We start from the raw sequence: 142,049 nt of genomic DNA on the forward strand, positions 1-142,049 counted from the left end.
AATCAAACCCCAGGCCTCAGGCATGCAAGGCAAGCGCTCTACCACTGAGCCATCTTCCCAGCCCTCCCAACTTTTATTTATCCCAGCAGGAGACCAGCTCACTAGACTTCGAGCTCACCAAGCCAGACAAGACGGCAAGAAAGACATCAAAGGACCAGGCCCAGCCCAGGTGGTCTTCACTGCCGGGTCGCCCCAGGTCTATTCAAGCCTCAGCACACGACAATTTGCCGCCAAAAACGCTGAGGGGCGGCGATCGAACGCAGGAGGCGTGGCCAGGATCCTAAACCCCGCCCACCTCCGCTCTCCGCCAATGGCTTGCTCGGCGCGAGGGCCCTCGCAGCGCCAGTCTCCTCTTCCTTCTCCGGGAGCACTAAGCGCATGCGCGAGTCGCCGAGTGAGGGGGTGCCCAGCTCCGGGTGGGGGGGGGGCGGAAGTGAAGGGCGGGGCGCGGGCTGGAATGCGCGTTGAGGTCTGAGGGCGCGCAGTGGGGGCCGGCGAGGTCCAGGGGAGGGCTCCCTGGCCGAGCTGAGGCTGGTCGCCGCGGCCCTGCTAAGCCTCGGGTGTCTCGTGTGTGTGACTGTCCTGGGAGACATGGAGAACTGTTTGGCGGCGGCGGTGCTGAACGGGGTGGACGGACGTTCCCTGCAGCGCTCCGCCAGGCTGGGTCTGGAAGTGCTGGAGAGGGCCAAGAGGAGGGCGGTGGACTGGCCTGCCCAGGAGCGCCCCGGACGCTGTTCCCGGGAGCCAGCCCCCGGCCCCCACTGCCTTCTCCCCGGGGAGGTGAGGACCCAGTCACCCGCCCCGCGGGGCCTGCTGGGAGCCCGAAGCCCTGGGAGGATGCTGCCCTGGGCGGCAAGTATCAGTAAACGGACCCTGTACTGGTGACATTGTTGTTTGGGCAGCTGAAGAATAAAGATAGTTCTAGGTTCTGGTTTGCTTAAAGTCCAAAACAAATTTGAGCACACCTGTGTTTTTAGACCCGGGATTAATTGTACATCTGTCCTCGTTGAAATCTTTTCCCAGTAAGATCGTTCGTACTAAAGGAAAAAAAAAAAAAAACCAAAACTTTTCGAAAGTAAAAAGACTTTATAAAATGCTGTCATTCTCCAGTAGGGAATCCTATATCTCACCTGTGCTTTGCCATTTTTCAAATAGAGAGAAGAAAGGCAACCAACCCTTAGTTCTTCCTTCAGAACAATGGCTGAATTCATGGACTATGCCTCAAGTCAGTGTGGGGTAAGTTGGTGTGAACCAGAGTCCTGCCTCTGATGACCTGCATTTAGGGAAAATGGAAGTACTCCTGCATCCGCTACCGGGCCTTCATGGGTGGATAGTAATAAGTAATTAAACCATATAGTGAATCCAAGTTAAAATTCATCCAACAAATATTTAGTGAATTACTAATCCTGCAGTCATTTTGTTGAGGACACAAGCATTAAACAAGCCCCAAAAAGGTCTCTCTACTCATTTTTCAGTCTAGTGGAAAATAACTTATTTGATGAATTCCCTAATTATTAGGCTTAAAAAAATACAAAAACTGAACTGTAAACAAATCTTTAGGACCGCTCTAAACCAGAAGTAAGCCTCTGTAGTCAAGCTATAGTGACACAAAAGTTGAAACAAAGATAGGAAACAAAAAGTTGAAATGAAGATCTAACATAGCTCTTCTGATTTTTTTTTCCTTTGGTCAGTCATGGGGCTTGAATTCTGGGCCTAGGACCTGTCCCTGAGCTCTTCAGCTCAAGCCAAGCACTCTACCACTTGAGCCACAGCACCACTTCCAATTTTCTGGTGGTTAATTGGAGATAAGGGTCTCACAGACTTTCCTGCCTGTGTTGACTTTGAACTGTGATCCTCAGATCTCAGCCTCCTGAATAGCTAGGATTACAGGTGTGAGCCACCAGCGCCCAGCTAGATCTTCCAATGTACGTCTCAAGTTGTGATAACATAGTGTTTATATCGCAATGGGTCCATAAACTGTTGGTGTGACAGAAATGGTCATGTGAGACAGGTGCTGCTCACTGGTCAGAGATGTGTGGTTTACTTTTAGGAGCCACTTCCCAGCATTCCATCCTTGTTCTTTGCCACTTCCTGGCTGAAATATCTTTGGTACAGTTTATCTGTCTTACCTAAGGCATTAACCAGATCAATGAGAAGCAGAGAATGCACTTCAAGACATAATGGTTAATGATGCATTTTAGCTTTGTGTTGTAAAATCAAGATTTCTAAAGTCCCAGTATGTATAGCCTATTTCTTTGGTTTCCACTGAAAAATAAAGAGCAGCATAAAATTCTTTTTAGTACCATAAGGCATTGATAGGTGAAAAAGGGTTTTGAAGTTCCTCTTCTGAAATTTATATCCTTAAGTCATATTTAAGTACCTTGAGGGAAGGCTGATCAAGGCCAACCAACATTTGAAGGAAAACACTCCTTCAGTAGAAGGTAAGCCCCATTTGAAGTCACTCCAGACTTAATATTTTGTGACACTTTTTTGGCTGTAAGGATATATATATATGGGAGGAGGAAAAGGGCTCTGTTTTTGCACTGCTTTTTCGGTTTCATATGCCAAGATCTCAAAAAATTCTAACCTTTTCTTTTATAAAAATCCCTTTGATTCCAAGAAATGGCTTGGAGAATATTTTTTGTTTTTATTTGTTCCAAGGTGGTTGTAGAAAAATGTGTGACTTCAGCTCTACTGTAAAGTGATTAACTTACCCACTTGTTTCATGGTTCAGTAAAAGGAATAATATTTGTCTTTGGTTTGAGGTTTAGCAAAATTAGTGTTCTTCAAGTTGGTTTTTGGTCATGCATCAATTCAAGTTGTTATGGAATGGAGCCTCAGAACCCATTGGTTTTCTAAAGCCATAGAACAGAGTTCTGAGTTTGCTTCCACAATTTTGAAGCAGTTTGTAAAATATATCATAAAATATGTGTCCTGGGTGCATTCTCTGGCTTCTCATTCTTCTAGTCACATGCCTTAGTCCTACAATACATTCAAAACAAACAGGCTTTGGATGCCTTCATCATTAGTCATACTCAGGGTAAATCCCAAGGTTAATTTGGGACAGGGGGGAAAGAGACAAGAAAAATATAACTGATCTTCTGATCCTTTATCCTTTAACTAGACCCCTTTTCTTCCATTCCCCTGCATGGGAACCCTGGGAAGGCCAATATAGATAGCTCGTGGGTTTATATTTCCTGCCCTGCTGTATTTCTAGATCTTATGTACTTATCTGAGACCTGAACAGTAAACATAGAACTGTTCATCAGAATTTTTCAGGGGAGGAAATAAAAGGATATGTGTTCTGGACATTGGGGCAAAGAAGGACAGATTGTTTAATCTAGCAGAGAAAATGGGTCCTGCCAATCTTTAATTGGCTGAGTTCTTGCCCTACAGAGGCAGCAGGTGGCAGCAAATCCTTGCCAAATGCAGTTTTTTACAGCCTCTTCTCACAGGCTAAGGCTTGTTCTTTGATTTGAGAGGTCTGCTAAAAGGACAAGTAATTTGACTTTGTTTTCTGGCCTCCTTTCTTAACCACACTTTCTCAAGTATTAGAGGGTATTTTGAAAGTGTGACCTGAATATCTGGTTACTCCATTGTCTTTCTCATTATTTCTCTAGAAATATTATTCATCTAAGCCAGAGGAAGGAGGGGCAACCCATGTCTTTCGTTATCATAGAGGAAAGTCGGAGTTGCACCTGTGTGCGGATTTAGATCATGGTCGGGTATGTATCTTCACTTGTCCTGTGTTGGGCCTGCAGCCTCTCAAGATTGAGATCTTGTATTTGGAACACGTGTGTGTGTGTGTGTGTCAAGATTGAGATCTTGCATTTGGAACACGTGTGTGTGTGTGTGTGTGTGTGTGTGTGTGTGTGTGTGAGATCTTGTATTTGGAACACGTGTGTGTGTGTGTGTGTGTGTGTGTGTGTGTGTCCGTGCCAGTATAGGGCTTGTGTGTGTGTGTATGTGTGTGTGTGTGTGTGTGTGTGTGTGTGTGTGTGTGTGTGTGTGTGTGTGTGTGTCCGTGCCAGTATAGGGCTTGAACTCAGGGCTTCAAGTTCTCATTTGACAGTTTCGATCACAGCTGGTGCTTTACCACTTTGGCCACACCGCTGTATTTGGGAGCTCCTGTGGGACTGTGATTGCATGCCTTATCAGTTCACCTTAGAGAACTTACAGCAATTAAGTCAAGAATAGGAATTTGTCCAAAACATGACTAACTTATTCACTTTAGTTGAACCTGCATACTGAGTATGCTTAGAGAGCTTCACATGTCTTCAACATTTTCTTGAGTTGTATGTGGTTTCATTTGTTATTTTGTTTGGTGGTTCTGGGGTTTGAACTGAAGGCCTTGTACTAGCTAGGTAAGTGCTCTACAGTTTGAGTTATATCCCAGCCTTTCTTGTTTTTATTTTTTGGACAGAGTCTTGGTGCATTTGCCCAGGGCTAGCCTCAGACTACTATCTATCTGTGCCACCCTGCAGCTGAGATTTCAGGTCCAAGCCACCATGCCTGACTTGTTGGTTGAAATAGACTGTTGCTAACTTTTTGTCCAGAATAGTCTTAAACCATGACACTCCCAATCTCAGCCTCTCAAGTAGCTAGAATTACAGGTGTAAGACATTATACTCAACTTTTTAAAAAAAATAATTTTTTAGATGTGATCTTGTATTCCTGGCCTCAAGTGATCCTCCTTCCTCAGCCTCAGGAGTAGTTGGGACTACATGTCTGACTTAAAATATACTTTCTCTAATGGTAATGTTTCCAGATTCTTCTCACAGGCTTACCTGTTATTTACTATGTGTTATTACAAGGAAGCCAAATCTCCTGTTGAGGTATTGTTTGAGGAGAATAGCTTTTGTTCTTGTTTTTCTTAAACTCCCCTATTTGTACTCAAAAATAGAAAACTTCAGATTTTAAACCTTGATTTTTGGACCCTTGACTTTTCTGGCCTATTGGCCATGTTGGGATGTTAGAGCGAAGGAATTTAGGAGAAGTTAGAGAGCTGAGTGCAGGCTAGAGGCATACCCTGACCTCCTTTCTGGGATGTGAAGAGCTCCTAGAGCCTGTGCCCTGGGGTCCTTTTCCTGGCCTGAGCTCTCCATACTTCATTAGGCCTGACCTCCAAGGGAACTTGTGGTGAAAGAGTCATTAGCTTTCCACAAAATGTAATTTGATTCCCCTAAGAAAATTGGCCCTATTAGTCAGTATGTTCCTTCTTAGCTCCTCACTTCTAGAACAAGATAATTTTATTTTCTGAGAGGCTCTTAAGAGTCATTACTTTTTCACTTTAAATTGTTGCTAAGTAGCCCATGTTATAGTCTAGAAAACCAAGGCTCAGAGAAGTTAAACAATCTCTCTTCATAGGTAGCAGGAAATAGGATTTAAACTCAGGTTTGTTTAACTCCACGGCCTATGTAAATCATGGGAGACATGACTTAAAATATGCCTCTAAATTTACTCAGAAGAGCTTTAAAAACTTAGATGATAACTTTTAAAAAACCTGTGAAAACCTTTTAAAAAGCCTGTAATACTGCTACTCAGGAGGCTGAGACCTGAAGGTCATGGTTCAAAGCCAGCTGTGGCAGGAAAGTCTGTAAGACTCCTATCTCTACTAAACTACAAAAAAAACCCAGAAGTGGAGCCATGACTCAAGTGATAGAGCACTAGCCTTGAGCACAAAAGCTCAGGGACAACTCCCAGGCCCTGAGTTCAGGCCCCAGGAAAAAACAAAACAAAACTTAGAGCAATTCTAACAAGTAGGAGAAAAATTCTTTGCACTCCAAAAGTCAAAGCTTGGGCCCTACCTCATCAGTGTTTCTACTTGTCTCTTGACCCTGTCTCTTAGATGAAAGACAGAGAAAAGCCATCCCTTCACGCAGAAGGCATCTATCAAACATCAGACCTTGCTTCAGAAGCATCCGATCTGGTGAGTACAGTCTGTGAGTATGCTTGGCTTTACCACCATTGTCATCCTTTGACCCAGTTGACCTGTTAATTATCCAGCTCCCTGTTTCACTAGAGCTGTAGTGTTTTTATATTAAGATGTTGTTACCCTTGAGGAGAAGGGTACAACATTTTGGTTCAGTGTAAAGTTATGTTTTCTTGGTATCCTTCCTTCACTTGAAGCTTAGGGATGCTCTTTGGGCCTGAACTCATAGTTGTGGTTGGAAAGAATGTGAAGTATTCACATTTCTGTTCCTACAGCTCAGCTGGGCTGGCACTTGGTCTTGTTAGAATTCCACCATCTGTTCAGGCAGCAGGAGGGCCTGACCCTTCTGCTTGTAAAATGCAACTATTGTGGAATTCTAAAGCATATATATTTGGTGAGGTATCAGATTCCAAAACATTTGGAGGTTATTTGTTCCAATTTTCCACAAATGTTCTCTATAAAAAAAAAAAAAGCTATGAGTTTTTCATCTTTAGATTAAAATACTCATTAGTTCGTCAGTTCGGGGAATTTTTGGAACTTGGAAAGACTGAGGTTTTTGAGGAAAGGAACTTCAGCAATAAATTCCTTACTTTTGTTTACATACAAAGTAATAAAAAAGGTACCAGGCTTTGCTAGCTTCTAGAAAGCTTCTAGTAGCCTCTAAGTTTTGGTAATGCTAATCTTGGTGATAAACTATAGTGTTGGAATCATAGATGCCTATCCAACCCTGGTGCTGCCTTGTATGCAGACATCGTATTAACGGAGTGAGTATGCTTGGCTTTTCATTGTCTTATTCAACACAGTGACAATCAATAGTGTTATATTGTGATATATATTCATATCAGTTAAGTGTTAATAATTTTGTAGAAGCTGGGCATGAAAGTATAAAACATAAAGCAGCTTTTGAAGAAAATGGCTTCAAATCTGGAAGACAAAGTAAAGAGGGAATTTCATCAAAGTTTCAGTGTTACCACTTACTCCTGCTCATGGAGTTTGCTGGCCAGCAGTCATTCATCCCATGTATAGTGTTAAAAGTGACAGCTTCTGCCTGTGGCCCCTTCTGAGCATTGAGCAAGTGAGTGTGTAGTGGCATTCAGCTGTCACTTTGGCTCTTACTGGCCTTTCCTGATTTATAACTTTGCCCTTTCACCAATTGAACTGAGACCCATCCTCTGGCTATGTTCGTACTATGACCTTGGTTCCCGGCCATTATAACATGTAGCCTTAGAGAAGGTTTGTGCTCACTTCAGCTCTAAACACAAACCTTCCAGTTAGCTTCAACTTTCTCCAAAGAATGGCTTTTGTCAGCTATTACACTTCCCTCTTGTATGTTCTTAGCCTTAGGAGAAAAGTGCCTCATCTTCCTGATACTGAATTTAGCAAAACACTAATCTAGTAGTTCTTATTATTCTAAGGGACATTGCCATTATTGCTATAATGTCTGTTCACAGGTTTTACTGTCTTACTTCTGATCCCCCAAACAAGAGCCTTTTCCTCTGCCTATTCTTACTCCACTCCAATTAGTATCTTTTTACAATCCCTCATATTGATAAAACACTTGAGCATTTACAAAGTGTTTTCACAGCTTTTGACATAAGTCATCAAGCATAAAGGCTAAGATTTACTTAAATGGCAGCTGCTATTATGTAACCAACCAGAGCCTTGAAAACAGGACCCATGTCCCTCATTTGAACTGCATCCCATCACACCTCTGGCATGCATATCTCAATGCCATCATGGCATTGAGATACAAAGTATCTAAACTGTGGTGTCCTCTTTTTCCAGGCTGGGGACACCTCTAAGGACCTCTACATAGAAGTATATCCAGGAATCTATTCTGTCACTGTGGGCTCAAATGCCTTAACTAAGAAGACTCATGTGGTAGCGGTTGATTCAGGACAAAGTGTGGACTTGGTCTTCCCTGTGTGATGCTGCCATCACATCATTCTTTGTTACAAAGCAAGAAAATAAATCCGATTCTCATCAGGACAACCTATTAGGCCCACTTTTAGTGCTGACTCTAGAGGATCAGCCTTCCTGGGACCTGGAGTCTTTCAGTGCCCATTTTAACCCCGTCCACATTTGCCTGTAAACAATAATGTGATAATGCTGTCTGAAGAGTTTTTACTGCTGGCTAAGTAAAGATTAATTATGATAATAAAAGGAGAAATTTGGAAACAATTCCTTTTTACTAGTATTTAAAAAAAAAAACCGTGATCCTCCTGTTTAGGCTGTATGAAAGATTGCAGAGAAGCTATAGACACATGTGCCCAAAGCTGGCCATCACACCAGGCCACCAGCTCCTGGGCCCCTCCTGCTGCTCATCTACTGGGTGGTCTTAATGGGGTGAAGGTGCTGTTGCCTATTGACTGTCACTTGTGACATTCCCCCACTGACAGCCTTGTCAGCCTCTCTTTGTAATTATTATTTTTAGTGGGTCGTGGGGCCTGAAATCTGGGCCTGGGTGCTGTCCTTCACCTCTTCAGCTCAAGGCTAGCTAGTGCTCTCACTTGAGCCATAGAACCACTTCCAGCATTTTCTACTTATATGGTGCTGAGGAATTGAACCCAGGGCCTCATGCATATAAGCCAAGCACTCTACCACTGAGCCACCTTCCCAGCCCCCATTATTACTATTCAATTTCTTGTAATAAAGATTATGCTGAGGGTCTCATTCTGACTGTAAAGATCAAAAATCATTTATTTTAGTTGGGTACAGTGGCTGGCATAAACCTATAATCTCAGTTACTCTGGGACTCAGAAACAGGAGGATCATGGTTCAAGGGCTAAGCCAGGCAGTTAGTAAGATCCCAAGAACAAAAGAGCCAGGTTGTGACTCAAGTGGTAAAACCTATCCAAAGACCTGTATTCAGGGGCTGGGAAGGTGGCTTAGTGGTAGAGCGCATGCCTTGCATGCATGAGGCCCTGGTTCGATTCCTCAGCACCACATAAGCAAAAAGAAAAAAGCCAGAAGTGGTGCTGTGGCTCAAGTGGTAGAGCGCTAGCCTTGAGCTGAAGAGCTGAGGGACAGCGCGTAGGACCAGAGTTCAGACCCCACGACCAAAAAAAAAAAAAAAAGGACCTGTGTTCAATTCTTGATATTGGGGAGGGAGGTGGAAATCAATCATTTAAAAAAAGTCACTCATATGTTCCAAACTTCATTAAAGTTATTACACCAACAGTATTGTATCTCCCAGTAATTCATCTCATTTTGAATTGAGCAACTCTTTCCTCAGGAAAAATGCCAGTATAAGACAAAACAATGCAGGTGCCAGTGGCTCACGCCTGTAATCCTAGCTACTCAGGAGGCTGAGATCTGAGGATCATTGTTGAAAGCCAGCCCAGGCAGGAAAGTCCGTGAAACTCTTATCTCCAATAAACCACCAGAAAACCGGAAGTGGCAGAGTGCTAGCCTTGAGCTGAAAAGCTGAGGGACAGGGCTCAGGCCCAGAGTTCAAGCCCCATGACCAACCAGAAAAAAAAAAAGACAAAACAATGTTTTGTTACATTTTTTTCTATTTCTTTTTTTTATTGTGAAAATACTGTACAGAGCGGTTACAATTACATCGGCAAGATATGTTTTGTTATATTTTAAGAGAACATCCTGAGCAATTTTAACTGAATATTTTTACCTTCATAACTGAATTATCACACATCCAAAACAGTGATCTAAAAGTCCAGAAGTAGTCCAATTATCAAAGCCTCACCCTATAGAAAATTCAAATTAGCTAGAACATAAACTTCCCACTATTAAAGTCAATCAGATAATTAAATTTAATCCTTTAACACTTTATACTTAAGATTTTTTAAATAATAGAGCTATATTAGCATTCTTACAAGGAACAGTCTCCCATGAACATAGGGTCTCATAAAATGGACCTGTGCCCACACCATAGGGCAGAGAGTCCTTTAAATACAAATCTTTACACACACATACACAAAGTCCATGATGAACTTCATAGGCTCTGTAAGCCTTCTGAAATTGTATGCAAAAGTCTGGGTATATACAATTTTCTGGGAAAAAGGGTCTTACCATTCTCAAAGGGAGTGTGATCCTAGGAAGCCAAAATCCTGTTGTAGGGGTTTTAGTCTAAGGGGAATTCTTATCCCTTTCATGCTTCAGCACCCTCACTTAGCTTTCTATGTTCAACTTCCTCATGGTTTTATACAGTTGCTTTCAGGACTACCTTTTGTGAAGCTCCCACTACCACAATTTGTACTCTCCTTTTTGTGCGTCTCTTCTTTTCAGACATTATAACGTCTTGTTCCTAAACACAAAATCAGTTATGTGAGTATGCCACCAGAGTCTCAATAACAAATAACTAAATCAATAATCACTCAATCTCTTAAGTATCTAAGAGTTCCTAGTGTTGTTCTGTGTGTGTGTGCGCGCACACACACACACACACACACACACACACTAATCCTGGGGCTTGAATTCAGGGCCTGGGAAAGCTCAATGCTAGCATTTTACCACTTGAGCCATACCACCTCTGGCTTTTTTGGTGATTAATTATTGGAGATAAGAGCCTCATGGACTTTCCTCCGGCTAGCTTTCAACCATGAACCTCCTGAGTAGGTGGAATTACAGGTGTGAGCCATGGGCACCCAGCTATTCTCTATTTTTAAAAGGAAACTTTGTATTAGTCAATTTCTCACCATTATGTTTTGTGAATAGTTATTTATCAGATGCTCCAATTTGGAGTTGAGAACAAGTTTTCTCAGACATATTTCACAAATAGCCAGTCAGTAAAGCAAAGGAGATCAGTTGCCATGTTTAAGGAGCTTCTCCTTCAAAAAAAGAAATAGTAGGCTAATGGGAAAATAAGTGGAAATAAGTGGAAAAATCAAAATAACAGGAGATAGGACTTCTAAAAAGGAAGGACATAAACATATGGTGGTACAATGTAATCCCAACATTGAGAGGCCAAGGCAGGAGGATTATATGTTCATAGTCAGCTTGGACTACATTATGATAGTCTGTGAAAAAGAAGGAATACTTCAAATTTTGTTGTTGGTCTAAAGTTTTGAACACAAGGCTGAATGCTTACTAGGAGAGATACTCTACTGCTAGTCCATACCTCCAGCCCTTGTTTTTGCTGGCTATTTTTTAAATAGGACCTTGCCTCCTACCCAGGCACATGCCTGGTCTATATATAGTCCAAATGTCTGTCAGACTCTTATCTTCAATAAACTACTCAGAAAAAGCCAGAAATGGCGCTGTGGCTCAAGTGGTAGAGTACTAGACTTCAGCAAAAGAAGCTCAGGGACCGCACTGAGGTCTGAGTTCAAGCCCCAGGACTGTCACAAAAAAATAAATAAATAAAAAAAAATGAGCGGGGCCAGGTGCTGGTGGCTCATGCCTGTAATCCTAGTTACTCAGGAGACTGAGATCTAATCTCAGTCTCAGGGCAGGAACATCTGTGCAACTTTATCTCCAATTAACTGCCAGAAAACAGGAAATGGTGCTGTGCTAAAGTAGTAGAGTGCTAGCCTTGAGCTGAAGAGCTCAAGGTCAGGGCCCAGGCCCAGAATTCAAGCCCCACAACCAACCCCCCCCCCCCAATGAGCTGTGCCTGCCTGAAGTGGTAGAGCACTAGCTATGAGCAAGCAAGCATGAAGTCTTGAGTTCAAGGTCCAGTACTAGCAAGGAGAGAAAAAAAACAAAAACCTTACAAATTGAATCTGTTTTGGTCTAAGCAAGGGAGCATCATAAGGCCTGGCAGCCCACAGTCTAGCCTTCCTGAGGTTACCAGCATCAGTGAACTTACTGAATAGAACTAGAAGTATGGAAGGCAGAGGACCCTACACAAGATTTTTGTTTCACAAAAAGGCAGAACTCAAGATGGATGTGTCAAGCTTCAGTACTCGAGATAACTGAATCAAGTTCTCTTTTATCAAGGACAGCTATCTAGTACTGATGAAATACCAATCATATTTAGGAGAAGCAAAACAGCACATTTCCTTAAAAGGACAAACCTGGATCAGAGAAAGGAAAAGCTCTGTTATTTACCATTGTTTCCAGCCTTGGCCCACACTTGGTTTTATCTTTGTTACTGCATCTGTGACCAGAGATGGGAATGGCCCCTTTCTCCACATCCCCTCTTCAGCATAATTCCCATTGCCTGGGGAACATGTCTGATGATGTCCCATGGGTCAGCCCTACTAATTGACTTTACCCTGGAGTGTAACAAAAGATTTTTTTTTTTTTGGGTCCAGTCATGGGGCCTGAACTCTGAGCCTGGGCGCTGACCTTCAGCTCTTCAGCTCAAGGCTAGCACTCTACCACTGGAGCCACAGCACCACTTCCGGCTTTTTTTTTCTTTTTGCTTATGTGGTGCTGGGGAATCGAACCAGGGCCTCATGCATGCAAGGCAAGCACTCTACCACTGAGCCACCTTCCCAGCCCCCCTATATTATTATTCTTTAGGTAATTATTAAAACTTATTTTCAAAGAAGAAAACTTTGGAGTGAATTAATTTAAATGGGTCGTGTGTGCTTAGGGCCAGGAAGAATTTGTTTGAATTGCTATGGGGCAGGTTGTAGCCATGGGAACACAGACATGGTATTGGGGGGGGTGTCTAACCCTGTGTCCCCTCTGTTCCCTGATTGTGGGTCTGATGCTGTGTCAGTGGTGCCCACAGACTCCTCTCTGTTGGACAGGTACAGCTTCTCGTTCTCCAGACTGCTATATCAAGAGGCACTGGAAGCTAGGGAGGAGGTAGCATATATCATCACCTATTGGAAGGGCAGATCTCAGGAACAGCTGCTTCCAAGGATCACCCTTGTGAGATTCAAGGGACTGATTTCACAGAAGCTCAGCATTTTTCCCTCCACCCTATATTTTCAGTTTTGTCTTTGAGAGGGGAGGAAGAAGTCATTTGAACAGAGATAGGTTTTTGTCCTTCTAAATATTTCCCTATCAGGGCTGGGAAGGTGGCTCAGTGGTAGAGCGCTTGCCTTGCATGCCTGAGGCCCTGGGTTCGATTCCTTAGCACCACATAAGCAAAAAGAAAAAAAGCCGGAAGTGGCGCTGTGGCTCAAGTGGTAGAGCGCTAGCCTTGAGCTGAAGAGCTGAGAGACAGCGCTCAGGCCCAGAGTTCAGGCCCCAGGACCAGACCCCCCCCCCCAAAAAAAAAAAAAAAAAACCAATGCATACTAAAGCTCAGCAGTCCAGAGGAACCACCCAAGAAAGTTTCTCACTTTTTTTTTTTGGTCCGGTCGTGGGGCGTGAACCTCTGGGCCTGGGTGCTGTCCCTCAGCTCTTCAGCTCAAGACTAGCTCTCTACCACTTGAGCCACAGCGCCACTTCCGGCTTTTTTTTTCTTTTTGCTTATGTGGTGCTGAGGAATCGAACCCAGAGCCTCATGCATGCAAGGCAAGCGCTCTACCACTGAGCCACCTTCCCAGCCCAAAGTTTCTCACTTTTAAAATGAGTTTTCCAGGCTGGGAATGTGGCTTAGTGGTAGAGCGCTTGCCTAGCATGCATGAAGCTCTGGGTTCAATTCCTCAGTACCTCATAAACAGAAAAAGCCGGAAGTGGCATTATGGCTCATGTCCTAAAGTGCTAGCCTTGAGCAAAAGAAGCTCAGGGACAGTGCCAAGGCCCTGAGTTCAAGCCCCAGGACTGGTAAAAATAAATAAGTAAAATAAAACAAGTTCTCCATTTTAGGGAACTGAAAACTAGTAAGTCTTTACCCCCAGGAAAAAAGTGAAGTCATCATGGGCTGAGCAGACCTCCTGCCTGAGCAGCTGTCCTAGAAACAGGGCAATAGCTTCAAACAAGAACTTGCAGTGGAGTGGGTTTCTCTCACCTGTAATCTTAGCTTCTTAGTGTTAGGTTTTTAAAAAGAGGTAGCTGAGTAAGAACAGCACCACACACATGGCATTCAGGAAAGGGGTAGGTTTATTCATTCTTCTGGCTGGCACCAGGCAATCTTGGTGGGAAAGAGCTGGGAAAGAGAGAGAGCTGGGAAAGAGAGCATCTGGGCGTGGGCGAGGCCTTATCTAGGGTATGGACGGAGAAAGGCGTGGCCACATCAAATTCAGATGTGATCTCAGTGATTGCAGATGTGACCTCTTCCAGGTGTGCCAGTTGCCTAGGTAACGCAGGTACTGGGTGGAGAGTTTGCTGCGAGGAGGGTGGGGTCTGCTCGCCATCCAGGAGCGGACCTTACACTTAGGAGACTGAGAACTGAGAATCATAGTTCAAAACCATCCTGAGGAAAAAAGTCTGTGAGACTCTTACCTCTGCTTAACCAGGAAAGAGCCAGAAGTAAAGTTGTGGCTCAAATGGTAGAGCACCAACCTTGGATGAAAAAACCAAAGGAGAGGAGGCAGCCCTGAGTTTAAGCCCAAATAATGGCACAAGGATGATCATATGCTCCCCCCCCCAAAACAACAATTTGCAATGGGTTTGTGTGACTGATTCAGAGTGGATCCCAGGGTTAACACTCTTATACACTTAGTCATGGTGTTCTTAGCATGCCCTTTTCCAGATGCCCTTTCCTTGAATATAAATCAGTGCCTGGGGCCCTGAGGGCTGGGCTTTATTCAGACCACCTTCTTCATTCTTGTTTGCCATCTGACCTAGACTTCTGCTCTTTCTGGGCCCCATTGATAAGCCTTGGCAGCAGTTACTTGGAAGGGCTGTTTTCTGAGAGCTGGAATGGCTTAAGGCACACATAGGCTACTCCCAGAACCTACTAAGCCGTGTTAGTTCCGTGGTCCTCTACTCGATGTAAAGAAACACGGGGATGGCTGCAGACTGCCAACAGCAAAGCAGCTCAGTTCCCCTGTGGCTCATAAAGTAGCTTCAGGCAGGTCTTGGTCTTCCCACTCCAGCCTACTAAGAGGTCCCTCTGGATAGTGCAGCCTTCTGGCCATTGTTTAAGCAGCAGTTCTGTGCTTTGCAAGACACTGAATTGACTAAGTTATTGCATCCTTTAAAGAAAAAATATCGAAGCCTTCGAGATGGGGAGGAGAGAGCATAAACAGAGAGGGCAGTGCCCTGTCTGAGCACAAAGGCCAGATTATCCTTCCCTTTTTGTCAGAGCTTAAATGGAAGCCTATCACTTCTCTCAGCCACCCCTTTCATATGGCCAGCTCTCAGTTATTACATCTGAGCCCGAATAGAGCACAGGTGCATCAGATTCCTAAGGGCCACATAGAAGGGAGACAGCAGCCTTGGCCTCGGAAGATAGCCCATGCCCTTCTTATTTACCTGGTTTCCCCAAACATGGCTCAGGCCCATTTCTTCTCCAGTACCTCCATGGGGGCTGGCAGGGGCCACTTTGCCTCACAGACTTGGCAGGAAGGATGGAGTCAGTGTTGACTGCTCTGTTTACCATGAGTCTCTGGGAAAGGCCTGTCTCCAGATTATTCTCAGAATCCTCTTCTTCGATGGAAGAAGAAGACAAGGACGGAAGAGCCATGGGAGCATACTCTGCTTCTGCCTCATCTTTGGGACTCTCTAGGGAGAAGAGCTGTGCTGTAGGCTTCAGCTCTGATTCTGGGACTTCTCTAGCTGTGATCTCTGAAGTCCTAGTTAGAGGCCACCAGGTAGGGCCTGCCAAGGGGCACCGGCAAAGGCAACCCTGGTACAGTTGCTGGCAGCAGGCATGGGGGTGGCATGAAGGGCACAGAAACAGAATGTCTGCAGGAGGCCCATTGGTGAGGCATCCAGGGACCGGCCTCAGCAGGGAACAGCAAGGGGCCCAGAAGGGTTTGGGGTATTCCCTCATACAGGGCTTATACAGCCTCTCCACAGCCTTCTTCCAGACTGCGAGGGGTACTTGCTTGACCCCATCTACAGGCACTTTAGCTGTCATGCCATTCCAGAAGTAAACAATGATTTCTTCTTCCTGTGATGCTATATAATAGAAAAGGGAAACATTTTGTTATAGTAGCTCTTCTCAGGATGAGGGATCTCCTGTCCCCAGAGCCAGAGCTTCAGCCCCATCCCTCTACTCTACCTGCCTTGCTCCTCACAGGCCCCCCTCTTCCTGGAAGAGCCTATGGGAAGGTCCCTGTCCCCTGGGTCACACTGACCACCACTTCTGCATGGACTTGCTAGAGCTTCCCTGTCTTCTGGGCTATAAGATGGCCTAGAGGAGGCCCATTTTTCATGTGAAGCCAAAATGCTTCCTCAATAGAAAGCTCCTGTCATTCTGTGAATTACATTTGTGCTGCCTGGCATCCTAGAAATGTCTAGGAGGGCTTGGTGAGGGATGGGTTCTTGTATGAGCCCAGAATAACCTCACCATACTGCAGTTCTGCTAACCAATATAGATGCAGTAGTTTTAGGTCATTTTCTGTGATTTAAAAACAGGGCTAGGGATGTGGCCCAGTGGTAGGGCACCTGCCGAGCAAGCATCAAGGCCCTGAGTTCAAACATCACCACAAAAGAGAGGAAAACAATGTTAATGTTATAACTTGGAAGATACAAACCCTATATCTGTTGTCACCCCAGGGTTAAGATGCAGGTAGGTATGTACAATTTTTTTTTAATTTTCCCCCTTTTTCTGACAGTGCTAGAGATCAAACCTAGGGCTTCATGCATACTAAACAAGTGCTCTGCCAGACCAATAATTCTTTCTTCAATTGCTCTAAGATCTGTCAGCGATGGCCTGATCACTAGGCTGGCTCCTGGGGACGGATTGGTTAGAGCAGCTTCCTTTACCTCTCTGTGAGCCTCCTCTCATCTCCAAGCCTGAGAGAACAGTGCCAGGGCCATACCGCTGTCGGTCTGGCCCCCAGCAAGCCAGCACCTTGTCCCCAGGTTGCAGTGAGTATTTCACAGATGGTGAGAGTCGAATGACATCTTCTTCTAATACTATACTCTGCCACTGGGCTTGCAGCTTTGGGACTGTGGCAAGGGGAGCCTCAAATTTCACAACCAGGGCCCCTCGCCTCTCCACCTGTGTGGGGGAAAGAAAGCAGAATACAATTTGGTAGTAGCCAGAACCAATGCTCCAGAACAAGGTTCTGAGTCTCCATTATGAAGAGGACCCTGAAAAGAAGGAATGAGGGTGGGAGGGGAAAATACTCCCAAAGCCAGTCAAAGTGGAGATAAACAGCCAATGGGACTATTGCCATTCTATCTCTTCTTGCTACCACCATCTCTGGTTTACCACTCTCTGCCTTTCTTTGCCATTCTCTTTTTCTATTTTTCTTTCCTTCTACAAAATTTAAACTGAAAAAAAAATGCTTCTCCCCTTTCTTTTCTTTTTGGTATTGGAGATTGAACTCAGGGCCTCAAGCTCTATCATTTGAGCCACACTCCAATTCTTCTTTTTTAACTGTATTTTTTTGTCTTTTCTTTTTTGGTACTGGGGATCGAACCCAGGATGTTGCACTTGTTAGGCGAGCGCTTTGCCACTGAGCTACATCCCAGCCCAGCCCAATTCTTTTGATTTTAGTGTGTTTCAGAATTCATGCTTTTGCCTAGATTGGCCTAGAACTGTGATCCTCCTATCTCTGCTTTCTAAGTAGCTATGGTTACAAATATGCACCATCATACCTCACTGTAATTCTTATTTTTTGAGAATTAGTCTTCCTTCTGCTGATCCATATGCATATAATCTGTCTCTGAAAAGTCCAAAGAAATTAAGTAGTCACTGAATGAAAGCCCCAGCCTGAATCCTAGCCTGCAAGAACGATTGAATGCTGAGTTATTCCCACACCTGTGGGAAGCACATTCTACTACTCTTTCTCGGTGGTAACTCAACAAACTGAGTTTTTCTTAACAAAATACTTTCTTTTCTTTTTTAGTGCTGGTACTGGTACTTGAAACCAGGGTCTCACACTCTTGCTTGGCTTTTTTATTCAAGCATGATCCTCAGGATTCAGTCTCCTGAGTAGCTTAGATTACAGATGTGAGCCATCAGTGCCCAGCCAAAGTACTTTTTGTGTATGTGTATACCAGTACTAGGACTTGTATTCTAGGCCTGGGTACTGTACATTAGCTTTTTCACTCAAGGTTAGTGTTCTATCACCTGAGCCACAGTTCCACTTCTAGCTTTTTTTTTGTTTATCTACTTCTACTTTTTTGGCGCTTAATTGGAACTAAGAGTCTCACAGACTTCCCTGCCTAGGCTGACTTTGAACCACATCCTCAGATCTCAGCCTCCTGAGTAACTAGGATTACAGATGCATGAGCCATAGGTGCCCAACCAAAGTACTTTTAATATACATTTTCTTCACTGTTATGGGTTAAATTGTGCTTCCTCCCCACTTGTTGCCAAATGTATATGCATAGCCTTCATAATGTTGCCTTGAGAATAGAATCATTCCAGGCCAAACTAGGGTAAGGTCATCATGAGCATGGCAGGCCCATAACCCAATATAGTGGCATACCAAAGATTACCAGCAAACACTGAAGCTAGAAGAGGGGCATGGAACAGATTCTTCCTCATAGCCAATAGCTGGACTCAGAGCCTCAAGAAGGGATACACACCTTTGAAGTCTATCTGCTCAGGAAGCTGAGATCTGAGGATCAAAGTTTAAAGCCAGTCTGGGCAGGAAAGTCTCTTATGTCCAATTAACTACCAAAAGAAATGAAAGCAAAGCCTGAAATGGTACAGCACTATCTTTGAGCATAAAAGCTCAGGGATAGTGCCTAGCCCCTAAGTTCAAGCCCTAGGACCAGCACCAGGGAGTGGGGAGAACAACAGATTTCTGTTGTTTAAACTATTACATTTGTGATGCTTTGCTATCCATTCCTAGCAAAGTAATAATCTCACTGATATTACATTCTCACTTCTACAACCTGGCTGTGGAAGCTCTGGTTTTACTCAATCAACCAAACCTTCGGACACCTACAATAAATCAGGTAATACAGAGCCATCCAGAGGAGCATACCAGGGAGATGCTAGGAGTCAGGGACTTACCTCTGGAGTGCTTTTTATCTGAGCCAGGTAATAAAAGCCATCAGTGTACCTTCTTGCCAGGACCCAGGTGTCAGCAGCGTCTCCAATTTCTCCAGGCTGGCTAAGCCTCTGTTGTGCTGAGTTAGCAATGTGGAAACCAGGGTGATAAGAATCTTTCCTGGAAAAATATTAAAACATGAAATTAGCCAGGCCTTGATGGCTCATGCCTGTAATCCTAGCTTCTCAGGAGGCTGAGATCTGAGGATTACAGTTCAAAGCCAGCCCGGGCAGAAAAGTCCCCGTGAGACTCATCTCCAAATAGCCACTCAAAAACTGGAAGTGGTGCTGTGGCTCAAGTGGTAAAGAGCTACCCTTGAGCACAAAAAGGCTCAGGGACAGTACTCAGGCCCTGAGTTCAAGCCCTACAACTGACAAAAAAACAAAACAAAAACCATGAAATTAAGTGGAGGAAACACAAGCCCTAAAGACATCAAGCAAATTGTTCCACTCATATCTGGGTAGCACCATGATCATGTAAAGGACATACAAGAGTGTGTATGAACAACAGAAACCCATGTGGCAATCTATTACATTCCATAAGAGGAGTAAACTTGTGGGAGCAGTTGAAAGTGAGGACAGGAAAGTAGACTGTTTTTGTTTTGTTTTGTTTTGGATTGGGGGTTTTGTTTCAAGGTATCCAAAATGTAATTAATTCTGAAATATTTAAGTTCATTAAAGCTTGCTTTGAGACCTGACAAGAAACTAGGAAAAGGTGCCTGGCTATAACTCCCCAGGCAGTATGTAAGATTCCAGGTTGCAGCATAGAAGTGAGGATGAAAGTACTAAAGGAGAAAACTGCAAAGCCCTTGACTGTGGAGACAGGAGGAAGTGCTGGAGCAGGGTCAGCAGCACAGAGCAGCTGACTATGGGTTTATAGAGCAAGCCAAGCACAGACTGGCTCTGGGGAATTATGTGGACAAGGCTTGCTGGCCGCTTCCACTGAAAGAGCTAAGGGGGAGGGCTTGGGATTTTGAAGAAAGTATTTTGTGAGCAAATATGAATACAAAGATGCTTAACTTTGCCTTCAACAGGATGGATTAAGGGAGCAAAGTGGGTGCTGGTGGCTTACACCTGCCACCCCAGCTACAAGGGAGGCAGTGATCAAGAGGATCACAGTTTAGGGCCAACTCAGACTAAAAGTTCACAAGTCCCTACCCCAACCAGTAGGTAGACACTGAAGTATGTGTCCCTAATCCCAACTACACCAGGAAACATAAATAGAAGGATCATGGTCTAATCTGGCTCAGGCCTGGAAAAAAAAAAAGAGCCTCTACCTGAAAAACAACCAGAGAAAAGGGGCTGGAGGTATGGCTTCAGTGCTAGACTACCTGCCTATTTAGCACAAAAACCCTGAGTTCAAACCTCAGTGCCACATGCACGAACACGTATATAAAAGGAGTAATTAAGAGCCATCATTTCAGGTGATGTTTCCCTTCCTTGAGAAAACGGAATTAAATGAGTAGCATGGACCTGCTCCCTGAAACTCACGTGATTTCTGTGTTGCAGGCTGACGTTCCTTCTCCTCTTATAGTCATACTTTAGGCAGCTGACTGAGAATACTATTCAGGAAAATTGTGGACAGCTGAAAATCTTCAACTGCCATTTAGGCTTCAGATTAGGGAGTCTGTTGGTTGTGAGCTCACTTAGCCTCTGCTGTTTGAAAAGCACCTGGCATACAAGCAGCTCAGGACATGGGGGTGTTTGTCTTCTCCTGCCCCCTCCAGTGCCAGCGAGCCCTGAGGGTAAGCAATTCTTCACAAACTCCGAGCCTGATGACCATTGGAATTCATATGGAATAAATGCCCCCACCTTAGCTGTGAGTTGGAGAAACCCTGACTTCTCCTATGTACTACAGCATGCGTCGGAGTTGACAACAAAACCAGCTAGAAACTTCATGGTTGGTCATCCCTGATTGCCTTCCCCCACAGCTATGACAGCCACAAATCTGCTACAAGTGGGACAAAAGCCAGATCCCCTGGGGGTATGGTGTTGTCGGTGCTAACAGGCTTAAACACCCACATAAATTATAAGCCAAACAGTAGAGACCCGTCAGCCCTCCCAGGAAGCAAGGTAGCTCCCTCACAGAACACATTTAAAAGCAAGAACACAGGCAAAAGGGCAAGGTGGGGGCAGAGGCTGGTACCTTGTGAGAGTGTAGTGCCTGGGGAGCTGGGGCGCCTGCAGGGCGAAGGGGCAGGTGAAGGAGAGGTCCCAGGGAAGAGCAGCGCAGTTGAAGTCAGTGGCCTTCAGCATCCGGGCCACACTGCAGTATTTGGGCAAAGGCAGCACAGGATCAGTGGAGGATTGCATGGCCTTAGGAGAAACAACCTGGAAAAGCATCACCATTATCTGAGCTGCAGCCTACAGTCCAGCAGAGGGCGCCTAGGTGGGTGGGCTCAGCTCTGGGTTAACTGCATCCGGGCAAGGCCTCTCACCCCCACCGACACCCAGAGTTTCCTCTTTGGATCATCTGCCTCAGAGACCTCAGGTCAGGAAGCAGGGGAGGGATTAAAAGAGCAGACGATGTGAATTTTAGAGAAATCCTGCTTTAAGTCCTTCTCAGGCTGCGTGCTCACTTGTCTTCTAAAGCACCTGAAGTTACTGCTTAGATGTCATAGAAAACAACTGGTGCATAAGTATAACACAATATTCATTAGGCTTTTCCTCCTTCTCCCCAGGAGCAAAGTCTCCTGGGGGCAAGTCCGTTCTTCTCCTCACAAACCCTAACCCAAGCCACAGACCTCACTCCTAACCCAGTCCACCTACAGGACTAAACTCTGGCCCCAGACTCTGCTGAGATCTCAGGGCCATTCCCCTCCATGGACTTGTTCACAGGGAATAGCTGCCACCCACAACACAACTGTGCTAGCCCACCAGAGCCCTGTTTGTCACTGCCCCGCCACTCGAGTCTACAGATTGATCCCATAGGACTTACCCACACCTGTAAACTTGACCTCCACCTCAGCCTTGTCCCAGCCTCTGACCTTTCCAACAGTCAGAGTTTAGGGCCTCAACCCAACAGATTCCTGGTTGCCAAGCAGGGTGCCAAGCAGGTTACCATGGATGCAAACCAGCAGGGGACACTGGGATTATGCAGGCACTGAGCCTGTGCAACAGGAGACTTGACATAGTCTCTCCCTTTCTTTTTGAAGAGAGGAAGAAGGAGGGAAAGGCTTCAATTCCTGAAGCTCAGTCCTCCCAACTGCCAGAAGAGGTATTAAAATATGGTAGGAGGACCTCATGGACATGGGTGGTATGGCAGGACCTTTGAGCCAGGAGCTGATACCACAGAGACTCAGGCCTGTTAGCTGCCTCCACCAGGCACTAGGCTGGGGAGGAGGGAGCCACTGTTGAGCCCAGGGACTCTTAATAATTTATCATACTTTAAAATAGATAACCCAAGGCACTGGGCATTTTCACAACAGAGAGAGGGCTCTACTGAGGAACAGAGATGTAGTGACCACCACAAGTGTAGAGAGTAGACACTGATGACCAAGGGGACAGAAGTCGAGATCGTATGAGTATTGGAACATTCATGGAGGAGGCTGGTATTTGGAGGCATCTGATGTTTATGCTCCCCCAATGATGTGCCTAGCCCTGTGCTCAATGGAGAATACCAGAAATGTATGTAGGGATATTTGTACTGTCTCATCCACATCCATTCCCTTCTTCCACTAGTTCTGTCTTGGGATCCATGTGCCAACTAGACTATCAGCTCCAAAGATAGGATGTATGTCAATCAGCACATCCCATCCTCCTGAAGATAGAGGCTCAAGGATATTCCTGAGCCTCTCCAGTCAAAATGAGTCTGAATACCTTTATGTATATGCCTGTCCAGGGGCTTGAACTCAGGGCCTAGGCACTACTGTATTCCTGAGCTTGTGTGCTCAGGGCTAGCACTCTACCACTTGGGTGAAAGCTTCACTTCTGGCTTTGGTGGTTAGTTGGAGATAAGAGTCTCACAGATTTTCTTGTTTGGGCTGGCTTCAAACTGTGGTCCTCAGATCTCAGTCTCCCGAGAAGCTAGGATTACAGGTGTGAGCCACCAGCACCCAGCAAGTCTCAAGACTTTAGCTGGGAATTTTGGGTTATAGACTTTCTCTTTGTTTCAATGCATAAAGAAGCATATAAATCTAAGAGATTCTAATAGCCTTTTGGGAATACTGAAGCTATTTCCAGAGAAAAGTCATAGAGGATAGACCTAAAGAAAACTAGTTGTGGGGCTGGGAAGTTGGCTCAGTGGTAGAGCGCTTGCCTTGCATGCCTGAGGCCCTGGGTTTGATTCCTCAGCACCATATAAGCAAAAAGAAAAAAAAAAGCCAGAAGTGGCGCTGTGGCTCAAGTGGTAGAATACTAGCCTTGAGCTGAAGGGCTGCGGGACAGCACTCAGGCCCAGAATTCAGGCCCCACAACTGGACCAAAAAAAAAAAAAAAAGAAAACTAGTTGTTGGTAATAGTGTTAAATCCTCAGTTGCATGAGCTAACACTTTTCTTTCATTGTTTGTACCAATTTGGATTGGGTTCCTTTACTTGCAGTGGAACGCATCTTCAAGTGATGTTGCTTTCATAGAACATTATTTTGTTGCTAGAAGAATGATTGTGGCCTAGGCCTATACACTTTCAAGACTGAGTTATTAGAGTTAGAGCCTAGAAAGACTAGTAAAGACTGATGGCAGGAGAAGGGTTGCTGAATAAGACAGTGGGGTTTCAATGGTAGTGTGGGGTGGGGAGAAAGGAGAGCACTTCAGTTTAGGTAGGAGTTTAGCAAGAGCAAAGAAAGAAGTATGCATTTGCAAGACTATGATTACAATTTTTTTTTTTTGCGGGGAGGTGGGGGAGAATGGGTGTCTTGGGAAAATCAAAATGCAAATACTTGAGATAGGATACAGTGCTTAGAAAATTTAAGTATGAACATTTAAACAACATGGCAGTCCAAAGGAAGTAATAGGCATTTGGCAACACGGTGATATGAAATGACTTAAGAAAAAGCATCAAGGCTCAAGTCATAGAGCACCTATCAGCAAGCACAAGCCTTAAGTTCAGACCTCAGTAGTGCCCAAAATATATGTTAGGAAAGAAGGAAAGATATAGAGAGGGGAGAAACAGGAGAGGAGGGAGAGAGAGAGAGAAGGAGGGAAGGAGGGAGAGAGAGAGTGTGCCAGAAGTGATGCTGTGGTTCAAGTGGTAGAGTGCTGGCCTTGAGCCTAAGGGACAGTGCCTAGGCCCTGAGTTTAAGCCCCAGGACTGGCAAAAAGTAAAAATAAAAAATTGAGAGAGAGAGAGAGAGAGAGAGAGAGAGAGAGAGAGAGAGAGAGAGAGAGGAGAGAGAGAGAGAGAGAGAGAGAGAGAGCACATCAGAGAATAGTGCCAGAGGGAGATGGTTAACAATAATCTAGACACAATGTAAAAAATGGAATAGAAAAATAGGCTGAGATCTGAGGATCATGGTTTGAAGCCAGCCCAAGCCGAACAGTCCCTGTTTTTTTCCAATTAACCATTCAAAAACTGGAAGTGGAGCTATAGCCCAAAGCGGTAGAATGCTAACCTTGAGAAAAAGAGCTCAGGGACAGTGCCCAGGCCCTGAGTTCAACCCCATGACCGACAAAAAGAAAAAAAGAAAAAAGAAAAATAGCAACAATTACTGACACCTACCTGAGTTGGGGCTTTTGCAGGCATGGGGAATCTAGAATGAGTAAGGTTGGTATTCATCTACTAGATGACAGATAGGTATGTAATGAGTATAACGATAACAAGATAGGAATCATAAAAGATCATATATATGTATGTATGTATGTATATATCATTTGCAAGTAATGGCTGCAGATGGCTGGGGAGGAAGTTGGCAAAGACAATTCACAGAAACATGATATTTGCCCACAGGGCAAAGGAAGTTCTGACTGGTCCTGGTGAGAGATGGGCCTTGGGAGTTACCGGAGAAGCAAGAGCTGAAGCTAGCCATGGAACAGAAACAACATTTTGAAGGCTGACTCCCAAGATGTGAGGCAGGGACTCTGCTTTCTGGGGCAAAGGAAAGGCCTGAAAGCTGGAAGTTGCCCCTGGCCCAGAGAAAATAGAGCATGGCAAAGCTATGCACACATAAGATAAAGACAACAACTGGGCGCCGGTGGCTCACGCCTGTAATCCTAGCTACTCAGGAGACTGAGATCTGAGGATTGCGGTTCAAACCCAGCCCGGGCAGGAAAGTCTGTGAGACTCTTATCTCCAATAAAACCACCAGAAAATTGGAAGTGGTTCTGTGGCACAAGTGGTAGAGTGCTCGCCTGGAGCTGGAATGCTGAGGACAGCACCCAGGCCCAGAGCTCAAGTCCCACCACCACCACCACCAACAACAAAAAAAGATAAAGACAACAATGATATGAAAAATGAATGGTTATGAATACTCATGCAGTGTCAGGCACAGTTAATCCTCAAAACAAACACACGGGGAGTTGTTTTTATTATCAGTTTTGTGAGTGAAGAGCCAACACAGAGAGGAGTAGGAGAGTGATTCTGCCGCCTGAGGCGATTGGATTCCAGGGTCCCATGGTCAGCTATCTTAGGAAGTCAGCATGCAGGAAAAAGATAATTTCCAATGACAAGGTTTATACACTTTTGCTTTCACTGAGATGCTTTCTCACTATGATTTCTTGTTAACCCCAAACAAATAAAATCCACCAAATATTGATAAATCAAGCAAGGTTCATTTGGATTGCTTAGCACTGTCATGCCAAGTGCACCTCAAACTCTGCTCACCACACTTCCCATGCTTTCAAGAGAGCTTGTCACAGCTCAGACTCGGACCTGGGGTTTAAGGGGAGGATGAGGTACAGAGATCCCTGAAACTCCCAAGCCCTTAGAATTGTGGAAAGAAAGGAGCAGTAGGATCACAGTATATTAGATACATGCGTGGAACTATGGCAATGAAATCCTTCACATTGGACAATTAATATGTGCTACAATAATACATTGTAAAGAAATGAGAAAAGCATTTCCCCAAGCATATGTAACATACTTAGGACATCTGAAACCCAGGTATGTAGTAACAAGCCAAGCTTAGCCCTGGAGTTACTCTCTGCCTATACAGAAATTCCATTTCGAGGAAGCTACTGCATCATGCTGAAAGAGACCCCATTGTGTGAAATTACTTGTTTGGGCTTGGAAAAGCTGACTCAAATGATTCTAAAAAGAGGGTCAGTGTGGCAGCTGGAGGTGGCCATTCGAGAAGAGCCAGCCCCAGGGTGATTCTTTGTCTCAGCTTCATCAGCGTAGAGGAGAGACTGCAGGTAGTTAATGTACTTGATTGCAGCCCGGAGGGTTTCCACTTTGCTGAGTCGTTTCTCCAAATACTCCTCTGGCAGGTGATGTCGGAGCTGGGCATAGCCTTCATTGACACACTTGACCCGTTGTCTTTCCCGCTCATTCCTTTTCCGGATAAAGGCAGGCCCGTAGGAGTACTCACACCTTCTGTAATTTGGATAAGGTATTGGGAAAGGGAAAGGGCAGGGGTCACAATAATTTTCCATGATCAGGGAGTCACTGGAGAAAGGCAGTAACGGCAACTCTTCAGAGTAAGGTGATGGCCCCTGGGCCTCAGGATAGAGATGGAGTGTGACCATGGGGTCCAGATAGAAGGATCTGGACAGTGGCAAATGGGCAGATTCGGAGAAGACAGAAAGTTTGTCTGGCGGATTCAAGTAGCTTCTATTGTCCATTGTTTCCTCTTTAACCTAGAAATGTAACCAAATGTATTAACTTTGCCAAATCAAAAGAGAGAAGGTATCTACTTTCTGGAGATCAGTATTTTAAAACTTCTGATTTAGTAATTAGTTTGTGAGCTCCTTTGGAAAAGCAATAGGTCAGATAGATAGATACATAGATAGATAGATAGATAGACAGACAGATATAGAGGCAATATATATACACATATACATATATGTATATATGTATACACACATTTATATGTGTATATATATATATATATATATATATATATATATATATATTTGTTTCTAAGACAAGGTTTTACTCTGTGGCCCATGATGTTCAGGCTGACCCTGAACTCATGATTCTCCTCCTGCCTCAGCCTCCTGAATGCTTGGATTACAGGTGGGAATCACAATATCTGAGGTACACATAACCAGCACTAAATGGTATCAAATCACCTGTGAGAAAGTTCTTCCCCTTCCAGGTGTCTTTCATTCCTCATAACTACAAAGTATAGCCTTAGTCTGGTACATCTTCCACATCAATGGAATGCCTTAATAATCCTCCTTGGACAATAAGCAATGGTATGTAACTAGTAGCTAATATGAACTTCTATTTATTGTGAAGTTACAATAGTGATGTCAAGTTCTATTTCAAACTAAATCTATTTGAGTGAAGAATGTGAATTGCTTAAAGAAAAATAATAAGTAAATAATAGTACAGACACTACACAGATATACGGATGATAATGAAGGTATATGCAAATAACGAAAGTTGGGAAATACTAAAACTCCACAATACTCAAATTATGGGGCAAACGATGAGCTAGTTAATGTGACTTCAGAAGCATAGCTTTCTTAAGTAATATCTGACATGCCGGGGTAATAAAAATAAGAAAGGAATTTTATTTATTTTTATTATTTAGTCAGGGTATTACTATGTGACCCACAATGGCCTTGAACTTTTAATCCTCCTACCTCCTCCTTCTCTTGACTGCTGGGATTACAGGAATGTACCACTATGTCCAGTAGGACTCAGTTGCTAAATGTTCACTATAAAATTCCTTTAGGTGAGAATACATTGAAAACAGTGAAGTTACCTTGCCCATGTAATTGTAACCCCTCTGTATGGTATTTTCACAATAAAAAAAATTTTTAAAAAGAAAACAGTGAAGTTTTTACTTCCATAGAATTTTAAATATATTGGTAACATGGTGAGCTACATTTAGGGTTTAGTGTATTTCCTCTCACCCTGCTCCTGGGAATATAAGGCTAAAATATTGTACCCAAGAGGTTCCACAACCAACATATTCCCTCTTTCTGAATAGGTCTACACCTCCTCCCCCTTCTGTCTTTTTCTTTCTCTGGATTGGAGAACCTTGTGCAAAGTAAGTAGGCAGGTACTTTACCATGGAACTACATCCCCCACTCCATTGCATTTTTCAACCCCCAACCCTTTTTTACCTTTTAACAGTAAAAAAGTGGCCACAATAATTTTTTTTTTGTCATTTGTGGGGCCTGAACTCTGGGCCTGGGCACTGTCCCTCAGCTCTTCAGCTCAAGGCTAGTGCTCTACCTCTTGAGCCACAGTGCCACTTCTGGCTTTTTGTTTATGTGGTGCTGAGGAATCGAACCCAGGACCTTATGCATGCAAGGCAAGCGCTCTACCACTGAGCCAACCTCCCAGCCCCACAATAAATTTTTTAGGGCATCAGAGTAGACGGTAGTGGTATCATAAGTAGACGGTAAAGTGGTATCATACAGAAACAGTATTTTTTTCTCCTTTCAAATACCTTTGGGTATATACCTTAGTTTTTCTTTTCCTTTGCTTTGTGTTCCTAAGCAAACTTGTTAACCTCTCTGAGACTCAGCTGTTTCCTATGTCCACTTAAGATAGTAACTATTCAATAGAATGACTGAAAATTAAATGAAAACAACAGTAGAAAAACCAACCATTTTGGACTGGAGTGTCAAGCAGTAGAGTACTTACTTGTCTAGTAAGCATGAGGCCTTGCGTTCAATCCCCACTACCTCCAGAAATACACATGCACACATGCACACACACAGTTGATGCACCAAGCACATTTTCCTCTTTATTCATAGATGAGTACTTGTGCTTATAGAAAATGGCTTTATATATTTCCTAACTGTGGAGAATCAATACATTGATCTATGTAAAGCACATTTGTTGAGATCTGAAGAACACAGCTAAAATAGAAAAGCAAAAGCAACTTGAAATTTATGGACCTCCATAAAACAAGGATATATAGCTTTCTGTTCACTCTTGGGGGGGAGAAGTAGTTCCCAGTGACAGACATATTCAAAGAAAAAGGCAAAATAAAGGCCTCCAAAGCAGTGCTACCACTTACAAATAAAATAGATCCAGATTAGATAACCAGAACACAGGAACAACTCCGAGGGCTGCACTACATAATGGGAGGAGAAGCTTCCAGAACTCAAGTGTTTTCTAATTTTTATGAAAAAGTCTGGATATGGCTTCTGAAAAGATAAGAAACTGTGGAAACAGATAGGACTGCAGTGGGTGGAGGATCCAAGTTTGGAGTAGGAAGGGTTTTAATAAGTCACAGTAAAATCCACTGGAAAAGGAGTCAATGCCAGGAAAGGCTTTTGAAAAGATGATGGGGGAGGATAAGTAGAATAGACTCAATTAAAAATAAAACCAGAGCAACAGGAAATGAAGAATTCCAATTCCTGACCCAACTACCCAAAATAATATGTCAAAAATCTCCAGAAGTGATTCTATTAAAAAGAAAAAAAGAGTTGTGAGAGAAACTAGTTAGGAGAAATTCACTAAGCCAAGAAATCTAGCAGTGAAGATTTTGCAGTAACTGCAAAATGAGGACAAGTATATGCAGCCTGCATCAGTGTACTGCTTCCAATGGCCTTGTATTTGCCTACAGCTAACAAGTCAGAATTGAGGAAGTACAACAATTTCCCAAAAAGTAAAGCAGATGTCATGAAAGTCAGTTATGTGAATTAACTATTTTAGGTATTAGTTTTACCCAGAAAAATACCTTAAATAGTATCTCACATCTTGATCTTGATGAACCTCGAACAATTTTTATATGCCACAGTGATTTTCCATTTCCAGGTTTTAACAAGATATTTACATAACTCAGTATCTTGTCCCTGGAAACACATTAATAAGAAGCTTTTTCTAATGGACATTTCCAATAAGTCCAACCAACCAATATTAATAGCATTTAAATACGATCACCTTTTGCTCAAACAACAACAACAAAACAGAGTAAAAGAATGAAACAAAAAAAAAAAAAAAGCCAGGCACCGGTGGCTATAATCCTAGCTACTCAGGAGGCTTGAGATATGAGGATCGAGGTTCCAAGCCAGCCTGGGCAGGAGACTCTTATCTCCAATAAACCAACAGAAAAAACTGGAAGTGGCACTGTGGCTTGAGTGGTAAAGGGCTCACCTTGCGCTGAAAAGCGCAGGGACAGCACCTAAGCCCAGAGTTCAAGCCCCACGACTGACCAAAAATGAAAAAAAAAAAAAAAAAGGATGAAAAAAATACAGTGATAAAGAGAATCAAGATAGGAAGTAAGTATTATGGAACTTGGAAGTGTTTGTGTAGGAATTGAGTACACATTTATTTTAGAACGAAGCAACACAGATAGCCAGTACTGCACTTTGTGGTTCCAGATGCACGGAATGCTAACAAACATGCTGTCTTGGGAAAAATCTCAGGTTTCTGTCTTTGAGCTCTTCTGGGAAATAATGAGGTCTTAATGATAAAATCCTAAGAAATTCTTGATGCTCTACTGAGCATAAAAACTTTAACTTTCATAAAAAAACTTTCATTAAAAACTATATCTGGCATGTAAAAACAAAACAAAACAAAACAAAATGCTACTGCTGCACATATAATTTAATTATGGAATGTTAAGAGCTGGGAAGTTTAAAAAAACCTCTTTCCCCACCCCCATAAGGTTATGATAAGTTGCTAAGGTTTAACCAAAACATTTCCCACTCCTCTAAACAATTTAATCACCAGTAAATCTGTACTTTCTATGGGCAGTAACTGATATCTACATAGTAATCAGGTTGATGATAAATTTATCCTTTGTCAACTATGCCTATGGATTTTCTTTAAAAATCATGTTCCCTACTCTCCCCTCTGGGCTCCTCTGAAGTGTCTCTTACCTGCGTTTTGTTGTTCAAGGTGCTCTATTTGGAGCTGAGTCAGATTTAACCTGATTTATAAGTGGTCATTTAATAACAATATGCAAAGTAGCTTACAGTTAAACAGAACTGCTTGGTTCTGGCTTAGCTTTTTTTCTTCTAATACATAGATATGACAACCCATAACAATACTAGAGAGAAAGGTTTGCTTACAAAACTAGGTACTTGTAACACATTCTTTTGTTTAAAGAATGCTCAATTAATTTGGGTTAGTTTTATGTAAAAATAAAACAAGGTATTTTAATAATATCAATATGTAAATACTGTCAATAGTCTTTTAGAGATTAAGGCCAGAACTTTAAAAAAGTCAGTATGAACTTGTATCTTCATTCTTTCTTTTTGTTTGGGTTCGGTCGTGGGGCCTGAACTCTGGGCCTGGGCGCTGTCCCTCAGCTCTTCAGCTCAAGGCTAGCGCTCTACCACTTGAACAACAGCGCCACTTCCAGCTTTTTTCTTTTTGCTTATGTAGTGCTGAGGAATCAAACTCAAGGCCTCATGCATGCAAGGCAAGTGCTCTACCTCTGAGTCACCTTCCCAGCCTTCATTATTTCTTGTGTGTGTGCTGATACTGATGCTTGAATTCAGGCCCTGGGTGCTGTCCCTTACCTTTTTTTTTTTTTTTTTGTCGGTCTTGGGGCTTGAACTCTGGGCCTGGGCGCTGTCCCTCAGCTCTTCAGCTCAAGACGAGCGCTCTACCACTTGAGCTACAGCACCACTTCCGGTTTTCTGGTGGTTTATTGGAGATAGGAGTCTCACGGTCTCTCCTGCCCGGGCTGGCTTTGAACCGCGATCCTCAGATCTCAGCCTCTTGAGTAGCTAGGATTACAGGAGTGAGCCACCAGCGCCCAGCTGTCCCTTACCTTTTTGACTTGAGCTACCACTCTACCACTTGAGCTCACAGGTACACTTCCAGCTTTTTACTGGTTTATTGATGTCTCACGTCTTTCCTGCCTGAGCTGGCTTCAAATCCTGATCCTCAGATCTCAGCCTCTTGAGTAGCTAGGATTACAGCATGGGCCACTAGTGCTTTGACTTACATCTTATTTAAAATTCCCACTGATGGTATTATTTTCAAATGTTCAACTAGTTTTTCATGTCTGGGATATATTTACTTGATCATGGTTGACTTTTTCCTTTGAGACAGTGATACTATGCAGGCTGGCCTTGAGCTTGTTACATAGCCCAGGCAGGCCTTGAACTTGTGGTCCTGTCTCATCCTCCTGAATGGTATATGTGTGCATAACTATGTGCAGCCTAAATTTTGTTTTTTGGGGTGTTTTTTTTGTGGGTTGTGGGGCTTGGACACTGGGCTTAGGCACTGTCCCTCAGCAATTCAGCTCAAGGTTCTACCACTTGAGCCACAGTGTCACTTCCAGTTTTCTGGTGGTTTATTGGAGGTAAGAGTCTCACAGACTTTCCTGCCTGCACTGGCTTTGAACCATGATCCTCAGATCTCAGCTTCTTGAGAAGCTGAGCCAGGCATAAGCCTACATTTTAATACTAATAATGTAATCAATTTTAGTATGTTTGTGGATGTTGAAAAACTCCATTTTTTGTTTTAAATGAAGCAACAAAACCATTAGCAGTTCCTAAACATTATCCTTATGAATTTAATTGCAATTGTGTGTGTGTGTGTGAGAGCAAGCACATGTGTATACACTGGTCCTGAGACTCAAATTCTGGGCCTGGGCACTGTGAGCTTTCTTGCTCAAGGATAGCACTCTACCATTTGAGCCACACCTCCACTTCTGGCTTTTTGCTGGTTAACTGGATATAAGTCTCATGGATTTTTCTGCCCAGGCTAGCTTTGAACTGCTATCTTCAGATCTCAGCCGCCTAAACATCTAGGATTATAGGCATGAGCCATAAGTGCTAGGCTGCAATACAATTTTTGTCAAGAACTTTGTAGGACAAATGCTCCTTTAGCTTTTGTTGTTGTTGGTCATGGGGCTTCAACTCTGGGCCTGGGTGCTGTCCCTGAGCTCTTCAGTTCAAGGTGAGCGTTCTACCACTTGAGCCACCACTTCTGGTTTTCTGGTGGTTAATTGGAGATAAGAGTCTCACACTTTGAGTCTCACACTGGCTTTGAACCACCATCCTCAGATCTCAGCCTCCTGGGTAGCTTAGGATTACAGGCGTGAGCCACCTGCGCAGGGCTCCTTTAGGAATTTTAAATCTCTCAGTTTACCACAACATCTGTATAATTTACTTTTTAAATTTTATATTTGTGCTGGTCGTAGAGCCTGAATTCTGGGCATGGGCATTGTCCCTGAGCTTCCAGCCTGAATTCAGGGTGTGGGCACTGTCCCTGAGCTTCTTTTCCTCAAGGCTAGCACTCTACCACTTGAGCCACAGAGCCACTTCTGGCTTTTTTGGTAGTTTATTGGAGATAACGAGTTACACAGATATTCCTGCTTGGAGTGGCTTCAAACTGTGATCCTTAGTCTCAGCCTCCTGAATAACTGGGATTGCAGGCATGTGTCACAGGCACCTGGCTTGTATACTTTTTAGAGACTGGTTGGTCTGAACCCATACATTCTTTTCTTTCCTCTCTAAACATGTTCACACAGGTAATTCAGTATAAAGGAGTCTCACAACAGAGTACAAAATGTCTTTGTATCTTCAAGCTCATCGTATTGCAAAAGGAAAAGAAAAAGCTTGAGTACACGAACACATTAATATGTGTTTCAAAAATTATTTTTATTGTTACATTCCAAAAAGGACATATAGGAAGAAAAAAACCCAGTTATCCAATAATTGTTATGCTTTTCAGAGAGGCAACCAAACTCCAGTCCTAGTTCAAAGCTGCACAGGAGAGTTCAAACAGCTGCCTTTCAACACGACTGGAAATGCTGACCAATATGAGTAGGTCATCAACCCAGGGAGGCCTGGATTTAAGAGGAAGTTTCTTTATTGCAAGCGTCCAAGTCCTTAAGATACTAGAAGATGAGGAAGACCACACACACCAAGACTATGTTTAGTCATTAAAGTAAACTAGCAAATGGCCAGTTTGTCCTGGGATGCATTGCATCAGACATCGCAGTACATGAAGAAAATCTGCATTTTGTGAAGAGCCACCAGGCATTTCAGATCCAGTTTACCACGAAATGCAGCCACAGGCCAACCAGATACCTAGATAATACAGTCAGTGCAAAAGTCAAATGAGCAAGTCAATGCTTTGATGAGGTTGGCTACATTGGAACATTACCAATGACTTTGAAAACAGAAGGTACGAACTATTTACAAAAGTTTAGTAAAGTGACTTAAGAAAGTTTCATCAAGCACTTTCCACGCATCTCTCCTTCTGCCACAAAAAAAAAAAAACAATAATACACACCAAAAAAAAAAAAAAAGCAAACCCAACCCTGAAAAATATCTTGAATATCAAGTTAAAACTATGTGGTGAAAAAGAGAGTGCTTGTTTCAGATAATGGACTTCAAGATAATTTACAGGCAGATTTAGTTTTATTAGTAAAAGTCACAAGTAGGAAAAGATTTATAGACTGACTTTGAACTGTGTGCTTTTAAAAATGTCTTCATTAATACATTAATGAGAAAAAAATACTAAGCATATTTTTGCTTTCAATTTTGAGTCTTCCAGCAAGAGTTGGTGAAATCAACAGGTCATTATAACAAAACCCAGGAAACTCAATTCTTTCCAATTGTCAGCCCATTTTTTTTCTGGTCACTTTGACTTTTATTCCCAATTAGCTGAGGACAACATGTCGGTCAAAGACAGATTTTCGCTGTTCTTGAACTTGAAGCTTCCAACGCTGCTGGGCATATTCTACCTTGTTCAGAACATTGGCTCGACTGCGGGAGCGGGCAAGCACATCATGGGCATTTGCAAAAGGCTGATGATCCTGAAAATCCAGATAGAAAGCATCAGAGACAGTGATATACAGACATACAAAACAGCTGCTAGCTAAGCACAGGAACAGGCAAACTTTTCAAACAAAGCATCCATGTGACTAAGCACTCCTAGCTACTCAACTATTGAAATAGGTTGATTCAAGAAACAAGCAACAAGGGAGTTTTGGGTAAAAAATGTCCATGGGTCCCTCTTAAGAAGCAGAGACCCGCTTGCCAAGCGCTGGTGGCTCACACCTGTAATCCTAGCTACTCAAGAGGCTGAGATCTGAGGATCATGGTTCAAAACCAGCCCGGGCAGGAAAGTCTGTGAAAAAAACGGAAGTGGCGCTGTGGCTCAAGTGGTAGAGCACTAGCCTTGAGCTGAAGAGCTGAGAGACAGCGCTCAGGTCCAGAGTTCAAGCCCCATGACTGACAAAAGAAAAAAAAAAAGAAGCAGAGACCAAGACAAGAGCAGTGGTCACTGTTCATTTGTGCTAAAGAGAGATCTTCCTTTTTTTGGAGACAGGGTCTTGCTACATACATCCTTAAACATGTAATCTTCCTGCCTTATAGGCATGCACCACCACACCAGTCCAGTGTGGTGAGGAATGCCTGTGTCCAAGCACTGGGAAGGCACAGAGAGTGCTGAGATACTGTCTCAAAAAAAGTTGAAGTGGTGCTGTGGCTCAAGGGGTAAAGCCTCGCCTTGAGCTGAAGAGCTCAGGGAACTCGCCCAAGTCCAGAGTTCAAGCCTCACAACCGACCAAAAAAAACAAAACAAAACAAAACATATTTGCATGTTAATGTCTTCATGCTACAAGAAGTAAGGTTTTTCCTATTAATCAACACTATAATCTGTGGCAGCAGAAAGATCTGTCTTTTAATTTTCTGACATACTAGAATTGTTTACTTTTCAGCCTGGGGCCACATTTAGCATAGCAGATGAATTGAGAGGGTTTATCTTGGTTGGTTTTAATCTCTCCCCATACCAACCCCACAAATATTAAACTAACTAGTTTCCAAGGGTTGTCTTGTTTTCTCCCTTCTCCAATCTTCAATGAAAAGAGACAGAGCTCAAATGCTACAATTACCCTGTTGCTAAGGAAAGTAAAGAATGACTCACGTCAGCATCTCTGTTCAACAAAGACTCGAATCTTTATTACTGAATAATGATGGCTTCACTGTAAAGTACGATCTTAGGAAAGAGGTTACTGAAAGGTTATTCTGAGATCCGGATAAACTAATCTCTCCTAGTCAAAGTAAACTAGCATACCTGGATGTTTGTGGTCATTACATAGAAAACCACCATACTAATCCATCTAAGAATAAGATATAAACACAGCTGCCTAAATGACAAAAAGCATTCAATAGTAATTGATTGTTTTTTGTTTTGTCTTTTCCTTGATCTCTTTTTCCTGTACTCCGCATTAGCAAAGTTCCCACATGTTCCAACACTAAAACTAAGCTTTATCTCCAGGAAAGAAACATTGTTCTGCCATGCATGTGCAAAAAAGCTCTTATCATACATGACAGGAGGCAGCATATGGTATACATGACCATATAACTCTATATACAAGCCCAACTTGTTTTCAAAGGGCTTTCTATAAAGAATCTTTTCTTCCTTCTTAATAAAATGTTCTCAACTTTATACTTCTTAGGTAATGGCTTGTGAAAATCCCACTACTTTTTATTTTCAACTTTACAAATGAAACAATACATAATACCCCATGAAGTCCAAAATGTTCAAAGAAAGAAGGTAGAGAGGCAGAAGGCTAAAGCTGTAGGATGACTTGATTTCCCAGAAGGTAGTAAACTAACCCAAAGTCACTTAACAAAATGAGCACAAATACTAAAACTCAGCTTGCCTAACCTTGACCTGGCATCTTCTGAGCACACAGATTTTATTCAGGTAGATTAAAATAACACTATAGGAATATAGTGCTCCAATAAACTTGTATATAAAATATTAATACCATTGATTTATTTTGATATAAACAATAATGAGAAAAAGGATGTACTTTATCTGCAGAGCACCCCTCAGTTTCATAGTCCTGTCATCTACTCTTAAAGAGGAGAAAAATATCTTAAGGAACAAGTTCCAAAGACCAAACAAACCAGTTAATCCTCTTGGTCTGTTCTCTACCTACTGGAACAAGATTGAACTAGCTGCTCATGGTCTTGGGTGCTGGGAGAATGCAAATAGAGATTTACCCTTTTTAGATGTTTGTTCTTTTTACACCTGATAACATTTCAATGAATACAAAACATGTTTAAAGTAATGCTTTTGATAATAGTGATGATGTGTCATGGTTATATGATACAGTAAATACTATGACTATTAGCAATGAGCTTAATTTTTAACTATTTGTGCTTTTATTTGCCTTAAGATACTCTGCACTAAAAAGACAGCAAAAAATGGTTTAAAAGAGCCTTATAAAAAGGACATAAGTAATGATGAACTCGTATTTTAAATAAGCAACAACTGTAGGAATTTAAATTTCGCTTCTTTTTGTATAGAATTGCACCACAAAAATCTTTCTCTGCCTACGATCAGTTTAACAAATATCCAGGCCACAGTGTTCCCAAATGGTCAATGTGCAGGAAGAATTAACCGCTAGTGGGCAAAACAGCTACTGAGTACTTGACCCTATCAATCAAATGCCTGTCCTACATGTGTTCCCTGTATACATCTGTATATCTTTTTCTTTTGTGCTGTGTGTGCTATGTTAACATTGCCTATTTCTGAAATCAGCAATAGATATGTGATGTTATAAAGGATGTAGGTAAAGTCAGACTCCCAATCTACATGACAATAATGAAAATGGTTTATGAAGCTTTTGATGCACAATGTTTTCATGTCAATAGTTCTCAACTGGGAGTGTCTTTGTCCCCTACATAGTAACATTTGACAGTGATGGTAACATGACTCAGATGGCAATCTAGTGGCATAAATCATCTGATATTACTGGATACAGGTCAGGGATGCTGCTGAATATCTTACAATTAGGAAGACAACTAAATTATATGTAGTTGTTAAGCTTGAGAACCCTGACTTATGAAAATTAGCACATAAGCAAATAGTATTTAAGGCTCTAATACTTCTGATATATAATCTCTTGTCTTAGCTTTCTCCACGTATAAAAGTTCTTTACAAAACTTTAAAAAGTTAAATCTTGCTCAAGTAAGTTAAATATGCATAATTGATATTCAGGAGACAATACAGCATTGATCAGTGATTTGTAGTTATAACTAAAGCTATCTTTGGAAAGGATCTCTCTCCTTTCCCATTTTTCCTAACAGTTTACAAAGGCATTCTAGAGTAACATTTTGATTAGTTGGCAAGCTTGCTCTGGGTTTGGCTTTTACAATGGATTATTTTTAAAGCTATAGTGAATTCATTCACTATAGTGAATTTATTCAGGTATAAAGTCTAAGAAAAAAATTCAAAAGAAAAATATAGACAACAATTACATATAATAAAATGGAAAATTGAGATATAATTCCAAAAGGAATAATGACAAAACTAACAATATAAATCTTAATGTATATTAAATGACAAGCTTGTGGAGTATATCCATTTCCAGACATTTTAAAATGAAGTAATGTTAAAACAACAACAAAAAAAGACAACAGCAATTTATATAACTATATGTACAAAGATAAATGTGTTTTAAAGAGGAGGGGGGCTGGAAGGTGGCTCAATGGTAGAGCTCGTGCCTTGCATGCATGAAGCCCTGGGTTCGATTCCTCAGCACCACATAAGCAAAAAGAAAAAAGCCGGAAGTGGTGCTGTGGCTCAAGTGGTAGAGTGCTAGTCTTGAGCTGAAGAGCTGAGGCCAGGCCCAGAGTTCAGGCCCCACGACTGGACCAAAAAAAAAAAAAGATAAGAGGAGGATCTAGAGGAAAATAGGAACACATAATAAGGAAAGAAAGCCATGGTCTTCACACTCTCCTTCAGTAAACCCTCTTTGCCTTCCACAGCATTAGGTGCTATTATAGGAAAGATGTTCAGGACAAGAGATTGGGGAAAAAACTACCTTAGATGCTTTTCTCAATATAAACAGGGCAAAGTTTGACACAGCACCATACCAAGGAACATCACTTCCAAATTCCACATTAATGACTTTTCAGCAGCAAGGGCAGGCTGGGAACTTACCCCAACATCGTCATCACTCTGAATTAATTGTGAGTGTCCAAAGAGGCGTCTCTTCAGTATGGGCTCAATCAGGGTAAGATACACCATATACAGAAGTAGGAGTCCCAAAATGGAAAGGTAAATTATAATGGTAACCTAAAAGAAATTAAAAGTAAAGTTGCAGCTCTGTTCAAGCCAAGAAAGCAGAATCTTGTATAAGAGTAAAGCCACAGTGGAGAATGATTTATCTATTAAACATATAGGATATTTCTGTATCAACCAGATTCTAATATAAGAAATTCAACTTTTCACCAAAGTATTAGTGAAAGACCAAAGACTTTGGTCTTTCACTAATACTTTGGTATCTTCTTATGAGTCTTCAAGGCTCCATCTCTACTTATTGCTAATCATCTGTTACCAGTGCCAGTACAGCACTTCCTATTTCTGTTGAACAGTATTCTAGATTCAGCAGCACTCTGGATGCTAATCAAAATGCAATTCAAGTGAACTGCAACAGTCTACTCCTGTAGATCAACTTGGGGCTGCAAAAAAACAGTTTTTAGGCCAGCTCTTGTGATATTTTAGCTCATACATTAACTAAAAGTACTACATTAGGATAATAGACAATAACAAACCAGACAATAAATTGCTGGCATGTAAATGAAGAAACAGAGCCCTCACACACTGCTGGTAAAATGGTACAACCACTTTGGAAAATACTCTGGCTGACTGTTGAACAATTAAATATAAACTTACCATTCTAAGAGAAAGGGAAACCTATCTACACAAAAATATGCATGCAGATAATCAGGCCAGTATTAATCAAAATAAATCTGGAAACAATCCAAGTAGTCATCAACTGATAGATATTCATATAATGGAATACTATTAATAAAATAAAGTAGTGATACATGCTATAACATAGATAAAAATTAAAAAAAATATTATGCCAAGTAAAAGAAGCCAGTCACTGATCACATCAATCTTCCATTTATATGAAATGTTCAGATGTATACAAACAAAATGAAATAGGGATTGTTTGAAACTAGGGACTATTTGGACAACTTGAAACTCAATTTTAATCCAATTTCTTTTAAAATTGAATTTTAACCTGTAATCCCAGCTCTATTCAGGAGGCAGAGATGGGGAGTACTGAAGCTCAAGGCCAGCCAGACAAAAAGCAAGACCTCTGAACAAACAAACGAGGCACGGTAGTTCAAGCCTATAATCCCAGTTAAAAAAGATTAGGAGGATCTTATACCAAGACAGCCTAGGACAAAGAGCACTAGACCCTATCTAAAAACAAAACATGGAAAAGCCACGTATTGCTGGCTCTCAGCTGTAATTCTAGCTGCTTAGGAAGCTGAAAATGTGAGGATCACAGTTCAAGGCCAGCCCAGGCAGAAAAGATGGAGAGAGGAAGGGGTTCCTAAGCCATAGCTAGCTGTGATGGCATGTACTTGTTATCCAAGCTATGACAAAAAGCCTAAAATAGGCACATGCCTGGGCAGGAATTAAAATCTTAACTCATTAAAAGTGCTGGAGGCTGGGAATGTGGCCTAATGGTAGAGTGCTTGCCCAGCATGCATGAAGCCCTGGCTTGGATTCCTCAGCACCACATAAAGAGAAAAAGCCCAAAGTGGCGCTGTGGCTCAAGTGGTAGAGTGTTAGCCTTGAGCAAATAAAGCTCAAGGATAGTGCTCAGAGCCCTCATAAAATTAAAAATAAATAAATAAATGGGTTGGAGGTATGTCCAGAAGTCTAGTACCTGCCTACCAAGCACAAGGCTCTAAGTTCAAACCAAGCACCACCACTACCACCAACAAAAACAAACAGATTAAGAAAAATTGCTTTGTTGAAGCACAGGCTAGTCTCAAACTCACAATCATCCTGCTTCAGCCTCGCAAGTGCAAGGGTGACAGGTGTGTATAATTATGTCTGGCTAAAGTTCTTTTAAATTTATTTGTAGAACTATAGACCTAAATGAGTGAATTTTGGTGACTATAAATTTTAGGGTATATCATTACACATCCAAAAATCTCTTAAGCCAGCTGCTGATGGATCACACTTGTAATCTTAGCTACTCAGAAGGATGAGATCTGAGGATCATGATTTGAAGCCACCCAGTGAAGAAAAATCTGAGAAACATTATCTCCAATTAACTAGCAAAAAAGTTGGACTGGAGGTGTGGCTCAACTGGTAGAATGGCTCAGCCTTGAGCAAAGAAGCTGAGCGAGAGCACAGTCTTGAGTTCAAGTCCTAGTACTCACACACACAGACACACACACATATACATTCAAAATTTGTTTAAAAATGAAATATAAGGGCTGGGTTTGTAACTCAGTGGTAGAATATTGTCTAGAACATATAGTCCCTGGGTTCTATCTCCTACACTAAAAATAACTACAAAAACAAACAAAATAACTCAAATACAGTGAAGATTTCTCTTCAGTACCACACCCTATTGAAACAGGAGCTTTCCTAAAAGGTCAATCAGAAAAGAAATCTTTTGTGACTCCTAAGACCCAAGATCTACCACCAAACCCTTTTTTGAGAAAAGGAATGGGAAGTAGCATATGAAATATTTATGGAGAAAAGTTAGGTGCTAGTAGCTCATGTCTATAACTCTAGCTACTCAGGCTTAGATCTTAGACTAGCAGTTCAAAGCCATCCTGGGCAGAAAAGTCTGAGAGACTCTTATCTTCAGTTGACCAGCATACAAACATACTAACTGACATATAGTAGATTCAAGGGAGAACTTAAGTAGAATAATTCTTTAGAGAGGCAAAATCAAAGTTCAACAAAATAAACACATGGAGTACTTGAAAGGGGTGGGGTATGGTCAAGGGGAAAGGAGAAGGTAAAGAGGAGGTGAGGAGAAGGCAGTCAAGAATTAAGTTTATATCCTACAACATTAAGAAAAGTGAGGGAGGGCTGGGAAGTTGGCTCAGTGGTAGAGCGCTTGCCTTGCATGCCTGAGGCCCTGGGTTCCATCCCTCAGCACCACATAAGCAAAAAGAAAAAACCCGGAGTGGCACTGTGACTCAAGTGGTAGAGCGCTAGCCTTAAGCTGAAGAGCTGAGGGACAGTGTCCAGGCCCAGAGTTCAGGCCCCACGACCGGACCGCCCCCCCCCCAAAAAAAAAAAAAAGAAAAGAAAAGTGAGGAAGTGAGGGAATGCATAGATTAGGAGAGAGGGGTGAAAATGTTCATGACATTGATCAAGATGTTGTACTCATAAAAAAAAAGAATGTGAAACAGTGTGGTAGACATGTCTGCTATGTATTTAATTGTTTCTTATCAATGGTTCATTTTGTTTCAAACAAAATTATTTGCAGTATTTTTTAAAAAGCTGAAATAGAGGCATGGTTCAAGTGATAGAGAGCCAGTGTTGGGTGAAAAATCCCAGCAAAAGCATGAAGCATCAAGTTCATACATTTTGTACTTCAATACTGGCACAAAAAATAAATTAATTAAAATATGTGTGGAGAAAACAACCATTTGACACCATAACAAAGTAAATGAATTCATCAGAGATCCAAATGTTGATGAGCTATCTACATTCCATTTCCTACACTATTAAAGAAGGAAAATCATAAAATCCCAAAGTAATGCTTCTAGAATAGTTACTATAAATATAATTTATTCAAACAGTTGGAGGATGGGGAAAAGAATGCTTACTCATTCTGCTGTCTCACTATTAGTTTATAAGGAGAGAAATAAGAATTTCTTTCTGGAATGTTCTAGCTAAATATAGCACATTTTTATGCAAATTCATACTTCTATCTAACATATCCTAAGTAACCTGGAAAGCATGTCAACTAGGCCCATTACTCCTTCTGGGGAAAAGTCTAGAATATTTTCTTATATGAAGACTGTGTGTGTGTGTGTGTGTGTGTGTGTGTGTGCGTGTGTGCGTGTGTGTGTGTGCACGTGCGTGTGTGTGTGTGTGTGTGTGTGTATTTATTTTACCTTGATTGTGACAGAGCTTCTCTCCTCATATTTGCATTCACAGCGCAGACAATATGCTTCTACGTCAGGTCCCCGCACAGGCATGGGCTCCACAACATGAAGACAGTCACTGGAGAAACGGAAAAAAACTGCTTAAGCCTTGCCTGATGTTCTACTTTCACTGATCAGAAGTTTCCTGAAGTCCAGAATAATCACTGGTTTTATCCAATAAAAAGAATGTAAGGGATAAGTAATAAACCAAAGTAAAGTTTCCTGTCTTAACTGTAGCATTTTGCTAAAACCAACAGTCTAACAATCAATAAAGATATATATGCAGTAGCTATCTATTATCTATTCCTTTTTTTTTTTTTTTTTGCTGCTAGTCCTGGGCCTTGAACTCAGGTCTTGAGTGCTATCCCTGAGCTTTTGTGCTCAAGGAGCAAGACTGCTTGAGCCACAGCTCCACTTCTGGCTTTTTTTGTTGGTTAATGGAGATAGGTGTTTCATGGACTTTCTGGTTGAGGATAGCTTTGAATTTCAATCTTCAGAGATCTCAGACTCCTGAGTAGCTAGGATTACAAGCGTTTATAAACCACCAATGCCCAGAAATTTTCAAATAGCTATTGTTATCATTTTCAAATATAACTGGAAAAATCCCAAAATGGAATTAAAAACTACTCAACAAATCAAGTCATATTTAGACTTTCTCAACTACCAAGTAAAAGTACTTTAAAGGATTTACAGTGACATGGAGCATTGTTTAAATATGAGATTATCTTTTATGAACTAACATCATTCTTAACTGTCACAATACACTTAACAGAGGGCAAATTATGAAACTCTGGAATTAAATACTTGAAGCCAGAGTAGGAAATAATTGTTTTCTCAATGAACAAAAGACTATAGAAAGAACAAGAAGTAAAAACAGGACATAAAAACAGGACATATATGTGTGTGTGTGTGTATGTATAAAAGGCAGGGCTATCAAAAATATCCTTTCTCAGAAAAATTACAAGTCTAAGAACTGTATGAATTTTCTCCTTAGCTGACCACCCTTCTCTATAACTCTAGTACTCTGAACACCTTCAAACAAAGTAGTGAAGCTTCCCTGTCCTGCCGGCTGCTGGGCAATTTTTTTCCCCTTCGGCATGTCTTTGTTGGGCATTTCTAGCTGCTTCAAAAACTTTACTACCGCATCCTATCCTATTCCATCCATTCCTTTTGGGAGCACTCAGCACTCTAGATTGATTCCTTCTCCTATCAAAATACACTTTGAACTCTGACATTAAAAAGTTTAAAATGTTCACTGATTCATAACCAGTAGCTTAATTGTAACAGATAGTAATGAAAAATTGAACCTCAGCTTGGTGTGGTAATCCCCAGCATTTGGAAAGCTGGGGGCAGAAGAATGGAAAGTTTGAGTTCAGCCTGGACTATATAGCAAGATCCTGTCTCCAAGAACATCATTCCTCATTTATTAAAAGAAAAGGAAAGAAAAAACTAAATCTCCACCAGTAGAATTTTAGATAAAGTCTCACAATTCACACCATAGAAGTGTGGTTATTTATCCCTGTCATACAAGCCCAAGCATGTATTTACTTAACTCAAGCATAAATTGTGCAGAGGAAGGAAAAGTCCCTAAAAGCCCTCCATTTCAAAATCAGAGGAGGTCATCCAGATCAACACCTGTACACAGGTAGAGAGTAAATCAGTAGCTGAAAAAGGACAAAGATCCAGGTCTCCTGCTGTACAGGTAAGTCCTTCTTATCTCTCCAAACCTCAGGAAAATGACACTTATTTCCTATTAGCTCCCTATCCCAGGTTCACAAGTCTGAACAGCAATACCTATGGATTACTTAGGAATCTATGTTGAGTAAATTTCCTTTCAAGGACAAATATATTCTAATATAAAAGGTGTACAGGAGGCTGAGGAAGGAAGATTGAGAACTGGTTTTGGCTTATAAAATAAGACCCTGTTTCAAAATAAAACAAACAAGACACACACACACATAGGAAAAGGAAAAAAAAAATATGTAGGGTTGAAGAAGCAACAGAAGATTTGTTCAGACCCGTCACACACACTGTGCAAACACTTTTAGAAACTAGGCAATATCTCCCCCTAGTGCCAAAAGACATTTTCAACTTTGAATAATACCACAAACCAACTAGAAAATTAACTTTTCCTGTATTAAATTATCCAAAATAGGGCAGTGAAGAAGGCAGTGAAAGCTAACAACTGGAAAAATGGAGGGTCTTAGAAAACAGAAGGTGAGACCTGACTGACAGATGGGGCACAGGCCCTCTGGAAGCCATAATATGCTGACTGATCGTAAGTGGTATGCCTTTCTAAAGCCAGTTAAAAATCTCCAGTGTCAATTGGAAACTTACTCTAATAAAAGGCTAAGCTGTAAGAAGGCAAGGGAAAGTGACAAGGAGGAGAAAAAGATAGCAAACAAACACTGCTTAAGTATTTCTTTTCAAAACTCCTTGTTTTGACTAATAACCTGATGTAGACAACATATGGAAAATATTAGCATTAAACACTTGAAAAGTGAGTTCATTTGCCACTCAAATAATAGCCATCATATTCTACTACTGACAATAAAATAAACTGATGGGCAATATTCAATATCCTTGGAAAATTTATAGAAGTAATTTAAAGATTTGAGAGCTAGGGATGTAACTTAGTGGTAGAGTGCTTGACTAGAATTTGCAAGGCCTTAGACTCTATACAAGAGGAAAAAAAGAAAGAGCATTTGAGCTTTATTTTTCATTATATACAGTAACTTGTTGATATAAACCTATATAGCCAATTCACTTTGCAATGTGAAACCTTTTAAACTGGAAAACAGAAGTACATAAAGAGCTCTCAAGAACTAACAGACAAACTGTATAGACCATGATAATGACAATTTGCCTTGTGAAAGTTAAAATGTGTTTGTGACTCTAACTCCACAATACTGTGAAATATGTGAAATTTATGTAATCACCTAATCTCAACTAAAGAAAAAAGTGAGAGAAGGGATGGGTTAAGAGAGTTGGGTGACAATATTGTCAGACACTTTGTACTCATATACTGGTTTGTAGAATGGGAACTTCTTTGTACAACTACTTAAAGATAATTAAAAAAAGAAAAGGAAAAAAACTAATGGACTAAACCTAGAATGCTTATCATAGGAAGAATAAACAATGGCAGGGCTGGGAACGTGGCTTAGTGGTAGAGTGCTTGCCTAGCATGCATGAAGCCCTGGGTTGCATGCCTCAGTCCTACATAAACAGAAAAAGCCAGAAGTGGTGCTGTGGGTTAAGTGGTAGAGTGTTAGCCTTGAGCTAAAAGAAGCTCAAGGACAGTGCCCAGACCCTGAGTTCAAGTCCCAGGCAAAAACAAAAAACAAAAACAAACAAACAAACAAAAAAACACACACACACAAAAGAAAAGAAAAAAAATGGCATCAGAGAAATCAAATATGCTCAAAGAATACCTCTTCTTTAAAGTTAGTGTGGAGGGCTGGGAAGGTGGCTCAGTGGTAGAGCACTTGCCTTGCATGCATGAGGCCCTGGGTTCGATTCCTCAGCACCACATAAGCAAAAAGAAAAAAGCCAGAAGTGGCGCTGTGGCTCAAGTGGTAGAGTGCTAGCCTTGAGCTGAAGAGCTGAGGGACAGCACCCAGGCCCAGAGTTCAGGCCCCATGACCGGACCCCCCCCCCCAAAAAAAAATAAATAAAGTTAGTGTGGAATATTGTAACTGAAATCTTGCTTTGAGACTCTTTGCTGACTACTAAATTGTGAAATCAGGTATATGTAAAAGTATCTGTGAGTATCTGGAGCTGTTTTCCTTGGATTTTCCCTAATCTTTCATTGTGGTTACAAATTATATACTACCACAGTTCCACAGGATGGAGCACATCCATCCAGCCATAATACAACTGGTTCCCAATTGTTTAAGGGTACATGTAGGAAAAGTGTAGGAAAAGTACCCTTCATAAGGGCCATTAGAATAAACAAAGGCTACTGTGGCTGGATAGCCAGTCAGGATTCCAGTTGTTAGCAGTCTGTCTGACTGCTTAAGGGCTGAAGAGATCATTATCTTGGCATACTATAGCTCATTTACACACACATCAAATGACACACTCTGACAAATATAGTTAATTCCCTGAACCTCCCATATTTGGTAATATGTAACTAAAACTTTACACTGTGGCTGTATATGGTGGTCTATACCTATAATCCTGGTACTCTGGAGGTAAATGCAGGAGGATTGAGAATTTGAGGCCAGTTTGAGGCCAATTTGATGTAGTGAACATCAAGCCAATCTGAGCTATGTATCAAGACCCTATCTCAAAAAACCAAGTTAACAGCTAGGTACTGGTGGCACACCCTTGTAATTCTAGCTACTCAGGAGGCTGAGATCTGAGGATATGGTTTGAAGTCAGACTGGGCAGCAAAGTTAATGAGACTCTAATCATGGAGCAGTAGTTCAGGTGATAGAATGCTAACCATGAGCAAAAAAACATTCACAGGCAGTGCCCAGGCCAAGTTAAAGCCCTAGAAATTAGCAAGAAAGAGAAAAGAAAAGAAAAGGAAAGAAGAGAAAAGAAAGAAAGAGAGAGGAAGGAAGGAAGGAAGGAAGGAAGGAAGTAAGGAAGGAAGGAAGGGTGGAAAGGAGGGAGGGAGGGAAGTAACAACAAAAAACCCCAACAAAAAACTACAACAAACAACTCCAGAAAAGTTACACACTGTAAAACTTATAATAGATTGAGGCTCATTTACCTATCACTGAAAAGTAACAAAGCGCATAGTTAAGGCAGCTATGGATAGGTTAGGTATCATAAACTCAGGCCCATCTTCATAAGAGATCTTTCCTACCTAGGGCTTACTGTTTGGGCTAGCATACTACTTTAGGTTTACATCATGCCTTACACCAGGCCTTACACTCACTTTTCCAAATGGAAATAGAACTTGACACTTTTGATTAGAAATATTTTACAAGAATTATATATTGGATGAATATTCTGAATTAACAGTGACAACCACAGAAAGAAATTTGGCAGGTAATACTAGGTACCAGTGGCTCACCCCTGTAATCCTAGCTACTCAGGAGGCTGAGATCTGAGGATCATGGTTCAAAGCTAGCCCAGGTAGGAAAGTCAGTGAGATTCTTATCTCCAATTAAACACCAGAAAACAGGAAGTGGCCCTGTTGCTCAAGTGGTAGAGTGCTAGTCTTGAGCTGAAGAGCTGAGGGACAGAACCCAGGCCCAGAGTTCAAGCCCCACGACCAACCAAAAAAAAAAAAGAAAAGAAAATTAAAAAAATAGAAATGATCCAGAATACTTACCAATCTTTTTGTGATATGTTCTTATTATAAATTTGCCCAGAATTCTCTTTATAGGGCGGGCAGATACATTTACACCGGACATCCTCAAAATTCTGTAACCAAAACAGAAACAGTTTAACTCGTTTGTGGTTTATCACCATCACTGATCAGGTATTCTAAAACCAGTGACTTATTAATCATATTTATGGGTCACATGGCAATCAAATGGTATTAACAGTACCATCCACCTGCCAATAGAAAGACATATAGTTGACAAACAGTTATGCCTATAAATACAGTTGATTATAAAAGGATGAGGGAGAATCAAACTACAAATGACTCACAAATCACAATTTCTGGACTAGGGATGTAGATCAATGGTAGAACATGTGCGCACACATGTATACACACACAGTTCCTCTACCATCCTTTTTTGTTTGTTTGTCAGTCATGGGGGCTGAACTCTGGGGCCTGGACACTGTCCCTGAGCTCTTCAGTTCAAGGCTAGCGCTCTACCACTTGAGCCACACTACTTTCCTGCCCGGGCTGGCTTTGAACAGTGATCCTCGAATCTCAGCCTCCTGAGTAGCTAGGATTACAGGTGTGAGCCACCGGTGCCCAGCTCAATTCCAACTTTTTTCTGCTTATGTGGTGCTGAGAAATTGAACCCAGGGCCTCATGCATGCCAGGCAAGCACTCTACTCCTGAGCCAACTTCCCAGCCCCTACCATCCTTTCATAAAGAGGTACTGATAGGAATTAAAAAAGGTTGGAGTTAGAATATCATGGAACGAATGAAATTTCTAGTTTTTGTAGTAAAGAGGAGAAGTAGAAGTTGTTTGATTCTAGCAGAGATCAGTTTGGCCTATTCCCAGTAAACTCTGCTTCCATTCCTTGGTTCGTAGAGAGGATGACTACCAGCAAAACCAGTTTCAGGAGGCACAGGAGGAGGTGATTACATATCTGGATTGAGAGAGCAAGAGAAGCTTTCTTGGCAGTGGGAATTCGAGAAGGCATTGGCTCAGACAATACAGAACCATGCCCACTGCTCCTATACACAGTGATTCCTCCACAGAGCTGTTGTTCATAAGCTTATTCATCAACCACTTAGTATTCACTCGCTCTAGGCCAGATCTTAGGCTCGGTGAGGCCGACTCAAGATAAGCATAAGGCATAGCTCCTGCCCATTAGGATACACCCTAATAAGGGGAGACTGATAAATATATGATGATGATATACTACCTAAAATGATGGGCAGAAGGAGATGGTGCCGCAATATTTTTGAAAGTCAGGAGAGTCAAGAATCTCGACTGTCCCTATTTATGGTGGGAGGTCAGGAAAATTTCTAAAGAACTCCCATCAAACACCATCTACCTGCCTGTAACCTGTCTTTCTCAGCACTTGCATTTAAATATATTATAGAGAAAAGCTCCTAACTTAAAAACTGCAATAGCATGTTTTCCCGTGATACTAATGTAAATCCCTCCATGTTGCCCAATAATGAATTAGCTCATCAGAGGAGAAGCACATTAGTACATAAGCGTCAGGCACCAGAGAAACAGCATGATAGGACCGGGAAGGTCAAGAAATGGACACGGGCAAACACTACAACCTCACTTCTCCTGTAGTTTGGTTCTTCCCTTACTCCTTAAGTTAGCAATCGAGAAGCAGGGGGCCTGGGAGAGGGGGTGGGGACCGCAAGGTCCGGAAGGTCCAGAAGGTTAGGTGAGAAGACCAAGCTGGGGAGACACTGTCGCTCCTCTAGGGAAGGGGGGCTGCCAGGAGAAGCGAGTTCCCGCAGGGGGAAGAGAATGGGTTCAGGAATGCGTTGCGGGGGTTAGTTTTCCCCGGGCCACGGGGGCGGGGGCGGGCTGAGAGGCCGAGGGGCTGAGCAAGGGGGTGCTGGGTTAAGGTTGCAGCCCGCAGAGCGGGAACGCTGTAGCGTGCGGTGGGTCAGTCGGGGCCGGGAAGGGGGCTGACTGTCCAGTGGGACTGACAGGACCGGGGGAGGCCGTGGGGGCTGAGCCGGCTCTAGGAGGGCATGGGGGGGGGGGGGTCCGGGCCTGGAAAGCCAGGGGTCTGGCGGTGAGGACTGGGCCGGGGAGCAGGTGGGCAGACTCAGCTTCCGCCGGACCAGAGGCCAGGGAGGAGCTGCTGTCAGGAGCCACAGCTGGGCGGGACTCACCTTGGCCGCGTCTGTCAGCTGCACCAGCAGCAGCAAGGAGAGCGCCAGGCAGGACAGGCTGAGCACCGAGCCGAGCCGCAGGAGGCCTCCCCACCACAGGCTCGCCATGGCGGCACCCCAACCAACCCCAGCTTGGAGCCCACAGACCCGGCTCCTGGCCCGGGATCCGACTCCGGATCCGCCGCCCGCACTTCCGCCTGGGCCTTCGCGTCACCCGCCGTGCCGGGTCAGCTGCAAAAAAGTCTCCGCCCCGGAAACGGTTCCCGGTACGAAAGGCCCGGAGGCCGCGCGGTCCCGGCGCCCGGCCCGGCCCGGCCCGGAGGAAGCTGCCTTAGGGCGACTACCGAGGCCTCGCAGAACGCTCCGGCGCCCGGGTATCCTCCCCCGCGCCGAGGCAGCGGGGGCCGGAGGCGGTGTCAATTCGCTGGAAAGTTCTCGAACTGAGGGGGTCCTCAGTACGCTCGGCTGACCCGAGGCTCTAGCATTCCGTGCGGGGCCGGAGCCGCTCATGCCCCGCCCCTGGACGCGGGGTTAGACGTCGGCCCCCTCAGGAATGGCTGAAAGGACCACTGAGGCCGGCGAAGCCAGCCTCGGGGACGCGGCGGGGCCGGGCCAGGCATCCTTCCCGGGAAGCCCACCCTCGTGGAGGGTGGTCTCCTGCGCTTGGGGTACAAACCTGGGGCCCCCGGGCCTCCGGACGCAGCTCCCCGCGAGTCCCCGGCCGTCTGCTGGAGCTGCGCCTGTGGGCGTGGCCTCCGCTCCGGTGGAGCGCGGTGGTTCAGCCCGCAGCCTGGACGCAGCCTGCCGCGGAGGAGCTGGGCCGGCCCCGGCCGGGCTCCCGACCGTGGGGAGCGCGCCAAGGAACCGCCCAGCGGGATCCTCCGCCCAGGATTCCTGGAGGGGGGCCGCTACGCCCCGGGAAGGCCGCACTTACTTAGGGCGGCCGACCCCCAAATCAGCTGGGAGAGCGCTGACCTCCTCTGGGTGCGATCTCGTCTGGGTTCTCTCGGGTAGTTGAGGAGCACCCTGGAGAGGACATGTATCTTCTGTCAGATGTTTTTCAGTTAGTGGGGACTTTGGAGGTAGTGGAAGGGATACATGGCTCCTCACAACCTCTGGGGATTTTCAAATGACTTTGGTCAGATCACTACCCTTTTCTGGCTCTTTGGTTTCTGGCTCAAAAGGGGGAAATTGAATTCTATGAATTTCAAAATGTCCAATGAAACCCATATTTCTTTCTCTTTTTACAAACAGGTATTAATACAGATTTTTTTCTGGTCCGGCATGGTGACTCGAACCTGTAATCCTAGTTATTTGGGAGATGGAGATGGGGAATCCATAGTGCCTGTTATCCCAGCTACTGAAGAAACAATGGCTGGGTGCAGCAGTATGTGCCTGTCATCTCCAAGGAAGCACAAGTAGAGCATTTGCCTAACAAGTACAAGGCCCTCAGTTTAATCCCCTGTATATGTCCTTCCTTCAAAAAAAAAAAAAAAAAAGTGTTCCTTTTCTAGCTTGTGGCAATGTTTTAATTAACAGGTAGAACTTTCTCAGCATTTTTTTTCTCTCCCATGTGATTCTTGTTGATGGTTAGGTCAGAATCTAACACAAGGTGCTATTGCACTAAATATATTTAGCTTATTTCATCCCCCAAAGACAATGGCAAGCCCCAACCAGAGCCAGATCAGCAGTGTTCTTTCAATGCCTTCTTACCCTTCTCCCATGAAGATGTTGTGACATCTTGTGGTATTCTGCTGGCTTGAGGTCTACCTAGAGAGACCCTGGTCAAATGTATTGGTGTAGTACCCTATCATTGTGAATCTGATTGCTAAAATTAGATTTGGTAACAAATCTAAGGCCAGTTTGGGATTGTCTAGAATCTCATAGGCCTTCTCTTCCACCAAAATTGTTCCAGAGCTAGATTCTAGTGGGTCCTGCCTGTCATTCTAGCTACCCAGGAGGCTCAGATTTGAGGATTGCAGTTTGAAGCCAGCCCAGGCAGAAAAGTCTAAGAGGTTCTTATCTCCAGTTAACAATGAAAAGCCAGAAGTGGAGGTAGCTCAAGTGGTAGAGCACCAGCCTTTAGCAAAAAGAAGCTAAGGGAAGGGCCCTCATTCTTAAGTTTAAGCCCCAGTATTGGCATACATACGATTTTTTTTCCAAAGTGTTGTTATGGGTACAGAGGTTCACAGAAAATTATATAGAGTAATGACTCTGTTAAATGGGCACATTCAGTCATTCAGAGAGGAGGTCTGTGTTACCCAGGCTAGTCTCAAACTTGTGGGCTGAAGGGATCCTCCTTCTTCGCTTTCTTTAATAGCTGGGACTATAGGCATCAGCCACTATGAAAGGTTGACCTCATTAGTTTAGTGGAGAAACACCAAATAAGAGCTGCCCTGTCCAATTACTACCCAGTAAATGTGTATAGTTTAAATAGAAATATGCTGTAAATGCAAAATACCCATGGCTTTTAAAGACTTTACGTGTAAAACATTTTAAGATGCTGATTAAAGCTTATTTTGGAGGTATGGGGTTAAATGATTAAATTTTAGTTTTTTGACTTTTCAGATTTGGTTCTTAGACCATTTTATATTAGGTAAAATATAAAATGTAGCTTCCATTAATGAAGTGTGACTATTAGATTACTATGTGACTGCAGACTAAATGAAGATTCTAAACAAGGTGAAAAAAAAATCAGTGACAGAGAGTAACTGGCATAGGTAGAACAGTAGGTTTGAGGGATCTACATTTGACAAAAAAAGTGTCATTCTAGGTGACTGGATAGGGTTGGGTTCTGCTTATACCTTTTAGTGCTTTTCTTTAGGCCAGGGATCTCTTACACCAGAAAACCTTCCTAACAAGCATACTTTTCTATATTAGTACACATCTTTTTCCTAACTTAACTCCATTATGATAAAATTAGGTTTTCGTGTATACCTTTTATATTCTCAACTTGCACCAAATCTTGCAAGCAATTTGAACATTGACATCAAAACAATAGAAGTAGAGACCTGGGAAAGGGAACAGGAGTAGAATACTCCTCTAATCAGTTAAAAAAAAGTATCAAGCACTTACATGATTCATTTCTCTTATTTGATTTCTAACTATGGGAGATGACACTAAGGTGTCCAAATGGAAGCTGAAACAGGGCAGATAGTAGGCAGGGAAAGATTAATGACCTAGGATCACTATGGAGTTTTATTTATATGCTGAATTGGCTTTGGTATCTATTCTCCCTGTTTTTCTTGCTTACTTGTAACTAAGATTTCCTACTCTATTTCTTTCTTATTTTAAATGTTTTTCTCTCGTAGTGCTAAAGATCAACCCCAAGGTCTCATGTGGTTTAACTTTAGCAGTGAGTTACATCTCCAGCCCTAATCCACTTCTCTTAAGTGACAATGGTCCAGTTGTACCCTCTCAACTGTATTCTCTCACTTTATGGAGATAAAAAGAAGACTTTATTTAAATTTACATAAAGTGAGAAGGTTAGGAAGCCAAGGTTATTGTATACATAAACACACACAAAATCTGAGACAAATGTATCTGGGACCAAGGCTGTCTGCAGCTACATTCCCCTCCAGTGATAAATTAGCTGTCTGCATGTTCCTTTCTTTCTTACTCCTTTATCCCATCCTTTATATCTATGCCAAACACCAGACCAGGAAAAAAATGGAGTCATGTATAGCATCAGTGATAATAATTCCTTTGAATTGTATGTCCAGTAGTTATGACAGAACACACACACATACACACACACACACACACACACACACACACACCCCTAAATACACATTATGGGTCAATCCCGTAAAATAATTTATTGTATTTAATTTTGGGGGGAGGGGTCCGGTCATGGGGCCTGAACTCTGGGCCTGGGCGCTGTCCCTCAGCTCTTCAGCTCAAGGCTAGCGCTCTACCACTTGAGCCACAGCGCCACTTCTGGCTTTTTTTTTTTTTTTTGCTTATGTGGTACTGAGGAATCGAACCCAGGGCCTCGGGCATGCAAGGCAAGCGCTCTACCACTGAGCCACCTTCCCAGCCCCCTGTATTTAATTAAAAAAAAAATACCACTTAGCATGATCAAGAAATCTCCGATTGTCAGGAGAAAGTAGGTCTTTTCTCTTGGAAAGGGAGATTAATTTCTTTGGAGAAAAAATTGTCTAAATTTATAGCTGCTGGTCAGTAGCTAGTGCTCATTCAAATATTTGTTAAATACTTCTGAGTACTGGGTATATATCGATGATCAAAACTATGTTGGGGGGGATAAACAAGTATTCTGTATTAATAACAAAAGGGAAACACAATATATGCATACAGATGTTAGTAAGAGGGCAGTTTTATGGTGTGGTAGGTATTTCATTTCATGAATAGAAGCAAGGTTATCACAGTGAGAACCAGGAGGAAGGTTTTAAAATCTTAGGAGAAAGGAGAAACTATGAATTAATTTAGGACAAAGCACGGAAAACCATACAGTCTGCAGCCAAATTGTTTCTGTATAACTCACAACCTGAGGATAATTTTAATATTTTTAAATGGGTGAGACAAATAACATGATATCATAACATGTAAAAAATAAATGTGAAAATCTGAATTCACATACTGCCTGTGGCTACTTTATGCTATAATGGCAGAATGGAATAGTTACCAAAGACCCACCCACAAAGTAAAAAATACCATTTGAGCCATAGCACCACTTCTGGTTTTCTGGTGGTTAACTGGAGATAAGAGTCTCACAGACTTTCCTGCATGGGCTGACTTTGAACTGCAATCCTCAGATCTCAGCCTCCTGAATAGCTACGATTACAGGTGTGAGCCACCAGTGCCTGGCTCATTTGAACCACTTTAACTATATATTAAGGTTCATTCACCCTTTCCCTTTCAAAGCTTCTCAGAGTTGTGCACTGTTGTTGATTGACCCACCATAAATTGTTCTTATAAATGAAGCTTTGGTGACTACCCATAAGCAGACCACTTTACATGGATTATCTCATTTGATATTGTGGGTTCAGTACTATTATCACTTCTGTTTTGCAGACTATAAAACCAAGTCAGTGAAGTTCACTAATTGCCCCCAAAGACACAAACACAGTAAGAAGGAGCTGCAGAATTAGCAGCTATGGAGAAACCAAGCACCCACAGCCTTGTGTTCAAATGATCATAAAAGAGAAATACTGATGCATTTCACTATACTTGGGCTCCTACACCTTCCAGGTTGGGGCCCTGACACACAGACTGTTGAGACAAGCCATAGAGGGAATATATCACTTTATTGTTAACATCAGTCTCACAAATAAACAGCACAGGCAGAAACAGTAGATAAAGTGCCAATGCAGAGAAGTAACAGGAGAGAGGAATCCAGTTCATCTCCCTCATGTTCCCAGACAGAAAAGATATTCTATTACACAGGAGTGCGGGCAGTTCACACACTGGGTAATCCATTCTATACATACTTATAAGAAATAGAAAATCATACTAAGTAGGGTTTGTGAAGGATAAGAAAATAGAAAAGTTAGAATAGTCATTCCTCAAATCAAGCATAGAAATACCAATCAATAAAAATACTTTTCAAACTTCTGTGATGAAGATGGACATCTAATAAAGAATAAGTTTTCTGGTACTTCTTGCTACTGCCTATCATCATAACTATTTTTTTTTTGTCGGTCATGGGGCCTTAACTCTGAGCCTGGGCGCTGTCTCTCAGCTCTTCAGCTCAAGGCTAGCGCTCTACCATTTGAGCCACAGCACCACTTCCTGCTTTTTCTGCTTATGTGGTGCTGAGGAATTGAACTCAGGGCCTCATGCATGCAAGGCAAGCACTCTACCACTAAGCCACCTTCCCAGCCTCCTATCATTATAACTATGACCTGGGTAGACACTTTGCCACATCCTCAGAGGCACTATAATTTTTTAAGAATCAGGGAAGAACTAACTTCACCCATAAAGGTGAACCTAGTGCTACCTCATGAATATCAGGAAGAAAGAGGCTATCAGAGTAATCAACTTGGCAGCATTAAAAGTTATGGATCTTAAGATCCTTGTAATTGTCTTTAGACATTTTTGGTGCCTCTATCGAGTCTGGATCTTAATCTTCAATTATATGGTTAGACAATTTAAATGACTTGAATACATTGAGTGCAAGTATGATATGTGAAACCTACTTTATCCAGCTGTTTTTATTCCCAAACTAGAAAATCACTGAACAATTTTTAGAGATCAGAGGAACACTAATGGCCATCTGGATCATCCCCTATTTCTGAACTCTAAGGGCCAGAATCAGTTGAAGCTTCTTAGAACCTGAGATTTCTTTCTTTTTTGGGGGGGGAGGGCATTATGGAACTTGAACTCAGGACCTGGGCACTGCCTCTGAACTTTTTTGCTAAAGGCTAGCACTCTTCCACTTTGAGCCACAGTGCCACTTCCAGTTTTCTGGTGGTTATTTGGAAATAAGAGTCTCACAGACTTTCCTGCCGTGGCTGGCTTTGAACTGCAATCCTCAGATACCAGTCTCCAGAGTTGCTAGGATTACAGGCATGAGCCACCAGTGCCCGGCAAACCTGAGATTACTTAGCTTCACTTGGTCCACAGGGAATCTAAAAGATAAACCTGAAGGAACTTGTAGCATGCCTCATGGTGGCTAAGAGTCAATGCTTGGAGTAGATCTTTCAAGAAGAGAAGGAATGAAGTGTTTCAGCTCTGTGCTAGGGTAAGAAGCTGGTCAGTGATACTATGATAGTCAAAGAATATAGAGAAACTGCTGTGGAAAGGAAAGGAGTATGGAGAGACTTAAGTGGAAAGAAGCAGTTTCTCCAAGGTAAGGGAGTAGGTATAGCTGGTGTACCAGCTGGCAGTCCAGGGACCACCCCTACTGAGCATCAGGATAGCCTCTCCTATGGTAGCTTTCCATCTAGCTTCCTTTCTAGAAGCTGACAGGAAGGCAGCCTAGGAAATGACCCAGTAACAACTGACTGCCTAGTTGTTCAAATGCACGTTATCAAGTTCCTGGACTTTAGGGAGCTTCTGCAAGGCCAAATACGACCAAAGTTTTCTTTCTTTTTTTTTTTTTCTTCTGCTTATGTGGTGCTGAGGAATTGAACCCAGGGCCTCATGCATGCAAGGCAAGCATTCTACCACTGAGCCACCTTCTCAGCCCCACGACCAAAGTTTTCTAGTAGAGGCAGTAACTGAACATTAAACAAGATAATTGGTGGTACTTAGTAAGGTTCAAAGTAAGATTTTTTAAATACCTGAGAACTACTGCTATGAACCAAAGGCTTCAGAATATACCAAAGAGATACTAATAGCTATTTCCCTAAGTTGACAACCTAATCAAAAAGTTTTATTTTAAAACTGTGATTTCGGGCCAGACACTGGTGGCTCACGCCTGTAATCCTAGCTACTCAGGAAGTTGTGATCTGAGGATCACGGTTCAAAGCCAGCCCAGACAGGAAAGTCTGTGAGACTCTTATCTCCAATAAACCACTAAAAAACTGGAAGTAGTGCTGTGGCTCAAGTGGTAGAGCACTTGCCTTGAGCTGAAGAGCTGAGGGACAGCGCCCAGGCCCAGAGTTCAAGCCCCATGACCGACAAAACAAAAACTGTGATTTCGGGCTGGGAATGTGCTTGCTTAGCATGCATGAAGCCCTGCGTTCAATTCCTCAGTACCACATATACAGAAGAATCCAGAAAATAAGATGAAAAAATTAGTAAATCCATGATTTCCCCAACCCCATTGACAGGGATCAGGAAATACTGGGCAGTTATAAAAGATTATAATACTACTAGCTGCCCTGCTTCTTTCCTTGCAGCAAGACAGAACTGAGGGGTTTACTAACCTTTAATCATGAGCCTGGAATTTCACTCCCTATCTCTATCCCAGGTAAGTTTTCCCAGGTAGGCCTGCCTCCTCACTAATTGATTCTGTTCAGTCTATTTCCTTTTATTATGGCATTGTAATAGTATTTTTCCATTTCGCTTCTTTATCCCTATTTCCAGATTCCTGAGCTTTTGTCAGATATATAACAAGCTGGGCAGAATTGGGGGAGTAATGTTTCACAATGGTGCCCAGATACTGTATCTCAGGGATTACTATTCCTGTCTGTGATATGTTTCTTTGCCTTCCTCTTATTAGAGAAGTTCAAAGTGAAAAGATTATTTCGTTAATCTTTGTACCCTCAGGTGTTAGACCCTCAAGATTAGGGTCTAATGTATCATTTTAGGGCAGGGAACTTTTAGTGGGCTTGGCATACATGCATCTTCTTCCCTTACCCTGCCTTATTTTTTCACTCTGTCACATCCTTGCCTTCTCCTTAAATCCTGGCAACAAGTGAAGCAACATAGGAGCCTTAGCTTAGAACAGGTATGAGTTCTGGTCCCTTTTACCACTGACTTAATATATGACTTCAGATGATTCACTTGCTTCTCAATGGTTAAAGGAAAGATTTGTACCAGATGATCTCTCTGGACTCTTTAAGATCATCTTTCATACTAGAGAAATCAATGATTCAGTTAGAAGAGATCTAATTTCAAGATACTGATTTTCTACACTTCTTGGAAACAGCTGAAAGGAGGTAAGGTCAGATTGCTTTTTATTATACATTTAGCTATGAGAAAGGAAGCAAGTATCTATTGAGAAATAGAAGCTGTATACTTGACTAAAAAAGCAAATTCTTGGAAGAAGCAGAGAAATAGGCCACAAGTGAGACCTGGCAGTGTTAAAAGGATCTATGATCAAAGGAGTAAAAAACAATGGCTATAACCAGACAAGATCTCTAAGCACAGACTATAGTCTAGAAAGGTCTGAGTGTGAAGGAGCTCCTCGAGCATCTATTGGAGGGAAGGACTTGATCCACAGCAAGTTGCTACTATATTTGGTTCGAACCCAGTCTTCTCAATCTGTCAACCTGGTATGTATGCTCATGTGCAGACATGCTGCAAGCTGTGGTTATGCTTCTGAAGTGCTGAAATGAGAAAGAAACATCAGAAGAAATGATACCAGATTTAGAGGAGTTATGCTGAAGACATGTAAAACTTTGGTTTTAAGGTTTCTCATTTTCCCACCATTCTGCATAATATCATTGCTGCCCATTCTAAAGTGTAGACTACACAGTTTTATGGAACAGTAAACTGTGGGAATAGAAAGGGATGGACTTATGTATGATTTAAAGCTGACAACAGGATACAATTCCATATGGTGTCTGAGAATATCCAACTCAGAATAAATAATTGGGCTACTCACTTGTCTTCATTCAATGAAATTGTCTCCACAAAAGGGATTTCTTCTTTATCTGTTTTCCCCACGGTCAGCCGGTGCTTATCCAAGTTTATGATACACTAAAGAAAAGGAGAAGCATGGTCACTGTCAATGTGCCCAATAACCTTCAGGGGAAAATACATGTAAACAATACTAAAGGGGGCTAGGAATGTGGCTTAGTGGTAAGAGTGCTTAAATAACATACATGAAGCCCTGGGTTCGATTCCTCAGTACCACATAAACAGAAAAAAGCCAGTAGTGCTGTGGCTCAAGTGGTAGAGTGCTAGCCTTGAGCAAAAGAAACTTAGAGACAGTGCCCAGGCCCTGAGTTCAAACCCCAGGACTGGCAAAAAAAAAATACTAAAGTCTTACTTCTTACTTTTCTCCATGTAAGAAGATGCCAGCCTCAGAGAGGAAAATGCAGTTCATCTTACCTTCAGTGATCGGAGTGTCTGGAGACCAAGAGATAAGTTTTTTTCATTATCCTCTAAATAAAACACAAAACAAAACAAAACAAAATTAAGATCCAGCCATTTACATGCTATCTTAGTAGTCAGCCCAATCACCCAGATTCATCCATCCATTCATCCGTTCAAAAAGTATCTGTTGAACATCTCTTATTAAGTACTTTAAATAGATTTTTATAGTTAGGAGTTGGTAGAGATAAAATTCCAACCCAAGTCTTTATTCTAGTGGAAAATTAAAAAAAATTAAAATATGAAGAACTCAGAGAAGTCTGGTATAGAATGCATGAAGAGAACATAGGAAGGGAGTGGGAAATTATCAAGGGATTCCTGGCAAAGGAATCTTGCTCTTTGCCACTACTTCATGGAAAGCTCTCAGGGGACATTTTCACCTGTACACAAAAATGTTTCTTCTCTTATTCCATCAATTGTTTTATCTGAGTTCCAATCTTTTTTTCTGATTGATTCTTAGCATGTCTTTTTTTCTTCTTAGCACATCTTAAATGTAACTAAGAACCATCTGATATGGGAAAAATTGGGACAAAGTGTCTAGAACAGAAAAATGAGAACCTGACATTTTTTGAGGAAGTCAGTATTATAGATATGAAACTTCATGACAGTTTACATTAGGGGCCATAGTTTCAGTACCCAATTCTACTTACCAACCACAGCTGCTGGGAAGTCCAGGCGGAGGGAACCCACTGTGATCACCAGGTGCTCAATCTGGCCCACTACTTTGAGATGCCGGGGCAGAGAAAGCTTTTCTCCTTCATGCTTATGAGATTTGACATGTTCCTTGAGCCTGCATCAGGAGAGAAAAACTATTAGAATCTCTTTGGCACCACTGGAATTCCTAAGTAATTTCCTGGGATTTTATCAAAACACACAAGAACAACACCAACAAAAAGTGAGAACTAAACAGCCTATATTCATTTCAGCACTTTGTCCTAATCGTTTCAGGGAGATACATATAAAAAATGCTGGGTGCTGGTGGCTCATGCCTGTAATCCTAGCTACTCAGGAGGCTGAGATCTGGGGATCACGGTTCAAAGCCAGCCCGGGCAACAAAGTCCATGAGACTCTTACCTCCAATAAACCACCAGAAAACCAAAAGTGGCACTGTGGCTCAAGTGGTAGAGCACTTGCCTTGAGCTGAAGAGCTGAGGGACAGCACCCAGGCCCAGAGTTCAAGCCTCAAGATAAAATAAATAAATAAATAAATAAATGGGACCGTGAGCCACTAGCACTGGCTTTTACTTCCTATTTTTAAAAAAACTTGTATTCATTACCTGTATTGGTTAATGAGGAGAGTTGACACATTTAGTGAATTCAGTTCTGCATTCAAACAGGCCTACTTTGTGAGACAGTTTAGTTAACATGTATTTTTTTAACCATCAGTAGGTTAAAAAAAAACCCACAAAACAGGACAAATTAATAGTAATTTTAGAAGTTGATTTGTTCAATGTCTAATTTTCTCCTCCTTTCCATCTCATTCTATTCTTATCTGTTTGTCTTAGGCTATACAGTTAGTGAGGGCAAGTATTTATTTGGTAAAGCACTAATATTGATATCAGCAAGTAATATTATAGAGAAAGCTCTCCTTAATTTGACTTGCCAGAGGAGGAAGGAAAGCAATAGCACTAAGGTTTTACACAATTATGTAAGCTGATTGGAATAGCTAGTACCAAGCTATCATGGGTTGGTGGATAAGTACTTAATTATGGACTTTCTGTGCCAATACTTCTGCCTTCCTATATTTCCTCTCTTTTGGTGTTACAGCCCATCTAAAAGAAAAATAATTTCAGTTTTACAGATAATTATTAATTCCTCTGGAAACATGGCATGCCTAATTATGCATCAGGACATTTTTAGTCTTTCTGGAACCATTATATTGCATCATAGCTCATCTTTTCACAACACAGAAAAAAGCTCAAAGGTTTTCCCACAAGAGGACTTGAGTCCTAGATTCCTCTTCTACCCTCACCAACTCCCACCCTACACAGCAATCACAAAAGCCATATAGCCAACTTCAAAGAGTAACAATAGTGGTACAGGGTAAGGAAAGGGTAGACACAGAAGGAACAGATCAGGTGTCAGGGTCACTGATTATATAAATAAATCCCTGTATAACCTATGTATATGGATGTCTTGACAGTAGCTCAAAATGGGCCACTATGTCTATCTTGATGATTATTTCTCTCTAGAGAATTGTACTGCAAAATGATTTATTTTACTTTGGACTAGAAATATGGAAAATGCTATTGGGTTGATCCTACTGATTCTGGACTAGATTTCAAAGCCCATCTAGTAGTTTCCATGAAGAAAAAGAATAATAAGAAAGTAAAAGTAGATACTGAAGAAGAAAAGAAGATACAGAATAGCTTTCTCTGACTAAAAGAGGGCCAAATCCAATATCAACTGCTGGAAGAACTAAAAACATTTAATATACTAAGTGTCTGACTCATTCAGTCTCCAGCAGGGACAACAGGGGGATATGACTGTACATGTTCTTCACAGACAGGCAAGGCACTAAGAAACTCCTAGGTAGTCACCTCTATGAAGCCCAGTCCTAGTTGCCACAGCAGTGGATTCTCAATTCTGACTAGTATTTCTTAAGGGTAGCCAGTGTGTCCTCCAGAATGACCCTGAATAAGCTAAAGCCAACCACATTTCTGTTTTTATTAATCAAAGATATAACAGGGGGACAATCACATTCAGTTTGCTGTCTGGTGGATCAGCCAGTAATCTCACACTCTCATCCAGAATCTAGAGATATTTCCTCAAAAGAGCTAATAAGAGGGCTGGGAAGGTGGCTCAATGGTACAGGGCTTGCCTTGCATGCCTGAGGCCCTGGGTTCGATTCCTCAGCACCACATAAGAAAAAAGAAAAAAGCCAGAAGTGGCGCTGTGGCTCAAGTGGTAGAGCACTAGCCTTGAGTTTAAGAGCTGAGGGACAGCGCCCAGGCCCAGAGTTCAGGCCCCACAACTGGATCCTCCCCACCAAAAAAGAGCTAGTAAGAAAGCTTGTGGCTTTCTGCCTCACTGATTTCTCAACTGCCTGACAAACTGCCACCCTTCCCCTCTTCTAAGGACCCTGCTTCCAGATGAAATCTGGGCTCTTTGTGTTTATATGGTGACACTCACCTCCTGTAACCTAACCTCAAAATAGAATGGAGAAAAGTATGCATTCACATCTGACTTCCACCTAACAAATGTGGCTACTCACCCCAATCTGTCCACACAGGCTGAGGAGATGAGATTGTATTGACAGCCTGTGTCAACCACAGCTTTCACATCCTTTCCAGCACACTGTGAAAGGAAAGGAAACATACAATTCAAGAAGGAGAAAGGCAACATGGAAGAGAGATGCAGAGAACAAGCAGAAGGTAACAAATGAAGCACATGATTGGGGAGTATCCTTCCAATTAGATGGTAGTATCCCATTTTTACCCACTGATAAATCTGCCTTTGATTACCTCTTTTTCCTACTGAATTCAAAGCTGACCCAATACTCCAGAACTTTGGATCTCTCTCTCTGTCTCTATGTGTGTGAGTGCGCGCATGAGCGCATGTGGGTGCTTGATCCTGGGGCTTGAACTAAGAGCCTGGGCACTGTCCTTGAGCTTTTTAGCTTAAAGCTAAAGCACTCAACCACTTAAGCCACAGCTCTATTTCTGCCTTTTTGGTGGTTAACTGGAGATAAAAGTCTCAAAGACTTGGCTTTGAACCTTGATCCTCAGATTTCAACCTCTTGAGCAGCTAGGATTACAGGCATGAGCCACCGGTGCCAATTTAAGACTTTGGATATTCTATATAGCATATAACTCTTAATCTTTTTCCCCCTAGAGCTGGAGTTCAAACCTAGGCCTTGTGCGCATTAGGCATGCCCTAATACTTTAGCTATATCCTCCAGCCTTTAATTTTTTAAAAATCACATATCAGTTTACAAATCTAATAAAATCTTTCATCACAAATTATATTCCCTTTCAGTGTTTACAATATAACTTTTTATGAATTCCATAAGAACTACAGTCTATGAACTACTATTGGAATAATAAAGGCCCTCAAAATCTTACTTTACAGAAAACCCTAGAAAAGCTCTTCTTCGAACATTACCTGGCAAGAAATCAAAATCATGTCATCATCTTCAGACTTCTTTAGCCCCTCAGACTTAGACTGAGAGAGTTTGTTGGTCTTGGAGGCCCAAGGAACACGAGTGCTTCGGAGCTTGGACAAGTTGGTTTCCATGAGGCGCCTCTGCAGGATGTTATGAGGTTGCTTGAGGAATAGAAAGCAACAGCTTCTTAAGGATAAGCCACATCCTCCCAGCTCCCACTGTCTCCCAGGTGCCACAGAAATAACGAAGGAACTTCATGCAACTGACTTCTCCCTTTGTTTCTTATTTTTCCTTCAGGTGGGGACTTCACTGGTATTGTCTGGACAGATACTATAAACCAATTTGCAATAGGCCACCCTTAATAATGAAAGAGCAAGGTAGGATATTGTCCTGGGAAATGTGAATAGGACCAATGACTATTCTATGGCTCAACAGAACTCAATGACTTTAGTGATATGGGCTGTTGCCCTCCCTTCCTTTCCAAAGGAAATCTGGGAGAAAAGTGGCTTTCACCTGGAATAAATAATCTCTGTTTTTATATTTTTTAAATAAGTTTTAAATATTTTTAAATAATCTTACAGAAAGGGTGGGTAATTAATTCTCCCAGGTTGGAGAAATTTTTATACACTGGTAGTCAGAAGCTCTGTTTGTTTCTGTGTCAAGTCTCAGTAATTTACAGCCTTATCTTTTACATTTAGACTGCAGACTTCTTGATGGCCTGGCTCTTCTGGGAGCTGAGTCACCCATGGGGTGGATGGGATAGGGAGACAGGAATTCATACCTGCTGAGTAAGCCTCTCAACATATATACTTTGAAACCTGACAGAACCCACAGGAATCATCCTCACTGACATCATCTAGACCTCAAGCCATTGGCTCCTCTTGCTCTATTGTATCATCAACTCCTCTCTTTCTTCTTCCCTTTTTTTCCCTTCCTCCCTCCCTTCCTTCCTCCCTTTCTTCCTTTTGATGAATGCAGGGTCTCATGCATGCTAGGCAAAGAGCTCTATCACTGAAGTTACATCCCCACCCTCCCTCCCTCCCTTTCTCCCTCCCTCCCTCCCTCCCTCCCTCCCTCTCTCTCTCTCTCTCTCCCTCTCTCTCTTTTGTTGGTCATGAGGCTTGAACTCTGGGCCTGGGCCTTATCCCTCAGATTCAGCTCAAGGCGAGCACTCTACCACTTCAGCCACAGCATCACTTCTGGTTTTCTGATGGTTTATTGGAGGTAAGAGTCTCATGGACTTTCCTGACTGGGCTGGCTTTGAACCATGATCCTCAGATCTCAGCCTCCTGAGTAGCTAGGATTACAGGCACGAACCACTGACACCTGGCTTCCCTCTCTCTTTAATGGGCCAAAAAGTGGTGAAATAAGGAGGACATATATTGACCAAGAAGAAGGGGATTTAATTAGACTAAATGGGTGATTCCAGGATACCTAATGTGAAGAAGCAGAATGAAGAGTATGAATTCAAGTCTGATCTTTGATAGAGCTTAGAAGAGTTTCTAGGGCAGATATATCAGTGTTCTTCTGTTCCTATTCAAAGTAGCTTCTACAAAGTTTCAGACATTTCTTGAAAAGCTGTTTGACCCAAAATTTTCTATATCTAAACATCTTATGTCCACTTTACAACAACATTTAAGTTCTCTCAAAGGATAGAGCTTAGACCATAGTTTATATCTAATATATTTCATATTTCTACTTTGATTTTAGGGGGGGAAGAACCACTCATAGAAGTGCAGTTTTGGGACTGTCCCTGGGGAAGGGGATAGTGTAGAAGTTTTCACCATCTGCTACCTTACAGATTTCTAAGGAAGAAGGTAGTCAAAGTCATAATTCATGTAACCCTAGTGAGGTGAGGAAATAGTTTCTCAAAATACACTGTTTCTTGGCAAAACAGTTCTAAATTAGTGTCCTTGGGAAAAAGAATGAGGGAGAAGCATTTAGTTTGATAAGGGGCTGGAGGTACTGGGAGTGCTGCAGTACTGGGAGAATGTTTTGCTCTTCAAAAGAGGAAGAAATTCTTCATTCTCATCTCTCTCACCAATAAGCTTAGATTCCTAGGTCAGAAGCCATAGTTACATATGGTGCTTACTTGTGTCAAGTCCATGCTTAGCAGGACCAACTCAGACAAAGTAGGTTTGTAGAAGTGAAACTGTTCATCTAATCAAAGTCCTCTCCCCTAAAGCTTGCTTCTTCTACACTGGTCTTGCTGAATGCATTTACTTGTTACCTTTAATCTTTCAGAGGACCAATAGACAGATGAGCCAAAAGATGAAATTCTGAAATCATTTTTCTTGAAGTCATCTCTCTCCAGTATTTGACACTATTTATTCCTCCATAGACTAAAGAACATACTCAAAATCCCCAGATATTGGAAAGAAAAGCCACCCACAAAACTTCAGATTCTCTCTTTAACACTTATTCTCTTCTAATCACATTCTTGCCTAGTCTTCTTCTTTTTTTTTTAAAGTCTAAACCATTATGTTCATTTTCCTGACATCCTATATTTTCCTCACTGAGATCATTTTTTTTGTTTTGTTTTGTTTTTGCTAGTCCTGGGCTTAAACTCAGGGCCTGGGCACTGTCCCTGAGCTTCTTTTGCTCAAGGCTAGCACTTTGCCACTTGAGCTACAGTGCCACTTCCAGCTTTTTCTACTTATGTAGTACTGAGGAATCAAACCCACAGCTTCATGCATGCTAGGAAGCACTTTACCACTAAGCCACAATCCCAACCCCTCATTGAGATCATTTTTGATCCCATTATATCAGTTATGATGCCCTAATACACAAATCCAGTAGAAAAATTTCAGCTTTAACTGATCTCTCCAGTATTTTTGCCCCTGATAACTTTTCCTTAAATTTTTGATATTGATTAAAAGACTGTTCAAACAAATGTTCAACATAAAGTATTAAAATATTACTGATGTATGTAAAATTAAAGGTGAAAGCCTCTGCATTACAGTAAAATATGTATTTCCAAAAATAAAACACTTTAAACATGTATAAAATAGGGTCCTATCATAACACAATTAAAAATTCCTTATTTTCATTTAATACATGAAAGATATTTTCTATGTCAAGATACATAATTCTCTTCATTCTCTTTCTTAACTTTCATAGTCCATAAAAAATAATGAGGGGGCTGGGAAGATGGCTCAGTGGTAGAGCGCTTGCCTTGCATGCCTGAGGCCCTGGGTTCAATTCCTCAGCACCACATAAGCAAAACAAAAAAAGCCAGAAGTGGCGCTGTGGCTCAAGTGGGAGAGTGCTAGCTAGCCTTGAGCTGAAGAGCTGAGGGACAGTGCCCAGGCCCAGAGTTCAGGCCCCACAACTGGACCTCCCCCCCCCAAAAAATATGAGGATACATAGCTGGATGCTGGTGGCTTACACCTGTAATCCTAGCTACTCAGGAGGCTGAGATCTGAGAATTGTGGTTTAAAGCCACCACAGGCAGAAAAGTCCCTGTGAGACTCTTATCTCCAATTAACCTCTCCAAAACCAGAAGTGGTGCTGTGGCTCAAGTGCTAGAACTCAAGCCTTAAGCAAAAAGAAGCTCAGGGACAATGCCCAGGCCATAAAAGCTACAAAAAAGATTGGGGATATAAAATTCACAGCTAACAACCCCATATGAACTTTAGAGAGGTTTTTCTTTGGTTATTTTACTATGCATATATGTGACCATCAATGTAACAGCACATTTATCTTTATTCCCAACCAAAATTTCACTAATGATAGTAGAGAAATAAAAATAGTCTAAACCACAAAAAAAAAGAAAGGAAAGAGGAAAGGAAAATATGTTGACAAGATTCTGGAGTCTGAACAGCAGGCATGAAAGCATAATTGACCTAGACTAGAGAAGGGTGTGCCTCCGAATGCACGAGTGGCAGAGACTGTTCATTACCACCCTAACTCTGCTCTTCTTCCTGGGAAGATATCCCAATTATGTTTCATAGCCTTCCTTGCAGTTAAACAGAGTCATGTGACTGAGTTCTAGAGAATGGAATATGAGCAGAAGTGACATGCATATTTCTAGGTCTTGCCCATAAAAACTTGAATTTTTTTTTTCTTTTTCTGACTGGCCAGAGTGGAGATGACCTCTATTATAACTTCCTTAGAGGCCTTGACCCCTAGATAACTGTATGGAAGAAGGCTGTCTTTTCCATTGGTACAGTAGAAATGGAAATTGGTTTCAGGATGCTTTGGGTATATAACCTGCCCAAATTCTCCCCTGTATTTTAATTATCTCTAGACAATAGCTAATATAATTCAAATGCTGTATAAATAATTATACTGTATTGTTTAGGAAATCATAACAAGAGAAAAGTAAATGTTCAACACAGACACATCTTTTTAGAATACTTTTTGCCCCAGAATTGGTTGAATCCATAGATACCAAGGGCCAATTATACTGTTACTTAAGAAATTAATTATTATGTTTGGGCTACTATGTATATCCATGTCTAGCTATAAATACAGTTTCTCACTCAAACTAAAACTTTGGGAAAGCTGAGAAGCTAGAGGTATTGGGACTTCAAGAGTCAGAGGTTCGGGGCTGGGAAGGTGGCTCAGTGGTAGAGCGCTTGCCTTGTATGCATGAGGCCCTGGGTTTGATTCCTCAGCACCACATAACCAGAAAAAAAAGCCAGAAGTAGTGCTTGGCTCAAGTGGTAGAGCGCTAGCCTTGAGCTGAAGAGCTGAGGGACAGCGCCCAGGCCCAGGGTTCAGGCCCATGACTGGACCCCCCCCCCCAAAAAAAAAGAGTCAGAGGTTGTGAGAGGATTGGAAACAGTAGTTTGAAGCCTTCATGAGACTCCTGCTTTACTCAGACAACGGGAAGGATGCCAAAGTTTATTCTTTTTGGAAAAAGAAATCAAAAGACTAAGTTAATGGATGATTTGGCTAAGTTTTCAGATTTCTAGAACAGCCAAAAGATAGTATGGTATTCCATACTAAATCAGAACTTAAGGACATGAGTTTAAAGATTGAAAGGGACCCTGTAGAGCCTAGAATAAAAAAGAAAAAAGATCTATCTCAAGATATAATATCACTGTGCAAAAATCATAGATAATGATTCAAAAACTTTCCAAAGAAAAAAAGATGATGCAAATACAAAGGATTAGGGCCCAGAATGAAAAAGTCTACTAAAGAGTAATAGTGAATACTAAAAGACAATAATGTAGAATAATACCTTTAAAATCTGTACAAAGTTTTACACCTGGTAAAACTACCAACCAATATTTATTTCCCATGCATCCTCATGAAACTACTGAAAGGTATTTTCCACCAAAGTGAGGGAAACAAATCAACAAAGAGAAAAGCATGGGATCTAAGAAATTAAGGGTCCAGTAGAAAAGGGAGGGAAAAAATTTTCTGAAAATTGTAAAAAAAAAAAAAAGTCCCAAATAAAGTTTGTTTATTAAGCCTGAATATCTGTCAGTCCAAAGTAAACTGAGAGGATAGGATCTCTAAGAAGTATGTCTCCAAGAAAAAAAGGGACTTGGTAGATCATCTGTAGTTTTAAAGTACTGGGGGGAGATTTTAATTTTTTTTTTTTTTTGCCAGTCCTGGGGCTTGAACTCTGGGCCTAGGCACTGTCCTTGAGCTTCTTTTGCTGAAGGCTAGCACTGTACCTCTTGATCCACAGCACCACTTCCAACTTTTTCTGTATATGTGCTACTCAGAATGGAACCCAGGTCTTCATGCATGCTAGGCAAGCATTCTAACACTCAGCCACGATTCCAGCCCAGGAGATTCAAATTTTATGTTGGCAATTAAGTCAAGGAAATTAATTTTGAGAAAAGCAAATACTTGTATGAAAAAAAGAAACAATCACATTTGAATTAGCTGTGAATAATATGAACATAATCATGATTGACCCAACATAATTATGTAGCAGAATATTAGAATAATAGGAGAAGGAATATGATGAGAAGGTATAAGAAGGTGAAGTCTTTGTCCATTTTAACAAAATTTATAAATCAAGTAGCAATAGTTAGCTGTTTATGGTGACACATGCCTACAATTCCAGCTGCTTGGGAGGCTAAGGCAAAAGCATTCATTCCAAGTTTGAGGCAAGCCTAGGCAATAAAGTGAGACTCTGTTTAAAAATAAAATGTAGCATTATTGCCATTTACTTTGAAATTACTTGAGATAGATGATTCCCTAACTCAAATAATTTTAATTTTTATAAAAGTTTTAAATTATAAACATGTATATTTATGAAAAAATACATACCCCAGGTAATAGGAAAGAGTACATATACAAGCAATGGAGGATTTTCTTACATAGCAAGAGGTTTGGAGGTAGGTATTTCACACATTAACTCAACAGATTAATTGCTTCAAGGCTACCATCTTTGTAATTCTCTTTTTTGTGTGTGTGTATGGTTTTTGGGCTTGAACTCTGGGCCTGGGCACTGTCCCTCTTCAGCTCAAGGCTAGTGTTCTACCACTTGAGCCAGAGTGCCACTTCCAATTTTCTGAAATTGAAGCTAGACACCATTCTTATTTTTTTCACTTCTACAATAATCTGTTGTAGTGCCCTAACTACATTTTAGTCCTCTGACCTTGGAAATCTAAAAGGACACTAATACTGGAGTCTTTTCTTTCTTTCCTTGCTAGCTGAGTCTACAACACATGACTCATTCTATCTGTGGGGCACACAGACAAATTGTCCTTGGGTTTGCCATTGCTCAAAAACATATGGGAATGTACCTAGGGCAGACTGTTACACTGCCCTAGGCCTTCTGTGTTCTGCTTCTTTGCCTTTGCCTTGCAACCCAACAGGCATGTTAGCAAAGTAGCCTTTTTGCTGATTTTTTTCTGCTTGTGCATTGGTCTGACTGGTCTCAGCTACACACAAAGCCTACATTTTTGTCAAAAAGAATTTACAAGAGAGTGAGGAGCTGGAGCAGATAACCTGTAAAATTATTTTTACTCTGAGGTCTACAGAGCAGCCTTCTCTTTATACCATCTCAGTCAAATGCTCACAGGGAATGTGTGAAGCTGTAATCAAAGGCTGATCTATTTCTGTCCTTACACTAGACCACAGTAATGACTTTTTCCACTGAACTACCATAGCATTTATTGACTGTAACATCTTGGCAACCAGCAAAGGCTGCCTGGTTTTGCCATTTATTTTCTAATGGAGTATCTAGTCAGAAGCTACATTTGAATCACTAGCAGGTCTAGCAGGTCCCAAATTGAACTATTTTTTTTAAAAGGGTTTTTTACAGGGCTCCCAACTGTAATCTCTGCTACTTGGAAGGCAGAGAGATTGGAAGGATTATGGTTCAAGGCCAGTCTGGGCTAAAAGTTAGTGAGACCCCTCCCCTCATCTCAATAAATGAACTGGATGTAGTGATATATGCTGTAACCCCAGCTCAGCAATAGATATTGGTCATGATATATAGCCTTTGTGGATGAAAATATGAGACCCTATTCTGAAAAATAGGCTAAAGCAAAAAGTGCTAGAGGTGTGGTTCAAATAGTAGCTTGATTAGTTGTGTTGAGTTCAAACACCAGCACCTCAAAAAAAAAATCAACTCCTGGTTTTTATTCTCTATTCCTTAGTCCTCACTTTCTTTTTTTTTTTTTTTTTTTTTTTGCCAGTCCTGGGGCTTGAACTCAGGGCCTGCACATTATCCCTGAGCTTCTTTTGCTTAAGGCTAGCACTCTACCACCTGAGCCACAGCGCCACTTCCTGCTTTTTCTGTTTATGTGATACTGAGGAATTGAACCCAGGGCTTCATGCATGCTAGGCAAGCACTCTACTACTAAGCCACATTCCCAGCTGGTCCTCATGTTCTTACCCATTTTAGTAAATGACAACTGAAGTCCTCCAAATGCTAGATGAAAATCCTTAAGATCATCCTTGACTATACTTTATATCGTACTCTACATAATCCATCACCAATTTGTCAGCTCTGCCTTCAAAATATATCCAGAATCTGATCTTTTCTTGTCACCTTCATGGTTGAGGGTGAAAAGGTATCAACCACCTCTTACCTAGGGGACAGAGTAAAAACCTACTTGTCAGTTTCACTGCTTCTTGACCACTAATAGTCTAATCTACACATTAGTCTGAGTCATCTTTTTTTAATATAAAGTAAGTCACATCCTTTTATTCCTGTGCTCAAAAAATTCCATAGTTTCATCTCAGATGAAAGCCAAATGGCACCAGGTGCCTGTGGCTCACACCTGTAATCCTAGCTACTCAGGAGGCTGAGAACTGAGGATCACGGTTCAAAGTCATGCATGAAAGTCCACGAGACTCTTACCTCTAATTAACCACTGGAAAACTGGAAGTGGTGCTGTGGTTCAAATGGCAGAGCACTTGCCTTGAGCTGAAGAGCTGAGGGACAGTGCCCAGGCCCAGAGCTCAAGCCCCACAACTGATCAAAAATATATAAATATAAATACATATAAATATGTATAAAGATAAAGCCTATGAGGCTTTAGTGTGGTTTCCCATCATGAGTTTGATGTTATGTCCTCTCTCTATCATCCTTCTCTGTATTTATTTTGCTCTATATACACATCCTCTTAGAGTTCTTTAATCCTTACAAGCATATTGACTCCAGGCATTGTACCTGTTATAACTTTTGTCTAGAAACTCTTTCCCATGATACCCTCATTTTCTTCAGTATCTCCTCAAATGTAAGTATATCACAGAGACCTCCAAGACCATCCTGTAAGGGGGGTTGGGGGGAGGATGGCTTGGGAAGGAATGGGAAGGGGAAACAAAGGAGGAGGCAACAATGCTTGATAGGAAATGTACTCATTACCTTGCCCATGTAATTGTAACCCCTCTGTACAGTATTTTCACAATAAAAAAAATAGCGTGCTCAAATTACCCCACCGTTGCCACTGTTCTCCCTCCTCCCCTTACCTAGACCTATTTTCTCAGTTGTACTGCATATTCCCTGAAATGTTACATATGTACTTGATTTTATTTTTTAAAATCATCTCCCCACAAGAATACAATTTCCATGAGGTCAAGAACTCATTTTTATTCACTATTATATCCACAGTGCCTAGATTATTGTCTGACATGTAGTAGGTGCTGAATAAACATTTATGTAATGTATTATCTGTCCTATCCTTCTCCCTCACTTATAAATTTCTTTCTTTCTTTCTTTTTTTTGGGTCCGGTTGTGGGCCTGAACTCTGGGCCTGGGCGCTGTCCCTCCGCTCTTCAGCTCAAGGCTAGTGCTCTACCACTTGAGCCACAGAGCCACTTCCAGCTTTTTTTCTTTTTTGTTTATGTGGTGCTGAGGAATTGAACCCAGGGCCTCATGCATGAAGGCAAGCGCTCTACCACTGAGCCACCTTCCCAGCCCACTTATAAATTTCTTATAGAATAAAAATCTTTTCTATCCTTGCTTTTGTGTTCCCAACACCTAGATTGAATCCTAAATATAGAAAATATTCAAATGATATTATAATTGGGATGTAATGATAGTTCTGTAAATCTTCAATTTGTGCCAACCCCTGTTGTACTCTTATTTCATGTTCATTTTCTAAGGCTCCAAGGTGCTCTAGCCCTGTTACACTGTAGAAGTCTAATCTATAGGATACTATCCTGAGCTGCTTTATGGGCAGAGATTCTATTCTGATCAAGTACTATATGTTAGTTTGCTGCACTTTGTCTTAACATCCTTCCCCTGGCCTTCATTTCTAATTCTAGTTACCTTGGCTAAAGTATATGGCCAAAACCAATCAGGGAAAACAAACCTCTCTACTATCAAGGATATGGCCTTGTAAATACAGCTCAGTAATAACAACACATAGGAAAGACAGTATATTATTACATGACAAAACTGTTGCTAAAATTAAAAAGTCATTAACACAATGAGAACAATCTTTATGAACAAACAAAATGGAAGTCTGGTGAGGTAGGTTGAGTTCTTCAAGTAAGAACTATTCAATTAATTAACATTCTCCAAATTTCTATTCTAAGAAGAAGAAATAGACTCAATGCTGATCTATCCAATCAGATGTATGTATAAAGGGAAGTGATAAGAATGTACTTCTAGGGCTGGGAATGTGGCTTAGTGGTAGAGTGCTTGCCTCGCTTGAATGATTAGATTCCTCAGTACTGCATACAGAGAAAAGGCCAGAAGTAGTGCTGTAGTTCAAGTGGTAGAGCACAGAGCCTTGAGCACAGAAGCTCAGGGACAATGCTCAGGCCCTCAGTTCAAGCCCTAGGAGTGGACAAAAAAAAATGTACTTCTAGCTAGGCTTAGTGGCACATGCCTATAATCTCTGAGGTCAAAGGCAGGAAGATCATCTGTTTAAGGGCAGCCTTTGCAAAGGTAGTGAGACCACATCTTAAAGGCAAAACATAAAAAACTCTCATGCTTATAATCCTAGCTACCCAAAAAACTGAGATCAGGGGATTAAGGTTTGAAGTCAGCCTAAACGGAAAGTCCTCATTTCCAAAATAACCAGCAAAACATCAGGCTGGAGGCATGACTCAAGTGATAGTGTGCCAACCAATCAAGCAAGCCACATAAGAATGAGACCCTGAGTAAAAGTCCCAGAAGGAGTAGAGGTTTAGTTCAAGTGGTAGAGTGTTTGCCTAAGTAGGCATGAGGCCCTGAGTTCAAACTGAAGGGTCAGGAAAAGAATGTACTCCTAAGGTCATTTCGTTCTTTCTTTCTTTTTTTCCTAAGGTCATTTCTAGGATTGCAGCCTCAGGTTGCAACATCAGTTCCAAGGGAACCAATGCTGTCTCACTCCAGCACTTGCAGTTCTGCTAGCCCTACCTTAGTATGCATTCGTTTCTGTGGCCTTTTCTGGATCTTCTATGCAATCATTTTCATGTTAAAGGTGTGAGAACAGTGAGAGAAGGAAATTAACTCCTTGAAAATGGAATACAGAATGTGTGAAATGTGGTTCATGGTTTCAAAGTCAACTGCTATGTGCCACACCCATGGCAATAGACTGCTCTTCCAGGATGCTTCCTTTCTGCAAATTACCACTGTGTTCTATGCTATCAACTTCTTCTGCCTTAACTGTGACAGACTGGAGTTAGAAAAACAGATGGAAATATCTTCTATAGCATGTCATAATATAAGGATTCCTTGGAGGAGGGGATCTCCTTAACCACCTAGAACAAGCAAAGGTCAATACCTTAAGTCCATCAAGGAAAAAATTTAACAATTTAGTTCTTCTAATATCTACTATATTGATTTCTGAAGCTTCCAGGATCTAGAATTATTTTGGTCTGAAGGAAAGAAGTCTTGTATCTGGCTTGCTATGTAAATGGAATTGATTTAAAAGTGAAAAAAATAATGGAAGAAATTTTCACTCATTATTTTGGAATAGCATAGTTAGATCAAATAGTCTCAGATTTGGTAGAAAAAAAATAACTTCCTGTTTATTTGTTTGTTCTAGGACAATCTCACTAAGGAGCCTAGACCAGTCTTGAACTTGTGATCTCTTGCCTCAGCCTCCCATCTGATGAGATTACAGATGTGTACCACCATTCCCAGCATTTGAGGGAGGGGGAAACAACTTTAAAAATCAGTGCTACATGAATTAGAGGTAGGGCTCAGTCATAAAGCTCCTGCTTAGCAAGTCTTGAGTTCAAATCCCAGTACCTCCAAACAAATTAAAAATAGAACAAGAACAAGAGGAAGTGTACTCATTACCTCACTCATGTAACTGTAACCCTCTGTATAGTATCTTTACAATAAAAAAATTAAAAAAAAATAGAACAAGAAAACTAGAGTTGATATCCCTTCACATAAGTAATAAATGGGGTTAGGGTGTAGTTAAAATGGTAGAGTACTTGCCCAACATTTGTAAGGCCCTGGGTTCAACCCATAGTACTGGGGGAAAAAAGTAATGGCAGAGAAGGAAAAATCTAGTACTGATAATGATATGTGTATTCTTAGAGCTGCTTAAAAATAATAAAGACAATGCAGTTCTCTCTCCACTGCCATTCTAGGACTAGAAATGGGAATTATAGTGAACTCGGGCCAAAATCCACATTCAATATTAAACATTCCAAAGGTGCAAAATACAAAAGTACTAAAAAAAAATGTGTAAAGCTCTTATTTCATTTGCCCCCCCTCCCTTCTTTCTTTACAGTACTGGAGTTTGAACCTAGAGCCTTGCACTTGCTAAGCCGGTGGCTCTACCACCTTACTGTATTTCCAAAAGACATTTAGTGTTTGATAAATAGTCCCCCCCCCCATGAATTAAGTAACTGTGAATTCAAGAAAACTACAAAGTTATATAAATTCGACCCAGCATCACTACAGTGACTGAGGAATAGAATCTTATACAGTTCTTTGGTAAGCCTTAACTGTCTATCCCCACTCTATAGCTAGAAGTCTTTGATTAGCATGGTCTTTGAATTCCGGATCCCATCTTGGGCTTCTCCTACTTAATATCAAGAACAATTTGAATAGGGCGAAAGGGAAAAAAAAAAATGATTGCATCAGCGCAGCTCCAACCACATACACTCATTAGCTGGTCAGTGAGATCAAGGCGCCTGTCTGGCCTCCACCCTCCACCTACTCCTTTGGGGGAGAAGTGGAGAACGAGGGGGGATGATTATGATAGAGATATTTGGGACTCAGGAAACCATGTTCAACCCATTTTCTCTCTTTCTTCTCAGGATGGAAAGTCAGGAGCAGATCAAAGGACAGACGTACGTTTTGCACGGATAGGTGAGGCGGACATTGGAGTCACCACAAGTCATCTGGATGTGGGGACTGTCAAGAAACCTCCCTTTCTTTCCTTCGTGCTCACTCACTAGGAGTCACCTCTGCCTCGGTCACAGGACCGTGAGGCAGCGGGGAGCTGTCCTTGCTGCGAAGCTCGAGCCCACAAACCAAATCAGGTATAAAGAATAAGCGTGAGGAAAGGAGAAAAAGCACGGGGCAGGGGAGAGGGAGCCGGGAAGGGGATTAGGAAGGAGAGAGAGAGCCGAGGGGGGGTAGAGGGAGGGAGGGAGTGGGGGAGAGGGAGCTGGGAAAGGGAGGCGGGAGGGGGGGAGCCGGGAGGGGGAGAGGGAGCTGTGAGGGTGGAGGCTGGGGGGGAGGGGCGGGGAGGAGGGAGAGGGAGCTGGGAGAGGGGCCGGGGGGGGGAGAAAGGGAGCGGGGGGGGGGGGAGATGGAACCGGAAGGGGGAAGATACAGCCGGGCGGGGAGTAGGGAGGAGAGGGAGCCAGGAGGGGGCTCAGGCTGCGAAGCTAGACGGACCCTCTAGAGACCAAAGCTCCGAAGCGGGGATGGACGGAGCGCCAGCCAGGCAGCGGACAGCGGCGGCGGACGGGGCCCGTGGGGGACTCAGTGACAGCGACCGCGGTCGGGCCTCGGAGCCGCGCGGAGGGGACAGGGCGCTGAAGGCCAGGGCGCAAGACGGGTCCCGAGGCGGCCGCGGCCGCGGGAGCCTCACCGTGTCCTTGGACGAACCCAGCTTCTTGAGGCCGTCCAGGGGCAGCAGGTCCGCCGAGTCCTTGTGGATAAACTGCACCGCCTGCTTCATCCGGCGCTGCTGCCTCAGCGACGCCGCCTCCCGCATGTCCGTGTCTTTGCGGCCGCCCTCGGTGAGGAGCCCTGAGTAAAACATCGCTGAGGCGGCCGCGGCCCGGCGGCCCCGTGGCTACCGCGGGCTCCCGGCGTACTCAGCCTCGAGCTCCTTCAGCACCGCTTGGGCTGCGCGCCGCGTCTTTTATAGCCGAGCGTGACGTCACGGGCCGCAGCCAGTGCGCGCGCAGGGGGGCGGGGCCAGCACGGCGCTGGAGCAGGCGTAGCGCCCGCCCCCCTCCCGCAGCGCGCCTCTCCGCGGGGTGCTGCGTCCGCTGCCCACCACCGCACCACCTACCCCGGGGGAAAAGCCACCGAGGAGGGGACCGCGCCAGTGGGCCTGACCCCCGGAGGACCGAGGATCAGCCGCGGCCGTTTACCCAGCTGTCTGCCCCGCATCCTGGGATGGGTTTAGATCCCAATGCTCCTGCAGCCTCTTCCACCCCGGCCGCCACCCTGGGATTCCCATTCACCTGTCCACGCCGTGGCCGAGCCAGGGCCCACTGACAGCTGGGTCATGCCAGGAGTCCAGTCGCTGCACCGCTGCTCGTCTGAGTCCGAGAGCCCGGGTACCGAGCGAGGCCTGAACACTCCCAAGTTGGGAGAGCTCAGGATTTCTCCAACTTCAGGTTGGTCCCCACCCATAGGGCCATGTGACCACGGAGGGGGCAGCCCGTTCGGGCAGGCTGGAGTGGGCCTTCCGGGGACCCTCCTCCTCCTCCTCCTCCTGGCATCGCTGCCATAAGCCCATCACCCGTGCATCCTAGCCAAGCAGGCAGGTCTGTAGAAAGCCTGAGGATCTGCCTTGGGTTGGGGAGAGAATTCCCGCCTCCGTGGGAATGCTCTACCTACCTCCTCTTTGGAACAGCGATAGACCAAATGTGTCTGGGTTGTTTTTCTCAGCAAAGGCTAGGGGCTTTCGGTCGGGTCTGTTTGTCGCAGGGGGGGGGGGGGGAGGAGGGGGGGAGGAAGGAGTTCACCTGTCTCTCCAGCAATTAATTGTTCTCATGGGAACAGTTGGAATTCATTTTTTTCTTCGTGAATCAATCATACTTTCAATCCATTTCCGAAGGAGCCTTCGGACATTCTAGGTTCTGATCCTAACGTTACAACTTGGTACAAATCACTTTTCCACCCTGGAAACCACGAGAAATACTCTCTATCCTCCCTCACAGAACTGGGCACTGATCAGAAGGATCTGCACCCTGACAAGTAATAATAAAAGTAACAATACCAATGTGTATTGAGTCCTTACTAAGAGCCAGGTCCTGGAACAAATACTTTAAATGAGTGTCTCACTGGATATTGGCATCAGCTTGTGAGACAGTATTATCAAACCTCTCAATTTCCAGGCAAATGCCTGAAACCTCCTAAAGGGCCTTCTAGCTGACCTGGATGCCCCTTCTCCGCATCCATTGTTCACCAGGCTACCAGAGTCATCTTCTCAAACTGCAAGTGCTATGGTCCCCTCTTCCAGCTAAGAGCTCCTCAAAAGGCACTGGAGGGACATTCTTGTGCCCTCACCCTCCCTGGCACCCTGAACTTCATTCAGCCTTATGAGCATTCTTCCAGTTCCATGTAGGAGCTATTCCCCCTCTTGTGAAATGACTTGCCTTTGAATTTGCTTCATTTGGAATGCTTCTTCCTACTCTCTTCAGACCTCAATTGGGTATTATTTATTTAACAGAGCCACCTCTAACCTTAGGATTAATGCACCTTGATTATGCTTGTATCTCTCTGGGATATGTGTGTGTGTGTGTGTGTGTGTGTGTGTGTGTGTGTGTGTGTGTGTGTGTGTGTGAATTGTTTGATCAATATTTTTCTCCTCCATGACTGCAAACTCCAAGAAAGCAACAAAGTTCCATTTTTTTTTTTTTGCTTATCTTTGAATCCCTAACACATAGAAGTTTGCCAATAAATACTAGTAGATTTTGGCAAAAGTTAAGGCTGTGTGTAATAAAAGCAAGCATTAGAGCCCTTAGAACTTGTGCTGGACTTGGCAGCTCTGGGAGAGCTCTGTTTGATTTCACGAACCTGCTTCTCAACTTCTGCTTCCTTCATTATGCCCCAGTCTACCTCAGAACGCACGCTATTATGGGAAAATGAATCCAGAAGACTTCTCACCTGGCTTCAGGATAGCCCCAGGGGCTGTAGTCCTCCTCTGTCCTTCCCTGTATGGAGGGCAGGGGTCTCGAGAAAATGGGTGGGATTGGTGCCCATCTTCCAGGCCCTGGCATACCTCCAGTAGTGAACAACGGTGGCTGTCCTGGATCCTAGTGTCCCATTGCCTGGATCCCTGCCTGGTTGCTCTTTCAGGTGGGTTGCCCAGGGAACCATGAAAAACAGCTTTGCCTTGTCCCTCTAGGACAGGTGTCTTGAGGTTGGCAAAGCATCAAGGCCTGGTCCTCATTGGGCTAGGACAACTACTTCCCTCAGGGAGGGAACCAGGGAGGTAGTATCTCAGGGGGGAGAGGGAGGGGAGGTGCAAGAGGATATTGGGAGAAGGTGGAGAGTTGGAATCTGTGCTGCAGCTTAACTCAAATCTGAAGCGTTTTTTTTGTAAGGATGTCCTGACAGAAGAAAGGGACTCTTCATAACTAGAGCCCCTGGGAACACCAGGAAGCTGAATCTCGCTGGTCAAACTGGAATTTGGCCATATCAGGTGTTGTTGAAAAGTAAATGGGGCCTGGCTGAGCTGGAAACCTTTTTCATGAATTCGGAATTCTGTGCTATTGTGGGTTTGTGTTCTGCAATCAGATCTGAGGCCACAATACTAGTTAGTCCCCTCACTTGTCAGAGGCCTTCCTTACCAGGATGGTACCAGGACTTCCCTAAATTATGGGTCAAAATGGGCCTACTTGAGCATGCACATGCATACACAAACATACATACACAAACACACTTCCTGCAGACTGTAGAGTGGCTGCTTGGCTTAAGGAGCATCACTTCTGGGTAGTATATCCAACTTACTCAAATGACTGAGCAAGTCCCTTCCTACTTTTTTTGCAGGGGAGGCGGGGCGGGGGGGGGGGGGCTCAGTCATGGGACTTGAACTCTGGGCCTGAGCAATGTCCTTCAGTTCTTCAGCTCAAGGCTAGTGCTCTACCACTTGAGCCATAGCGCCACTTCCGGTTTTCTGAGTGGTTTATTGGAGATAAGAGTCTCACGGCCTTTCCTGCTGGCCTTTCCAGGGCTGGCTTTGAATTGCAACCCTCAGATCTCACCCTCCTGAGTAGCTAGGATTACAGGTGTGAGCTACTGGCACCCGGCTTCCTTCCTACTTTTGAACCTCAGTTTCTATATCTCTAAAATGCATTAGTAAAAGCGCATATTCAGTTATGCTTTGTAAATTCTTAAGGGCTACACCAATTAAAATAATTATTATTCTCTCTGAGGACTGGTGGCTTACACCTGTAATCCTAGCTACTCAGGGGGCTGAGATTTTAGAACTAAAGTTCAAAGCCAGCCAAATTAACCACTAAAATGCCAGAAGTAGAGCTGTTGCTGTAGAGGTAGAGCACTGGTCTTAAGCAATAAAGCTCAGGAACAGTGCCCAGACTCTTGAGTTCAAGTCCCAGTACCAGCATGCATGCACACACACGTACACACACATATACACAAACACACACACATGATTATTATCCTCCATGTGGCTGAACTCACCATCATTGAACCATCATGGAGGAAGTCTAGTTATAAGCAAACATTGTGGAGTCCTGTGTATTAGGTTTAAATCTTGCTCTGCCACTCACTAGCTATGGGATTTCACCACAATTCCATTCAATTTCTCAGCTAGAAAATAGTGCCAGTATCATCTTTAACTATCAGGCTGCTGTGAGGATTAAATGAAATAATCCACATAGCACATAGGCAGCATAACTTGGGGCAGCCTCAGAAAAACATATATTTGTACGCTACCAAAGAAAGGCTGGTCTGTGTTTCCCTTACAAGTCAGACCTCAGCATTTTCCTCAGTCTCTGGGGCTGAGGCTTCCTGAGGCAGGGGCCAACCATTTCTTTTCCTCTCCTCAATGCCTCCAGTATTTAGATTTACTGTCAGGTAGCTCCATTCTAAAGGTCCTGCATTCTACTTTAGCTGTTGTAGATGGTTCATGCTTTAAAATCACACTATTTCAGTTAGGGTTGTTTTCTCCTCTTCCTCTTCTTCCTCTATTTCATCCTCTTCCTCCTCCTCTTGCTCATTTTCCTGCTCCTCTTCCTTTTCAGTACTGAGGTTTAAACTCAGAGCTTAGTGCTTGCTAAGTAGGCACCCTACAGGTCCATAGACATTTTTGCTCTGGTTAATTTTTGAGATAGGGTGTTACTTTTTACCCTGGCTGCCTGGAGCTTGATTTTCCTATTTATGCTTCCTATAATAACTGGGATGACAGGTAAACACCATTATGCCCAGCTATTGATTGAAATGAATTCTTTGCCTTGACTAGTCTTAAATGTAGATAGGATTAAAGGTGTGAATACCTTAGTTTTTTTCCTTTTCCTTTCTATCTCTCTTTTTCCTTCCTTCCTTCTTTCCTTCCTTCCTTCTCTTTCTTCCTTTTTGCTTGTGTATGCCAATCCTGGGGCCTGGACTCAGGGACTAAGCACTGTCCCTGAGCTTTTCTGCTCAAGGCTAGCACTCTACCACTTGAGCCACAGCTCCACTTCCAGTTTTCTGATGGTTAGTTGGAGATCAGACTCATGGACTTATCTGCCCAGTCTGGCTTTGAACCTCAACCCTTAGATTTCAGCCTTCTGAGTACTTAGGATTACAGGCATTAGCTACCAATGCCCAGCTCATGTTATTTCTTTCTTTTTTTTTTTTTTTTTTTTGTCGGTCGTGGGGCTTGAACTCTGGGCCTGGGCGTTGTCCCTTAGCTCTTCAGCTTAAGGCGAGCGCTCTACCACTTGAGCTACAGCACAACTTCCAGTTTTCTGGTGGTTTTATTGGAGATAGGAGTCTCACGGTCTCTCCTGCCCGGGCTGGCTTTGAACCGCGATCCTCAGATCTCAGCCTCCTGAGTAGCTAGGATTACAGGCATGAGCCACCAGCGCCGGGCTTCATGTTATTTCTTATACAGGACAAAAACCCAATTACAAATTTCTTAAGCATAAATGTAAATTTTTGGTTCTGTTTATTAAAATGTGCAGTGGCACTGGCTAGATCCAAGGATTCAAATGGTGTCCCGTGTCTCAGCTCTGTTTGCTTCTGAGCTGAGTTCCTAATAGGCAAGCTCTTCCTCTCTTATAGCTGTCGGCAACTCTGGGCTTACAACTCCTTGTCTTGGAAACCCTTCATTGTGTTATATTTGAGCTAAAGAGCTATGCCCTTGGCCATACCTGGGAAGGTAAAATGATCATTCCTTGGAGCTCACTGACAGCACCCCCACAACTTCCTTTGGCAGGAAGATCCTTTGAACAGTTGTCGCTGCAGGTACCGGATGTGTGCCAGGATCTCTATATGGTACCCAGGACTTGGCACCTAGTCCTGAAGACTGTGATACTTCAGTAGCACAAAGCAAAGACTTTTCTGTCTTCTTCCTTCAGAGGGAATTCCGGGCATCACCTTGGCCTCAAAAAACAAGGCTAATGACAACTCTGCTGCTGTATTCCAAAATTGGCTGAGTCTTTTGGATCCATTCATGTCAACAATGATTTGATTTGATTTAATTTCATTTCCTGGGATAAGGACAGATTTTTGACCTTAAATCAGACAGCAAGAGAGGAGGGAAAGGAGGTGTGTGTGTGGGGGGGAGGGCGGTGGGTGGAATCTCAGTATCTAAAGCAAGTGTCTGTTGGATACCAAGTAGGGAGGAGGGTTGACTGGTTCTGAGTCTAGCTCACCTCTTGCTTATTGTGGGGCCATGGTAAAGTAAAACAAGCAACCCTGAGCCTCAGTTTACTAATCTTGCAGGGCTCTGTATGGTTCATTAAGATAATATATAGCTAGGCACTGATGGCTCATGCCTCTAATCCCAGCTTCTCAGGAGGGTGAGAGCTAAGTATCATGGTTCAAAGCTAGCCTGGGCAGAAAAGTCCATGAGACTCTTATCTCCAGTTAACTAGCACAAAGCTGTTAAGTGAAGATGTGGCTCAAGTGGTAGAGTGCCAGCCTAGAGGTAAAAAGTGAAATGAGAACATGAGTTCAAGTCTTCGTAAAAATTTTTTTTTTTTTTTTGTCGGTCGTGGGGCTTGAACTCCTGGCCTGGGCGCTGTCCCTCAGCTCTTCAGCTCAAGGCGAGCGCTCTACCATTTGAGCTACAGTGCCACTTCCGGTTTTCTGGTGGTTTATTGGAGATAGGAGTCTCACGGTCTTTCCTGCCCGGGCTGGCTTTGAACCGTGATCCTCAGATCTCAGCCTCCTGAGTAGCTAGGATTACAGGCGTGAGCCACCAGCGCCCGGCAAAAATAAAATTTTTTAAAAATTACAGATAATATGTGGAGCACAGAATGGGCCCTCAATCAATCTGAGTCATGTTCTTTCTTCATCTTGTTCAACTCATGTACGGAATCCAAAATCAGAGTGGTGCTCTTGAGAACCCTTTGGTATGAAAATGAGGCTGTGAGATGACAAGCCTCTGAGAATCCACAGATGCCCAGGTTTGACTCGCCCACTCCACTCCACTCCATCATCCCCACTCAAGGTGAGCACAGCCAGCCAGGCTGCTCACATGCACCCATTGCCCACCTGGGATCACTAACTCCATCTTCTCCCACAGAAGCATGTTGCTAGGGTGTAACCATGAGAGGCTAGTGGTCCTTGCAGGGTCTGGGAAAATGCAGCAAAGATGCACCGTGGAACATGTGTGGATTCCCAGGAACGTAGACATAAACACATATCGCTCTCAGAGTTCACTTTGACCTATTTTCACACAGCTCTACACTGCCTAGAAAGAAAAATCATTCTTAGCTTCATATATATGAGGTTTGAATTCAGGGCCTAGTGCTTGTTAGGCAAGCACTTTACTACTTTTTTTTTTTTTTTTTTTTTTTTTTGCTTGCTTGCTTGATTTATTTATTTTATTTATGTCGGTCATGAGGCCTGAACTCTGAGCCTGGGCGCTGTCCCTCAGCTCTTCAGCTTAAGGCTAGTGCTCTACCACTTGAGCAATAGCACCACTTCCAGCTTTTTCTGCTTATGTGGTGCTGAAGAATCAAACACAGGGCCTCATGCATGCAAGACAAGCACTCTTCCACTGAGCCACCTACCCAGCCCTAGTTATTTATTTTTGAGATTAGGTCTTATGTCTTTGTCCAGGCAATCCTGAGTAGTTAAGAACACAGTAGTGGGCAACTATGTCCTATCTTAACATTTTTTATTTTGAAACAATTTCCAAGTTGCAAGTTGCAAAAATAAAAGTGCTACAATATTCTTATAATACTTTTACCCAGATAACCTGCTACTAACATTTTACTCCATTTGGTAAATCATTTTCTTACCCCAACACACACACACACACACACACACACACACACACACACACACACACACACACACACACACACACACATTTTTCTGAGGGATAAATTATTTAAGGACAAATTATATAAATCTAACTCTTTACAACTAATACTTCATTTTGTACTTACTAAGAATAGCGATTTTTCTTATGTAACCACAGCACAGATCTAAATTTCATAAATTTACATCGATATAGTATTTTTATCTAAATTACTATTCATGTTCCAATTTTGTCAGCTGATGCAAAGAAGTTTTTTATAACACATTCTTCCAGTACTGGACCCAGGCTATCATCAAATAGAATCTTTGATTGTCATATCTTTCAGTGATAACTGTTTTATCATGACATATTATATATGTCATATAGTCTACATTTACCCACTTTAAGTGCACAGTTCAGTGACTTTAAGAAATACATTCATAAGCTGGGTGTGAGTGGTTCACTCCTGGAATCCTAGCTACTCAGGAGGCTGATATCTGAGTATTGCAGTTCTAAATCAGCCCCAGCAGGAAAAGTCTGTGAAACTCTTATCTCCAATTAATCACCAAAAAAATACTGGAAATGGAGCTGTAGCTCAAATGATAGAGTGCTAACCTTGAACAAAAAAATCTCAGGGACGGTGCCTCTGGCCCAAGGTCTAGAACCAACACACACACACACACACACACACACACACATTCACAGAGCTATACAATTATCACCATAATTGATTTAATATTTTTCCAATACTGCAAAAGAAATTGGCATTTTCTCCCAATTCCTTGCCCCTTGACAACTTTTCTGCCTCTATGGGTTTACCTATTCTAGACATTTTTAAATTCTGGAATTATATGATGTATGGTGTTTTGTGATTTGCTTCTTTTACTTAGCATAATGCTTTCAAAGTTCATCTATATTATAACATGCATCAGTAATTCATTATAGCTAAATATTTCATTGCATGAATATCTTGCTCTTGTTTAGCCAGTCATCAGCTGATGGGCATTTGTTTCCACATTTTGTTTTGCCTTTAAAAATGTATGCAAGTCTGGCCTCCAATTCACAATTATCCTACTTCAGGTTCCCAAATCCAAATCCTGCCTTTTAGGATTAATTGGGTTACCAGTGTGATTAATGGAATTACAAGTGTGTGTAACTGTACATATCTTGTTCTCACCTTTTACCTATTAGAAATGTTGCTGTAAACGTTCATGTATATGCACTTTTGTGCTCATCCATGCATCTCTCTTGGAATAGAATTGCTGGGTCACATGCTAGTTCTGTGTTTAATCCTTTGAGGAATTCACAGACTTCTTTCCAAAGTTGCCCCATTCTATCTCTCTTGAAGTGGTATTTCTGTTTCTTCAAATCTTAGCAAGCAACCTTTTGGATTGTAGCCATCCCAGTAGTGGTGAAGCTACACCTCATAAGGATGTTAAGCATCTTTTCAGGTGTCTATTGGCCACTTATTTATCTCCTTTGAGAAATACCTATTCAGATCTTTATTTTAAAATTGAGTTTTCTGCCAGGCACCAATGGCTCATGCCTGTAATCCTAGCTACTCAGGAAGCTGAGATCTGAGGATTGTCATTGGAAGTCAGCTAGGGTGGGAAAAATCTGTGAGGCTCTTATCTCCAATTAACCACAAAGAAGTTGTAAGTGAGCTGTGGCTCAAGTGGTAGAGCACTAGCTTTGAGCAGAGAAAGCTAGAGGATAGAAGCCGGACCCTGAGTTCAATCCCCAGCACTGCCCCAAAAATAAAAGTGTTTTTGTTTTTTTGGTTGGTATTGGGGCTTGAACTCTAGGCCTGGGTACTGCGCCTCAGCTCTTCAGCTCAAGGCAAGCACCCTACCACTTGACCCACAGCACCACTTCCAGTTTTCTGGTGGTTAATTGGAGATAAGAGTCACAGACTTTCCTGCCCAGGCTGGCTTTGAACCATGATCCTCAGATGTCAGCTTCCTTAGTAGTTAGGATTACAGGTGTGAGCCACCAGTGCCCGGCAAAGTTGACTTATTGAATTGTATGAATCCTTTCTATATTTTAATAAGTCCTGTCACATACATAACTTACATAGAGTTTTTCACACTTTGAGGTTGCATTTTTTCACTTTCTTGATTTGTATTTTGAAGCACAAATGATTAATTTTTATTGGTGTATAAGTTGATTTTCAATCTCCCCACCTTTTCTTTTTCCTCTGAGATAGGGTGCTCTCTCACTTATCAAGAGAGTTACATTCCAGAGACCCCTGAATAGATGAAAATCTGCAAAGTAGCAGTGTTATGTAGTTGTCCATCGCTATATTGCAGTTCACTTACTGCTACTTTGCAGGCAGTCGTCAGACCTACCATGGCCAGTCTTCATGTTTCAAAAATAGGCTTTGAGCTGGGCATTGTGGCACAGGCCTGTACTCTCAGCACTTGGATCACTGAGGCAAGAGGATCTCAAGTTCAAAGCCAGCCTGGGATATATAGTGAGACTCTGTCTCAAAAAAAAAAAAAAAAAAACCAAACATTTAGAATGAGGGTGTTTGTCAAGCTGTAAAATGCCTGATTGGCAAACACAAGAAGCCTGAGTTAAAACCCCAGAAACATTTTTTAAAAAATTGGCCTACTAACCATAAGAAATTATGCAAATTACTTTTATTTTGCTAAAATGAATGTCTTCATTGACCTTACCTTCATGGCAAGGAGCCAGAAGTTGGACTTTGTCTGGAAATGGAATTTTGAGGACTTTACTGCCTGGCTGGCTTTGTGCATCAATCCTCCAGATTTCAGCCTCTTGAGTAGCTAGTATTATATGCTGTGAGCCATCCTGACTCAATCTACCTTAGTGCCTAGACCATAAAAAGGAATGAATGTGTATAGTTTGTGTGTGTGTGTGTGTGTGTGTGTGTGTGTGTGTGTGTGTGTGTGTGTGTGTGTGTGTGTGTATAAGAGAGACCAACAGATTCACCATATTGTTGATAGTTTGAAATCATTTAAATCCATATACTCTTATTTGTTTTTAAGTCAAGCAGAGGAAAGAAAAGATCCTAACAGATACTCTCCAAGAGATGTGTCAAATAAAACCATGCAATAAGTCAGTTGTCAAGTGACAGCCCTGGTCCTCAGTGCCCCATTAGGTAACATTTTGTTTTGAATTATGGGTATGTAAACTCCCAGGAAATGAATGGCATTGATGATTTAAACATGAGTCAACTTTACTAACACTAGGTGGCGCCTGTTCTAAGAATTAATTGTTCACGGACGCCTAGTGGGTCAGGCAATGTCAAACTCTTGCTGGGTGAGTAAAGGAGTTTGCTGGCATCTAGGCTGCCAGCCTTGGGTTTGAGGAACCTTAGAGGAGTCTACATTCATGGTTCCAATGATAAGTTCACCCTATTTAAAATGGTCACTCCCACCATTTCATTTTTTTTATCCTTAAACTCTACTTTCTTTATAACACTTAATACCACTTTTTATATCATACATTTATTTGTTTATTGTTTGTCTGTTCTGACCAATGGAATCGAAATTCCACAAGGGCAGGGACTTTATTTTGCTCATTGTTGTACTTCCAACTCCTACAATGTCTAGCACTTAGTAGGTCCTCAGTGAATAAATGCTAGTAAATACATACCAAAAAAATTATTAGTAACTAAGGACTACAGGCTTATTCTCTTTATGGGATTATCTGAACACTAAGCCATACTGCATTAACTGTGATTGTTTAGAGTAGATAGACCTTCCTGTGAATTTGAGTGGTTTTATTTCCTAAATCTATTTTGATCTTACTTCATTCACTGGGAGGAGATTGCCATACCTGTTTGGCTACATCACCATCTTCCATCACTGCAGCAGCTTTCCAAGACACTCCTGATGGGAGGAGGGCCATGAGAAGCTGGGTTCCCCCTACCTGATGAGGAACCCCTTGACCTCAATTGATCCATTTGCCTGCAAGGCTTCGAGGACCATCCTCCTGCAGGGTAGGAAGCAGAGATGTGCTGAGTCCTAGTGAGCGGCTTCAAAAGATTGCAGCTGGGCTTGGCAGGGGACCCCCCGGGCTTCCCCCAGCACAGGCCCATCAGCTGTAACAGCTGCAGTAGGCAAAAGCCCTGGTTCCTCTTCCCAGAAAGATGTGCCAGAGGGCAAGCGAGCCTTTGCTTCACTCTGTGCAGTGAGCACAACTCCTTTCCAAGTTATCACATGACATTTGAAAATCACCTGCAAACCTAAATTCAGTGAGTGCCTACAGACTACGCACTTAACAGCTCAGAAGATGATTCAGCGGAAGCAATTTCCCCAAGTGAAGATAATCATCTGTTAGTGTGAAAAGGCAGACTCTTTCATTAGCATTGGGAGCTCAGGGGAAGTGGTGCTAAATCCATAGAGACAGCACTTCAGTAAGTGGCTAGAACAATATCCACAGCTGGAAGGAAGGGCTGGCCCAGCTTCTACCCTCACGAAGAAGAGCTCCCACACACAACACAGCCTCCTGGAGGGAAGGTAGAAGCTCAGCTCTGGCCTCTTCCTGTTTCCTTGATCAGAAACTCCACAAAGTCCTAGGTTACTGTGCTACATGGGGAAATCTAGAATTCAGATTCACTAATCTTTTGGTCCTGCAGCTTGAACTCAGGGCCTGGGTACTGTCTCTGAGCTTTGTGCTCAAAACTAGTGCTTTACCACTTGAGCCACAGCTCTATGTCTGGCTTTTTGGAGATGAGTCCCTTTTTATGCTTAGGGTTGGCTTTGAACCTTGATCTTCAGACCTCAGCCACCTGAGTAGCAAAGATTACATTCATGAAGCACAGGCAACCGGCTTCTCTGGTCTTTTATCTACAACAATCCTCCCTTACCCTTGGGATATATGTCTCTAGATGTCACACAGATGTGACAGCTACAGTACCAAACCCCCATTCATATAACCTACACACTCATGACGAAGTTTACATTATAAATTAAGAGCTTAACAACATGAACTAATAGTAAAATAGAACAATTATATTAATAAAACTTATTTTAAAACTATTCATGATTTCTGGAATTTTCCTTTTGATATTTGGGGACCTGAGGGATGTGAAGAGAAAACTACTGTGTTTTTCTCAGGTAACCTTAACCTGGGGGAAAGTGCCATAACTTTATTTTATGACATTGAACATTATATTTCAGCCCTGATCTGTCTGGAGAATTCACATAACCACTCGGCCATCTTCTGGCTCCACTCCACTGAAATGTCTTGTACATTCCTCAGACCTAGAATGGTCAAAATAGACCTCAGTCTTCAGAGTCCCATGGCTTCCTAAGAAATCTAGAAATTTAAAGCAATGATAATCACTGGTTTTGTTCACAGATTAATTTCTGTATGGCTCCATGAGGACTGCACCACAAAACAGCAAGACTAGGGCATGGAGAGTCCATTTCTAAGACTGCTCACTCAAATAGCTGACAAGTTTTGCTGGCCATCTCCCAGACCTTCAACATGGCCTGTGGGTAGGGGCAAACTTCCTCTCCATAGGCTGCTGTGGCTTCTTCTAGGCATGGTGTCTGCATTGCAGTGGGAGCATCGCAAGGAGGTGAAGTAGACGATATGGCTGGAATCTTAAGTCCTGGGTCTACAGCAACAAAGGATTCCTTCTACTATATGCTTTCCATCAAGCAGTTGCAAAGCCCAGACATGGGGACAGCAGCCACAGTCTCTAGCTCTCCTTGGAAGGAAATTTTAAAAAATGTGAGGTCTTGTTTTAAAATTGGCACACATCAAGCTGGGAATATGACTTAGCGGTAGAGTGCTTGCCTAGCATGCATGAAGCCCTGAGTTCAATTCCTCAGCACCACATACACAGAAAAAGCCAGAAGTGGCGCTGTGGCTCAAGTGGTAGCCTTGAGCAAAAGCAGCTCAGGGACAGTGCCCAGGCCCTGAGTTCAAACCCCAGGAGGCAAAAAAAATGGCACAAATCCTAAATCTGTTCCTGTTCCATCTACCAGTTGCTTAAGCAACTAGGAGTCATCTCTGACTGCCATCTTTCCCTCTCTCTTTCCATCCAATCCTTGTCAGAAACTTCTGCTGCAGGTCCAGAATCCTTCTACTTCTCTCATCTTAATTATTGTCACCCAAATCCAGATAGCACCATCTTTGTCAATAGCTTGCTCCTTGCTTGGTCTCCAAGTCTGTTTAAACCTATCTAAAACCTCACATGTATTGGAATTAAACCCCAGCACCTCTTGTGGATCCCCAAACCAATGGAATCTTTCCTGTGTGGCTTTCTGGGAGCATCTGGTGCTACCTGCCTTCTGACTGGACTACAATGCACACACAGGCTGTCCCTCCCCACAGCCTCGCACTGTGCTTCCCTCCCCTCCTCTGGAATGTCCTTCCTCCAGTTCCCTCAGGTTGCTTCTTTCTTGCTATGTAATTTTCAGTTGAAATGTCACTTCCCATAGAACTCATCTATATCCCTTAAACTAACCATGCAGCCAGTGGGTTTTAATTTTCAACAAAGCATTTACCATTAACCAATCTTTTCTTTTCTTCCTTCTTTCCTTCTTCCCTCCCTCCCTCCCTCCCTCTCTCCCTCCCTTCCTTCCTTCCTTCCTTCCTTCCTTCCTTCCTTCCTTCCTTCCTTCCTTCCTTCCTTCCTTCCTTCCTTCTTTCTTTTCTTTTTTGCCAGTCCTGGGGCTTGAACTCAGGGCCTGGGCATTGTCCCTGAGCTTCTTTTGCTCAAGGCTAGCACTCTACCACTTTAGCCACAGCACCACCTCCGACTTTTTCTGTGTATATGGGTACTAAAGAATCAAACCCAGGGCTTCATGCATACTAGGCAAGCACTCTACCATTACGCCACATTCCCAGCCCTAGTCAATCCTTTTTATATTGATTGAGTTACTCATGTCTGTGTTCCTTCTGAAAAGTGTCATGAGGGCAGCCACCCTGTCTTATCCCTGTGTACCTAGGGCCTAGAACAGGGCCTGGCACAGTGGGTATTCAATGAAGAGTTATTACTTTAATAAGGAACAACAGTGGTCACAGCCAACCAGTCTTCCAGTGGGACCATTTCTTAAGGTGCTGGATAGACAGGAAGAGGAAGCTGGTCTCAGAGACTCAAGCTTGTACCAGGACACAGCTCTGGGGCATGGACTATTCCTGGAGGAGGCTACTTCAGGACTATACCTATTCCCTTCAACTCTCGATATGCCACCCCCCAGCCTTCTGAGGAATCAGCAATATAGAACCATGGGCCTGGTGTTATTATTATGCTTAGTTAGGATGACACAGCTCAGTCCACATCATCTCCACAGTAGTCCAAAGACGAAATCAGATTTTGTTACATTGGAATTTTCATATTACCAAGAGACTTAGAAAAACAGGCCAAATTTCAGGATAACAAATTCCAAGTCCTTGTTTTAATGATTTTTTTAAAAATGATGTTCACACTCTTGAAACCTGAAAATAGGCATTTAGGACCCATACAAATAAAGAAGAAAAATTTTGTTAGGGCTTTAAGAACTCAATGTTATTAATAGATTAAAAGCAACAACATTGAGGTGAAAAGCAAGTTCAATAATAATAATAATAATAATGAAATAGTCTTTTAAAAAAATACTTGTTAGACTTCTTTTTAGTACTTTGGTGTAGAGAATTGGGCACACAATTAACAAAATACAAAATAACCAAACCCATGTCTGTGTTCAGTCAGCCCTGCTATTAGGGACATGGCATTTATTTGAAGGGATTCTTTTATCATTCGTTGTAATGAGATTTAAACCCTTTTCTTTTGTATGTATGTGCTGGTACTAGGACTTAAACTCAGGGCCTAGTGCTCTCACTTAGCTTTTTCTCACAAGGCTAGTACTCGTCCACTTGAGTCATACCAGCACATTTGGCCCTTTGCTGGATTTGGCATGGATTTGTCTGCTCAGGCTATTTGGAACTTTCATTCTGAGATCTCAGCCTCCTGAGTAGCTGGGATTATAGTCATGAGCCACTGACACCCAGTAAGATTTAAATGTTTAAAAATTCATTGATAGTAAAAACTCAAATTCATGCAAGAAGGAAAGATGAAAAGGTCCCACTGTGCCGAGCAGTCATGACTACATGGCAGAGGCCTGTATGTGGCTGCTTCCCATAGAGGTGCCACCATCAGAGAATGAAGGGACTCTGAGCAAGGCTACCCACATCTTGGGGACAGTCAGCTCTGTCCTTGGAAGTGGGGAAGGAAGGCACACACAAGAATCTCACCTTACTAGTCCCACCAGGACTTTGGCTTACCCTGGGGTGAGAGCTTCTTGGTAGTAGTAGGCATCTTGGCAATACTGACTCAGACTAGGTAAAATTCTTTTCCATTGGTGGATGGGGGATCAGCTCTGTACCCTGGGAGGTTAGGAGCTGGTGACAAGGAAGATGGGCAGCATGTGTACATTATTATATCTTCAGAAGGGCTTCATTTTTAATCTAATTTCTAATTCTTTCTGTTCTCAGTAATTTTTTTTAAGAGTCACTGCTTAAAACTCAAGCTCACTGCTTAAAATCAAACTGACATCACCCAAGTTGGAAAGGCTGTGGGGAAAGTCCTCCAGGTTACAGGGTGGGTGAATGATGCCTGGAGGGTCTCCCTCCCCACCTCCCCCTTCTGCCTTCAGACAAGCAGCCCCTTCTGTGACCTCCTTTCCCCTGCAGGCTGCTGGAGGAGGTGCGGGAACAGGAAGGATGGGCAGATGGCTGAGTCTCACCTACACTGACTGAGGTCCAGCTCAGCCAGCCAGAACTGTATCCAACACATCTGTCCAAAGCATCTGAGAAGCCAGAGCACTCAAAGCCCTTCTCAGTCTGTATCCATAAGGCTGGGGAAGAAAAACCAAGTTCTGTTTACCAAAATATCTGTATTATCTATAAAAATTGAACTCGGAAGAGTCACCAATTCTGGAGGCGGCAATATCCAACCGTGCTGGTGTGCAGAAGGCGGACAGCTCCAGCCCACTGAGCACACAGCAAAACATTCATACAGAGTGGCACACGGGCACAGTCATTTGTAAGGCCTCAAAAACCTGGACACTTTGGAACGTAGCAGTCGGATGAAAGATCTTGGAAACATCTCTCGGGACTCCTGGGCTGTATATTTGAAATAGTTTTGGGGATGGGCCAGGACATCAAACAGAGCCTTGATCAGTTTCTTATCCTAAAGAGAACAGAACTTTGTTACCAGGCCAAAATATTTAAACATTCTGACATCGTGCCAATGGAACAATAATGATAATAATGACCTAGTATTAGGCAGGAGGTTGACTAGCTGAAAAACACTGGGATGAAAATTATTTCCTCTGATTTTTATCTTCTTTTCAGTTTTTCATTTTTCCTAATTATCTATAAAAGGTATGCATTATAAAAAGAGAATTTAATATTAAAAAAAACTAGGTTCTTAACCAGTAGAGATATCTGCAGAAAAGGACTTGGAGAATATTAAAAGGACTTATAGGAATTTAAAATTTGGTAGACTTTGAGCTTCAAAGATAAACAAGGAAGCAAAGGACCAAATGTCTTTTACTATTTGGAATTTATTAATGTTCATTATTAGTATATAAAAATATTATATGTCCCTGGCTTGGATTTGGGGGTTTTTTGGTGCCAGTACTGGGGTTTGAACTCAGGGCCTCTCAATCTCCCTTAGCTTTTCCCACTCAAGGCTGTCTCTCTATCATCTAATCCACACCTCTACATCCAGTCTTTGGCTGGATAAGAGTTTGGAGATAAGAGTTTCATGGACTTTTCTGTACAAGCTGGCTTTGAACCATGATCCTCAGATCTCAGCCTCCTAAGTAGCTAAGGAGTTACCCATTAGTGTCTGTTCCTGGTTTGGAGTTATAAGCAAGTTCCTCCTCCAACCCTGTCCTTCCACAAACTTCCTTACTGGAAATCACAAATTCACTTGAGACATTAAAGACAGAAACTTGATTTTTCTTTTTCTTTCTTTTTTGTTGGTCATGGAGCTTGAACTCAGGGTCTGGGCACTGTCCCTGAGCTCTTTTGCTCAAGGCTAGCACTCTACCACTTTGGGCCACAGCTCTACTTTCAGTTTTCTGGTGGTTAATTAGACTTTCCTGCCCAGGCTGGCTTTGAACTATGATCCTCAGATCTCAGCCTCCTGAGTAGCTAGGATTACAGATGTGAGCCACTAGTGCCTGGTGATTTTTCTTTCTTAAAAATTAAGTCTGGGGAAGAGGCGAAGCTGACTCTGGCTTGAGACAGGTTCAGTGACTGAAAAGTGGCCCTAAGGAGCAGGTGGAGAACCTGCACCTGAGGTAAGTGCTCACCTTAAGTATTTCTTGGTGGTTCTCAGATGCATAGAGCCTCCCATCTCGAACTATGTCTTCAATGAGTTCCTGGTAGTCTTCTGTTGGAATAAAGCACATGTGATATAAATCTCATGGCTTATTTCCACACTGACTCTTTCATTTTTGATAAGCTTCTGAAAAGGACTCATTCTGTGGCTGTTTCAAAACACTCTTAATCAGCAGAGAATTTCACATATTTCTCAGCCCAATGTGCACCCAACTCTGTCTCCTAGTTCACAAGTGCTCTCTGTGGGTCCCATCAAGGTCCATCCCTCTACTGGGCATGCCAGATCCATCTGCTCTTTCCAGATCAAGGGCAAAAGTGCAGATGTGTCTGCCTTCCATAGCATTTTATCTCTGATGAGCATGTAAATATAAAGTCATGATTCTGATCATTAAAAAAAAAAGTCTCCCACCCACTGTGACTTCATCCCTCCTGCCAGTTTCCATTCTATTTCTTTGCAAAATTTTGTAACAAAAGTTTTGAGTTTGGGGGCTGGGAAGGTTGCTCAGTGGTAGAGCCCTTGCCTTGCATGCTCGAGGCCCTGAGTTCGATTCCTCAGCACCACATAAGCAAAAAGAAAAAAGCTGGAAGTGGCGCTGTGGCTCAAGTGGTAGAGCACTACTAACCTTGAGCTGAAGAGCTGAGGGACAGCGCCCAGGCCCAGAGTTCAAGCCCCACAACCGGACCCAAAAAAAAAAAGTTTTGATTTTATAGAAAACTCAAAAGAATAGTCAACACTACTTAAGTCTCCAATTCTTTATTTCATTTCCTCCTAAAGTGAGTCTAATCATCTTTGGCCACCATCCCTCCTCCAAAACTTCTTTTTGTTGCTAGGATTAAAGTCAACTCTCTCTCTCCTGTCTGTCTCTCTGTCTCTGTCTCTGTCTCTCTTTTGTGTGTGTGTTGGTCATGGGGCTTGAACTCTGGGCTTGGGCGCTGTCCCTGCGCTCTTCAGCTCAAGGCAAGCTCTCTACCACTTTGAGCCACAGTTCCACTGCTGTCTGTCTGTCTCTCTCTCTGTCTGTCTCTCTGTCTCTCTCTCTTTGTGCTCATTTTTTGGGGGCTTGAACTAAGGGCCTGAGTGCTGTCCCTGCGCTTTTTAGCTAACACTCTACCATTTGAGCAACAGTTCCATTTTCAGCTTTTTGGTGGTTCAATGGAGATAAAAGTCTCAAGACTTTCCTGCCTGCACTGGATTCAAACTTTGATTCTCAGTTCTCAGACTCCTGAGTACAAGTGTGGGCTGAGTACAAGTAGGATTACAAGTGTGGGCTACAGATGCTCAGTAGAGTCAACTGTTGGTTCTCATCCTCCTAGACCCTCCTGCTCTTAGCTTCCGGGACACTGTGCCCTTCAGTTTTTCTCCTATCTCACTGAATGCTCCATCTAAGTCTGCTTATCTTCCTCTCCCTTACCTTTTACTGAGAGGAAAGCTACTTTTACAGAGCAGGGGCCTACGGCTCTGACCGGCTCTGCTCTGTTCCCTTGTGAGCTCTCCCAGGTTATTTCTTTCCTCTTTATCCCCTGCTCTCAGTCTATAAAATAATCAAGCCTCTTACCCACTAAGCAAGACTCCTTTATTTGAACAGGGCTATGGGTGAAGAATTCAGCTGGCTGAAGAAGAACAAAGCTTGTTCATTCACTTTCTTTTTTTTTTTTTTTGGGGGGGGGAGGGTCCGGTCATGGGGCCTAAACTCTGGGCCTGGGCACTGTCCCTTAGCTCTTCAGCTCAAGGCTAGCACTCTACCACTTGAGCCACAGCGCCACTTCCAGCTTTTTTCTTTTTGCTTATGTGGTGCTGAGGAATCGAACCCAGGGCCTCATGCATGCAAGGCAAGCGCTCTACCACTGAGCCACCTTCCCAGCCCCTGTTCATTCACTTTCTGTTTCTGTTTCTTGTTCTTGCTTTTCTTTTTCTTTTTTTAGACAGAGTCATTACTATGTAGCCCAGGCAGGCCTCAAGCTTGCCATCATCTTGTCTAAGCCTCCTGAGTGCTGGAATTCACAGGAGCTCACCCTCGTGCTAGACTTGTTTATAGGTTTTTTGTCTTGACATACGCATTAAATGCTGTGCACATAGTATTCCTTCTCCAAATTCCCCACTTTGAAGTCTAGTCTATTTCCCACAGTCATAATTCAAATCAAGCATATGCAAAGCCCAAAACTTTTCCAAATCCCAGAAACATTAAAAACTGCCTCTTTGTATGCTTGTCATGTGCTACAAAGCCACACAAATTATGAGAACATTGTTGGAAGTGTGTTGGAGGAGCTCTGGAAAGGTTTCTCCAGTTAAGAGATGGTAAATAGAAATTAATTCTACACAATTCATAATTACTAATTTGATACATGTACAAAGTCATTGATACTCTATTAATGTGATTTTTCTTATTCTTTTATTCTAACAAATATAAAATGAGTAAGAATACAAGTTTTAAGCCAGGTATAGCCATGTATATTTGTAATCTTAGCACTCAGGAGGCTAAGGCAGGAAGATTATGAGTTCAAGGCCAGCCTGGATTATACAGTGAGACACTATCTCAAAAAATAAAAATAAGGGGCTCAGTGGTAGGGTACTTGCCTTGCATGCATGAAGCCCTGGGTTCAATTCCTCAGCACCACATAAGCAGAAAAGGCCGGAAGTGGCACTGTGGCTCAAGTGGTAGAGTGCTAGCCTTGAATTGAAGAGCTGAGGGACAGTGCCCAGGCCCAGAGTTCAGGCCCCATGACTGACAAAAAAATAAAAGTAAATAAATAAAAAGAGTCTAAGTTTATTTTATTCTTTTTTTTGGGGGGGGGGTCTGGTCGTGGGGCCTGAACTCTGGGCATGGGCTCTGTCCCTCAGCTCTTCAGCTCAAGGCTAGTGCTCTACCACTTGAGCCACAGCACCACTTCCGGCTTTTTTCTTTTTGCTTATGTGGTGCTGAGGAATCGAACCCAGGGCCTCATGCATACAAGGCAAGCGCTCTACCACTGAGCCACCTTCCCAGCCCCTAAGTTTATTTTATTCTTAATCTTGAATTCCTATGCTGCTGTGTGTCTTCCTTCGAGCCTGGGCTCCTTTGCTTGATGGGAGATTAGCAGTAAAAACTTAAGTTGCTATGTATTCTGGCGTATCAGAAAACTGGACAATAGTTTACCACTTTCCAGGCAACTGTTTTGTGTGTGTGTGTGTGTGTGTGTGTGTGTGTGTGTGTGTGTGTGTGTGTGTGTGTGTGTGTGTGTGTGTGTGTGTGTGTGTGTGTGTGTGTGTGTGTGTGTGTGTGTGTGTGTGTGTGTGTGTGTGTGTGTGTGTGCGCGCGCGCGCGCACATGCACACTGGTACTGGGCCTTAAACTCAGTGCCTCATGCTCTTGCTTTCTTGCTTGGCTTTTAGCCCTACCACTTTAGCCATGCTCCCACTTCTGGCTTTTTGCTGGCTAACTGGAGATAAGAGTCTCATAAATATGTCTGCCTGGGCTGGCTTGCAACCAGCCTGCTTTGAGGCCTGCTCTGAGCAACAAGCTAGTGGACCCCCATTTCAACCAGTAAGTTGGGTATGGTGGTACATGCAGAAGATATATCAGGAGGACTGTGATCTGAATCTAACCTAGATGAAAATGTGAGCCTCTACCTGATAAAATAACTAAAGCCAAAAAGGGCTGGGAGTGTAGCTCAAACGGTAGAGCACCTGCTTAGCAAGCACAAGGTGCTGAGTTCAAACTCCAATACTATCAAAAGGAAGAAAATGGCAGAGGAGGAGGAAGAAGAGAAGGAAAGAAAATGAAGAAATGGTAAGCAATATATACAAGTCACAGAAAAGATAATAGCTGTGCCCATGTTCTTACACATTAGGCTATGCTTGCTTTTATACATTTTCTAAACCATGTTTTCAACCCTATAGTCAGTGTCCCCAAATGCCCCTCTAAAATATGGCATTATGAAGTCAGTGATGTCTTTTCCCCACCCCCTGCTTGCCTTGCTGAGCATGAGTACTTGTCAGCAACCACCAGCTGGTTCTGAAGCTGGTTCTGTCCAAAACAGAACTTCCCCTGCTGTAGGATACTGCCTGAGGCTCACACGCCTTACCGTCATATGTCACATAGGGGACCTGGAACCCTCGGGCACTATTCCCTTCATTGGACTTAAACTGAATCCATAGCTTCTTTGACCTGGAGGTAAAGGCAATGGGCCGTTCGTAGGTCTGGCAGGTTTCATAGGTTGTCACAGAATTGGATGAGGCTGCCAAGGGAAGTTGGAAGGGGTTGAGGTTCAATATACATCAGCAAAATGCTCAAACCACAGAATAAGTTATGCTCAAGAGCTTTTCAGACCCAGTTGATCCATCTGAACAGTGAAAAGTCCCAGAAATAGACAAGGTCTGGCTGGGAATGGTGCCGCCCCCACCCCCCACCCCCCCCCACCCCCCGCAACCAGGGAGAGCTAAGCCAGAGGTATATGTGGTTAGCAACAGCAGCAGCCCTAGATGTCCCACTCATGGTGGGGGCTGGAATCCACAGCCAAGATGCTGTCACCTAACCATCACCTCCATTGACCACAGCTCCCTAAGTCTGAAGTGTGCTTGGCATTCTATGGGCTTAATCTAAGTCTTCTGCAAACCATAGAAAGCTGACTAGTCATTGCCTCTTTTACATAGGTAAGAACTTGTCTAGAACTGGCCAACAGTCTATGGGAAGGCCAGGATTCAAACTTCACATGACTTCAAGCACTTTAATAACTGATAAGGAAGGCAGACCATATGTGGTGTGTGTATGTGTGTGTGTGTGTGTGTGTGTGTGTGTGTGTGTGTATGTGTGTGTGTGTGTGTACATAGAGAGAGGGAGAATATATATCTCACACACACAGTGGCCTCATGTGGTGCCCTGGTTATTTACAAATCAGAACTCAGTCCTCCTAGTAACTACACAGTAGTAACTATTATTTTCTCATTTTAAAGGCTAAGAAGATTGTAATCCAGAAGGCTTAAAATGTACACCCAAGATCACAGAATCAGGAGCCATGAAGGTAGGATTGAGCCCACTCCTGGCCCTGCCATTAAGCTGCATTGGTGGTAGTGTCCCTTTGTGAACACTGGACCATAAAGCAGGACAGGAGGGGCCCCTCCTGCCTTGAACCATGGCTTTGGCCTCTAAGTCATGATGCTACTATCCAGGTCTGGAGCCAGCACTGTCTCACCCTAGTGGGTACAGAGGGGAAGGCTGTCCTGCGGGAGCCCTGACTTTAAGGTTTCGCTAGAAGGCTCAACATATGGCTTTAGTCTAAGTTTTGTTCCGTGGCAACTCAATAAATTCATAATTCATCTCTGTTCTAATACAGAGGTGTCAGTCTAGGCCTGCTCCTCATGTGGAAAGCTTGGGGAGCAGGTTGGCCAGCTTCCCAGCTGGCCCTGGAAGGGGACAGGAGCAGAGTGAGACGCACAGGTTTTCCGCATCACCAGGTAGTCTCCACAGTCATCCTCTATGGGCAAGAAGATCTCAGGGACTACAATTAAGATGCGGCGCTTTGGGGGCGGGTTGATGGTCCAGGTACACTCAGTGTTAGCTGGGTAGTTGCCTGGGTAGTTTGGGGATTCAATGTATCCCGTGAAGTCCCCCAGCTCACCGCCACATCTTCTGTCTAGAAAGGAAAGAGCATGAGTTATGAGCAGGACATCCATCTGTCATCTTTCTGTCATGGCTACTGCTAGCTTGGCTGAGCCCTGCAGCATCTCTCTCACTCTCAAATGACACTATCTCAGGAATAGGTGTGTCCTATGTCAGGGCCTCTTTGGGAGTCAATCTAAATGAACTCCCCAAGAAGCCCGCCCTTAGACTGAAGGCACTACACTCAACAAATTTAGCTTTTGCATTGTTGTCCATGTGTCGGGGGAACCCATTATATGGGACTTCTAGGCCTGTCAAAGGAGGGAAAACAGAGCTCATTGCTCAGTAGAGAGTATTTGACAGATCTTTGATGAAAATAAGACAAACTTTATTTTCACTTTTCTCTGGTTAGCTGTATTTTAATATTATTTTTATTACTAGTATTATTGTCATTAGCAGTATTGGGATTTGAACTCATGGCCTCATGCTTGCTAGGTAGGTGCTCTACCACTAAGCTATGCATCCAGCAGCACATTTTATTTGTAAGTAGAGAAGAGTTGTCAGTTAATCATGGGCATATAGGGTCTTTACCTCTGGCACCAAAGGCAAAGAGCACATGTACAAACACATAAGCCTCAGGCTTACCTTTGTTTGCCAAATTCTCCCTCATCTAGTACGTGTCACACAAAGCTATAGAAGCCCATAATCAAGAAAGACAGAGTTTTTGCCCTCAAAGAGCTTATAGGTTATACTATTAGGTAAACCTGTACAAAATAAATTGAATGGTTCTCACCCCGCTCCTCCCTACTGCTCCCTCCCACACCCCCGCTCCCACCCTGCCCACATTGGGCCCAGATACTTGCTCTCTAACTCAGTTTATGAAAAGCCTTCAGGAGAGACCTACTTTTACACTGTGTTATATTTGTGGAGCCATCAAAGTCAGTTGTAGTGTTTCCTGGGCAAGAAACACAGTTGTTTTTTCCAAAGTCAGGCTGGTATGTCCCGGCTGGGCAACGAATACATCGGTGAGTGGTGGTGTTGTAGAAATGTCCAGGTGAACACTGAACTGTAGGCCCAGAGAAAGGGACAAGAATGAAAACAAGAAGACCTTCTTTTTAAAAAAGCAAAAAAAAAAAAAAACCCCAAAACTAAAACAAATGCAACACAAAAGCTTTCAACATTTGTGAAATAAATTAGTATGTTCAAGTGAAGTAGTGCTTTCCTATCAAAATGGGGCTGATCAACCCTTCCTTCCCTAAATAGCCTGTGTAGGAGGGATCTGACACCAAAATCCAAAGGAACAGGGAGGCATGTGGATGGGGAAATGTGAGAGGGAAAACAATACCAAGATACATTGCACCAAGGAATGAAGGTGGCAAAATGAAACCCACTAAAGCTATCGAATAATGTTGTGGGGGGGAGTGAGAGTAAATGAGAGGTCAGTCTGATTATTACTGTATGTGTATGTGTAAAATACCGCAGTAAAATCCCTTTGAACAAATAGCCTACACTAATGTGTGCATGTGTGCGTGTGTGTGTGTGTGTGTGTGTGTGTGTGTGTGTGTGTGTGTGTGTGTGTGTGTGTGTGAAGGACAGGAATATAAAACAGCTTCTATCTGAGATGGAGATATTGGTAGTGGGGAGGAAAAATAGGGGAAAGGTGAATATGTTCAAAATACTTCATGTGTAAAATGGAATGATGAGCTGAGATTGGTTTGGAAAGAAGGGAGGGGGAAAGGGTGAGTGATGGAGAGAGAGAGTCTGTCTATTGTATACATATATAGACACGACAAAATGAAACCCTCTTTTACAACTGATGGATGCAATAATTAGTTTATATGAGCATGTGTGCCCGTGTTTGAGAGAGGCAGAACCACGTGCCTTCTGAGAGCACATGCTCAAGCAGCAGTGGTCACACCGAAGTCTTCAGGCAGCATGAGCAACTGTAATCTGACTGGAGAGAGGGACACAGGGAGGTTAGGTTTAGACTTGGGCTTCCTGGAAGAAGCAGTGGTAGAAAAGTTCTAGAAAGGGGGTAGGAAATGAATTTGGAGCTCAGCGCTCTAAGCTAGAGCACTGAGATGGATGGAAAGCCCAGGGAACCGGTGTGCAATATCTGCACATCTCTCCCTGATTATCCCCTCAGCCCTGTCTAAGGTAGCTGGGGAGAAGTTTCCCACAGAGTCTGAGCAATCTCTGTTAGGGAGCTGAACCCTTTGCCCCTGAGGCACCACACAGACATCCTTATGGGTATGTGGTTGATGGGCTTCCACCACACTCCCATGTCATCCAGAAGGAAATTCAGTTCTACAAGAAGGCAAGCAGCCAAGTGCTCACCTCTAGTCTCACAGTCCTGGAAGGATATGGCTCCCAGCTGTTTGGTGGGGAGGCCTCCTCCACAGGGGAAGCAGGAAGTGCGGCCAGCATCAGGCTGGAATGTGCCCAGGGCACAGGGCTGGCAAGGCGCAAAGCCATCTGCAGAATATTCACCAGGTTGGCACAAACCTAAGGGAGATCAATGGTCTTAGGTGACTGAGATCCCTGGAAAGACCCTTTACCCACCTCTTTGCAGATGAGCTCAGCTGACCTTGGTGAACTCTGTTGCCCTGTGCTGACTGAGATGCTATCTCAGTGAGAGAGGCACAGAGACAGCCCTGCTGCTGCCCTGAGTAGGAAACAGGTGAGCGGACGTGTTCTACCCAGGACCACACAGCAAGTAGTCAGGTGCCTCGTGCTTCCAAAGCATGGGAAAGGTCCCCGTATGGTCTTAGGCCTAGGCTAACACCCTGTCCAGAAATGCTTGTCATGAAGAAAGCTTCTGTTCTGGAATCAATTTGCTAATTAGGTCCACAAGTATGCTCTCACCTACCTGAATAACGCCTAGTGACAGAAAGAGTGACTTGAAGAGTACCCCTGTTTTAACCAATTACATTTACTATGTTATTGCCCCTAGCACTGTGGTATATCCTGTCATACTTCAATTAGTTTACCAAATACCACCAGCTCTGATGGACATGGACAGAGGGACGTGGTAATGTTTACTTTAAGCATTGACTTACTTTTTTTTTGTTCAATGTTAGGAAAGGAAGCATAGTCATTAACAGAAAGATTCCTATAAGCACATGTTCCTTAAGAATTATTGACATCGCGGACCCCTTGCAACAATGAGATATACAAGTTGTTATGTCGAAAACGAACTTTACAACTTTGGTGGGGGGGGGAGGGTTGGGTGGAGAGGGAGGAAGATGGGAAAGGATGGGAAGGGGAAACAAAGGAGGAGGCTACAATGCTTGATAAGAAATGTACTCATTATCCTGCCCATGTAATTGTAACCCCTCTGTACAGTATTTTCACAATTAAAAAAAAAAAAAAGAATTATTGTAGCCAGGCAGCCGGTGGCTCATGCCGTAATCCTAGCTACTCAGGAGGCTGAGATCTGAGGATCACGGTTCAAAGCCAGCCTGGGCAAGAAAGTCGGTGAGACTCTTATCTCCCATAAACCACTAGAAAACTGGAAGTGGCACTGTGGCTCAAGTGGTAGAATGCTTGCCTTGAGCTGAAGAGCGCAGGGACAGTGCCCAAGCCCAGGGTTCAAGTCCCACGACCGACCAAAAAAAAGAAAAAGGTATGGTAGGAGTAACAAAACCAAAGGCTCTGGTGTGTGTGTGTGTGTGTGTGTGTGTGTGTGTGTGTGTGTGTGTGTGTGTGTGTGTGTGTGTGTGTGTGTGTGTGTGTGTGTGTGTGTGTGTGTGTGTGTGTGTGTGTGTGTGTGTGTGTGTGTGTGTACCCATGCACACATTGATCCTAGTGCTTGAACTCTGGGCCTCAAAAATCTCTGGCCACTGAGCTTTTGTGCTCAAGTCTAGTGCTCTACAACTTGAGCGACATCTCTACTTTTGGCTTTTTTGGTAGTTAATTGGAGATAAGAGTCTCACTGGCTTTACTGCCTAGGCTGGCTTCAAACTATGATCCTCAGATCTCAGCCTCCTGAGTAGTTAGGATTACAGGTGTGAGCCACTGGCCCCAGCCTAAAGGCCCTAATTTTTAAAGCCAGAACTAGGCCTTCCCTTGAGTTTGGAGTCATTTTGGTCACTTAGTCATTTGGAGTCATGTAGTCATAAAGCTGGGGCTGAGAGGCACTGACAGGAGAGCCAGGAGGCAGTACAGGAGTCGAGCCAGCTGCTGTGTCCACCAGCCATAAATGCCACGCACTTCCAGACAAGCCAGCTTCCACCCATTTAATAAGTAAATAGAAACACAGCCCAATAGAAATGGCTTCCAAGTTAGCATTGCAGAAGAGATCATTAAAAACTCTTCACAGAGGAGGTGCTAGTTTAAACAAAATAACCAAATGAACATATTTGTCTCAGATAAAAGAACTCTGAATCTGAGATCAAAGCTGGAAAAAAATCTGACTTACTTTCCTTGTTTGATGCTTTCAGAGTACCTATAGACTGAGAGATCATTTCAGGTCTTATTTGTGCATTTTTTTTTTTTTTTTTGGTCAGTCGTGGGGCCTGAACTCTGGGCCTGGGCGCTGTCCCTTAGATCTTCAGCTCAAGGCTAGCATTCTACCACTTGAGCGTCAGCCCCACTTCCGGCTTTTTCTGCTCTTATTTGTATATATTTAAAGCAAAGAAAGAATGAAGTTAAGTTACTCTTCTCTGCTACTGTATCTTTCCTTTCTCCCTGTCCTTCTTTCCTTCCTTCCTTCCTTCCTTCCTTCTTCCTTCCTTCCTTCTTTCCTTCCTTCCTTCCTTCTTCCTTCCTTCCTTCCTTTTTTGGTGACAGCCCTGCAGCTTGAATGCTGGGCCTCATGCTCTCCTTTGGCTTTTCTGTTCAAGAATGGTGTTCTACCACTTAAGCCACACCTAAACTTCTGGCCTTTTGCTGGTTAATTGGAAATAAGTATCTCAAGATTTGTCTTCCTGGGCTGGCTTCAAACTGTGGTTCTCAGATCTCAGCTTCCTGAGCAGCTATGATTACAAGCATGAGCCTCCAGGGCTCTGCTCTATCCTATATTTATTGTACAACATGAGCATCAGCCCAGCATGACTGGTGCTGATCCAGATACTGGAAAAGTAAAGATAAACCCAACAACATTGTTATTATCTACTTGTAGGAAGCCCAAGATCTAGTGTGGATCATCCGTGTCCTTGAGATGCCACCATGTCTTAGCTTAAACAATGGCATTGCATACCAGAGAAGTAGGAAAGAGTGACAGCATCCTTACCTCCACATTCAGAAACATTCCAAGCTTCTGAGCTCTTCAGGGCCCCAGGATTTTCTGGTTTTGGACAAGGTTCACAAGTGAGTTGCCCTTCCTCATTTTGGAAGGTTCCATTTGGACATAAAATGCAGCGTTCTTGTGCTCCATCATCATATGTCCCAGCCCTGCAATTGACTAGCCAAAGGAGGGACAATCAGGTCAGTTCAGGGTTAGAGGCTAAGCAAGGATAACGTTAGTGAGAAGGGGAATAGATGGGTGTGGACACGGGTTCCCCATGCAAACCCTCTGCAGACAATCTAGTCTGCGCTGTCTCTTGGTTCTTGATTCCTATCACCCCTGCTAAAGGCATTTACAGATCTGTCTTTCTTCATGCCATGAGCTCTTGAGGGGAGGGAGCATTGGGTTCTAATTGTTTTGTAGTAGAAGTATGCAATGGTTGAAGTTTTTAAATCTCTGAATCATCCTGTTATATAGGGCTATCAGAGAACTATAAAGGTGAAAGTCACTCATTGAACATAAGTTTTAGTGCTAGAAAAACAGAGAAGAGGGTGCTGGCTGGCAGTATCCTTAAGGCTTCCTAGAAGAGGTGACATCTGTGTGGGGCATTGAAGGATGGATAGGATCTCCCCATGCAGAATAGGGGCAAGTTATAAAGAGTCATACATGATACATAGGAGCAAAGGAAAGAAAATAAGGTTGAGAATAGATTGTAAAAGTTCTTGAATGATAGGTATTTGGATTTTATTCTGCAGGTAAAGGTGCCACTGACCTGGGCACTGGTGGCTCATGCCTATAAGCCTAGCTATTCAGGAGGCTGAGATCTGAGAATCACTTCAAAGCCAGCTCAAGCAGGAAAGTCCATGAGACTCTTAGTTCCAATTAACCACCAAAAAGCAGGAAGTGGAGCTATGACTCAAAAAAAAAAAAGCTTAGGGACAGAGCCCAGGCCCTGAGTTCAAGTCCCAAGACTGGAATAAAAAGCAACAACAACAATGTCTATGTGCCTCTTCATACTTTATATCTACACATACATATATGGAAACAAGAAATCTCTCTTTTTTACTTTATTTTTTCTGTGGGTCGTGGGGCTGAACTCTGGGCCTGGGCACTGGTCCCTCAGCTCTTCAGCTCAAGGCTAGTGTTCTACCACTTGAGCCACAGCGCCACTTCTGGTTTTCTGGTGGTTAATTGGAGATAGGAGTCTCACAGTCTTTTGTGCATGGGCTGGCTTTGAACCGTGATCCTCAGATCTCAGCCTCATGAGTAGCTAGGATTACAGGCATGAGCCACCAGCACCTGGCTAATTTTTATTTTTGATGATTCTGTCTTGTTTTCTTTATGTATGGTGTATTTAAGTGTATATCTATCTTCGGGAGGGTTAGAGGAACTGGAGGGAACTATACAACTCATGGGTGGAGACTGGAGGGAGGGACTGGAAAAGAGTGAGGGAACAGAAGACACTGTAGGAAAGGAAATGTACTCATTACCTGACTCATGTAATTGTAATCCCTTTGTATATCACCTTTATAATACCAATAAGGTAAATTAATTATAAAAAATTAAAATTAAAAAAATCAACTTAAAAAAGCAGCAACAACAAAACACGTCCTTATATATTTATAATAAAATATATTACAAGGAGAAAATCTTTCTAAAGGTCTCCTGAAAGAAGAAATAGATAATTAACAAACTGTGCTTCTGGTTGCATTTCTGATGTTGTTAGTGAAATAGAATTTATACCTTATTTTAGGTAAACAACAAAAAAAGTAAATGTACTGAAATTGCCTTCAGAACAGCCTTTGTAATAGTGCACATTTCCTGAGTGCTTACAATGTAGTATACACCATGATGAAGCTTTACCTGCATTAGCTCATCTGATCCTTCACATAACCATAAGGAACGGGATGATGCTGTTAGCTGCATTTTACAGAATAGACACTTAGGGAAGTTAAAGAATTTGGCCAAGCCTGACTGCTGATTTGTGAAACATACCAATGGTAAGATCAAGAGCTTTGAGTTTAAGAGAGAAAGATTATTTAACCAAAGTAGAGATGACAGCACAATTCAAGGCTTTGTCAAGGATTCTCTGTGGGGTTAGAAGAACTTGACTGGAACAAACATGATCTCTTTTGTAATTAGCTGTTAAGAAAAGGGGGAAAAAAACCCACATTATAAACTTGACTATCATATCTCTCACATGTCTATAAGTAGGGAGATCTCTTTTCATGCTATCCTGCATATGCAATTTGCATTTGAAATCTTAAGGTGAAACACTACAAAGTTGTCTATCATCAGTAATAAAATGTATTTTCAGTTGGGATGGGCATTGGGGAAAATGTGTTTTTGTTATTCACTCTGTAGTCTCTTGAAAATGAGGTTTTTGGATCAAAATGAAGAAATGCCATGATTCAATTATTTCTACAGGTAAGTGTACTCAACCAGAAATGTCTGAGCTAATATCTTAATTGCAAAGCTTTTCTATATTATTTGGATTTTCTTCTTTCACATTTTTATTAGCATAAACTATACAATGAGGTTTCATTGTAATATTTACATGCATGCATACATTACTTTGATTGAATTCACCCCCCTATATCACTCTTTTCTACTTCTTCCCTCCCCTTTCTAAGTTTAGTAGGTTTCATTATACTATTTTTTTTTGGGGGGTGTCTGTTTGTGGGGCCTGAACTCTGGGCCTGGGTGCTGTCCCTCAGCTCTTCAGCTCAAGGCTAGCACTCTACCACTTGAGCTACAGTGCCACTTCCAGCTTTTTTTCTTTTTGCTTATGTGGTGCTGAGGAATCGAACCCAGGGCCTCATGCATGCAAGGCAAGCGCTCTACCACTGAGCCACCTTCCCAGCCCCTCATTATACTACTTTTGCTGTTATTTTTGGTCATGGGGCTTGAACTCTGGGCTTGGGCACTGTCCTTGCGCTCTTCAGCTCAAGAAGAGTGCTCTACTGCTTGAGCCACAGTGCTACTTCCGGTTTTCTAGTGGTTTATTGGAGATAAGAGTCTCACGGATTTTCCTGCCCAGGCTGTCTTAGAACCGTTATCCTCAGATCTCAGTCTCCTGAGTAGCTAGGATTACAGGCGTGAGCCACCAGCACGCAGCTTCATTATACTATTTTTATCCTATATATCTACTATTTCTATAATATTCATATTCCCACAGTAACATCCGTTTCCCCTTAGATTTTCTTTTATATCCATGTATCATTTTATACAATTTTCTAACTTTTCCAATTTAAATATTTAAAGCAACCCATCTTGCTTTTTTGGAAAATAATGTTCAAATGAGTAGGATATATCCATTTATGATAGAGAGAATACTTTCCTCTAAATGCAGCTCTATGGATAATGGTTTCCATTCTACTTCCAGCCCATATCCCATGAAAAGCTAGGCTAAATTATGTACCAGGAAGTCATGACCTATCATGCTGCTTCACCTGTCCATCCTAGTGTCTATAATTACTCTCTACAAGAGAATAACTTATGGTTCTCATGAGCCAAGCTGTCATAATACTCATTCATGTAAAGGGAAATTCTTTCCATACGGTGACCGTGACTCCAAGAACCCCATGGATCGTAATGTAGAGGTGGATCAACATGGTGACCTCCACGGAGGCTCCTCAGGTAGAAGAGGCCTCTCTCCCTTGTGACAAGCCCAGACCTGGTTCTCATAGACCCAAGAATCTGCAGAGCTTAAACTGAGATCAGTGTCCCTTCTCCTTGGAACTCTTTAAACCCTGTAAAGCTTTTTCAAGAGTCCATTTTGAGAGGCTTCACAATATCCCACATCTGTTGCAATTTCTTACATGATCAAACGGCTGAAAAATGCCCCTTTGGCCGCCCTGGGCACAAGAGGGCCCCGTTCATTTCCCCACAGTGAAAAGCCTGCTTCACGTAAACTGTCTCATATTGTCTGTCACAATTTCCATTTTCCTTCTGGAGAGAAAGACCTATGGAAATAATTCATGCCAAGCACCTTCCAAATGCATTTGTTTCTTTCACAAGATAAACACAAGCTGGACACTAAACCCGACTCTGAAGATTATGAAGAGGTATCTGGAAAACAGCCCTTTGCAAATGTTCTGGAGTATCTGGCCTCAATCACACGTTCCAGTTGCTTTTCTCTTCTTGAGCCGTCAGCTTGTGCTGCTGCCCCAGACAAAGGAGGCAATTGCCCCCAGAATGCTTCACTATCACAGCCGAGCTTTTGTGCATCTGCAGTGACCATTAAAATCCCATTCTCAAATCCTGCACAGCTGTTTTTGCTTCTCTTTAAAAAAAAATACAAGAAAGCTTTTCTAATGCAAAAAGGAGAAACCAGCAGGGACCAGGATTAATGGTGACAAAGAGACCTAAAGACTTGCCCTCTTTTCAGCACTGTGGCCTTTGAGTATTCCAGGCTATGGACAAACTCTATGGTCCTTCTGTGGCTAAGATGGTGAGCCTAATTAAAGGGGTCACTCCAGAGCATCTCACTGTTATCTTAAGAATTGTGTCTTGACTTCTGAAGGAGAAGCCATAAGCAGCCCCTGCAGATTCCCAGGGTGTCCCAGGGCTGTCGCTTTGTCTCAGCTCAGAGGACACAGAGTCTCAGGACTGCAGTGGACCCAGGATCCTGGTCTGAGCCCTCTTTAAATGAGTGCCCTCAGAAATCAGGGGACAGCACCTCCTTGGCTTGAGAGATTGCTTTTTCATTATCTGCCCAGGGTTTTTGCTCAGGTTTGCTATTCAAAGACATGCTTATAGTTCGGTAGAGAAAGGAGCCCAGTTTGACACTTTTCCTTGCTGGGTTTCCAAATGTGAACTATGTTGTCCTCATGCCTAAAGGTTAAGTGGGGCTCAAATCCCAAGGGCTTTTGTGCCTTCAATTTCAATATTTCTCTAAAAATTTGTGCTTTGTCCTTTTTTTTCATGTTCTTCAAGTTCCTTGGGATTTCATCTGTTGATCCTGTAAAGATTCATTCACTCTTTCATTCAAGTAGTGTTATTATTTATTATACTTTTGTGCTAACACTGAGGCTTGAACTCAGGACATTGCTCTTTCTTGTGTGCCAGTCCTGAGGCTTGAACTCAAGGCCTTTGTAGCTGTCCCGGAGCTTTTTTGCACAAGGCTAGTGCTCTACCATTTTAAACCATAGTTCCACCTTGAGCTTTTGGTGCTTAATTGGAGATAAGAGTCTCACGGACTTTCCTGCTGGAGCTGGCTTTGAACCATGACTCTTAGATCTCAGCCTCCTGAGTAACTAGGATTAAAGGTATGAGATACCAGCACCCAGCAGCATTGTACTCTTGCTTAGCTTTTTTGCCCTACCTGGCACTTTACCACTTGAGCCATGCCTCTGTTTACTCAAGCAGGTATTATGCAACAGACATGACCATGCCGTAACAGGACCCTTATTCTTGTGGAGAATATGAACCAAAAATGGGCTAGCACACAAACACAAAATGGTGTGCTAGAGAAAATAGATCAGGTAATGGGACAAAATGGTAGAGTTGTATGCATGCTGGTTAAGAAGGCTGGTTATGAAAGGCCTCTCTCATCAGAGATCAGAGAATGAGGGTAATAGCCTAACATCAGAAGGTCTGTGTCACAGGAACATACCAAAAAGGTGACATGAAATAAATTTTAAAATCAAGGAAGGGCCAGCTTGTGCAGGCTCTAGAAAGCTACAGTAAAGAAATAAGGCCTTTGGAACTCATGAAGCTGAGATCTGAGAATCACGATTTGAAGGCAGCCTGGGCAACAGAGTCTGTGAGGCTCTTTTCGTTTTTTTGTTTGTTTTTTGTTTTGTCAGTCATGGGGCTTGAACTCTGGGCCTGGGTGCTATCCGTCAGTTCTTCAGCTCAAGGAAAACACTCTACCACTTGAGCCACAGCGCCACTTCCAGTTTTCTGGTAGTTAATTGGAGATAAGAGTCTCATAGGCATTCCTGTCTGGGCTGGTTTTGAACCATGATCCTCAGATCTCAGCCTGCTGGTTAGCTAGGATTACAGGTGTGAGCCACTGGCACCTGGCTGTGAGACTCTTACCTCTACTAAAATACCAATAAAAGCCAAAGTGGAACTGTGGTTCAACTGATAAGTGCTAGCCTTGAGCACAAATGCATAGGCCCAGAGTTCAAGCCCCAGGACTGTCTCCATCCCCCCCCCCCAAAAAAAAAACACCAAGTGTTAGAGGTGCTAAATGAGGGAACAATGCAATATGATCTGAGGACAGATGAGAGGAAGGACATTCAGAGCCTGTCACAACAGACAGGCATAGAAGAGAGGGGTTTTAAACAGAGTAGTAATCAAGAAGTTAGAGAAAACTAGCTGGGTTCAGGACCATCTGAAGGCAGGACTGACATGATTTGCCAGTGGATTAGGTGAGGGGCATGGTAAGGGAGACATAAAGACTCCAGGATTTGTGCTGGAGCAACTAGGTAAACAGAGGTGTCTTTTTGTTTTATTTTGGGTCCGGTCGTGGGCCTGAACTCTGAGCCTGGGCGCTGCCCCTCAGCTTTTCAGCTCAAGGCTAGCGCTCTACCACTTGAGCCACAGCACCACTTGTGGCTTTGCTTATGGGTGCTGAGGAATTGAACCCAGGGCCTCAAGCATGCAAGGCAAGTGCTTTACTACTGAGCCACCTTCCCAGCCCCCAACAGAGGTGTCTTTTACTGAAAGAAGAAGTGGGAATTTTACTGGGAGGGAAGGATGATGGCAAAAAATAGTGAGTTTGACATATGTGTTGGTCAGCCAAGTTTTGCTGCTGAGGAGCATTAGCTAACCTGTGGCCTCTGAGAATACTATACATAATGATGCACTGACTGTGGCTGTGTGTATACATCTCAGATCTACATGCATTCATTTTTGCCTAGTAAACGGGAGCTTCACAAAGCCCCACTGGTAAGAATATGGTGGAAGATTGGTCCCTCACTCCGTCTACTTCTCTATGAGTCAAGGAACACAAGGAGAGATGAAAGATCTCCAAGATCTGGCATTCCACAATCCGTGTGTGTGTGTGTGTGTGTGTGTGTGTGTGTGTGTGTGTGTGTGTGTGTGTGTGTGTGTGTGTGTGTGTGTGTGTGTGTATGTGTCCCCTTGCAGGGGGAATGATTGATTTACTTCATATAACAATTATAGTAATTGAGTCTAGCAAAGTAGAATTACTGATTATAATGTTTCCATTTCAACCAAAGTAATCGTCACAAAATAAGTAAAAGCAGCTGTGGATGATCCTGAATAAAACACCTCCAAGAAAGGTTGCACCAACAGTGTAAGCAAGCACTTGAGAAAAGCACATCATGAGAAAGAATCTGGTTGATCTCAATCGTGAGAGTCCCCTTGCTTCAGCTTACTAAGTGTTGGAATTATAGGCATGTCCCACCATGCTTGGTTTAAAATCATTTTTCAAGTCCTCACTGCTTTTAGAATTTTTACCCTGAGATAACAGATATCCTTTGTGTGTATGTATGTGCATGTGTATGTGTGTGTGTGTGCTTAGGGCTTTAACTTAGAACCTTGTATTCTCACGTGGCTTTTGTGCTCAATGCTAATGTTCTATCACTTGAGCGATACATCTACTTCTGATTTTTTGCTGGCTCATTGAAGATAAGAATCTCATGGATTGGGGCTGGGAAGTTGGCTCAGTGGTAGAGCGCTTGCCTTGCATGCCTGAGGCTCTGGGTTCGATTCCTCAGCACCACATAAGCAAAAAGAAAAAAGCCAGAAGTGGCGCTGTGGCTTAAGTGGTAGGGCACTAGCCTTGAGCTGAAGAGCTGAGGGACAGTGCTCAGGCCCCACAACCAGACCAAAAAAAAAAAAAAAAAGAATCTCATGGATTTTTCTGCCCAGACTAGCTTCAAACTGCAATCCTAAGATTTTAGCCTCTTGATTACAGATTTGAACCATCAGTTCCCAGCAATTTTTGACTTTCTTCTTTCTTTCTTTCTTTCTTTTTTCTTTCTCTTTCTTTCTTTCCTTCCTTCCTTCCTTCCTTCCTTCCTTCCTTCCTTCCTTCCTTCCTTCCTTCCTTCCTTCGTCAGTCATGGGGCCTGAACTCTGGGCCTGGGTGCTGTCCCTCAGCTCTTCAGCTCAAGGCTAGCACTCTGCCACTTGAGCCACAGCACCACTTCCAGCCTTTTATGCTTATGTGGTACTGAGGAATCGAACCCAGGGCCTCATGCATGCAAGGCAAGCGCTGTACCACTGAGCCACTTTCCCAGCCCCAAGTTTATTCTTTATAAAGAGCATCTGTCATCATAGCTCCATAATCATAATGAATCTCTGACTTTCTCCCTGCTCCATGGCACCACTATAGCATCCTATAGTTGTGTGTCCTTCATATGCTTCTCCCCTGTCCACTTCCCGCCCCCTGCCCCCAATTCCTCATCCCCATAGCACATGTCCTTTAGCTTCTCACCTTCTTTTATTTGGATTATTTCTAGAACTTTCCCTGCTTCATGTTCCTCCTGCCTTCACAGCCCGCCATGGGATTTACCTTTCTGCCATGTTTCTTGGTTTGCTTCACTCCCTGGCTCCAACCTGGCTTCACTTCCTGACTTGACTCCCTGCACGCCTCTCCGTTTCTTTGACTCCATCTTCAGCTCCTATTCCCTTTGAGATTTCATTCTTTTCAGGCTTCCCAGAGCCTTTCTTTTTTTTCTACTTCTTCTATAAATCTCTTCTGATTATTTCTTCCCCAGTAATCACATTCATCTAATCATTCAATCAACACACTGGCTTTTTCTCGTGCCTTTCTCTCAGGTTTGGGTGAGATGAGGGCCATGTAGAAAGCAAGGGGAAGGATCAGAGGCCCAAGGCAGAAACTCCTGATCCACATTAATTAAATGCTGCCTATCTTCTTCCCACATGTTTCTCTGACCCCCTGCATCAGGGCCACACCAGCTAGTGCCTTCATGGTCTCAATATCCCATCTGACATTCTCAGAAGCCCCTCCCCGCACTGTTGGTCTTTCTCATTTCCTTTGGGAAGGCTTCTCTGACCCTGCCCTGGAGGACTAAGTACAACTCTAGGGATGAGTTCTTATTTACCCAGGGCTCCTCAGCACCCACCAGAGCTGGCCGTTGGAGGGCTTTCCATCTGAGTTCATGGTACCAGGAAGGTGATCCTAGAGCCCAGGAGAGGTGAGAATATACTCAACTGCTCTCAGGAGAGGAGAGAATATACTCAAATTGAGAGTTAGACACAGACTCTTGAGTCAGATGTGGGTTCAAATTCTGCCTCTGCCACTGAATTTTTGGGTAGCATTCCTTGGGAATGCTTATTTTCCCCTGCCATAGATTCCTTTATCTACAGGAAGAATATTACAAAATAAAGATGTAAAAATTGAATAAGATAATATATTAAGGAACTTAGGATAGTGTTGAACACATTGTAAGTACTCAATGAAAGTCAGTATTTTACTCAATTAAGTTTTGTTGTAGTTTTGAGGTAGTGTCTCACTACGTAGCCGAGGCCTCCTACCTCAGCCTCCCAACTGTGTTGGAAGTATAGCCCTGTACCACCACATATGACTTTGTTATTCAGTTGTTGTTGTTTGTGTTGGGTTTTCTTTGTGCATGATAAGCAGGTAATATACATTAAGCTATATTCCCAACCCTTCAATTATGTCGTTGTTGGATTATTTTCTGTTGGTACTAGTTTAAATTCAAAGCCTTTCACTGTTAGGCAGGTGCCCTACCACTGAGCAATGCTTCTAGCTCTTCTTTGAACTGATTATTTTTAAGATAGGGGCTCACTTCCTGTTTACATGCACCTAGACTGTGAGCTGCCTACTTTAGGCTTCAGGTTGTAGCTGGGATAAGAGGTGCACGCCACCTCACCCAGCTCTTTGTTGAGAAAAAAATCTTGTGAATTTTTCTGTCCAAGCTGACCTCAAACTGTGATCCTACAGCCTCAGGCTCCTAAGTAGCTGACATTTCAGGCAGGAGCCATCTGTGCCTGGTTCCTTAAATTATATTTTAAATACTTTCTATTACTGTTTTTATTAGCTTTCATTAGTTATACAGAGGGGATTTCATTGTTATATTTCTACACATTATTGTAAACATCTTTCTAGTGAAATGAATGCAGTACTCAGTCTATGTGATAAATATTACACTTAGAGCTAGCTTATCACTCAGCGTGTGTGATAAATATACATTAGAATTATGGACTAGTATTAGTCTATATAGCCTATAAAGAGTTAATGTTTTTCTTAGAAAAGAAAATTTTCACCTGTTTGAGTCCATATAATGTGTCACTTTTGAAAGAGCAAGAAATAATGGTCAACTCATTCCTTTCTCAAGCATTTGCTGTCCTCTCCCATCATGGAGTCTCTATCACCATCAGGGCTTTGCCAAGCCAGCTCTTCCTCACCCATCCAATCCATTCACAACTCCTTCTACCCTTCCAACCCTCTCCGTTTTATTATCTTCACAGCACATAAGCCTTTGAAATTATCTCTTTTACGTGTGTGTGTGTGTGTGTGTGTGTGTGTGTGTGTGTGTGTGTGTGTGTGTGTGTGTGTGTGTGTGTGTGTGTGTGTGTGTGTGTGTGTGTGTGTGTGTGTGTGTGTGTGTGTGTGTGTGTGTGTGTGTGTGTGTGTGTGCCTGTACTGCAGCTTAAACTCAAGGCCTGGAAGCTATCCCGCTATCCCTTAGCACATTTTTTTTTTTTTTGCTCAAGGCTGGCATTTGAGCCACAGCTCCACTTCTGGCTTTTTGCTGAATCTCCTGGACTTTCCTCCTTGGGCTGGCTTCAAACTGTGACCTTTAGATCTCAGTCTCTGAGTAGCTAGGCTTATCAGCATGAGCCACCAGCACCTGACTTTTTTAAACTTTTTAATTTCCATTTCCCTGTGAAAATGAGAACTTCATAAGCACAGGCCCCTGTTCATTATGTTCCCATAGCTTCTTCTAAAGCACATGGAGGAGACAGAATGGTAGTTCCATCAATCTTGGTTGAATTCGTTTTCCCAAGTTGCTTTACAGTTAAAAACCCAACTAAACTTCCTAGTCTCTCAAGAGCCCAGACACTAAAAATACTTATACCAATTTGCCAGTTATGTGGCTTATATTTTTTAAAACAAATCTCAGCAAGTTTTGAGAATATAAAAATAGATATGTTGTCAAGTAGGATATATGTAGATGCATATACATCTCTGTATATGTATGTATGTATGTATTTTTTGAGACAGGGTCTTACCATGTAGCCCAGGCTAGCCCAAACTTGCAATCCGCATGTATCAGCCTCCTAACTGTTGAGAATACAAGCTTGAGTCATCATTATTTCTTAAATAATTTGTCCTTTAGCCTGATATTATGAAAGTATAGCTAGAAATTTATGTCATAGCTAATTATGCTTTAGATATGAAGGATTTCCAAGTACTGTGGAGCTTAAGGAAGTTGTTCCTTGTAAAATAGAATAGCATTTTCCCCATCTTGCTAAAAATTGATCACAGATGGTACAAAGGTCCCTTGAAGAACAGGCTGTCCTCAAATGCCAAATTAATAAGACTGCATTATGCACAAACGACAATAAAAAAGTTCCAAGTTTGATCAGAAGTAATTGTTTTCTTTGATAAGATCTGAAACTTTATTGAAACATGTCTTGACTAGGGTGGGCAGTGGTGCTAACTGGAGAAGGGATAGACAAATGGAAGGCAGAATGGTGGATGAATACAGTCATAATACTCAATGACAGTATGAAAATGAAACTAAGAAACTTGATAAAAGAGGTGGAGATGAGAAAGTGTGGGGTGATGGTACAGGTAACTCTGATCAAGATGCCTTTACATATAAATTAACATGTTAAATTGAACCCTCCTTGTACAATTATCTGAACAAAGAGCAATTTGGGAGTTTAATTATTTTTGTGTGTGTGCCAGTCTGGGGCTGAGGGACAGAAAAAGACTGAGAGTCTTTTTGCTCAAGGCTACCACCCTACCACTTGACACAGCTCTTATTATGGCTTTTTTGGTAATTTTAGTGGAAATAAGAGTCTCACAGACTTTCCTGCCCAGGCTGGCTTTGTACCACAGTCCTCAGATCTCAGCCTCCTGAGTAGCTAGGATTATCAGCATGAGCTATTGGGAACCTGACTAAATTTTATTTATTTATTTATTTATTTATTTTTATTTTATTTTATTTTTTGTCAGTCGTGGGGCTTGAACTCTGGGCCTGGGCGCTGTCCCTCAGCTCTTCAGCTCAAGGCGAGCGCTCTACCACTTGAGCTACAGCGCCACTTCTGGTTTTCTGGTGGTTTATTGGGGATAGGAGTCTCATAGTCTCTCCTGCCCGGGCTGGCTTTGAACCGTGATCCTCAGATCTCAGCCTCCTGAGTAGCTAGGATTACAGGCGTGAGCCACCAGCGCCCGGCTATTTATTTTTTTTAATGATGTTAGAAAGATAAATAATGCAATGGGAAAATAGAAAGAAACTATGGATACTTTCAGAAAAAATCCAAACAAGACAACATGTTCACTAATACTGCTAATCAAAAGAAAGAAAGCTGAAATCACTTTTTAAAAAGACGTTTGCTTCTCCATTTTGCAAAATTTTAAAGGATCTAAATGAAAAAATTCCTATTAGCAAGATGTGGGTCAATAAACACTGAAATATGATGTTGGGGAGTACACACTGATATTGGTTTTTGAAAGGTGATTTGACAATATCTTAATGTTCTTCATAGAAAAGTTCTGTGACCCAGCATTTATAGTCTAGCCTTATATATAGTGGCATGTACACAAAAAAGGATATTAATAAGTGCCCTGTGTATAATAGAAAAATTAGGAATAACTTCAATTTGAATAACAGGTGTAAGTCTAACATACACGGATGTCTTAAAAATATAGATGTTCATGTAACTCAGTGGTAGAGCACTTATTTAGTATTGCAAGGTTCTTGGTTTGATCCCAGCACTGCAAAATAAATGGGGGTGGGAAAAAGCCCTCAAAAACCACAGAGTGGGATAGTGGTAACTCATGACTATAAGTAGGCTGAGATCTGAGAATCATAAAGCCAGCCTGGACAGGAAAGCCCATGAGTCTTTTATCTCCAGTCAAACACCCAAAAGCTAGACATGAGCTGTGGTTCAAGTGATAGAGCACTACTCTTGAGCAAAAAAGCTAAGGTAGGGCTGGGAAGGTGGCTCAGTGGTAGAGCGCTTGCCTTGCATGCTCGAGGCCCTGGGTTCGATTCCTCAGCACCACATAAGCAAAAAATAAAAAGCCAGAAGTGGCGCTGTGGCTCAAAAGTTGTAGAGCGCTAGCCTTGAGCTGAAGAGCTGAGGGACAGTGCCCAGGCCCAGAGTTCAGGCCCCACGACCGGACCCAAAAAAAAAGAAAAAAAAAAAAAGCTAAGGTACCCAGGACTTGAGTTCAAGCTCTAGTACTGGGAAAGAAAGAAAGATAGACAGACAGACAGACAGAGAGAAAGAAAGAAAGAAAGAGAGAAAGAAAGAGAGAAAGAAAGAGAGAAAGAAAGAGAAAGAAAGAAAGAAAGAAAGAAAGAAAGAAAGAAAGAAAGAAAGAAAGAAAGGAAGAAAGAAAGAAAGAAGGAAAGAAAGAAAGAAGGAAAGAAAGAAAGAAAGAAAGAGAAAGAAAGAAAGAAAAAGAAAGAAAGAAGCAAGCAAGCCGGGCACCAGTGGTTCACTCCTATAATCCCAGTTACTCAGGAGGATGAGATCTGAGGATCATGGTTCAAAGCCAGCCCAGTCAAGCAAAGTCCGTGAGACTCTTATCTCCAACAAACCACCAGAAAACCAGAAGTGGCACTGACTTGAGCTGAAGAGTTGAGGGACAGTGCCCAGGCCCAGAGTTCAAGCCCCACAAATAACAAAAAAAAAAAAAAGTAAGGAAAGAAGAGAGAGAGAAAGAGAGAAAAGGAAAAAGAGAAAAAGAGAAAGAAAGAAAGAAAGAGAAAAGAAAAGAAGTGAGGGAGAGAGAAACAGAGAGAAAAAAAGAAAAGAAAGGGGGGGGAGCTGGGGGCTGGCAGCTCATGCCTTTAATACTAGCTACTCAGGAAGATTGCAGTTTGAAGCCAGCCTGGGAAGAAAAGTCCCTGTGAAACTCTTTTTTTTTTTCCCCCTGTGAAACTCTTATCTCCAATTAACCACTCAAAAACCAGAAGTGGAGCTGTGGCTCAAAGTGGTAGACTGCTAGCCTTGAGTGAAAAAAGCTCAGGGACAGCACCCAGGTCCTGAGTTCAAGCACCACAACAGAGGGGAGGGGGGAAGGGAGGGAGGGAGTGAAGGAAAGAGAGGGAGAGGGAGGGAGAGAGAGGGAGAAAGAGGGAGAGAGGATAAAGAGAAAAAGAAAGAAGACAGGAAGGAGAGAAAGAAGAGTGAGAAAGGAAAGAAAGGAGAGGCAAAAAGAAGGCAGGAAGGAAAAAAAGGGAGGGAGGGGAGGAAGGGAGGGAAGGAAAGAAAAGATAGATCTCCACTGTTAGCCTGATGTCATATGTATTATATCACATATATTACACAATACATAGAAGTCACTAAACACAATACACAGAAGTATTTAAATTATATTAAGGTATTTTTCAAGTAGACTTACTGATTTCCTATTCCCTGAGTAACCTGGGTCTCTGCTACTGCTCTAAGTCCTGCTTCCCTCCCCTCAGCCCTCATCATCCTGGGCTTCCTTCTGGTACCTCTGGCATTTTACTTGCTGTTGTCTTTACCTGGAACTCTCTTCCCCCTGGCTTGGTCCTCTTCCCTTGACACTTTGCTATGAAGCCTTTTCATAGCCTCCTCTCATCCTTTACCTTGCCTGGGGACTTTCCAGTCCACTCTGCAGACTTGTTCTCCCATCCTTGTTACTGCCTGCCAGTGCTGTGTTCTTATTTACAGGTTAGCTACCTTTCTTCTTCCTGTGGAATTAAAAGCTCCCCAAAAGCTAAGATTGCTTGTCTTTTTCATTGATGGATTCCTGGCACCTAGAATGGTATCCGGTAGAAGCTTAATAAACATTGGCTGAATGAATAAAATTTCATTTTAATATGTGCACTGAAACAGATGTGAAGGTGGGGGTCATTGGCTCATTCCTGTAATCCTAGCTACTCAGGAGCCTGAGATCTGAGGATCATGGTTCAAAACCAGTCTGAGAAAGAGAGACTTTCATTTCCAATTAACCACCCAAAATCCAAAAGAGGCTCAAGTGGTAGAACACCAGCCTTGAACAAAAAAGCATAGAGATGGGGAAGGGAAATAACAAAATGCTGACATAAGGATATAGGATGCCCTATTGTAACAATGAGATGTACAAAACAGGATGTTAAAAATGAACTTTACAACTTTGTGGGTGAGGAGAGGGAGGAGTTGGGGAAGTAGGGAGGAAAGGGATGGCAGGGGAAAAATAAAGGAGGGAGTAACAATGCTCCATAGGAAATGTACTCATTACCTTACTGATGTAACTGTAACCCCTCATTACAGTATCTTTACAATAAAATATATATATTAAGAGCAAAATAAAAGCATAGGGACAGTGTCCGGGCCCCTGAGTTCAAGCCCCAGGTTTGGTACCAAAAACATTTTTTAATATATAAAGAGATTAATGTAATGGTTCTATTTCTGCTTCTAAGTCACTCAAGACACTTTCTTGGAACTCTGCTATGGCTTGGATGTGGTGAATGTCTACACATGTTTCTGTGTTGAATTTAATCCCCATCATGAGATATAAAGAAGGTGAGAAATTAAATGAGTGCTTTGAGAGGGAGCCTTTGGAAGGTGATTAGGATTAGATGATGTCACCAGGATTGTGCTCCTGTGCTTGAACACTGAAGGTTTTGGAAGAGAAAGGAAGGTCAGCTACTCAGGAGGCCAAGATGGGAAGGATCTCCTAAGTCCAGGAGCTCAAGTTGAGTCTGGGAAAACTAGTGGAACCTTACTTCAAATAAAATAAGACAGAAAAAAGGAATAAAGAGCAGAAACACAGGTGTGTGCCATATTCTCTCACTGTGTCATGATTTGTGCCATCTCTAGACTCTTCCAGCAAAGAAAGCTATCACCAGATGAAGCCCATTAACTTTGAATCACCAGAACCATGAACCACATAAACCTCCTTAAAAAAAATGCTACACAACTCCCCTTATTTCATTATAGTAACAAGAACAACAGACACTGAACCAAGAACTCTTGTAAGCTTGTGTCCATTATATATACAAGTTCAGAAAACACCACATAAACCACAAACAACACACACACACACACACACACACACACCACTACCACCATGTGCCTTCTGGGTAAAAATCCCTTCTAATTTATATAATCGTAGCAGAAAGAAGCAATGTTACTAGTAATCCCTACACAGTAAAATCTGAAACATTTCTGTCAGACAGGGTAGACTTGATGTGGTCCCATGTGGGCTGTTACATTCATCTCGTGTTAGGGGGAGCTCTTGAGAGAAGACATATTGCTTCTCTGACACGGATCCACCAAACTGAGCATGACAGGCATCTCCGGAACACATTCACATACAACAGTGACACAGCCCTCTGTCCTCTGCCCACCACAGGCTGTCAGGGTCATGAAGCTCTTGTAGGTAACTCCTGTTCCTTATTCTGGGCTTTTGCTCCCTGCAGTACTGGTAACAGTCTCCCTGGATGGGTCTGCTGTCCTTTACTACTTTTTCCTTTGTCCTTTTTTTTTTTTTTTTAAACTAGCCAGACAGACTGCTTGATGAATCTGCAAAGCTTCATCCTAACAGGAAAGCAAGGTAAGTGCAATTTAATTCAGAGAGATTGGAAGGAAGGTTTGCCTGCTCCGACAGTTTCTTTAACTCACCCTAGAAAGTAGGGCAGTCACAGCCAGCTCTCACAACCATTTTGGTAAGATAAGAAATCTGGAACTCTTAGAATTTTTTATTTGTTTTATTTTATTTTATTTTTCTGCTGGTCCTGGGGCTCGAACTCAGGGCTTGGGTGCTGTACCTGAGCTTCTTTGTGCTCAAGGCTAGCACTCTACCACTTGAGCCACAGAACTACTTAACAGCTTTTTTTTGAGTAGTTTATTGGAGTTAAGAGTCTCACTGGGACTTTTCTGCCTAGGCTGGCTTCAAACCACAATCCTCAGATCTCAGCCTCCTGGGTAGCTAGGATTACAGGTATGAGCTACCAGTGCCAGGTCTTAAAATTTTATTTTATTTTATTTATTTATTTATTTTTTGTCAGTCGTGGGGCTTGAACTCTGGGCCTGGGCGCTGTCCCTCAGCTCTTCAGCTCAAGGCGAGCGCTCTACCACTTGAGCTACAGCGCCACTTCCGGTTTTCTGGTGGCTTATTGGAGATAGGAGTCTCACGGTCTCTCCTGCCCAAGCTGGCTTTGAACCGCGATCCTCAGATCTCAGCCTCCTGAGTAGCTAGGATTACAGGCGTGAGCCACCAGCGCCCGGCCCAGGTCTTAAAATTTAAAATGAGAACGAACCAACTCTCTTCTTCCTCCTCCTCCTCCTCCTCCTCCTCCTCCTCCTCCTCCTCCCCCTCCTCCTCCTCCCCCTCCTCCTCCTCCTCCTCCCCCTCCACTTCCTCCTTCTCCTTCCTCCTCTTCTCCTTCCTCCTTCTCCTGGTCTTCACTATCTTTATCTTCCTTTAGTTAACAAAATCAGCTGGACTAAAAGTCAAAATTAGCCAGGCACTGATGGCTTATGCCTATAATCCTAGCTATTCAGAAGGCTGAGATCTGAGGGTTGCAGTTTGAAGCGAGACCTGGTAGGAAAGTTTGGGAGACTGTTATCTCCAATTACCCAATAAAAAAGCTCAAGGTGGAGCTGTGACTCAAGTGGTAGAGAACTAACTTTGAGCACAAAAGCCCCATAACAGTGCCCAGACCGTGAATTCAAGCCCTAGGACTGACCCAAGAAAAAAAAAGTTGAAACTATCCTGCAAACAGCCCCTTGGGTACAGTTATACCTGATTCTCACTAAGCTTTGGTGAAGAAACAGATTGGAACTGTGGCACTGCTGGTGACAATTCTTCGGATCTAAGCTGGGCATGGCTTTGCTTATTCAGAAACATTGACATTACTCCCACTTAATCTCACTTTTTTGGCCTCATGATTCTATTAACACTTCAGAAAAGACATCTATTTCTCCTGGAGGGGACTAGTTATCGAACTTTACATTACTTGAGACCAGAGTACCGGTTTTTGAATTGTATCAATAACATCTTGAGCAAGAGAACTTAGTTCTCTGAGCTTCTGTCTGTTCATCTGTTATATACACATAATCAGCCCTACCTGGTAAGGTCACCATTAGAATTAAATAAGCTAATGCAGAGACAGAGCTCCATAGTGTGGCTTCTAATAGATAAGTACTCAATAAATGACCAATATTTCTATAAATTGAGACCCCTAGCTTTCCCAATCTAAAACTTTTGGGTAGTATCTTCCACAATTGCCCAGAATAGTCTCTCACAACAAAGTTCAAAACTCACCCCTAAAAAACCACACCAATAGAGCGCTAGCCTTGAGCTGAAGAGCTGAGGGACAGCGCCCAGGCCCAGAGTTCAGGCCCCACGACCGGACCCCAAAAACAAAAAAACAAAACAAAACAAAACAAAAAACACCAAACCAAAACTAAAACAGACCAGTAGAAATTATGTTGTGAAACCACTTGCTGGGTTTATCTAATATACAGAATTGAAATTTTCTCTGAAATTCTCTCTCTCACGCTCTCTGTCTCTCTCTGTCTCTGTCTCTGTCTCTGTCTCTGTCTCTGTCTCTGTCTCTGTCTCTGTCTCTCTCTCTCTCTCTCTCTCTCTCTCTCTCTCTCTCTCTCTCTCTCTCTCTCACACACACACACACACACACACACCAATATAGCATGTAACTGATGCTACGAGGAGCCTTGGCCTGATCAGGGATCTCACAAGGCACCTGATTAGCCTCCAGTTTTGTCTCCTGCACAAAACTATGTACAGAAAGTTATTTATTCCCACCTAGAGTCAAGCCAAAGAGAGATGGCTGACAGGAATGGTGATGATAAAATATGGATAAGACTTGGGGTCACCTCATAGTCCCGGGTCCTGCCCAAGCCTGGGCACAGTGATCTGAAGGTTCTCAGAGCCTCACAGGGCAGCATCCTTCTTCTCTCTAACCCTGCCTCTTCCCTTCTGTCCTTCAGGTCAATAAATACTGACTTCAGTGCCCACCACAAGTCAGGCACACTCAAGCTAGTCCCAGGCAGCTTCTGGTCTAGTAGGCACAGTGGACATGGCGTGACAGTTATCAGATGAGAAAGGACATTCAGATTGTGAGCCAGAAGGAAGTGATCTTTAGTGTCTATAGAGCTTAAAGCAGATCTATCACAAGAATGGCCTGACTACTCACCACACTGGTTCTCCGCATGGCCCTGGCCCCCTCCACAGGACTCTGCCCGCTGTTCAGATGTTCTGGGAGACTTTTTAGCCACATCGAGGTCCATGCCTGAGAGCTGGAGGTGCAACTGGTCCCTGTGAGCAGCCTTCCTGAGCGTGCGGATGGCCTTCCGCAGCCGCTTCTCTGTCCGCTTCACCAGGCAGCTCAGATCACAAGAAGCTACCGAGACAAGAGGGACAGGAGCAAGGGATAGCAGTCAAGCCGCAGCATGCTAGGGTGTCCAGACCAGCCACGGGACCCACCAACACCCTGGGTTACAGGAAGGGGAGAGATCTGGAGGTAGACACCTAGCAGGCTGGGCAGCATTTGATTTAAACACAAATTTGTGAACCCAAGTGGGAGCTTTGGGTTTTGATGAAGAAGAGAAAACCATTAGGTTGTGAAAATCAATTCAATGTAGTTGGGTGTGTGTGTGTGTGTGTATGTGTGTGTGATAATAAAACAGGAGATACTTCAGTGTTTGTCTTAACAACCACCACCCGCCCTTCCATCCCCAGGAATGATGAAAAATGAAAGGCAAAGACAAAACAAGTAACCTGCGAGAGAAGCCTGGCCACTTAGACGCCTTTCAGACCAACCTGTCACCTCCTTTGGGTAAGTTTCACGTTCAAACTCAACAGTGATAAACATGTCCTTAGGGGCACTCAGTCGGCCAGGGGTTCCCGGGACTTGCTTGCTGGAGATGCATGTAAGGTTTGCGTAGCGGAAACTCTCTTTTACTGAGCTGTGCTTCTCTGTATGGAGAAACAAAGTTATCGGAAGCCAAGTCCTGGCAAAGCACTCAGTTGAACATTCGCTAGAGCTCAGTAAACATTTCATTAAAACAATTCTCCAGGGATGACATGATGAACTCCACATGCCGAGCCGCTGCAAGTCCCCATCCCTCCCCCCACCCCGCAGCTTGGAGCCTGATGACATGTTCCTTTTGAAGAGCCAGTTTGCCTCCTATATAACTTTATAAGCTGATGCTTGAAAACTCTTTTCATGGATAAAGGCTGGGTGTGTTTCTGACTGACCAGCATAGAGGTGGAAGACATATTCCCTGCCAGTGGTGTTCCTGAGGAGCATGTGTGTTCTCGCAGTTGGTTTTCCTAAAGCTGGGCTGTAATGACCCAAAGCAGGGGCTGAGGCTTCAAACAGAGTATGAAGGCAGCAGCAGAAAGGGAACTCACTCCTGCTTTTAGGCAAATGGTTCTTGGTGCAATTCCAACACAAAGGGTGAGCTGGGAAACACACCAACAGTGATGTGTCTCTTTTCAAATAAGCAGGAATGATAAATAACAGTAAGAGTCAACAGAGTCAGGCTCTGGTGGCTCACATCTGTAATTCTAGCTACTTAAGAGGCTGAAATTGAGGATCGAGTTCAAAGTTAGCCTGGGCAGAAAAGTACATGAGACTCTTATCTCCAAGTAACTAGCACAAAGCTGGATGTGGAGCTGTGGCTCCACTTTTTGCATTGAGGGAAGAAAAAAAAAAGAAATAACTAAGCAAAAACTCAAGGCCCTGAATTCAAGACCCAGCATCAATGCCAAAAAATAAAAAGAATCAACAGAACAAGACAGTACTATGAATCCATCTATGATGATAGCAGAATGTTTAGTAAGATGCAAGACAGGGCTTTGCACAGCTCTGGCCTGACTTTGGCTTTCTCTTCTTCCTCATGACTTCCAGTGAATCTGATGACTAAGGATTGTCAACAAACCAGACCAAACCGAACCAAAAAGCAGGTCCCCATATCCACAAAATCAGTTTGTCTCTATTTTAAAATCCTACCTTATTGAATTGAAGAATTATTTATATCACATTCTTCCTTACTATTACAAGTATGTTCTGAGCAACCAATAATCAGAGGCCAAAGGAAAGAAGCAAATGTGTTTCCTTTCTATATTTTCTCTCACAGATCTATTTCTGCCTTTTCAAACAGCTGACTTCAAATATTAAAACTGATATTTATTTTTAATTTTTTTTAATTTTTTCCATCTATTTTCAAAACATTTTTTTTCTGGGTGGTGCAGGGGTTCAAACTGAGGGCCTTATGCTTGCTTCATAGGCAGGGACTTTACTGAGTCACATCTTTTATCCTGTGTGTGTGTGTGTGTGTGTGTGTGTGTGTGTGTGTGTGTGTGTGTGTGTGTGTGTGTGTGTGTGTGTGTGTGTATGAGTGTGATACTTGGACTTGAACAGGGCCTCCAGCTCTTAGCTTTTTTTGCTCAAGGCTATAACTCTACCACTTAAGCTATAGCTCTACTTCTAGATTTTTGCTAGTTAACTGGAGATATGACTCTCTTAGATTTTTCTGTCAATGCTGTCTTCAAACCTTGATCCTCATATCTCAGCCTCCTGAGTAGTTAGGATTACAGGTATGACCACAAGTGCTAAGCAGCCTCTCATCCTTTTTACACTGATTACCTTTTTTTTTTAAATAAAGCTTTTAGTATAGTGGGGCTAAAGTAGGGAGAAATAGAAGAGGAGAGAAACATTTTACTCCCCACAGAGATGAGGTCTTGCCTCCTGCCCAGGCACATGCCTGTTCCACAAACCTCCTACTTTTTGCTTCCTATTGTAGCCAACATGACAAATGTTTGCCACCATGCCCAGAGTCTCCTACTGAGATGAAGTCTCTCTGCTTTTCTTCCCTGGCCTGTGCTGGAACCCCAGTTCTCCCAATCTCAATCTCCCAAGTAGCTAAGATGACAGGCATGAGCCACTGCCACTGATATTTTGAAGTAAGTTATAGAAGAGTTGCTAAGATACTGATAATAGTTACCCTGATATACTGATAATAGTTACTCTGTTTCCCCTAAGGTTCACATGTTACATTAACAGCAAATTTATCAAAACTAAAAAGTTAGAATTTGGTACAATCCCATTAAGTAATCTTCTGATCAAATCTTGCTTTTTTTTTTTTTTTTGGTTGGATTTTGGTGCTGGCGATCAAACTAAGAGCCTTGCACATGGTGGGCAAGCACTCTTCTCACTGAACTATATCCCCGGCCCCCAAATACATTTTAAAATAGCACTTTCCTCCAAATTTAAAAGTTTAAGCTGAGCTCCAGTGGTTCACACCTGTAATCCTAGCTACTCAGGAGGATGAGAACTGAGGATCAGGGTTCAAAGCCAGCCCCAGCAGGAAAGTCCATGGTGCTGTGGCTCAAGTGGGAGAATATTTTCCTTGAGCTGAAGAGTTCAGGAACAGCAGCCAGGCCCAGAGTTCAAGTCCCATGACTGACAAAAAAAAAGTATAAAAGTGGAAAATGCAGAAAAAAAGTAAAATTCACCCATCAACTATATCCTCTACTAATGAGATCCTTTTCTACTTCATGTTTCCATACACAATTTGCATTGTATTAGTAGTATTTTTACTACCACTTTTTCCTTCTTAGTAATATAACAAGAACATTTCTCTATGTCATTAAATATTCTTTGAATAAATATAGTCAATAGCTGGATAAAATTCCATCAAATGGAGGTACCAAGAATGAGCTTAATAGTTACAAATGACTAGAGTCCTAGCTATCCAGGAGGCTGAGATCTGAGGATCACTGTTTGAAGCCAACCCAGGTAGAAAAGTCTGTGAGACTCTTCAATTAACTACCAAAAAGCCATCAGTGGAGGTATGGCTCAAGTGGCAGAGTGCTAGACTTGAAGAACAGTGCCCAGGCCTTGAGTTCAGGCCCCACTGGCATGCAAAAAATGGTGACTACAGAGCCTTATGCTTATTTGTATGGTTTGAGAGCAGATTAAGGAAAGAAACCTGATACATGAAACCTTGGTTTTTTTTAATCTCTAAAATTATCATCTGAAATATGTTGGAAATGGAGCTAAGGAAGAAAGAAGAGGACTAGGTTCTGCCTGTTTCAATAAGGTCAGTTACACTTGGAAGGTTTACATTTTGCTGAAGCCAACGAAGTCACAGCTTCCAAAATACTAGACCAGCAGGAATGCTGGACATTACATCTTTGTTCATCAAAGTTATCACTTCTGAGCCAACTCCCCCCTCCCTTTTTTTCATTTCTTTGGCTTGTATTTCAAACTGCTAAGACCTAGAAAATTCAACCCAACATGACCATAAGTTGCTAATTTTTTCTAAGCCCTTACTGACTCCTGTGAACTCACATGTTTCCCAAGAGCTTCACCAACTATATCATGAAGGAAGCCCCCCTCCAAGTGACCCCGAATTGTGCAAATGTGCAAAGCCAGCTCTGCTTCCTCTAATGAACAAAGTCCTAGGAATACTAAATGGTTGCATCTCATCCTAAGTGCGTATGGGTCTGCCATCAGTGCGCATGTCACAGCCCCTTTCCCACATGGCAAGGATGCTTCCAACCTAACCAGTCATCTGGTTCCATACCTGGTAGTACTGGTCGCAGACCCTCAGGAAACAGCTCAGCCTTTTTCAAACTACACTTGCCTTCATTTAGTTTAAATGTTACACTTGTCCTGATGGTGGCAACATCTTCAGAAAGAAATAAGTAAGAAAAATTATCTTCAGAGGCAAAGGAATGGAAACACTAGGAGAGTATTGGTGAGCTAGCCGTTGATTGGATCCCTCCATGCATCTCTTACCTGAGACCAAGAAGTGTTCGGATCATAAAGTGCCCATTACCCTAAGCATTGGGGACACCTATAGTCTCTTCAGAGTTATTCTTATCTACTCATGGGACAGATAAATCAAATGTTCAAATATAATAAAAAGAGGATCCCAAAGCAGTGAGATCAAAGATGAGGTCATTCTTGTGTCTTCCTGAGAAGGAAGGCTAAGTGTCCTTTAGCTCAAGTGTGGCTAAAACTTGAAGGAAATGGAAAGAAAGGGAAGGTTTGTATACCTGGGGTTGGGGGGAGGGCAGGGCTGAGGAAGCTGCCTCTCTATAGATGTGGTTAGGATTTTCAGGGTCTGAGGGACAGCCAGGGTCCCACTTTGAAGGGATGTTGTTCTCTTTCCAGAATCAGTGTTAATTCTATTTTAGGTTCTGGAGCTCATGACCTAAATTGGAATTCCAGCTCTTTGTGTTGTGGTAAGAACTTAAGAAATTTCCTTAATCTCCCACCTCAGTTTTCTCATCTGAACTGGAAACTAAATGGTATAATGCAGTGAAAGAGAGAAGAGAGAGAGAGAGAGAGAGAGAGAGAGAGAGAGAGAGAGAGAGCGCTTAGCCTACTGCCTAGTACATAGACAGAACTGGATAACTTTGAACTATGTGCTCATCTACTCTTGGGGAATCCCAAATCACCAAGGAATCATCACTGAGATTTGATTTTACACATCAGGTTGTTTTCTCTGGCTTGGTTCATTTTCATTCATAAAAATGGCAGTAGAGAAAAGAGCTCTGAATCCAGACTGTCTGGATTCAAACCCTGGTTCATCTGTTTCTGACCTGAGTCATTCTGAGTAAGTTATTTCACCTCATCAAGACTCCATTCCTCTGTGTGATTAATGAGGATAATAATAAAATTGAGGGGCTGGGAAGGTGGCTCAGTGGTAGAGCGTTTGCCTTGCATGCCTGAGGCCCTGGGTTTGATTCCTCAGCACCACATAAACAAAAAGAAAAAAAGCTGGAAGTGGCGCTGTGGCTCAAGTGGTAGAGCTCTAGCCTTGAGCTGAAGAGCTGAGGGACAGTGCCCAGGCCCAGAGTTCAGGCCCCACGACCGGACCAAATAATAATAATAATAATAATAATAATAATAATAATAATAATAATAATAATAATAATAAAATTGATTCAGTTGTCATGTGGATTAAATCCATACATGCAATATGATGGCTGGCATATTCTAACTGCTCAGCTACAGTCTTGCTTTGAGTCTCTGCTTGGCACATCTATGTGATATGTACATCAAGATGTGATGTGGGCCTTCTTCAGACATTTACTCTCATGACATAATAGCCAAGTGTGTGTGCATCTAAGAAAACAAGATCTTCTGAACATTTTGGATTTCTTTTGACAAACTAGAAAGGGTTTGGGCCCCTTTCTTGAGACAGGGCCCTTGCTCTTCCTGTTCTGCCTAAACCAGTTTGCATCAGTAGCATGTGCCCCAGGCACATTTTTTTTCTTTATTTCTTCCAGTCCTGGGGCCTGAATTCAGGGCCTGCATGCTGTCCCTGGGCTTCTTTAGTGTTCTACCACTTGTGCCATACAAGTGGCTTTTTCTGAGTGGTTTATTGGAGAGAAGGTTCTCACACACTTTCCTGCCTGCCTGGGCTGGCTTTGAGCCATGATCCTCAGATCTCAACCTCCTGTGTAGCTAGGATTACAGGCATGACCTACCAATACTCAGCTCCCAGGCACATTTCTGCTGGGCCTTTGAGGTGCTCTGAGGTGCAGGAGTTTAGGAGACCTGAGTCTCCTGTTTCCAGAGTTCTGTGAGGCTCTATCCAACACGATGACCCACTGTGGCTGAACAGGGCCTTGGAGCCCACAGTGGGCACTTAGTATACATCTGTTACACAGATGAGTCAGATTTCAGGCACCATAGTTACAGGCAAAAGCACCTAGTAACATGCTCACAGCATTGAGATTAGGAAGAAAGAAAACAAAGCCAGTGCCCGAGAGCCCCACTAATGAAGTCCACTGCACACAATAAGCTCCAGAGAGGTCATACGGATTTGGTAATTACCCCCAAAAGCTGAGTCATTTGTTTTTTGCTGTTTGTTCCTGGGAGGAGAGGAAGAGCCGCAGGTGACAGAATAGGCCTCTTGCAGTCCTGACAGACAGAATGTAGGTTTTCAAATGAGTAAGCAAGTTACAGGCTATTCTGGTAGTAGCTAAAATCACCCCCACCCCAACTTCATTAGAGAAGAGCCCATGACATGGCCTCTCAAAGCCTGGGTTCTGGTATCTGGCCAGTGACCTGAAATCCCTTTGAGGGCATCTAATACCTCCAGGCAAGGCCTGGCCCTGGCATGAATCTCTGCCTAGGGACTGGGCCCCACTCACCTGAAGAGAGGTGAATGCCAGAGTGACATCTTAGGAAGCACCTGTCTCCTCCACCACTCTTACTGCAGTGCAGGGACACGTGGGGTGACCCACTAGTGGGTAGGAGCCCCTTCACTTCTAGATAGAATAAAACATAGAAACTTATGGAAGAGAAATACATTTCCAACTGGGAGAAGGAGGGCAGAATCCTACATACCAAAAGCCTCAAGAAAAAGAGGCAGACACTTAGGCAGAACAGATGCCAGGCCTGATATCCCACCAAGGTTAAAAAGCTCCCTTCTGCTATGTATTCATGCAGAAAAGCAACCAGGAAAACAGAAGTGAATTTCAACCTATGCAGAAGCACAGAAAGAAATGCTAAAGAGCCTGCAAAGTATCTCCTGTTTTTAAACTCTTTAAAGAGCAGTTGCTGCCAGGGACGGAGGGGAGGAGAGCTCAGTGGAGAAAGTCAGGTAGGTTCAGGCCCCGTGGGACATGGGAGCTCCCAGAGCCATGAACTCTCTGCCCCCCCAGTGAGCCCCATAGCTGGGTCTGCCCCACGCAATAGGCTGGCGCCCCTTACCCACACAGTCTTTTTTATTCCAGTGGAGTTTATACCCAGGATGGCACTGGCATTCGTAGCTGCCCACCGTGTTCACACAGACCTGCTGGCAGCCCCCATTGTTGATGCTGCACTCGTTGGTATCTGTAGAGCAAAATGGTCCCCTGTCACAGCAGCATATCATGGGCTGACCCATCCTCCCTTGAGGAAGGGGACACACGCACACACACACACACACACACACACACACACACACACACACACACACACGGTTGACCTTGACTTTCACAGTGTGCACTTAGTGCTGGCTAGTTCCACATCCCATTCCCCACTGACGTATGCTAGGGAGACTTCAAGTTCCATTCATTGCCCCCTAGACAGAAGGGACCAACCACACTATACTTTCAGATGTTCAAACTCAGACAATGAATAGGCTTCTAATTTAAAACTCTAACATCTGTGGGCTCCACACCAAGGGAGACAGACAGCTAGAATAAAAACTTCAGATCTGACCATTTCCACAGGTGAGATACAAAGAAGGGAAATGGTGTACACTGTCCCCATCAACCTGAGACTAAGTTCAGGTTGGAAGGTGGTGCTACCTAAATCCAGATTCACATCATAATGGTCCCTTCTCATTGGGATTTCTTGGTAGAGTGTGTTTTTAGCCATGCTGGGAATGTGTGGAGAAGGGAGACAACTCAATCTATAACAAAGCACAACTATCCATTCTGCTTAAGCTCAGGACATGAGAAGAGCAGGAAGTATTCCAATTGGTAGTTCTACATACTTCAAATCCTTACAATCACTTTGGAGGTCCTGGTCAGTTAAACTGGAGCAGGGAACAGCATTCTCAGTGATTATGGTTCTGAATATTGAGTGGTCTGATGGACAAGAGAGTGGCATGCAAATCACTTGACATCAATTCTGATTTATGCCACAGCCTTCTCAATCATAAGGTTGTAAGATCGAAGGATTTATTGCTAAATGGACTGACAGTGGAGGGAGAAACTTGATTCTTTTCACTTCTTGCTCCAAAATCTTTGGGGCTTGAACCAAGACTTTGTAACCATAGCCCATCCACAAGAGGGCCCTGAATTTGGAGGTGCCCTACCAACACTCTCTGAGGACTATACCATCTTCTGGGAAGGCCTGGCAGATAAGGTCTCAGCTCTGAGACACCCTTCAGTTCTTGGAATACAACTGCAAGTCAATAAAGTCAACTTATAAAACCACAGCAAATAGAGCCCAGCTCCTCCCTGCTCCATCCTTTATGTGTTCTAGGAGAACATTCAGCATGGGTTTCCCTTGAGCCAATGGACAGAAATGTATCTTTCACCCCGCTGTAGGAAAATAAAACTCAGAGAGAACCCTGCTTCCTCCAGCCTCACCCTCAAGGGGCACCTACTCACCTCCACAGTGGGTGAAGCCATACAGAGTATACCCTAAATTGCAAGCACAAGCAAATGTCCCCTGGTGGTTGATGCAGCTGTGGTCACAGGTCCTATCCAAAGAGCACTCATCCACATCTGTAATTGTCAAAAGAAGAAGCCAGTTCTGATGGGTGGATGGAGAGGTTTATAATAAACATCAGTTACTGACTGGTATTTAAGCCTGGATTTTAATGCCCTCTGCATTAAAAGAATCTGAGAACGTTGCTGTCTATAGTAATTTTCTATAGCAGACATTGAAATTAGGTGGTTAAGTTCTCAATTGCTCCACAGTCATCTCTTAGTTTTGTTCCCACCATGGTACAAGCCCACATGCCTGTCATCCTCCTTCAGTTGGATGCACAAGTTGGCTATATGTAAATTACATATACATCGTCTGTCTGATCCTGTTTTCTTCCCTGATCTGGCCCTCATGTCTTTCCTGCAGATTAGAATTTCGGTGTGTCACTGCCTCAACTCTTCAGAGGATTTTAACAGTTACAACTTGTGGCTCCAAATGGATAGGCCAGAACTAGCACAACACTCAGTGGAAGCCAAAAAGATCATTGCTAAACCACTTTTCCAACACTGAATGTGCTACAAGAAGCTACATTAATAAAAGCACAAATATTTGGATGGATCAGGAAGAATGAAAAAGCAAAATAAAAAGGGCAAATTCTTGCAAAACCTCTTCATTCCTAGCTTTTCCCAGAAACCCTGGAAATTTCTTCAGTAAATTTCTCCTGTGCAAATATTTGTTTTACTAAAACTGATCACTAAAAAATGAGCAAAAGTCAGTTTCTTTCCTGTTAATTGATGCTATTCTATGGAATCTGTTATTAATATCAGCCAGTTGCTGAGAAAGTGGACGCATTCAGTAGCTGACTTTGGCTGTTCACCATGAGTGCTTGCTTTGCCAAAAATAATGAGATCACTTTCCTAATTTCTTTTTAATGTGTTTACACAGCTTAAATATATTGCTGGCTCTATACATTATGTGGAACAGCAAATTTGCTTTCCAAGTCAAACTGAAGAAAACCACGAAATAATCATTTAGAATGAGCTCAGTGGATTTAAAGGAAAATATACTTGAATTGCCTGGCAAATTATGTATTAAGGAGAACAAACCAAGAGGAAAGAAAAACCTAATTCATAACATAAAGTATACTTGAATTGCCTGGCAAATTATTTATTAAGAAGAATAAATCAAGACGAAAGAAAACTCTCACTTATACTATAAAGTTAAAAAAAAAATACAATGCTGGGGCTGGGAATGTGGCTTAGTGGTAGAATGCTTGCATAAAGCCCAGGGTTCAATTCCTCAGTACCACATAAACAGAAAAAGCCAGAATTGGTGCTATGGCTCAAGTGGTAGAGTGCTAGCCTTAAGCAAAAGAAGCTCAAGGACAGTGTCCAGGCCCTGAGTTCAAGCCCCAGGATTAGCAAAACAAAACAAAACAAAAAAACAATGCTGGGTTGGTTTTCATTTGTTTGTTTTTGTTTTCTGTTGGTCATGGGTCTTGAACTCAAGACCTGGGCACTGTCCCTGAGTTGTTTACTCAAGGCTAGTGCTCTACCACTTTGAGTCACAGTTCCAGTTCCAGGTTTTAGATGGTTAATTGGAAATAAGAGTCTCTCAGACTTTCCTGCCCAGGCTGGCTTTGAACTGTGATCTTCAGATCTCAGACTCCTGAGTAGCTAGGATTATAGGTGTAAGTTACCAGCACGTGGCTCAATGCTGTATTTTTATTATTTAAGATATCAGATTTTATGTTTTGATTTTGAGCTAATGCTAAGATTCCTAAAAAGAAAAAAAAAATAAAGTTGTCTTCATTCTCAGAAACAAGATAAAGGATAGCCCATCTTTCCCGACAGCTTCTTCCTGCTCATCAGTAGAAAATACATGGTGGTGCTCATCTGAAAATATAAATGAGGGCTGGGAAGGTGGCTCAGTGGTAGAGCACTTGCCCTGCATGCTTGAGGCTCTGGGTTTGATTCCCTAGCACCACATAAGCAAAAAGAAAAAAGCTGGAAGTGGCGCTGTGGCTCAAGTGGTAGAGCATTAGCCTTGAGCTGAAGAGCTAAGGGACAGCACCCAGGCCCAGAGTTCAGGCCCCACGACCAGACCCCCAATAAACAAACAAACAAACAAACAAACAAATAAATAAATATAAATGATGACATGCCTCCAAACAGCTTCCAATCACCCAAAGCAGTTGTTAATACCAAGTTGCACACGGAGGTCTCCTTGCTGCCCTCCCCCTTATGTGGGAATTTTTAAATGGACAGGCGATCCTGACTAAGGCCCAAACATCATCTCTTCTCCATCCTATCTCTCTCCTTCTCTGTCCCTCCTCTCATCTAGCATCAGAGGCTGGTTATTCAAAAAACTACAAGGTAGAGAGGTCAACTGGTTCATATTCTTGAATATGAGTTGACCTCAACTTTTTGCTAGGAAAGCGTGTTATCTAAATCTACAGATTTTTGCCACCAATTTTTTCATACATTCAATGCCATTCAAAGAATTTTTAGAAAAGGAAAATTATTTATAATCTTAGCTCCCCTCCTCCAATGCAACCCTATTTTCATTCTGTTCCAGTTCTAAGCAGCAAGCTCTGTTGTAATCATGCCTCATGGGTTCTCTGAAGTGTTCTCTAATCATTAATAGCTTAATTTCCAAAATATAGCTTAACCCAAGTTGGAGGCTAGTGAAGTTGGAGGATTAGTGAAGGAAGCTGATTAGTGTCAGGAAGCAGGGTGAGCCTGTCTCTACCACATTGGGGGTGGGGGTTCCATCTTGTCTCTTCCAACCAGAGGGCACTGTAACAACACAGCTATAATTTTAGCACATACCTTGGCAAGACTTCTCATCGGTTAATAACTTAAATCCTTTTTTGCAGCCACAGTCAAAACTGCCCACTGTGTTTTTGCAGAAATGGTCACAACCTCCATTTCGGATCTGGCACTCATCAATATCTGTAACAGGCAAGTACTGGTAAATCAAAGAGCAATGATTGCTTTGCAACTCACAAAACTGAAATGCTTTTGCGCGTGCATTCATTATTCTTTGAAATAAAAACAGACCCATAAAAGCATTTAAGAATGTTCACTGATGGTTCTTATATTCTACATTTTCTTATCTGGCTGAACCAGTTTTAAAAGACACGTGTCCCATGCAGTTAAGGACTCTTGACTTCCACCAATGACCTTGATAAGCACTAAGGAAACATGCTGGGAAAGAGTGGTGATATCCTGTTATAGTCTCATCCTGTATGCTCTCTCAAGATAAGATAGCTCCCATTAATATACTTTCTATTCTAGCTTAATGATTAAAGCTATAAGGTATTAGAGCATTTGTTGGCAAATCTCATCATGATCAAATAGCCTCAATGTTTTCTCAATGATTCCTTATACTCAATCTTATCTTTTCTGTTTCATCTCATAACTGGTTATCTATTTTTTATCATGCTAAAGAGCTAATCCTTTGTACTCATGCCCATGAAATGCTAGCAAGTCAGTGGGGTCTGTCTTCATCCAGTAAAAGTTAATGGTACAGTTATTCATTAAGGGTTCTGGATAATGATCTTGCCTGTTATTTACATAATAATCTGAAGGCTATTATTTATGATAGGTTGATAGTATCTCCTGCCAATGAATATTTCCCTGCACTGACTTTTTCTAATAAGGCCAATGCCTGCAATGGATTATTTGATGCTTGTAGAGGCTGACCTTCTCAACAGTTAGTGTAATTGTGTTTGTTCTAATTAAGCTTACTCAATTATAACCGTCCACCAGCCCAGGGGGGAAAAAACTCCCATCAATATGAATCACAGGCAAATGTGGAGTCACTCAGAAGGGGCAGAGGGGAAGAGCTGCCTCTGCCCCACATCAGCAGCGTGGGGCTCCCACATCCCAAGCAGGTGAAAGGTACCTTTACATGTCTTCCCATCCAGCTGCAGTGTGAATCCAACGGGACAACTGCAGTGAACCCCTGTTGAGGTATCCTTACAGGTACGATCACAGCCTCCATTGTTGACAGCACATGTTTCTGACAAGGAGGTAGAAAGGGCAGTCAACTTCCTAGGGAAATGCTGATGCAACTGTTAATATTTGACAAAGTTTGTGAAAGCCAAGAAGCATGGTACTCATGGTCACACCCCAAGTCTCTGCCACCTGCAGGTGAGATACAGGGAGAGCAAATGAAGCTCCTCTCACACATCTGAATGGGTTATATTTCCAGAGGAAGCTGGTTCCCGGGATCAGAAGGGGTAAAAATGTTTTCCAACTTACACAACAGAATTACCACCCCCACACAGAAACAAGTTTAAATTTACTAATGGTTCGTGCTAATCCACAGCAAGCAACCTGCTAAGTATGATCACATTTAGCAGGTTAGATTGAGTGTAGACAGGGCAAAGAAGTGTGCTCCTTTCTTAATCCTGAACCTCCTTCTTTCCATCTGAGTGATGAGCATGCTCAAGAGAGTAAAATTGTCCACCACAATCATTCTCTTGTTTCAGACTAATGATTTCTTCTTTGTAACATCCATTACTCAGAAGGTTATTTTTCTTGGACGCTAAAAAGACCTGTCATAAAGATGTCAAATATTCTGAAACTGGCATATCAACAGAGGAACAGCAACTCACATAGCAGAAGCTACATCTTAAGTGTCTACCGTGGGGCTATCAATAATTAGTAAAGAAAGCTCCCAGCAATTAGAAATATCAAGTTACTACAGAAAAAAGATGAGGTGAGAAAGATTAGTTAAGAGCCTGTATAAGGAACAAATAAGGTTATCAATGGCTTGTGCCTGTAATCCTAGCTACTCAGGGGGCTGGGATCTGAGGAAAATGGTTCAAAACCAGCCTGAGTAGGAAAGTCTGTGAGACTTTCATTTCCAATTAACCACCAAAAAAGCCAGAAGGAGAGCTGTGGTTCAAGTAGTAGAATACTAGCTTTGAGTAAAAAAGCTCAGGGACAGTTGCCCAGGCTATGAATTCAAGCCCAAGGACCAGCACAAGAAAGAAAAGAAAAGCCAAGACAAGAAATGAGAGAGAGGAAGAGAGAGAAAGAGACAGAAGAGAAAGAATGAAAGAAAGAAAGAAAGAAAGAAAGAAAGAAAGAAAGAAAGAAAGAAAGAAAGAAAGAAAGAAAGAAAGGAAGGAAGGAAGGAAGGAAGGAAGGAAGGAAGGAAGGAAGAAGGGAGGGAGGGAGAGAAAAGAAAGGGAGGAGAGAGAAAGAGAAGGAAAGAGAAAGAGAAGGAAGTAGGAAAGGAAGGAAGTTCTTCCTAATTCTATGTAGCCATATGACTACCCCTTTCTTATTCTAGCTGCAGCAGAAAAATGTATACTCTGAAGAAGTTGGACTAGAGAGAGGCCAAGAATAGCAGAGTAGGAGAGGAGGCACAGTAATGTGAAAATCTGACCCCTGGCAAGAGGAATATCAAGTCTATCTCCCCCAACCATAGCTTCACAATGCTTCCATCTAAGCCTATGTCCTACCAAGCAGAAGACTGATTAACTGAATGACCTGCCCAAGTGAGAAGACCTATAGACATTGGCATTTGACGATCTCCAAGTGAAAGGCTAAGCCACTGACCACTCACCCAAATATGAAGTTCACCAGTCAATATATTATCCAATTGGCCCCTCACTATTAAGTATGAAAAATTAGGAATTATCTGGCTGGGTGCTGGTGGCTCATGCCTATAATCCTAGCTACTCAGGAGGCTGAGAGCTGAAGATTACAGTTCAAAGCTAGCCTGGGCAGGAAAGTCCTTGAGACTCTTATCTCCAATTAACCATTAGAAAATCAGAAGTGGCTCAAAGTGGTAGAGTGCTAGCCTTGAGCAAAAAGAGCTCGGGGACAGTGCCCAGGCCCTGAGTTCAAGCCCCACAACTGATTAAAAAAAGAAAATAATAATTATCTGGTATTTCATGGAATCCTTTAATATGAAATATGTACAACAAATCAAATAGGCAAAAGGAAACTAGGAGGAAGCAAAAATACTACAGAGACAAAGAGAAGTTAAAATCTTACAATTAATTTCCTTAGGAAGATAAGGAAACATAAAATAAGATCAGGTTTCTACAACAAAAGATCAAAATAAAATTCTTGAAAAATATGAAAGCATAATTTTTTAATCCTGCAGAAAGATTAGAAGAGAAAATGAAAAATCTCTTAGAATGTACATAAACCAAAAGCACAAAGGTAAAGGAGAAGAAAATTAGAGAATGAATTTAGTAGTTACAACCTCCAACTAACAGAGGTTCCAGATAAAAACAGAGAAAATAATAAAGGAAATTATCAAAGAACCAAGGAATTTGAATGCCCATCTTGAAAAGATCTACTGAGTACCCAGTGTGGAAACAATATCACAATAGTGGGTATTATTGTGAAATTTCGGATCACCAGGACAAAAAAAAAAAAAGAAAGAAAGAAAAGTCCTAACAATTTCCAGAGGTTTTTCAGAAAGAATAAAAATGAAAACAGTGTTAGGCATTGGAGGCTCACATCTGTAATCCTGACTACTCAGGAGGCTGAGATCTAAGGATTACAGTTTGAAGCCAGCCCAGGCAAGAAAGTCTGTGAAACTCTTACCTCCAATTAAATACCAGAAGTCAGTAGTGGAGCTGTGGCTCAAGTGGTAGAGCATTTACTTGAGCAAAAAATCTCAGGGACAATGTCCAAGCCCTGAGTTCCAGCCCCAGGACTGGCGCACACACACACACACACACACACACACACACACACACACACACACACACACACACACACACACACACACACACACACACACACACACTAGAGCACTAACATCTAAACAAACAGAATATTCTTTTACAACTTTGAATTCTGAGTCAAATTCTCAATAAGGGGTAAAGGTAGAATATAAGGACATTTGGGGGCATGCAAAGCTTTTAGAAACCAGCATTATGTTCACCATGTAAAGTGACAAAGGACAAGACATGAGAACTTCCCTAACATAAGGCCCATGAGAACAGTTCAATCTAAAGAGGAGCTGTGGCCAGGAGTGAGGGCATCGTAGAGCAGCAGCAAGTCTCAGAAGAGACCCATCAAAGAAGAAAAGTTGAGAAGTACCCTGCTATATGTATTCAAGCACATTGGAAGGGTTTTAGAGAGCTCTGGCAGAGACTTGCAAAAGATGGTAAGAGGTACTTAAGAAAACTAAACAAAGAAAATGTTACTGCCATATTATGTAATACAAGGGTGAATCACATGTAATATTGATTAAATGGTGATGAAGCTATATTAAGGGTATTGAGGAGAGGTGAGTGCACATATGCTGGGAAAAGGGGATCAGGAAGAGCTAAAACCTAGTCTTCCACAGTGGGGAGTCAGAAGCTACTAAACAGATACATCAAGAAACGGCTGTGAAAGCTGGGTGCTAGTGGTTCACACTTATAATCCTATCTACTCAGAAGGCTGAGATCTGAGGATTGTGGTTGGAAGCTAGACCAGGCTGGAAAGTCTGTGAGACTCTTTTTTTTTTTTTTGGGGGGGGGGGGTCGGTCGTGGGGCCTGAACTCTGGGCCTGGCACTGTCCCTCAGCTCTTCAGCTCAAGGCTAGCACTCTACCACTTGAGCCACCACGCCACTTC

General features: G+C 42.7%; 6 protein-coding genes across 12 annotated transcripts in view; 1 reads left to right on the forward strand and 5 right to left on the reverse strand.

The window, feature by feature from the left end:
- The first annotated feature begins 443 nt into the window (after positions 1-443).
- Positions 444-8,605, forward strand: Akip1 (A-kinase interacting protein 1). Its single transcript, XM_070035269.1, has 5 exons — positions 444-780; positions 1,156-1,236; positions 3,621-3,725; positions 5,849-5,929; positions 7,718-8,605. Exons 1-5 carry the CDS (start codon positions 592-594, stop codon positions 7,859-7,861), a joined length of 600 nt encoding a protein of 199 aa, XP_069891370.1. The 5' UTR covers positions 444-591; the 3' UTR covers positions 7,862-8,605.
- An 868-nt stretch (positions 8,606-9,473) lies between these two features.
- CUNH11orf16 (chromosome unknown C11orf16 homolog) lies at positions 9,474-21,851 on the reverse strand. 3 transcript variants are annotated; one of them, XM_070034800.1, is made up of 7 exons: positions 21,796-21,851; positions 21,004-21,188; positions 18,822-18,978; positions 16,613-16,850; positions 15,155-15,802; positions 14,180-14,239; positions 9,474-10,199 (listed from the first exon to the last, which is right to left on the reverse strand). In XM_070034800.1, exons 2-6 carry the CDS (start codon positions 21,168-21,170, stop codon positions 14,220-14,222), a joined length of 1,230 nt encoding a protein of 409 aa, XP_069890901.1. In that variant the 5' UTR covers positions 21,171-21,188; positions 21,796-21,851; the 3' UTR covers positions 9,474-10,199; positions 14,180-14,219. The 3 variants fall into 3 exon arrangements, with proteins under 3 accessions (XP_069890901.1, XP_069890900.1, XP_069890902.1); XM_070034799.1 differs by lacking the exon at positions 14,180-14,239; XM_070034801.1 differs by lacking the exon at positions 14,180-14,239 and having other exon boundaries at positions 21,004-21,123; positions 21,796-21,844.
- A 4,168-nt stretch (positions 21,852-26,019) lies between these two features.
- Ascl3 (achaete-scute family bHLH transcription factor 3) lies at positions 26,020-26,572 on the reverse strand. Its single transcript, XM_070034802.1, has one exon. The coding sequence runs from the start codon at positions 26,570-26,572 to the stop codon at positions 26,030-26,032; it is 543 nt and encodes a 180-aa protein (XP_069890903.1). The 3' UTR covers positions 26,020-26,029.
- Positions 26,573-33,462: 6,890 nt separating this feature from the next.
- Positions 33,463-50,968, reverse strand: Tmem9b (TMEM9 domain family member B). 2 transcript variants are annotated; one of them, XM_070035271.1, is made up of 5 exons: positions 50,896-50,968; positions 48,057-48,148; positions 42,740-42,848; positions 38,790-38,924; positions 33,463-34,644 (listed from the first exon to the last, which is right to left on the reverse strand). In XM_070035271.1, exons 3-5 carry the CDS (start codon positions 42,821-42,823, stop codon positions 34,489-34,491), a joined length of 375 nt encoding a protein of 124 aa, XP_069891372.1. In that variant the 5' UTR covers positions 42,824-42,848; positions 48,057-48,148; positions 50,896-50,968; the 3' UTR covers positions 33,463-34,488. The 2 variants fall into 2 exon arrangements, with proteins under 2 accessions (XP_069891372.1, XP_069891371.1); XM_070035270.1 differs by lacking the exon at positions 50,896-50,968 and adding an exon at positions 50,220-50,550.
- Positions 50,969-55,467: 4,499 nt separating this feature from the next.
- On the reverse strand, positions 55,468-77,705 carry Nrip3 (nuclear receptor interacting protein 3). Its single transcript, XM_070035272.1, has 7 exons — positions 77,463-77,705; positions 64,050-64,211; positions 63,160-63,242; positions 60,596-60,735; positions 59,904-59,956; positions 59,455-59,549; positions 55,468-59,176 (listed from the first exon to the last, which is right to left on the reverse strand). The coding sequence occupies exons 1-7, from the start codon at positions 77,634-77,636 to the stop codon at positions 59,161-59,163; spliced, it is 723 nt and encodes a 240-aa protein (XP_069891373.1). The 5' UTR covers positions 77,637-77,705; the 3' UTR covers positions 55,468-59,160.
- Positions 77,706-92,426: 14,721 nt separating this feature from the next.
- Positions 92,427-142,049, reverse strand: part of Scube2 (signal peptide, CUB domain and EGF like domain containing 2) — a 79,173-nt gene continuing 29,550 nt past the window's right edge. Inside the window, exons 8-23 of one of the 4 annotated variants that reach the window (XM_070035274.1) lie at positions 138,359-138,475; positions 137,281-137,403; positions 134,410-134,526; positions 133,019-133,141; positions 132,457-132,573; positions 132,137-132,223; positions 129,873-129,977; positions 126,100-126,255; positions 125,474-125,680; positions 106,155-106,325; positions 103,259-103,426; positions 101,826-101,987; positions 100,758-100,955; positions 99,408-99,560; positions 95,318-95,397; positions 92,427-94,185 (exon numbers count right to left, since the gene is read on the reverse strand). In XM_070035274.1, the coding sequence (XP_069891375.1) occupies positions 94,033-94,185; positions 95,318-95,397; positions 99,408-99,560; positions 100,758-100,955; positions 101,826-101,987; positions 103,259-103,426; positions 106,155-106,325; positions 125,474-125,680; positions 126,100-126,255; positions 129,873-129,977; positions 132,137-132,223; positions 132,457-132,573; positions 133,019-133,141; positions 134,410-134,526; positions 137,281-137,403; positions 138,359-138,475 (2,237 nt within the window). In that variant the 3' untranslated portion in view covers positions 92,427-94,032. Of the gene's footprint in view, positions 94,186-95,317; positions 95,398-99,407; positions 99,561-100,757; positions 100,956-101,825; positions 101,988-103,258; positions 103,427-106,154; positions 106,326-125,473; positions 125,681-126,057; positions 126,256-129,872; positions 129,978-132,136; positions 132,224-132,456; positions 132,574-133,018; positions 133,142-134,409; positions 134,527-137,280; positions 137,404-138,358; positions 138,476-142,049 lie in introns of all 4 variants that reach the window. The other 3 variants (XM_070035273.1, XM_070035275.1, XM_070035276.1) reach the window with 3 other exon arrangements.

The sequence above is a fragment of the Dipodomys merriami genome, unplaced genomic scaffold, assembly GCF_024711535.1.
Source record: "Dipodomys merriami isolate MVZ:Mamm:240054 unplaced genomic scaffold, mDipMer1.0.p SCAF_25, whole genome shotgun sequence".
Taxonomy (NCBI): Eukaryota; Metazoa; Chordata; class Mammalia; order Rodentia; family Heteromyidae; genus Dipodomys; species Dipodomys merriami.

Coding starts and splice junctions, on each gene's coding strand:
- Nrip3 (XM_070035272.1), bottom strand. CDS start 77,636: ATGTTTTACTCAGGGCTCCTCACCGAGGGCGGCCGCAAAGACACGGAC. Junction 64,212..77,462: donor TGGGTTCGTCCAAGGACACG/GTGAGGCTCCCG, acceptor CTATTCCTCAAG/CAACCTCATAACATCCTGCA. Junction 63,243..64,049: donor TGATTTTGATTTCTTGCCAG/GTAATGTTCGAA, acceptor TTCCTTTCACAG/TGTGCTGGAAAGGATGTGAA.
- Tmem9b (XM_070035270.1), bottom strand. CDS start 50,327: ATGGCGAGCCTGTGGTGGGGAGGCCTCCTGCGGCTCGGCTCGGTGCTC. Junction 48,149..50,219: donor AGCTGACAGACGCGGCCAAG/GTGAGTCCCGCC, acceptor TTTTGGTTACAG/AATTTTGAGGATGTCCGGTG. Junction 34,645..38,789: donor AGAGTGATGACGATGTTGGG/GTAAGTTCCCAG, acceptor CTGGATTTTCAG/GATCATCAGCCTTTTGCAAA.
- CUNH11orf16 (XM_070034799.1), bottom strand. CDS start 21,170: ATGCAATCCTCCACTGATCCTGTGCTGCCTTTGCCCAAATACTGCAGT. Junction 18,979..21,003: donor AGGCACTACACTCTCACAAG/GTACCAGCCTCT, acceptor ATATTTTTCCAG/GAAAGATTCTTATCACCCTG. Junction 10,200..15,154: donor GCCATGTTTGGGGAAACCAG/GTAAATAAGAAG, acceptor TTTTGTGTTTAG/GAACAAGACGTTATAATGTC.
- Ascl3 (XM_070034802.1), bottom strand. CDS start 26,572: ATGGACAATAGAAGCTACTTGAATCCGCCAGACAAACTTTCTGTCTTC.
- Akip1 (XM_070035269.1), top strand. CDS start 592: ATGGAGAACTGTTTGGCGGCGGCGGTGCTGAACGGGGTGGACGGACGT. Junction 781..1,155: donor ACTGCCTTCTCCCCGGGGAG/GTGAGGACCCAG, acceptor TTTTTCAAATAG/AGAGAAGAAAGGCAACCAAC. Junction 1,237..3,620: donor ATGCCTCAAGTCAGTGTGGG/GTAAGTTGGTGT, acceptor TTATTTCTCTAG/AAATATTATTCATCTAAGCC.